We start from the raw sequence: 111,378 nt of genomic DNA on the forward strand, positions 1-111,378 counted from the left end.
ACACTCTCGTCCTCCCTCAAACACCAATATCCAGGCAATGCCAATACTACAGGCAAATGCCTCAGTCTAACTACATTAGCCAAGCCTCAGTTCTAACACTACTTGTCTGTTTAATGAACACTTTTAGACCAGTACCTCCTATATTTGTCTCTGCTCTACTTGAGAAAAAAGCGATTGACACACAGGGTGTTCTCAGTGTAGAGTAGTCCACAAACCAAACTAACCATGTCTAATTAGATGTTTTTTACCTCACGTTTGCAAGGAATGTGTCCCAAAATGTATCAGAGACGTCCTTTCTCCGTTTGTCTATTCTTTTCTTTCTTTAATGGATAGCACAAGTTAGCAGTGAACCTCAATCCCACAGCCTGGCCCCTTTAATATTAGTACAAGAGACAACTCAGTATAATATCTTCCTAGTCTCCACTTCACTAATAAACATCATTACCCATGAGTCTTCATGGCCCTGGAAATGCTCAAGCAATGTGCCAACTGTGTCTGAGGCTTGAGGCTCCACAATGTCTTTCTTCCCCTTTCTATCCCTCTGCATATCTTAACACCAAAGTGTGGTTTATGACTGTCTGAATCCCCTCTTTCTATCATTCACTTCTTCTCTTTATCTAATTAGAAACAAGATTTGGATCAATTCCATCTCAATTCCACTTGTCATTACACAAAATGAACTGAACTCCAATGGGGAAAATCAATGGCCAATTCAAGTGTTGAAATAGAACTCCTCAACCGCCGGCTTAGAGCAGTAGGTAGCTAAAACACTTTTACTAAGAGCAGCTTATCATGACTTCCACCTCACTGAGTCAGTGTTAGTTAACACAAGAGGGAGAGAGCTTACTGCACAGAGACAGCACACACACGTTTGCACTCACATGCACACAAACACGAGAAAGCAGAGAGGCTTACCTAATAGTGGGCTGCTATCAACTGTGAAATCCCCAAAGAATATCTACTGCACTTTTATGTGTCTACTGTGTGTGAGAGAGAAAGGGTTGGGACGGTGTAGGGGTGGAGACTATGTATGAGAGAGAGAGAGAGAGAGAGAGAGAGATTTACTGTAGTTGGTTTAAATTGCACTTTGCCCCTGCCTTTTCAAGTAATGATATCTGTTGACTGCTGCTGATTCAGTGTGTGTGTGTGTGTGTGTGCCAACGTACGTGCTGTGCATGGCCTTTATTACTTTCTTACTTAGTCACATCACTACCTCCGGAGCAAATCAAATCAAATCAAATAAATGTATATTTTGTCACATGCGCCGAATACAACAGGTGTAGGACCTCTATACCAGGCGGTATAACCAAGTCCTTAACCAACAATGCAGTGTTAAGAAAAATATGTTTTAAGAAAGTATTTACTAGAATAAACTGAAGTAAAAAAATGTATAATAAATAAGAAAATAGAAAAATAACAAATAATTAAAGAGCAACAATAAACCAAAAGTGTGTGCAGGGGCAAATGAAGACATTTGCCAGTTGGTCAGCACATGCTTGGAGGACACATCCTGGTAATCTGTCTGGCCCTGAGGCCTTGCGAATGTTGACCTGTTTAAAGGTATTACTCACATCGGCTACGGAGAGCGTGATCACACAGTCTTCTGGAACAGCTGACGGTCTCATGCATGCTTCAGTGTTGCTTGCCTTGAAGCAAGCATAGAAGCAATTTAGCTCGTCTGGTAGGCTTGTGTCACTGGGCAGCTTGCAGCTGTGCTTCCCTTTGTCTACACCTGTTGTATTCGGCACACGTGACAATTACATTTGCTCATACATTTGCTCTGACTTGATTTAAATAGCCCACCCATTTTCACCTACCTCATCCCCATACTGTTTTTATTTATTTATTTTTATTTTTCTGCTCTTTTGCACACCAATCTCTACCTGTACATAACCATCTGATCATTTATCACTCCAGTGTTAATCTGCATAATTGTAATTATTTGCCTACCTTCTCATGCCTTTTGCACACAATGTATATATAGACTCCCCTTTTTTCTACTGTGTTATTGACTTGTTAATTGTTTACTCCATGTGTAACTCTGTGTTGTCTGTTCACACTGCTATGCCTTATCTTGGCCAGGTCGCAGTTGCAAATGAGAACTTGTTCTCAACTAGCCTACCTGGTTAAATAAAGGTGAAATAAAAAATAAATAAAAATTTGATAGTCTTGATCGGAGCTCATCCAGTTTATTATCCAATGATTGCACGTTGGCTAATAGGACTGATGGTAGAGGCAGATTATGCACTCGCCATCGGATCCTTACAAGGCACCCCGACCTACGTCCCCGATATCTCTTTCTCTTCTTTATGCGAAGCACAGGGATTTGGGCCTTGTCTGGTGTCTGAAGTAAATCCTTTGTGTATGACTCGTTAAAGAAAACATATTTGTCCAGTTTGAGGTGAGTAACCGCTGTGCTGATATCCAGAAGCTCTTTTCAGTTATAAAAGATGGTAGCAGAAACCTTATGCACAAAATAAGTTACAAATAACGTGAAAAAACACACATAATAGCACAATTAGTTAGGAGCCTGTAAATCGGCATCCATCTCCTACCGCGCCATATCAGCATATAGGCTATCGAAGACTCCTCTCCAGCACACTCTGTTCACAGTTGGCTTCTATCCAGCTAGCCAAACAATAAGTTGTTTTCTCATAGCTTCTTCAACAATATAATTAACAGCTACAATTATATCTGGCCACAAAATAAGAAGGCCTCTCTTTGAAGCCTCAAGTGGCAGGGGCAAAAGGCTGTAATGTGACCTGTATCCATTAGATGGGGCCAGAAGACTATTGTTTGAGTCAGTAGGGAGCTCATTTAGGCATAGAAATGTAAACAGTATTTTATGTCAAACGTATTTGTTTATGCATGAACACAGTTACACGCATTTGTGTCGAGTTGTCGAGTAAATAAGCAGAAATATTATACAAATCCAGCAAAAGTACCATAACAAACATTTACACTTTCCCATAGATTACCAATTCTACTGACCAGATCTCTAGTGGTCGCTCTAACAAACGTGTTCAGAAATATCCAAGGGAGCAAGATCAGGTGGGACCATTCTAGCCAATGAGAGGGCAGATACGCGTGTAAACAACAGGCACAACAAACATTTGCTTTTTGGTCCTAATGTAAGGTTACCAGTGTGTTTAAGGTTAGGATTATATTTAGAATCACATTTTAAGAAAATTAATTGTAGTAATAGGCCCCCGCCTTTATGACGTTGTGACCGTGACAACTCGTGGCGACCAGGCACAGGTCTATGGAACGCCGTTTGGGTCTTTGAGTGTCAGAAAAGAAGCATGTCAAATAACACAATTTGACGCGTCAAATAAGCTTTCTGACCGACCAATCAGGACCTGAATATTACTGCACGTCGCGTAATCATTTAACATGTTCATGATTATTTTACGTAGATATTACACAATAATTACACTATCACTCGTATTTCATATGTCATAACGATTCGCCGATACGTATGCTATGACCCTGGTAAAGTCTTGTCTCGTGCACCTGCCACTACTGCACGAGCGCAGACACACTTCCCCAAACTGGACCGTGCTGGTTAGAAAAAAGCTAGCTAGCTGATGGATGCAAACAATGTTCTCCCCCAAAAACATAGCAAAACTACATAATCTGTTTCAGTAGCTATAGTTAGCTAGCTCACTATCTAGTTACGTGTCATCACCCAAAATACCCCTAATTTACAAGACAGTTCTTATTTGATTAATCGTGGTCGGACCCACCTATGTGAAGCTAGCCACAATAAGGATAAGCCACGATTGTGGAATTTGCGGTTCACCTTCAAAATAAAAGTATCTAATTGAAAGCGATACAAATGAATACAGATAATGTTCTTATATAAATTCAACAAAACACAATAATTTGTTAATTTGACAAAAATGTGTTAATCACAAGGGTTGTATTATACTTTAGAATTGCATTCGGGGCATACTGTGTTGTCTGTTCACACTGCTATGCTTTATCTTGGCCAGGTCGCAGTTGTAAATGAGAACTTGTTCTCAACTAGCCTACCTGGTTAAATAAAGGTGAAATAAAAAAAATATATAAAAAAAATACTTATTTCACTGTATCAGTCTACTGTACTCAATGACACCCAGAGAACATTAGTGTCATAGCTTTTATTGCGGGACCTGAAACCACTGTGAATTGAGCCACATTTATTGTACCAGTCAACCTACTATGTGTATTGAACACTATTCCAGAGGAAAAACAATATGACCTGGATGTTTTGGAGCCTGATAACTCTGAGGAGGACTATCATTAGGTAAGGCTGTACAGTGCAATATAAATGTCATTATGCACAATAGGCTGACTGGGTAGGTACATTCCCACAGTCAAAGTCCCTCAATAAGAGCTACTATGACGATAATATTTGTGTGAACTCTTCCCAGTTATTTTCTGTGGGAGTAGACTCATACTCCATTTCATTGCTCCACATTCCAACACTCCGACCATGTTTAAGATAATGTCGTCTAAATACGGCATGATTCCACCAATTGTAACCTTCTGCATTGCTTTCAAATATGGACTTTATTTTGAAGCCGAAACGCAAATTCCACTATTGTGGCTAGTTTCACAACACATAACCCTGTCCGGTCAAGTCATACTAGCCAGATTAAGCTAGCTGGGTGTTTATAACGTTTGTTTTGGGCAACAGGGTTAAGTAGCTGGCTAGCTAGTGATTTCAATAGAATAACAACAAGTAGCTACCTAGCTAATACTTACTCACATGGATTCCTAAACCATTGCTAAGAATATTGAAAATGACTGCAGTTTCGACTGGTTAATGTTTTCAGGCTACTTGCATTGGTGCTAGCTAACTACCCCAGAAGCTTTGACAGTAATGGTGGCGCTTGGCTTACACATGCAAATTCAGCACACAACATTCTATAATAAAATAGTTATTTGACGTGTCAAATTAAAGCTTACTTAACGGTCAAATTGTGTTATTTGACGTGTATCTTTTGGACACGCAAAGACCCAAACGGCGTTCCATACGTAACAACATAGTCATAACGAAACTTTTATTCGGTCAAATAAGCCACACGTAGCAAATAAACCATTACATTTTCTGTTAGCCAAATTCGACACCCTCGTTGACCTCCATACAAAAACTGAGCGCCACATAAGACAGATTTTGGGCCCAGTTATCCCATGGCGACTTTGACAAGCAAAACTCATGCCTAGAAACACATACTCGGGTCTAACGGGCCTATCGTGCCGACCTACGCATGTGCAACCCGTCAAAATCAATGGCACTCCTATATAAAGTTATTTTGGACGAAAATGAAAACGTGTCAGTTTGTCACTTTCACGAGTTTGAAGTAATAACATGTTAAACTACTTAAAACATTGTCTCGAATGTATGTTGTGCCTTTCGATTTCGAGAAAATTAACAACTAAGGAACAACGTTTCACTTCTCTCATTGAATTCTCTAACCCCAAACCCCGGCCTTGTCTGCTTGGTCTCCTTCGCAAGCGTTTCCTGAAGTGTTGTGATGTTGTGACTCGGGGTTTAGAAACTATGTACTAATGTCGCTGCTAAAGGGAAAGTTAAATACAGAAAACTACATTTCCCAGAAGTCCATGCATGGCTCTTTACGTCATCTCATAAATATAAAGCTTTCGTGGGTGTAAACAAATCTTCAAATCCCGCCAGCTTCATCAAATGCTTCACATATCTAATGAGCTTGACTGGCTGGTTTCATACCGCAGCAAAACATCCTTTATAATGGCGGTCTCGATAGCAACCGAGCGGCATTGACCGGCGATTTCACCAGCAGCCAGCAAAAGAAAACAAATTGCACGGCCTGGCTAGCTCTCTTGCTTTCTCCATTGCTAGCTGGAAAACGCAAGTGGAATAATGTATGTAACGAATAAACTGCAAGGGTACCTGCCGGAACTAACGTTAGCTAACTAGCTTTATTTATTTGGAGTTCATAGTGGTTGTTGCTACTGTTAGCTTGCTTGCTAACGTTAGCGCATTCACTTGCGGAAAATGGAAAGTGTGCGGATAGTGACTGGGGAGAGGAGCCGATTGGAGGTGGATTCCCTGTCAACATCAGTCGGAATATTAGACTCGGAAATTGGACAAATAAGAAGTGGCAGCAAGTTTTTAAAGGCCAGTGGTGGTGCACTCTTCCCCGCTGGAAAAATAACTGCGACGGGGGAAGATGATGGCGGGGGCGGGGAGACAAAACTCTTGGGACTTGCTACCACCTCCCTACTTCACATAGCGATACGGAACGGGATTTACCAAAACCAGGCTGCTAACGCCACCAGTAGTGCTGCCAATCTCAACATGACCACCGGTAAAACACCCAACATCTACAGCCTCGTATCGGTCAGCAGCACCAGCGTGAACTCGTTGTTGACCAGGAGACGGCGGCACAAGAGGAACCTCTCGGCCGCAGCTTTGACAACCTCAAGCCCACCCGCAGTCTCCTCCGTTGGGGGAGTGAGACCCACACTGTCCGCATCGTCTGTCAACAACACACTGAGCCTGGATAGAAAGACCTTGCTTCGCCAGAAGCAGGCGAAGCAGCTCCAGCCCAACGACAAGGCGTGGGTCCGAGCTGACCTCCAGCAGGGTTGTATCCACGTCCATGACCGACTCACGCCCTCCTACCCCCGGGCAGTACTATGCGCCGTGGACACCACCGCTGGGGAGATAGCGGCTCGTCTGGGGCAGCTTGGAGGTAAATGTGGAGGGATACTAAGAATGACTCGCAAAACAAGTGCTTATGTTGACCTGAACGGTAACTGCAATGGTAGCCATGGGCATATTGACTACCAACTTGGTGTGAATAAAAGTAACAACGTGAAGACCTCCTACCGAGGTTCTGTGATCTCCTACTCAGGGTCAGAGGAGAACCAACCAGTCTCTCCAATCAAGCGGCTTCATAGCAATAACAACCATGCTCAATATTACCTGGAAACAAATATATTACTTTCTGACTACAAGATACCAAGCACCTCTTCCTCTGAGGTTTATCTAAATGACAGTGAGGGTGCAGACATGGGCCTGAGTGGGGCCGACAGTTGTGGACTGTACTCAGGCTCAGACATGGAGAGTAGCACCTTTGATGATTTGAGCCCCGGTGGTCCGCGGCCCAGCCAACACCGGAACTCCCTCAGTGATGCTGCTGTCCTTGGGACAAACTCCTCAGTGCTCAGCCCAAACTTAGATTCTGCCACGGAGGAATTGGACCCGTTTGGGAGTTCCTCAGACGAGGTTGAGCTTGACCCTTCCCCGACACACACAGCCAGCATCCCCACTGTCACTCGGCAACAGACCCTGGAGGGGAAATCCATGCACGTCCCCTCAACTGATGCCTGCAAAGCTCCTGACAACAGGCTATCAAAGTCAAACCAACTGGAAGACAAAAACGCTACTGATGAAGGTGGAAAAACAGGTAGCACTGGAGGAGAACCCAGACTGATCAATCCCCTGTCAAGCTGTGGCAGTAACTCACTGGCCCTACCTCTGACTGGCAGAGCAGCTGTTGAGCGTGACCTGGTCGTTTCAGGGGAGCTGAGAGGGGTCCCAGGCCCAGAGAAAGCCTCACCAGCACCGGCCCTCTTCGCCCAGCTGCACGGTGGAGCTATGAGGAGGCTGGAGGATGATGAGAAGCCTCTGCAGATGCAGAATGAGTACCTCTCTAATCTGGGCTATGGAGACCCGTGGCGGGTACAGGAAGAGGGTATGGACCCAGAAATAGGCTGTCTCATACGCTTCTACGCAGGTGAGTGTGACCTTAGAAAATGTGATTCATTTATTATTGTGGCTATTAATGAATGATTATGAACTGGTTATAAATGTTTTATCTGTGGATTTTGTTATGACGTCCTTATGTAGGTTATTAAGTAGGCACCCTTCAAATAAAGTGTACCAGTATTTCTGTGTTGAAGGTGAGTGAGGATTGGGTGGGTCAGGTGACTGTTTCAGTGCTAAATAAGGACACAGCCAGGGTAAGCAGCTTCTAGTCAGATTCTCTAGGTTAGCTTAGCTTGGTGGTTCTCCCTTGGCCCCTGCACTGCTATCCCTGCCCTGGCTGTCAGTTTGATTGTGTTTGGCTAGTGCTCTGCCCATTATCATGCTGTCAACCCATTCTTAGTCCTACTAAAGTACTGTGTGACCATCCACTACAATGGCATTATGTTTGGTCAGTCGGATTGTCAAAACAAGAAGATGATTCAATTGTTCCAGCGGCCGGAGACAATAGCCTGCCTTGTGCCTCCGAACCGCCTACACGCTCCACCCCCCACGGGGAATGATGAATAGGCAGACACATCTGGAGGTAACAGGTGTGCTCATTTTCCATGATGCCCCAAGATCACAATGATTGTTAGGAACCACTTTGGAAAAGTGTGTTATTGTTTTGGATGTTGTTGGAGGGAGGATGGAGCATATGGGCAGCAGGGATCAGTATGTTTTGAGGTTAACAATAAGTAGATTTGTTTTTGACCATATCATCTCCGATCTAACCAGAGGCATTCAGATGAAAAAAAAACGAATCCCTAACAAACAAACCGCTTATGTTTGATATGGCCTAGAACAGAGGTGGGCAACTTTGATGGGGGTGGGGGCCACAAAAAAAATCAAAACTCATCATGTGGGGCCTTAATGGCTCGCGGGTCTGCGTACCCGCATCCATACCCACACATGCAGTCAGAGCTGGCTCTAGCTTTTTGGGGTCCTTAAGCAACATTTTGTTGGGCGGCTGTTGAAGTTTTAGAGTTAAAGGTTAGGAAGCTTTTACTCACCAATGTAACAGTGTGGTCAAAGGCTTATTATAAACTGGGTGGTTCAGTCCCTGAATACAGATTGTCTGGAAGCCGTGATATATAAAACCGTATACCATGGGTATGACAAAACATTTATTTTTACTTAGCCAATTACGCTGGTAGCCAGGCACCTCAGGGGTTTGTGGTATATTTCGTTACATCGTGCATAAGAACAGCCCTGAGCTGTGGTATGTTGGCCATATACCACACCCCATCGGGCCTTATTGCTTAAGTAACTTATAGGTAACCAGATCATGAGTACAACTACTGTACAAACATAGTTATGTTTTTGTATTATTACATATTTATTAAAGATGCACTATGCAGAAATCACTCTGCTATTTCCTGGTTGAAAAAATGTGAATAGTTTGCCTAATTTCAGTTTGTGATAAAACAAGCAAGTATAGTGTAAAGAATCATTGTACCATCTAAACCGCTGTGAAACATATTTTCCATAACCCAAACTGTAGTATTTTCAGCTGTTTGAAGCTGGTGTACAAAACTGAAAGTAAAATACGCAAAAACAAAACTTAAAAATAGGAAGCATAGAAATAGTGCACAAATAACAGATCTACCACTTCTTAGACTTGATTTTAATGAGTGACAGATCTATAACTCACATTTCTATGTGAATTTTGTCAAGTCGCCCAAGAATGTATATATTGGAGCTTTAACTTATCCAGAAATATTATCTAAACTACCACAATGCACTATTTCTCAACGTCATATGAATGATCTACTACCGAGTTCGTATGCTGGCGCGGTAGCTAGCTCAAGCTAGCTAACGTTAGCCGCTAGCATGTAATTACATTCCAGACCAAATGTTGGCGGTGTTGTATTGTAGCTCACCAATCACATGAAGTGTGATGTAAACAAGAAGCAAATGGGTCACGTACACATGATGTGTGGATGTGTTATCTAGTGGGAATCCGTTAGCATGGCAGACTGGTGCCTTCTTGCGGTGGGCTCAAAAGAGAAAAGCATACCTGCTTGTTCTAATTTTGTAGTACATATGTTTTGTAAACTTTTCGTCATGTTCTCTGTGAAGTAGGCTGCGGGAGTTTTGTAATTTTTCCACCTTGTCTTAGTGCTAGCTGACAGACATCTGGAATATATGTATACTGAACAAAAAATATAAACGCAACATGGAACAAAATCAACGATTTTACTGAGTTAAAGTTCATATAAGGAAATCGGTCAATTGGAATAAATGAATTTGGCCCTAACCTATGGATTTCATATGACTGGGCAGGGGCGCAGCCATGGGTGGGCGGGCCTGTCTCCCACCCACAGGGGATCCAGGCCCAGTCATTCAGAATGAGTTTTTCCCCAAAAAAGGGTTTTTATTACAGACAGAAATACACCTCAGTTTCATCAGCTGTCCAGGTGGCTGTTCTCAGATGATCCGGCAGGCGAAGAAGCCGGATGTGGAGGTTCTGGGCTGGTGTGGTTATACATGGTCTGAGGTTGTGAGGCCAGTTGGACGTACTGCCAAATTCTAAAATGACGCTGGCAACAGCTCTTGTGGATGTTCCTGCAGTCAGCATGTCAATTGCGTGCACCCTCAAAATTGAGACATCTGTGGCATTGTGTTGTGTGACCAAACTGCATATTTTAGAGTGGCCTTTTATTGTCCCAAGCACAAGGGCATCTGTGTAATGATCATGTCAGGTGGATGGATTATCTTGGCAAAGGAGAAATGCTCACTAACAGGGATGTAAATGAATTTGTGCACAACTTTTGAGAGAATCTTTTTGTGTGTATGGAACATTTCTGCTATCTTTTATTTCAGCTCATGAAACATGGGACCAACACTACACGTTGCGTTTTATATTTGTTTTCAGTATATTTTGGATTTCCTTGACTTTCCCTTGGCCCTGCGAACCCCCCCCCCCCCCTTTTTTGGTAGCTAACCCAGCCTGCACTCTTACATTTTACGATCAATCTGTAAACCTGATCTCTCTGTTTTTAATCTGTGGTTATGTGTTAGTTGTGTTCTAGCTGATCTAGTTTGCCGACCATAACCGTGGTAGTTGGATGGGCCCCAGCCATCAATGTGTAAGTTTCTGCTTTGATCTGTAGTTATGCTTTAGCCGGTCTCTAGTAGTTGGGGTCTAGCTTGCTGACCATAACCGTGGTGTTTGGCTAGGCTAATAGCTAATTGGTTAAATAGCTATTGTTAGCTAGCTGGCTAGCTTGCGGACTAAGATGACTGTACAGTATAACTTTAAACCGTCCCCTCGCCCATACCCGGGCTCGAACCAGGGACCCTCTGCACACATCGTTACCCATCGCTCCACAAAAGCCGCGGCCCTTGCAGAGCAAGGGGAAACACTACTTCAAGGGCTCAGAGCAAGTGATGTCACCGATTGAAATGCTATTTAGCGCGCACCACCGCTAACTAGCTAGCTATTTCACATCCGTTACAACTGCATATAGCTAACATTCTTTGATAACTGGTTAGATGGCATTATGCATTTCCAAAACATTGGTTTACTTTAATGTAGCTGTAAAATAGGTTTTGATAGCAACTGGCTGACTCATGTAGTGCAAACAAAGTTAGCAGGCTAATAAGGCTAACGTTAGCAGGCGAATAAGGCTAATGTTAGCAGGCGAATAAGGCTGACGTTAGCAGGCGAATAAGGCTGACGTTAGCAGGCGAATAAGGCTGACGTTAGCAGGCGAATAAGGCTGACGTTAGCAGGCGAATAAGGCTGACGTTAGCAGGCGAATAAGGCTGACGTTAGCAGGCGAATAAGGCTGACGTTAGCAGGCGAATATGGCTGACGTTAGCAGGCGAATATGGCTGACGTTAGCAGGCGAATATGGCTGACGTTAGCAGGCGAATATGGCTGACGTTAGCAGGCGAATATGGCTGACGTTAGCAGGCGAATATGGCTGACGTTAGCAGGCGAATATGGCTAACGTTAGCAGGCGAATATGGCTGACGTTAGCAGGCGAATATGGCTAACGTTAGCAGGCGAATATGGCTAACGTTAGCAGGCGAATATGGCTAACGTTAGCAGGCGAATATGGCTGACGTTAGCAGGCGAATATGGCTGACGTTAGCAGGCGAATATGGCTGACGTTAGCAGGCGAATATGGCTGACGTTAGCAGGCAAGTTGGCAAGCAACCTTGCAAGTTTATTTGTAACAATACATTCATAAAGTATTTGCTTATAAGTTGGCAGAAAATGTAATTGAAAACAGAAGTTATACATTTGAAGTTATTTCTTTTGGAGTTTACATTATAGGGAATAGGCTGGCTTATCGGGCCCTCCGTATTACATCATCCCCTGGAAAAACATTTTCCAACATGACTTCCGGCATCCTTCAGAATTCTGATCGGTTTTCTGTAATAACTCGAAAAATAGAAAATTAGGTGTAAAAATTAGGTGTAACTTTGATGCGTTTACTAATGCAAATCTATATATTACATGTGGTTACATTTATGCTGCCTACCCTATAATTTCCTGCAATTCTACACATTTTGCATGGTGCAGAGAGAAATGTATAGACTAACAAATTTTATGAAATTGTAGTAATTTTGCCGTGAAAAATGAGTAGTTTTTAATATGGTATGAGTGTGACTAACAAAATCAATGCCCCCAAGATTACTACAAGTTTAGATAGATAGCTTTCCGCTAGAATAATTTGCCAATCTAAAAATATTTTGCTGACATGGGCTAATTGAGTGACTATCAGTGACTGACATAACGAGAACTGCTGAATCACAACGGAATTTACAAATTGCACATTGGGTATTCTACTAATCTAGTTGAGAGTTAAGACTTTTTTTCTGTGTGGAAATTGATCCATGGGCCTACAAAAGGGGATGGAGTTGCCCATCCCTGGCCTAGAATAACACTAGTAAAGGAGATGATCTGTTATGTGAAGGGATACATGGCTCCAGGTCTCCCCAGGGCAGGGTTAGTCTACAGAGAGCTTTTTTACCTGTGTCTCTGTGTGAGAGTAGCTGGTATGGTGTGCAGGGGCCTGCATTGAGCAAGAATGTGGCGTGAGAGGAAAAAGGAGAAGCACTAGTATGATGGAGGAGAGAAGGGAAGTCTTGTAATCAGGAACATACTGTTTCAGAGAGATTTCTGGACTGAAGCTCTCCGTCTTTCTCTGTCATGCCACCCCTCTCATGCCACCCCTTCTCTCTTTCTCATGCCACCCCCTCTCTTTCTCTCGTTCTCTCTCATGCCACCACCTCTCTATTTCTTTCTCTCTTTGCATGCCAAGTACCCATTCATTAAATTCAGAAAGTATCCATTCAGTTAAAGAGGCAATCTGCACTTTTTAGACTTATACATTAGTCATATATTCCCATTGATTGTTTAAGAATATCATTTATACATTTCTCATACGCTTAGTACAACTGTCACTAAACCACAACCCAAAATATAAGCTTGGTTTACTCTAATGTTTGTAAATGTAAACAACCACTGTATAGCCTCAAAGCATGGTTTAAACAATACTTTTGGATACATACTATAGTTCTGTCTATGAATGTTAGTGGTTAGATTTCTCCAGGCCCATCCCTCAGCTTTTTACCAAAACGGGGTGGTCACTTTTTCAACTGCAGATTAACCCTGTAAAGGACTCTTAATCATTCATGTTACAGTTACAACCAGTTGACAAACTAGGATGGGGTCGCGAGAGCAAAAATTGCGCTTGATTCATAGGGGTTACTTCAGTAACCTCCGGTAGCAGCTTGATGCGGTTGTAATAAACAGAGCGGATTCTGTTTTTCTTTCAAAAAATGTTGCTCTATCTTTTGAACCATTTAGGCTAAACAATATTATGATCCCATCACTGAAAGAAAATACTCTCAGGAACACGTACAGTGGGGCAAAAAAGTATTTAGTCAGCCACCAATTGTGCAAGTTCTCCCACTTAAAAAGATGAGAGGCCTGTAATTTTCATCATAGGTACACTTCAACTATGACAGACAAAATGAGAAAAAAAAATCCAGAAAATCACATTGTAGGATTTTTAATGAATCTATTTGCAAATTATGGTGGGAAATAAGTATTTGGTCAATAACAAAAGTTTCTCAATACTTTGTTATATACCCTTTGTTGGCAATGACAGAGGTCAAATGTTTTCTGTAAGTCTTCACAAGGTTTTCACACACTGCTGCTGGTATTTTGGCCCATTCCTCCATGCAGATCTCCTCTAGAGCAGTGATGTTTTGGGGCTGTTGCTGGGAAACACGGACTTTCAACTCCCTCCAAAGATTTTCTATGGGGTTAAGATCTGGAGACTGGCTAGGCCATTCCATGACCTTGAAATGCTTCTTACTAAGCCACTCCTTCGTTGCCCGGGCGGTGTGTTTGGGATCATTGTCATGCTGAAAGACCCAGCCACGTTTCATCTTCAATGCCCTTGCTGATGGAAGGAGGTTTTCACTCAAAATCTCACGATACATGGCCCCATTCATTCTTTCCTTTACAAGGATCAGTCGTCCTGGTCCCTTTGCAGAAAATCAGCCCCAAAGCATGATGTTTCCACCCCCATGCTTCACAGTAGGTATGGTGTTCTTTGGATGCAACTCGGCATTCTTTGTCCTCCAAACACGACGAGTTGAGTTTTTACCAAAAAGTTATATTTTGGTTTTATCTGACCATATGACATTCTTCCAATCTTCTTCGGGATCATCCAAATGCTCTCTAGCAAACTTCAGACGGGCCTGGACATGTACTGGCTTAAGCAGGGGGACACGTCTGGCACTGCAGGATTTGACTGCAGGATAGTGTGTTACTGATGGTAGGCTTTGTTACTTTGGTCCCAGCTCTCTGCAGGTCACCCCGTGGGGTCAAAATGATCACAAGAACGGTGAGCAAAAATCCCAGAACCACACACATCATTTTGACCCCACGGGTGAGATCTTGCGTGGAGCCCCAGATCGAGGGAGATTATCAGTGGTCTTGTATGTCTTTCATTTCCTAATAATTGCTCCCACAGTTGATTTCTTCAAACCAAGCTGCTTACCTATTGCAGATTCAGTCTTCCCAGTCTGGTGCAGGTCTACAATTTTGTTTCTGGTGTCCTTTGACAGCTCTTTGGTCTTGGCCATAGTGGAGTTTGAAGTGTGACTGTTTGAGGTTGTGGACAGGTGTCTTTTATACTGATAACAAGTTCAAACAGGTGCCATTATTACAGGTAACGAGTGGAGGACAGAGGAGCCTCTTAAAGAAGAAGTTACAGGTCTGTGAGAGCCAGAAATCTCCAAATACTTATTTTCCACCATAATTTGCAAATAAATTCATTAAAAATTCTACAATGTGATTTTCTGGATTTTTTTTTTCATTTTGTCTGTCATAGTTGAAGTGTACATGTGATGAAAATTACAGGCCTCTCATCTTTTTAAGTGGGAGAACTTGCACAATTGGTGGCTGACTAAATACTTTTTTCCCCCACTGTATGTGTCTGTTTCCCTCTACAATATCCACAATCTGCACAGAACTCATTAGACCAGACACTAAATCAGACTGGGGGAGATTATCAATGATGATGTTCTTTTCTACACAGAAGATCATACAATATTAATCATACAACATTCCCAGTACTTTTCTGATGCGTTTCAGTCACTTCAAACCACACTTCCTTCATATGGAAATACGGTCAAAAGTATTGTCAGACTGATTTGTATTAGACTGTCACATCTCCAATTAAAAAAGTAAACATTGGCAGTTGATTACGTCCCACTTTTTACATTGTGTGTGGGTCTCGAAAAAATGTATATAAAAATGGGGTCACGGACCTCATCTTTGGGATCCCCAGCTTTACATTGTTGTTGTTAACGGCCTGTTGTAAGTTTGTACACACTAGCCTATAGCAATGTTGGAAGATGCCCGTTTGTTATGAAATGTATGTTAGTGATCAATAGTTACAGATCGCAACATTATTTTTGGCTCCAAGTAAGAAGGCTATTTTTGCTGCAGTTGGCAGTGTTAGCTAGCGCTAGTCAGCTGTACCTGCGCCAAAACGCTGGTATTTTTCATCCTATTATAGCTCGTTCTTCATCTTCTTTTTAAATAGTGAGCCAACATGTTTTCAGCACTATTATTTCCCTGACTTCCCAAAACGAGTTTCTGGTGCTTTCTCTTCTCTCTGCAGCAGACATATAGTGAGCAATATGTTTGGAACATCAAATCGCAATAAAATCCCAGTATCGAATCGCAGTACATATCGAATCACAATGCATATCATTCCTGCACCTAAGTATCGTGATGATATCATATCGTTAGGTCCCTGGCTATTCCCAGCCCTAGTTTATGTAAATGTATTGGGGTGTGAAACTGGGAATGCTTTCTCCTTTCAGGGTGGGTTTTGGCATCTGTCTGGGAGTGTCAAGGCTATTCAAGACAAGGAGTTGATCTATTTTAGACTACATGTGGAAATAATTGAAGGAGACTTGGGTACTCAGGTTTTGCATTGTGTGTAAGGTAAGAGTTGTGTTGCCTAGGGCTGTTCATCCTTGGCAGTCAGAGGAGTCTGAGTCAGCACATTCTGAGTGCCCCCTGGAAAAGGCATGTTGGGGACACACACACACATTGTGTGCTTTGCTGACAAGGAGAGAACAGTGAGCTGTGCAGAACTCAAATTTCATCTCCTCAGTGTTGATCTACCTGCGACAGCAGACAGTATACAGTATGCCTGCCCGCCTGGCTCCCTTTCAGCTGAGAACTGCATTACCCAGAGGTCACTGGCGCTCTGTCTCTGTTCCTCCCCAAGGTAACGGCTCTAGCTCCACTACCCAGCCCAGCAGCTTGGGCTGTGACCACCATGGAATTTTGGATGAGAGTTAATGGCCAGCCAAATGACTGCAGTCACCGTAAAAACCGCTCAACACACATTTTTAACTCTCCTCTGCTCCTGACTGCATGTGCTGTCACAAAAATAGAATGAATAGAACGGGTGTCCCAATTCCAGTCAATGATGGGGTAATGTGTGGACTGGCAGCCATTGCAAGAAAAAAGCAGGAAGTAAAAGCAAGAAGTGTACCCATCAATATGTGCTGTGATTTGTTGATTCAACTCAACTGACATTACAAAAATACATTTCCTTGCATGAGCCAAATCAGTTAGCATAATTTAAATGAACATTCTACATTACCATATACATTATTTCATCACAATACCAGGCGAGTGTGCCCATGAGTTTACCAGTGAAATTGCCCGACCATCCCGTCTTCAGTCAGGTGTTTGTTCCCAAAAACTAAAATCGTACAAAAAATGGTTATGACGGTAATTCTATTTTTATGACGTTCTTCCACCATAACTGTCGGTTACACAGTTCTATGGTAATTGTCCCAGCCCTACCAGAAGCTGGGCTTCTCTGCGGTTGTGGATCTTTACTCCCCTTAGCAACCTGGGTGGATTTACATGTGCTAGCATTGTTTTAATAGTATTGGATTGCACAAAAACAGTCTGTGGGAAACCAGAAGTTAAAAACAACTCCATTTCAACTTACTGTGCCGGTGGCCAGGACGGATGGTCATTATGACGAAGGGAATTTGAGACAAAATATCTAAAGGATTGTATTATTAAACAGACTTTCCAAACGTGGGTCTGTTTACCTCAAAATGAAAGTCCCACACAAGTTATTCCCTTTTTGTCCACATATGGCACACATGCATTACTTTTATTTTGAGGTAAGGAGGGAGGAGGTGGGTCTATGTTTAATAATACAATCCTTTAGATATTTTGTCTCAAATTCCCTTCGTCATAATGACCATCCTGCCTACCGGCATAGTAAGTTGAAATTGAATTTTATTTCATTTCTGGCTTCGCACGGACTGTTTTTTTATTGCAATCCAGTACAATTTAAAAGCAACGCTTTCGCATGTAAATCCACCCGCGTTGCTATAAACACCTACTCCCCTGGCTGTGGTTTAACTTGACAACCAAGCTTCCTTGTACTTCTGTCTGTATAACCATAGAAAGATGGAAAGAAAGTGTCAATGATTTGAGTGTGAAAATAAAGTTAGTTATGGAGTTTAATGTTCATGTTGTGGACACACTAGAAGTTGATGTGTATGTGTTGTTGAGAATGGAAATCCATGGACAGTCCTTGGAGACTAGGCTTGTAGGGGACAGTTATTTGAGGCATGTGTGACTGAAAGGGTGGGCTGTCTTCTGGATGTCTAAGGTCAAACACAGACAGGACATTGGATAAGAGTTAGGATGTTTGGGATGCCTTTAGAAAATTCTTGGATATAAGGGAAGGGCGAGGACAACAGAAGTGCTAAGAATGTCTACTCCGTCCGACTCTGTCTCAGACAGGAAGTGGTCATGGGGGACAGGATGTTGCTCTGAGGATAGGAATGGGCGGAAGGAAAGGGTGTACATGTATACATACATTGCGTGTGTGCATTAGCACAGACTATGTTTACACTACTCCACCTAAAGTGGTTGAAGTTTACATTACATTACAGAAGGATGTACGGTTGTCTAAAATTAGCCTATACCATTGTGTGTTAAATTGGTGCACAAAATGCTGTTGTATGTAGGCCTGTCACTAGTGGCCTGATCAGAGGATGAGCACATCATTGTGTGAAGGCCTGTAACCAGTGGCCTGATCAGAGGATGAGCACATCATTGTATGTAGGCCTGTATGTAACCAGTGGCCTGATCAGAGGATGAGCACATCATTGTATGTAGGCCTGTAACCAGTGGCCTGATCAGAGGATGCATTAGGGAGAGGGGTGTGTGGGTGGAGGATTCCTCAAGCGTGTATGAGCCTCCTAGCTCTGAGCCCCAAACCCTCCATCAGTTGCTCTTTTTGTGTGTGTGTGTTGGTTGGTAAGGCTGCCCATCCTTTGCTGTACCATAATTTACTTACTCTGAACATTATTTTCATGCTGTGGCCATGTTGATGGAACCGGTGGTCTGGAACCGGTGGTCTGGAACCGGTGGTCTGGAACCGGTGGTCTGGAACCGGTGGTCTGGAACCGGTGGTCTGGAACCGGTGGTCTCTGAAGTAGGGGGAGAGCAGCCAGATCAAGAGTGCATCCCAAATGGTACCTTTTTCCGTATTAGGTAAAAAGTAGTGCACTAGGGAATAGGTGGCCATTTATGATGCAAGCCAGATAGGCTGTAGGGACTCTGGGTAGAACAGACCAGATAGCTCTGTCTGGGACCAGAAACAGCCCCATGGAGGGGTGCGGGACTTGTCCCTAGAGCCGTGGGAGCGGACAGAAAAGGACCAGGGTGGAGGGCGGGGATGCTAATGAGGACACGCCACATTCTCTCTGAGAGGGCATTGTTTGGAATAATGTAATCCCCTCCTCACTGGGCTGGGGGGAATATATTTTTTTTAACCCCTCTGGTCTCGTTCTTGCGCACTCTTTCTCACTCTGCTCTGTTTATACCTCAGTCCCCCCTTCATTACCCTGCCAACCAGCATATAAACACTTCTGGCCTGGCAGCTCTATCTGTATGGTCAATAACCATAATCCACAGTATGTTGAATTGGACTGGAGTCCCTGTGTAGATAACTCGCACATTCCATACATTCCACAGGGCTGTTGTAGAGTGGACAGACCTGACTGTGCTGTTGATAGCTCTATCTTCTCATCTTTAGTCTGTCCTCTGGGGGTGTCCTCCTTCACCCTTCTCTCTTAAAGAGACAGAGGGCTACAGGATACCACTATGCAGCCTCTGGCCAGGGCTGGGCCACCTTTTTACCGTTTGTGTGTGTGTTTGTGTTACTTGTATGTAATGAGCATTGATGAATAGCACAGCAGTCTAGAGGACTTTGTCTAGAATGTCTTTCTCTCCTTTCCCCCTCCCTCCCTCCCTCTATCCCCCAAGCAAAGCACTGGAACACCTGAGAGCACGTGTGAGGCGGAGAGGGTATCAGAGGACGAAAACCGGCAATCTCAGGAAAATATGATCATGCACAAAAACACACACAAAGGGCTCTCTATAAGAAGAAACTGAGAAGCAGACAGATCTGGTTCAGTCAGCTGCTTTCATTCTTATTTTCTTTCTCTCTCCCTCTCTCTATCCCTTGCTCTCCCTCTTCCCCTAAGCCTCTCTCTAAAACTGGCTCCCGTGTGTGTGGGTCCCATTAACGCAGAATTCAGAGCCCCCCCTCACCAAAAAAAAGAAAACGCAGAAATATCTAGCTGCGTTTTGTAAACACAGATCCAAAATGCTTCTTATTGTAATTTCTGCTCGACATCAGAATAATTTTGTGCTGCTGTTGCACTTCTCCACTTGGATGACAATTCACGAACAGGGCATTCTATTGGCAGACAGCACTCTGACTGATGTGTAACTCATTTCTCTGGTACTTTTCTCAGTGGAGCCTACTTCTCTATGGTAAAATGCAAGATTAACTTCAAGCGTAACAGGAAATGTAGCTGTCTACGTTCTTTCTATGACAAACATTTAGAAATAATGTTTATCATGACCTTTTTCATTGTAAGCTCATTTACTTGTGTGGCTTAGATCCAAATAGCGTTGCACTTCTGTGGTTATCTGATGAAAATGAAGCTATTTTCTGCCAAATGTGTTGCAATAATGTATTCTCTGTGAAGAAAAACTATGGTTGCACGCCCCTGATCTCTGTAGAATATTAAACGCCGGTGAAATGGTTTAAAACAGTTTTTTTGGTCTGCATTATGAAAATGATGATTGCAGAACTCAACATGACCCCTGGTACATGTGGGTGGGTGACAGCCTACATGAGAGCACACCCATTCTTAAAGCGCTAAAAATAGTGTTTTTCTACACACCCACCTTAGTGCTGCTAAAAATGCACACCACCATGCACTGACCCAGTCAATAATACAGGAGCTCCATCTGCTGCAGTTCTGGCTCAGACAAGGCTTATTTGCTACCTTCATTTACTGAGGAAAGTAAGGGCTAGAGTTCTGAATTACACCTACCCTTACACCTGCTCTCCATTCCTTAACACTGACCGTCCAGTCACCCCTCAGCCACTAGACCGATAAATTATACGGCACGTGACCTGTGACTAACCTCACCTAAACACAACGAGACACACACACACAGAGACACACACACACACACACACAGAGAAACACACACACACACAGAGACACACACAGAGACACACAGAGAAACACACACACACACACACACACAGAGACAGAGACACACACACAGAGAAAGAGACACACACACACACGCACAGAGACACACACACACACGCACAGAGACACACACACACGCACAGACACACACACACACACGCACAGAGACACACACGCACAGAGACACACACGCACAGAGACACACACACACACACACACACACACACACACAGAGACACACACACTGAGACACACACACTGAGACACACACAGAGAGACTCACGCACACTCAAAGAGAGACTCACGCACACTCACAGAGAGAGAGCCTCTCTCTCCCCCGTCTCTGTTTATCTTACTTGGAAGATTTCTTCTTAAACATCTTTCTCTCAGCAGGAGCATCTGAGATTTTATGTTATTGTTTGTTTTCTCCAACCCCCCCCCCCTCCAGGTAAGCCGCAGTGTGTGGGTGGAGCAGACCGGGTGCAGCTGATGGGTGTGTTTAATGTGAGGAAGGGTAAGCTGGCCCTGCCTGTCAACCGGTGGTCACGACGACACGTCACCCTGAGTGGCACCTGTCTCATCGTCTCTTCCGTCAAATATGCTCACACCGGCAAGATGCACATCCTGCCCCTCATCGGTGGAAAGGTACTGAACACACACACTCCAGGGTTTCCGTTAGGAAAATGTGATGCCGGACAACATGACCAGGAAGATTTTAATTTACTGGCCATTTTTGAGAAATTTTCCGGACCCATATGCATTGGGTTACTCTCTGAGATGTACTGGACCCATATGCATTGGGTTACTCTCTGAGATGTACTGGACTCATATGCATTGGGTTACTCTCTGAGATGTACTGGACCCATTTGCATTGGGTGCATAACCCATTAGAGCATCCACCCACCGTGCTCAGAATAACAGTAATCCTATTTAGATTGTGGTAATGCATCTTAACAGAACATGAATGACAGAAATCCTATTTAGATTGTGGTAATGCATCTTAACTGAACATGAATGACATAAATCCTATTTAGATTGTGGTAATGCATCTTAACAGAACATGAATGACAGAAATCCTATTTAGATTGTGGTAATGCATCTTAACTGAACATGAATGACAGAAATCCTATTTAGATTGTGGTAATGCATCTTAACAGAACATGAATGACAGAAATCCTATTTAGATTGTGGTAATGCATCTTAACTGAACATGAATGACAGAAATCCTATTTAGATTGTGGTAATGCATCTTAACAGAACTTGAATGACAGAAATCCTATTTAGATTGTGGTAATGCATCTTAACAGAACATGAATGACAGAAATCCCATTTAGATTATGGTAATGAATCTTAATAGATAGATAGATAATGTGTCTTGAGTATAATTATAAATGCAAATCTCTCTCCAGAATGCACTCAGCTGTCTCCTGCCAATTCTTGCACATTCATTGTGTGATTTTTGTTTTGCTCTTTGATTGTTTATTTTGATCAATTCCCCATTTACATACAGTGCCTTTCAAAAGTATTCAGACCCCTTGACTTTCTCCACATTTGTTACATTACAGCCTTATTCTAAAATGGATTAAATAAATAAAAATCCTCAGAAATCTACATACAATACCCCATAATGACACAGCGAAAGCAGTTTTAAAAAAAATGATTAAAAGTAAAAAAAACAACACTTATTTACATAAGTATTCAGACCCTTTGCTATGAGACTCGAAGTTGAGCTCTCTTCGAGGCAAGCAACACTGAAGCATATATGAGAGCTCCAGCTGTTCTGGACGACTGTGTGATAATGCTCTCGGTAATCAACATGAGCAAGACCTTTAAACAGGTCAACATTCACAAAGCCGCGGGGCCAGACGGATTCCCAGGATGTGGACCAACTGGCAAGTGTCTTCACTGATATTTTCAACCTCTCCCTGACTGAGTCTGTAATACCTACATGTTTCAAGTAGACCATCATAGTATCTGTGCCCAAGGAAGCGAAGGGAACTTGCCTAATAGATTACCGCCCCGTACCACTCACGTCGGTAGCCATGAAGTGCTTTGAAAGGCTGGTCATGGCTCCAATCAACAGCATCATCCCAGAAACCACTCCACACTGCCCTTTCCCACCTGGAGAAAAGGAACACCTATGTGATAATGCTGTTCATTGACTACAGCTTAGCGTTCAACACTATAGTGCCCTCAAAGCTCATCACTAAGCTAAGGACCCTGGGACTAAACACCTCCCTCTGCAACTGGATCCTGGACTTACTGACAGGCCACCCCCAGGTTGTAAGGGTAGGCAACAACACGTCTGCTACGCTGATCCTCAACACTGGGGCCCCTCAGGGGTGCATGCTTCTTCCCATCCTGTACTCCCTGTTTACCTATGACAGGGCTATAGTGGAGCGAGTCAAGAGATTCAAGTTCCTTAGTGTACATATCACCAACTAACTGTCATGGTCCAAACACACCAAGACAGCCGTAAAGAAGGCACGACAACACCTCAGGAGACTGAAAAGATTTAGCATGGGTCCCCAGATCCTCAAAAAGTTCTACAGCTGCACCATCTAGAGCATCCTGACCGTTTGCATCACCGCCTGGTATGGCAACTGCTCGGCATCTGACCGTAAGGCGCTAAAGAGGATAGTGCATACGGCCCAGTACATCACTGGGGCAAAGCTTCCTGCCATCCAGGACATATATACTAGGCTGTGTCAGAGGAAAGCCCCAAAAATTGTCAATGACTCCAGTCCCCCAAGTCATAGAATAGACTGTTCTCTCTGCTACCGCATGGCAAGCGATACCGGAGTGCCAAGTCTCGGACCAAAAGGCTCCTTAACAGCTTCTACTCCCAAGCCATAAGACTGCTGAACAATTAATCAAATGCCCACCCAGACTATTTACATTGACACCCCGACCCACTTTGTTTCTACACTTCTGCTACTTGCTGTTTATTATCTATGCATAGTCACTTTACCCTTACCTACTTGTACAAATTACCTCGACTGACCTGTACCCCCGCACATTGACTCGGTAGCGGAATATAGCCTTGTTATTGTAATTAAACTGTCATTTTTTATTTTTTTATTTGGTAAATATTTTTCTATTTCTCTTTCTTGAACTACATTGTTGGTTAAGGGCTTGTAAGTAAGCATTTCACAGTAAGATCCACACCAGTTGTATTCGGCGGCATGTGACAAATAAAGTTTGATTTGAAGGAATTGTCCGTAGGGCTCCAAGACAGGATTGTGTCGAGGCACAGATCTGGGGATGTGTACAAAAACATTTATGCAGCATTGAAAGTCCACAAGAACACTGTGACCTCCATCATTCTTAAATATAAGAAGTTTGGAACAATCAAGACTCTTCCTAGATTGGCCACCCGGCCAAACCGAGCAACTAGCACACACATGTTTTGGGGCATATTTTGTGTCTATTCAACAATTATAAATGAGACACCTGGCATGCTGCGTGAAAATGTAGGAAGCTGGGGATATCTGATTTCTGTTTGTCTTAACTCACCACATCCACCACTAATAAGCTGAACTTTAAGTCATCAGTCAGGTTTTTTGTGTGCATACCATTACAATGATAATAGTTCCTCACAGTATTTGAAACATCTTTCAGTGTGAAAGACCAAAATATCATGATCTGATGATCACACACACTATACAGTGGGGAGAACAAGTATTTGATACACTGCCGATTTTGCAGGTTTTCCTACTTACAAAGCATGTAATTTTTTATCATAGGTACACTTCAACTGTGAGAGACGGAATCTAAAACAAAAATCCAGAAAATCACATTGTATGATTTTTAAGTAATTAATTTGCAATTTATTGCATGACACAAGTACAGTGCCTTGCGAAAGTATTCGGCCCCCTTGAACTTTGCGACCTTTTGCCACATTTCAGGCTTCAAACATAAAGATATAAAACTGTATTTTTTTGTGAAGAATCAACAAAAGTGGGACACAATCATGAAGTGGAACGACATTTATTGGATATTTCAAACTTTTTTAACAAATCAAAAACGGAAAAATTGGGCGTGCAAAATTATTCAGCCCCTTTACTTTCAGTGCAGCAAACTCTCTCCAGAAGTTCAGTGAGGATCTCTGAATGATCCAATGTTGACCTGAATGACTAATGATGATAAATACAATCCATCTGTGTGTAATCAAGTCTCCGTATAAATGCACCTGCACTGTGATAGTCTCAGAGGTCCGTCAAAGCGCAGAGAGCATCATGAAGAACAAGGAACATACCAGGCAGGTCCGAGATACTGTTGTGAAGAAGTTTAAAGCCGGATTTGGATACAAAAAGATTTCCCAAGCTTTAAACATCCCAAGGAGCACTGTGCAAGCGATAATATTGAAATGGAAGGAGTATCAGACCACTGCAAATCTACCAAGACCTGGCCGTCCCTCTAAACTTTCAGCTCATACAAGGAGAAGACTGATCAGAGATGCAGCCAAGAGGCCCATGATCACTCTGGATGAACTGCAGAGATCTACAGCTGAGGTGGGAGACTCTGTCCATAGGACAACAATCAGTCGTATATTGCACAAATCTGGCCTTTATGGAAGAGTGGCAAGAAGAAAGCCATTTCTTAAAGATATCCATAAAAAGTGTTGTTTAAAGTTTGCCACAAGCCACCTGGGAGACACACCAAACATGTGGAAGAAGGTGCTCTGGTCAGATGAAACCAAAATTGAACTTTTTGGCAACAATCCAAAACATAAAGCAAAGTCTACAATGGAATGGTTCAAAAATAAACATATCCAGGTGTTAGAATGGCCAAGTCAAAGTCCAGACCTGAATCCAATCGAGAATCTGTGGAAAGAACTGAAAACTGCTGTTCACAAATGCTCTCCATCCAACCTCACTGAGCTCGAGCTGTTTTGCAAGGAGGAATGGTAAAAAATTTCAGTCTCTCAATGTGCAAAACTGATAGAGACATACCCCAAGCGACTTACAGCTGTAATCGCAGCAAAAGGTGGCGCTACAAAGTATTAACTTAAGGGGGCTGAATAATTTTGCACGCCCAATTTTTCAGTTTTTGATTTGTTAAAAAAGTTTGAAATATCCAATAAATGTCGTTCCACTTCATGATTGTGTCCCACTTCTTGTTGATTCTTCACAAAAAAATACAGTTTTATATCTTTATGTTTGAAGCCTGAAATGTGGCAAAAGGTCGCAAAGTTCAAGGGGGCCGAATACTTTCGCAAGGCACTGTATTTGATCACCTACCAACCAGTAAGAATTCCGGCTCTCACAGACCTGTTAATTTTTCTTTAAGAAGCCCTCCTGTTCTCCACTCATTATCTGTATTAACTGCACCTGTTTGAACTCGTTACCTGTATAAAAGACACCTGTCCACACACTCAATCAAACAGACTCCAACCTCTCCACAATGGCCAAGACCAGAGAGCTGTGTAAGGACATCAGGGATAAAATTGTAGACCTGCACAATGCTGGGATGGGCTACAGGACAATAGGCAAGCAGCTTGGTGAGAAGACAACAACTGTTGATGCAATTATTAGAAAATGGAAGAAGTTCAAGATGACGGTCAATCACCCTCGGTCTGGGGCTCCATGCAAGATCTCACCACGTGGGTTATCAATGATGATGAGGAAGGTGAGGGATCAGCCCAGAACTACACGGCAGGACCTGGTCAATGACCTGAAGAGAGCTGGGACCACAGTCTCAAAGAAAACCATTAGTAACACACTACGCCGTCATGGATTAAAATCCTGCAGCGCACGCAAGGTCCCCCTGCTCAAGCCAGCGCATGTCCAGACCCGTCTGAAGTTTGCCAATGACCACCTGGATGATCCAGAGGAGGAATGGGAGAAGGTCATGTGGTCTGATGAGACAAAAATAGAGCTTTTTGGTCTAAACTCCACTCGCCGTGTTTGGAGGAAGAAGAAGGATGAGTATAACCCCAAGAACACCATCCCAACCGTGAAGCATGGAGGTGGAAACATCATTCTTTGGGGATGCTTTTCTGCAAAGGGGACAGGACGACTGCACCATATTGAGGGGAGGATGGATGGGGCCATGTATCGCGAGATCTTGGCCAACAACCTCCTTCCCTCAGTAAGAGCATTGAAGATGGGTCGTGGCTGGGTCTTTCAGCATGACAACGACCCGAAACACACAGCCAGGGCAACTAAGGAGTGGCTCCGTAAGAAGCCTCTCAAGGTCCTGGAGTGGCCTAGCCAGTCTCCAGACCTGAACCCAATAGAAAATCTTTGGAGGGAGCTGAAATTCTGTATTGTCCAGCGACAGCCCCGAAACCTGAAGGATCTGGAGAAGGTCTGTATGGAGGAGTGGGCCAAAATCCCTGCTGCAGTGTATGCAAGAACTACAGGAAACGTATGATCTCTGTAATTGCAAACAGGTTTCTGTACCAAATATCAAGTTCTGCTTTTCTGATGTATCAAATACTTATGTCATGCAATAAAATGCAAATTAATTACTTAACAATCATGCAATGTGATTTTCTGGATTTTTGTTTTAGATTCTGTCTCTCACAGTTGAAGTGTACCTATGATAAAAATTACAGACCTCTACATGGAGGAAACACTGCCGATTTTGCAGGTTATCAAATACTTGTTCTTCCCACTGTATATACACAAAGGTATGTGGATACCCCTTCAAATTAGTGGATTCGGCTATTTCAGCCACACCCGTTGCTGATAGGTGTATCAAATCGAGGACACACCCATGCAATCTCCATAGACAAACATTGGCAGTAGAATGGCCTAACTGAAGAGCTCAGTGACTTTCAGTGTGGCACTGTCATAGGATGCCACCTTTCCAACAACTCAGTTCGTCAAATGTCTTCCCTGCTAGAGCTGCCCGATCAACTGTAAGTGCTGTTATTGTGAAGTGGGAACGTCTAGGAGCAACAACGGCTCAGCCGCAAAGTGGTAGGCCACACAAGTTCACAAAATGTAACCGTTGAGTGATAAAGTGCATAGCTCGTAAAAATCGTCTGTCCTCAGTTGCAACACTCACTACCGTATTCCAAACTGCCTCTGGAAGCAATGTCGGCACAAGAACTGTTCGTCGAGAGCTTCATGAAATGGTTTTCCATGGCCGAGTAGTCATTTTCAAGCCTAGGATCACCATGCACAAAGCCAAGCGTTGGCTAGAGAGGTGTAAATCTCGCCGCTATTGGACTCGGGAGCAGTGGAAATGTGTTCTCTGGAGTGTTTTTTTTATCACGCCTTATCTCGAAGCACAAATCTGTGTTTGGCTACCTGCCCGAATGCATAGTGCCATCTGTACATTTTGGAGGAGGAATAATGGTCCTGGGCTGTTTTTCAGGCTAGGCCCCTTAGTTCCAATGAAGGGGAATCTTAATGCTACAGCATACAATGACATTCTAGACAATTCTGTGCTTACAACTTTTTGGGGAAGGCCCTTTCCTGTTTCAGCATGAGAATGCCTCCATGCACAAAACGGTGTCCATACAGAAATCGTTTGTTGAGATCGGTGTAGTAGAACCTCAACCCCATCGAACACCTTTGGGATGAATTGGAACGCTGACTGCGAGCCAGGCATAATCGCCCAACAGTGCCCGACCTCACTAATGCTTTTGTGGCTGAATGGATGCAAGACCCCGCAGCAATGTTCCAACATCTAGTTGAAAGGCTTCCAGCAGAGTGGAGGCTGTTATAGCAGCGAAGGGGGACCAACTCCATATTAATGCCCATGATTTTGGAATGAGATGTTCGATGAGCAGGTGTCCACATACTTTTGGTCATGTTGTGTGTATCCGGTGGAAATAAAATACCTCCACCTTTCCCTTGTGCAAAAACAGATGTCTGTCCTGAGCTCACCGGCACAGGAAACTCCTGAGGGCCCGGAATACGCCAGTTGATACAATGTTGCAAGTTCGCTAGTCATCGCTCAGGTCAAGACCGATTTAAAAAGGGTAGAGTAGAGAGATGAATGCTATTGAAAGAATCTGCATTTTCATCAGGATATTTTCTACTATTTTTATTTGTTGAATTTATGTAGGCTATTTTTACTTAGTTGACAACGGAAGGAATAGGCCTAATTCTGCATTGGCTTAGGCAATCTCTTGAGTTCGATGCGCTTATTTATTTTGTCGACAGTGGATCACGATGTATCAATGTGTCCGAATGGCTGTTGCTCTCGCATTAAATATTTACTTTTAGATTTTTATCATTTTAATTCAGATTTTAGAAGACAAAAATGTTATTGAAAGTAAATTGTTCCACGAAAATGTGCACGTTAAAATCATAACTGGCTCACAGATCGGTAGGAATGGTAGGTTAAAATGTGTTTTTCCTCCTATAACGTCGTTATAAAATAATTTCCTTTGTTTCTGTTGTCTGATTTTGGCTAGGCTACTTTGAAGCAAGGTAAGACATGCCTCAGAATATGAACTAAAACATTCAGGTTTCAAACAGTTTAAGTATGTTTTCAAAATGCATAGCTCACATTGTAAGGTGGTGGGTGACCTGCTGATAGCCTGCCTGCACTTAAATGCTGAATGGGAGGCCTGCTTCAATTACCAAATAAAAATGGTAGCTCTCTTTAATCGTGGCCATCAAAACTGTTTTAATACTCAATTACATTTAGAATTGCTGCGCAATGACCGGGCTTATAAAAACCAATATTTGACTCCAGCAGCAACCAGCTCTGTAGGCCATCTAATAGTTGTTGGGTAAGTAAGATGCATGACAACTAACGTAAATATACACGCCAATTTAACTCCACAAAATTATACAAATGAACCTATAGACTAGTAAGTATGATGGGCAAATGTATTTCCATTGACTGGTATTTCCATCAATGAATAAAAATCAGTATTTTGAAGTGGGATTTTTTTTTCTTCTCCCAGTCGATTTGGCAACTATTTTTATTGGATTTTAATTTCTTGTTGGCCTAAAGCTGGCAATTACTGGCTAACGGAAATCCTGACACACACACACACATACTAGAGATGGGGAAAGGTTGTTCGATCATCCAAATGGTTGTTAGTATTTGATTACTTGTGTGACTTAATTTGAGAAAAAAATGATAAACTAGGTCTAAATTAACAATGAAAATAGTCGGGACATTTTTAATACAAGGATATTCCATGACATTGGAAATAATGAATTTAATAAAACAACATATGCACCCCATTAAAAAAGACTGGTAGCCTTCACGTGTAGCTTGTTTTTTTTGTTGTCGGCCAATCAAAGTGGCACTACAGTCAGAGGCTCCATGTGTAGCAATGCAAAATGGAATTAAGTCAGCTGGAGAAGTAGGCTACAACAAGCAACTAACAGGTATGCATTTTAAAAAGACATCTGAATGTAGTTTTAATTTGACATGGACTGGGAGCGAAGCTAAACTAGCTAGCTGGCTAGTTTAGCTAGCTTTTATTCTCCAATTTGATGCAACAAAGACCGGAACTGTCAGATGGGATGATAAATATATGGCTAGCTACAAGTTTAGTCGCGAGTTGGCTATACATTACCTCTCTCTCCCTTCCTGCACACTGCTTCCACACACACCGGCCCCTCCCCCTGCCCGCCACACACTAATCGGCACATGACTCCCTCCCTGCTATTTTCCTCTGGCTGGCAGTTGTCACATTGTTTTTGGTCTCTAATCGCAGAGCTAATCTCTCTCTCTCTGTGTGTGTGTGTGTGTGTGTGTGTGTTGTTCAGGTGGAGGAGGTGAGGAGACACAGTCACTGTCTAGCCTTCAGTTCTTCTGGTCCCCAGAGTCAGACCTACTACATCAGCTATGACTCCTACACAGAACACCTCCGCTGGCACAGACAGGCTGCCAAGGTACGTGTGTGCTCAGAGTTGAGTTGCATGTCTTCAAGTTGTTAGCAATCTGGAAAATGAAAACCCTTTTGTCTCTTACTCCTTTTCTTTCTCTCCTATCTCTCACCCTCTCTCCCTCCATCAGATAGTGTCTCAGAGGGTGAGTTCTGTGGATCTGTCATGTTGCAGTCTGGAGGAGCTGCCATCTCAGCTGTTCTACAGCCAGGACCTGACCCACCTCAACCTCAAACACAACTATCTGACGGGCCTCACACATCTCACCAGGTATGTACCCCTGCAGGCTGTGGAATGGAGGGAGTGGGGGAAGAGGAGAAGAAAAGGGAAGGAACTGAGAGATATGGGCTAGGGTGGCTCCGGAGAACGGCTCAATATATACCTCTGGAAGGAGGGAGGGGTTAAGAGAGGAGTGATGTGATGTGGGTGGTTTGTCCTTCGATATCCTCTCTCTCTCTCTCGCTCTCTCCAGCTCTGGGTATCACCATATGGTCGCAAGGTTAGAGGATTAGATTCACCTACAGATCTGTGTTTGTGTTCCTATAGGATTGATTTGGTCTAAGAAAACAGATTGGGGTTGATTAGAAGTAGGCGGAATTAGGAGGGGAAATCCGAGCTTGAGTTATTTATTTATTATATACACACACACACACACACACACACACACACACAGTTTTCCTCTGGAGCTTTCATTAATCTATGGCCAGTGATTCTCAGACCTCTCACCTATGACCTGTTTTTGGAGTCACGGTCTGCAAGCCAAGAGACATGATTGGTTCAAAACACAACGACTGCATTTTGATTGGCTCCTCTTCAGTGACCTTTAGCCAGGGTTGGGGCCCAGCAGTGTCATTGACTGCGGTCTGGTTCTAGCTTCTTCCCCTTCTATGCTTACAGTAATACAATGCTCCCCACCATGGAGACTGTCTACGTCCCAAATGGCTCCCTATTCTCTATAGTGTACACTATTCCCTATATATATTTCCCTGTGGGTCCTGGTCAAAAGTAGTACACTATATAGGGAATAGGGTCCCATTTGAGATGCGCCCTCTGTCCCAGGCCTGGTGTAGTGTTACAGTTAGTGTTTCAGTGTGAGCTGCTCTGCTTTGGGAGACATCAGACAGTGGGAATGGATGGGGAGATGGGACAGGACCGGACTGGTGCAGAACAACATGAATAATCTTCCCACTGCTCACACTGCTCACACTGCTCAACTTTCAGCATTAAACAATGGTTAGGAAAACAGACCCTTGCCTTGCCGGTGAAGAGAAACACTATATCCATCCTCCTCTCACACACTCTCTGCATACAGGACATCATCCATCCTCCTCTCACACACTCTCTGCATACAGGACATCATCCATCCTCCTCTCACACACTCTCTGCATACAGGACATCATCCATCCTCCTCTCACACACTCTCTGCATACAGGACATCATCCATCCTCCTCTCACACACTCTGCATACAGGACATCATCCATCCTCCTCTCCCTCTCTCTGCATACAGGACATCATCCATCCTCCTCTCCCTCTCTCTGCATACAGGACATCATCCATCCTCCTCTCACACACTCTCTGCATACAGGACATCATCCATCCTCCTCTTACACACTCTCTGCATACAGGACATCATCCATCCTCCTCTCCCTCTCTCTGCATACAGTACAGGACATCATCCATCCTCCTCTCCCTCTCTTTGCATACAGGACATCATCCATCCTCCTCTCCCTCTTTCGGCATACAGGACATCATCCATCCTCCTCTCACACACTCTCTGCATACAGGACATCATCCATCCTCCTCTCCCTCTCTCTGCATACAGGACATCATCCATCCTCCTCTCCCTCTCTTTGCATACAGGACATCATCCATCCTCCTCTCCCTCTTTCGGCATACAGGACATCATCCATCCTCCTCTCCCTCTCTCTGCATACAGGACATCATCCATCCTCCTCTCACACACTCTCTGCATACAGGACATCATCCATCCTCCTCTCCCACACTCTCGGCATACAGGACATCATCCATCCTCCTCTCCCTCTCTCGGCATACAGGACATCATCCATCCTCCTCTCCCTCTCTCTGCGTACAGGACATCATCCATCCTCCTCTCCCTCTCTCTGCATACAGTACAGGACATCATCCATCCTCCTCTCTCTCTCTCTGCATACAGTACAGGACATCATCCATCCTCCTCTCTCTCTGCATACAGTACAGGACATCATCCATCCTCTCTCTCTCTCTGCATACAGGACATCATCCGTCCTCCTCTTTCTGCATCAGTACAGGACGTTCTCGCTCTCTCTCTCTCTCTCTCTCTCTCCAGTACAGGATGTCATCCATCCCCCTCTTCCTCATTCTCGCCGTGGTTCAGTGACTCTGGTTGTACTTCCGATGGAATGGCTTTGTGCTCCCATTGTTCTTCCATAAACACAGCTTTACCAAGGGAAGAGGAGGGGAGGCAGACAGGGCTTCAGGAATGTGTTTTTCCCGCGACACTGCGTTGGGAGCGCGGCTGGCTGTGGCTTTTCCTTGAAAAAGACGTGGATCCGGCACCGCCTTTCACGCTGTCCCCACAGTGAACCGGGTTAGGCTAGTTAGGCCTGGGAAGACCAGGTGAGCCGAGTGTCAGATTCGACAAAGATTCTCACACACGTGCCCACCAAATTTTCACATACACCGCAGCTTGTGGTAGCTACACCTTCGAAAACAACGTTTTTATGTGCGCAATCACAACAATATACGTGTGCTGCTCACATATAGTAACTGACGAAATAAAGGAAACACCAGCATTAAGTGTCTCTCCAGTTTTTTTTAAATCGCTTTGGCAAATTTTTCAGATGTGGTATATTTCCAAAACTCTTAGTTTCAAAACTGATAACACTTGTAATGCCCCCTGTCTTATGTTCAGAACCTTTGATTGTGTAGTCATTGGAGTTGAACACATCTTTCATCCCTGAGTCAATCATGCAAGTTTTCAGTGAAATAACATGAGAACATTTAGTCACCAATACATCAGATGATGAGTCATCAGACTCATCATTTAGTCATTTTAACTAACATTTAATCTAATAACAAAAAACACAAGATGTATTTTTGAGGTGCTGAATAGAAAGAATAGTAGATGGTAAATATCACTTCCATACAGTATTTGGATGCACAATTAGTTTTTTGCAAACCATATTTTTTGTATCCAATGGCAAGTTGTGAACATGTAGAGAACTATATGTTAGTGTTACAGTTTCATGTTCATTATTTACATGTGTAGATCAAATCATGAAAAATAGGGGTATTGTGATGCAGTAGGCTGCAGTAAAAACACATTGCTGTAGCATAGTGTACGTATGCCATGCTAATTCTGCTCCATGCAACATTGTTCAAGATCACATTTTTTACGTGACTTTTCCACTGATACAGTATGACCTGTCTCTCTACTTCATCAGCTTACAGTGTATCAGTTCAATTCAGATAATGAGTGGAAAATGCATTGGGAAAGTATTCAGACCCCTTCCCCTTTTCCACGTTTTGTTATGTTACAGCTTTATTCCAAAATTGATTACATACATTTTCTTCCCTCATCAGTCTACACAAAATCAAATCAAATTTTATTTGTCACATACACATGGTTAGCAGATGTTAATGCGAGTGTAGCGACACAATACCCCATAATGACAAAGCGAAAACAGGTTTTTAGAAATATTTGCACATTTATTACAAATTAACTGAAATGCCTTATTTACATCAGTATTCAGACCCTTTGCTGTGAAACTAGAAATTGAGCTCAGGTGCATTCTGTTTCTGCTGATCATCATTGAGATGTTTCTACAACTTGATTGGAGTCTACCTGTGGTAAATTCAATTGATTGGACATGATTTGGAAAGGCACGTACTTGTCTATACAAGGTCCCACAGTGCATGTCAGAGCAAAACTCAAACCATGAGGTCGAAGGAATTGTCTGTAGAGCTCAGAGACAGGATTGTGTCGAGGCACAGATCTGGGGAAGGTTACCAAAAAATTGTGCAGCATTGAAAGTTCCCAAGAACACAGTGGCCTCCATTCTTAAATGGAAGAAGTTTGGAACCACCAGAGCTGGCCTCACGGCCAAACTGCGCAATTAGGGTAGAAGGGCCTTGGTCAGGAAGGTGACCATGAACCAGATGGTCACTCTGACAGAGCTCCAGAGTTCCTCTGTGGAGATGGGAGAACCTTCCCGAAGGACAACCATCTTTGCAGCACTCCACCAATCAGGCCTTTATGATAGAGTGGCCAGACGGAAGCCACTCATGACAGCCCACTTAATTGCTTAATTAACTCAGGAACCACACCTGTGTGGAAGCAATTGCTTTCAATATAAGTTGTATGCTCACGTGTTTCCATTATTAGGCACATGACTTTCCAGTTAGGCACATGACTTCCTCCTTATTAGTTTCCCCTGGGTGGCAGTTGTCACATTGTTTTTGGTCTACTACTTCTGACCATGGCCCATAGAGCTGTGGTCAAAAGTATTGCACTATGTAGAGAATAGGGTGCCATTTGGAACGCAGTTCTCCCTTTCTGCAGTGTTGTTGTTCTGAATGGGCTCATTAGGTAACCAGTTCTTCTGACTCTTTAGTTTCTGTGATTGTTATTGTTTGTTTTTCTCTGAAAATTCCTGTCCAATTGACCCCCTCGTTCTCTCCCTCATTCATCCCCCCCCCCCCCATCTAGATTCTGCAGGTTGAGGAGCCTCAATCTCTCTAACAACGCTCTGTCTGACTTCCCTCTGGCCGTGTGTGACATCACCTCCCTGACAGAGCTCAACCTCCAAGGCAACCTTCTGACCTCTCTGCCCTCAGCACTGGGGACCATGCACAAGTGAGTGGGGTCACAGGGTTAAAGGTCAGGGGGCAGTAGACAGAAAGAGGGAGAGAGCCTGTGACTGAGACAGTAATTGAACCACCATTGGTCAGTTATTTGTTGTATAACCCCCACCCAAAAAACATTTAGTTAATCGCTCAGCATTAGTGTTGGGTTTTGTGCTGTTGCCCAGTCTGTCCACTACAGAATAACCAGGCTGCGAATGTTTGGTGGGAAAATCTGTTTTCAGACATCAGGCTGCAGTAATAGGATCTGAAAGATTTGGCCTTTTTTAAAGTTGAAATTCTTAACCTCTCGATTAGCAATTTTTCATAAGTCCCTCGTGGAAAGAACCACGAGATTTACATGTCACATAAAATCAGGCACGATAACAGAAAGCTCGTGAAGATTACAGCCACACACATAATCCCCTCTCCCACTGAGCTCCATACTAACCACCTCTCGCCATCTCCTCCTCCCCAGCCTGCAGACCCTGCTTCTGGACGGTAACTCTCTGAACTCCCTGCCTGCTGAGCTGGGCTCTCTGGAGGCCCTGACCTACCTGGGCCTGTCCTTCAACCTGTTCAGCAGCGTACCTCCAGCCCTGGAGAGGCTCAGGGGGGTGGAGAGGCTCTGTCTGGCTGGGAATCAGCTCTCCTCCCTGGACATGGTCGGCCTGCAGTGGCTCCCCCACCGACACATAGATCTCAGGTATATTACTTTGTAAATAAGTGTTTTAATTAGTTCTTTCAAGTGTTTTTCTCTGGGATCAAATGCAGTCTTGTTTTATCTATGTATTTTTTTTTTTACCCCAAATAACATTTCAATGAATTGAATTAAATTCAATACTAGTACTGCTCGGCTAGTGGAACCTTGCCTAGCTCCCTTCATAGATATGTAATAAGCAGTGGCGATTTTTAGCGTGTAAATCTAGTTTGGGCCAACTTTTTTTAGATGTATGCCAGCAAAGCCCCAACACTAAACAATACATTCATTGCTCTATAACGGTGACTCCAAACTGTATTGGTGACAAATGCTTCCCCCTACATAAAACTGTCCCAACAACAGAGCTTTCTCTTCAGCACCATGGAATTAACCCTTACGACCGCTTCACCTGGATATCAGTGGAGCCTTGTCTGGCAGCAAAACAGTTAATTTACTGACTTGCTAAACAAATGTGGATTCTACTGACAATTGAGATACAAACTATATGGCTTAGCCTCTTAAGTATCAAATCTAACTGCCTGTAGCTCAGGACCTGAAGTAAGGATAGACATATTATTGATACCATTTGAAAGGAAACACTTAGAAGTTTGTGGAAATGTGAAATGAATGTTGGAGAATATAACACATTAGATCTGGTAAAAGATACCATTCTTTGAAATGCAAGAGAAATGCCATTGTCACGAACCGCCTCGAAGTTTGTGACAAAAAGGGAGACAATGTGGAGATAGGGAATAACAAAATATATTTATTAACTAAAGTAAACTAAATACAATTAACAATGGTGTGTGTGTATTCAGTAATGGTTGTGAGTGGTTGCGTGTATAAATGTGATAATGAGGGGTGTTGAAAGGTGCCAACGCAAATAAACAAAACAGCCACAAAAAATGCCACAACCAAAATCTCAGTGTCTGCATGGAGAGAGTCTCCTCTATGAATAGGGAAGTGGTGCATTTATCTTGGGACAACAGCGTTGTATGGTCAGTCATGTTTGTATGCGTCTTTATTAACTAAGTACATTTTCATTTACATTGTTTGCAAACTGATATGCGACATGTATTAAATGCCAAAATAACATGCAAAACAGGCACACAAAATATATGCCTGTTTTGTATGTTATTTTGGCATTAATACGTGTTGCATATCAGTTTGCAAACAAAAATATACTGAGTTAATAAAGCTCTGCCCCACCTGCCCTGAATGGCTGGTCGCCGCTGGTAATAAGAATACTGTAGCTACAGTGAGTATACAAAAAAATTAGGAACACCTGCTCTTTCTGTGACAGACTGACCAGGTGAATCCAGGTGAAATCTATGATCCTTTATTGATTTCACTTGTTAAATCCACTTCAATCAGTGTAGATGAAGGGGAGGAGACTGGTTGAAGAATCATTTTTAAGCCTTGAGACAGTTGAGACATGGATTGTGTATGTGTGCCATTCAGAGAGTGAATGGGAAAGATAAAATATTTCCGTGCCTTTGAACGGGGTATGGTATTGGCTGCCATGCGCACCAGTTTGAGTGTGTCAAGAACTGCAGCACTGCTGGGTTTTTCACGTTCAACAGTTTCCCATGTGATTCAAGAATGGTCCACCACCCAAAGGACATCCAGCCAACGTGACACTACTGTGTAAAGCATTGGAGTCAACATGGGCCAGCATCCTTGTGGAACACTTTCGACACCTTATAGAGTCCATGCCCCGACGAATTGAGGCTGTTCTCGGGGCAGAAGGGAGTGCAACTCAATATCAACTCAGATATACATGTAAACATTGGGGGGAAATGTCTGTTTTGAAAAAACAATCCCATTAAATGATCCCTCTCCATTCTCTAACCCCCTTTCTCTCTCTTCCTCACTCTGTGTTGTAGGTTGAACAGGCTCCAGAGGGTGGTGGTTGGGGAGGCTGGCCTGCTGAGCCACGTGGCCCAGTTAGATGTGCGGGACGCTGGGTTGGAGGAGCTTGACGTCAGGACCCTATCCAGGCTGGAGCTCCTACGCTGTGACAGAAACACACTCACACTCCTTCGAGTCAGCGGCCTAGCACTCAAGGGTCTGCACACAGCACAAAACGGTACACATACACTCACAAACATGGACACTTGTTATAGTAATTGTCCACATTGCAGAGAATGTAGAGACACATACGCACATACAGGTTACTGACAAAATAAACTCAACACCAATATAGTGTCTTGATAGGGTGTTGGGCACCACGAGCCAGAACGGCTTCAATGGGCCTTGGCATATATTCTGCAAGTGTCTGGAACTCTATTTGAGGGTTACGACACCATTCTTCCATGAGAAATTCCATAATTTGGTGTTTTATATAGCCCTTCTTACATCAGCTGATATCTCAAAGTGCTGTACAGAACCCAGCCTAAAACCCCAAACAGCAAGCAATGCAGGTGTAGAAGCACGGTGGCTAGGAAAAACTCCCTAGAAAGGCCAAAACCTAGGAAGAAACCTAGAGAGGAACCAGGCTGTGAGGGGTGGCCAGTACTCTTCTGGGTGTGCCGGGTGGAGATTATAACAGAACATGGCCAAGATGTTCAAATGTTCATAAATGACCAGCATGGTCAAATAATAATAATCACAGTAGTTGTCGAGGGTGCAACAAGTCAGCACCTCAGGAGTAAATGTCAGTTGGCTTTTCATAGCCCGATCATTAAGAGTATCTCTACCGCTCCTGCTGTCTCTAGAGAGTTGAAGACAACAGGTCTGGGACAGGTAGCACGTCCGGTGAACAGGACAGGGTTCCATAGCCGCAGGCAGAACAGTTGAAACTGGAGCAGCAGCACGGCCAGGTGGACTGGGGACAGCAAGTAGTCATCGTGTCAGATAGTCCTGAGGCATGGTCCTAGGGCTCAGGTCCTCCGAGAGAGAGAAAGAAAGAGAGAATTAGAGAGAGCACACTTAAATTCACACAGGACACCCGATAAGACAGGAGAAATACTCTAGATATAACAGACTGACCCTAGCCCCTAGACACAAACTACTGCAGCATAAATACTGGAGGCTGAGACAGGAGGGGTCAGGAGACACTGTGGCCCCATCCTATGATACCCCCGGACAGGGCCAAACACTGGTGACTGACACACACCCACACCCTTTAAACCCCCTATGCTCTTTTGAGACCCCTCTTTTAAAATCACTGAGATCTCTTCTAGCCATGGTAACCAAAATAATGAGCTACTGGGCATTTTAATACATGACTCTAAGCATGATGGGATCTTAATTGCTTAATTAACTCAGGAACCACACCGGTGTGGAAGTACCTGCTTTCAATGTACTTTGTATCCCTCATTTATTCGTATTTCCTTTTATTTTGGCAGTTCCCTGTATATACTGTATTGACGGTGTGTTGTTTTTTTCTAGAGCTGAGAGCGCTGGAGGTGTTTCCTGTTCCAGAGAGCCTCACTGTTGTGGACGTGTCCAGGTAAGAGCCACACAGTTCACAATCGATGGATGGATTCTTGAATGGGTAGATAATAAACAAGTGATTTTGATTGTTTTAACTGACCTATTGGTTGATGGACAGAGAGAAGACTTATAGTGACTGATTGCTGTCTGTGTTGTAGGAACCGTCTGGACTATGTGCCTGTCTGGGTGTGTTGTGTTTAGGGCTGGGAATAGCCAGGGACCTCACAATACAAATACTTAGGTGCTGATATGACATGTATTGTCATCATTCTATATTTATTGCAATTTGATGTTCCAAACATATTGCTCACTATACACTGAGTGTACAAAACATTAAGAACACCTGCTCTTTCCTTGACAGGCTGACCAGGTGAATCCAGGTGAAAGCTATGATCCCTTATTGATGTCAGTTGTTAAATCCACTGCAATCTGTGTCGATGAAGGGGTGTGTTTGTCAAGAACTGCAACGCTCCTGGGTATTTCACGCTCAACAACTTCCTGTGTGTATCAAGAATGGTCCACCACCCAAAGGACATCAAGCCAACTTGACACACCTGTGGGAAGCATTGGAGTCAACGTGGGCCAGCATCCCTGTGGAACGCTTTCAACACCTTGTAGAGTCCATGCCCCGACAAATTGATGCTGTTCTAAGGCCAAAAGGGGGGTGCAACACATTATCCGGAAGGTGTTCTTAATGTTTTGTACACTCAGTATATGTCTTCTGCAGAGAGATAAGAGAGCATGATCAGTCAGGAAAATAAAAGTGCTGAAAAAATGTTGGCTCACTTTGAAAAGATGGAGAACAAGCTATAAGATGAAAGATACCTAAGTTTTGGCGCAGGTACAGCCAACTAGCGCTAGCTAACGCTATCCACAGTAGCACTCTCTAACTTTAAAAAAAAAACGTCTTTACACGTCGATACTTGTAACTATAGATCTTCCTTTTTTTTTTTTTTACTATTGTGTTGTAGGACCCATCTGGACTGTCTGCCTGACAGGCTATGTTGTGTTATAGGACCCATCTAAACTGTCTGCCTGACTGGCTATGTTGTGTTATAGGACCCATCTGGACTGTCTGCCTGACTGGCTATGTTGTGTTATAGGAACCATCTGGACTGTCTGCCTGACTGGCTATGTTGTGTTATAGGACCCATCTGAACTGTCTGCCTGACTGGCTATGTTGTGTTATAGGACCCATCTAAACTGTCTGCCTGACTGGCTATGTTGTGTTATAGGACCCATCTGGACTGTCTGCCTGACTGGCTATGTTGTGTTATAGGACCCATCTGAACTGTCTGCCTGACTGGCTATGTTGTGTTATAGGACCCATCTGAACTGTCTGCCTGACTGGCTATGTTGTGTTATAGGACCCATCTGAACTGTCTGCCTGACTGGCTATGTTGTGTTATAGGACCCATCTGGACTGTCTGCCTGACTGGCTATGTTGTGTTATAGGACCCATCTGGACTGTCTGCCTGACTGGCTATGTTGTGTTATAGGACCCATCTGAACTGTCTGCCTGACTGGCTATGTTGTGTTATAGGACCCATCTGGACTGTCTGCCTGACTGGCTATGTTGTGTTATAGGACCCATCTGGACTGTCTGCCTGACTGGCTATGTTGTGTTATAGGACCCATCTGGACTGTCTGCCAGACTGGCTATGTTGTGTTATAAGACCCATCTGAACTGTCTGCCTGACTGGCTATGTTGTGTTATAGGACCCATCTGAACTGTCTGCCTGACTTGCTATGTTGTGTTATAGGACCCATCTGAACTGTCTGCCTGACTGGCTATGTTGTGTTGTAGGAACTGTCTGCCTGACTGGCTATGTTGTGTTGTAGGAACTGTCTGCCTGACTGGCTATGTTGTGTTATAGGACCCATCTGGACTGTCTGCCTGACTGGCTATGTTGTGTTGTAGGAACTGTCTGCCTGACTGGCTATGTTGTGTTGTAGGAACCATCTGGACTGTCTGCCTGACTGGCTATGTTGTGTTGTAGGAACCATCTGGACTGTCTGCCTGACTGGCTATGTTGTGTTGTTGGAACTGTCTGCCAGACAGGCTATGTTGTGTTGTAGGAACCATCTGGACTGTCTGCCAGACTGGCTATGTTGTGTTGTAGGAACCATCTGGACTGTCTGCCAGACTGGCTATGTTGTGTTGTAGGACCCATCTGGGCTGTTTGCCTGACTGGCTATGTTGTGTTGTTGGAACTGTCTGGACTGTCTGCCTGACTGGCTATGTTGTGTTATAGGACCCATCTGGACTGTCTGCCTGACAGGCTATGTTTTGTTATAGGACCCATCTGGACTGTCTGCCTGACTGGCTATGTTGTGTTATAGGACCCATCTGAACTGTCTGCCTGACTGGCTATGTTGTGTTGTAGGAACTGTCTGCCTGACTGGCTATGTTGTGTTGTAGGAACTGTCTGCCTGACTGGCTATGTTGTGTTATAGGACCCATCTGGACTGTCTGCCTGACTGGCTATGTTGTGTTATAGGACCCATCTGAACTGTCTGCCTGACTGGCTATGTTGTGTTATAGGACCCATCTGGACTGTCTGCCTGACTGGCTATGTTGTGTTATAGGACCCATCTGAACTGTCTGCCTGTCTGGCTATGTTGTGTTATAGGACCCATCTGAACTGTCTGCCTGACTGGCTATGTTGTGTTATAGGACCCATCTGAACTGTCTGCCTGACTTGCTATGTTGTGTTATAGGACCCATCTGGACTGTCTGCCTGACTGGCTATGTTGCGTTATAGGACCCATCTGGACTGTCTGCCTGACTGGCTATGTTGTGTTATAGGACCCATCTGGACTGTCTGCCTGACTGGCTATGTTGTGTTATAGGACCCATCTGAACTGTCTGCCTGACTGGCTATGTTGTGTTGTAGGACCCATCTGAACTGTCTGCCTGACTGGCTATGTTGTGTTATAGGACCCATCTGGACTGTCTGCCTGACTGGCTATGTTGTGTTATAGGACCCATCTGAACTGTCTGCCTGACTGGCTATGTTGTGTTATAGGACCCATCTGAACTGTCTGCCTGACTGGCTGTGTTGTAGGAACCATCTGGACTGTCTGCCTGACTGGCTATGTTGTGTTATAGGACCCATCTGGACTGTCTGCCTGACTGGCTATTTTGTGTTATAGGACCCATCTGAACTGTCTGCCTGACTGGCTATGTTGTGTTATAGGACCCATCTGGACTGTCTGCCTGACTGGCTATGTTGTGTTATAGGACCCATCTGAACTGTCTGCCTGACTGGCTATGTTGTGTTATAGGACCCATCTGGACTGTCTGCCTGACTGGCTATGTTGTGTTATAGGACCCATCTGAACTGTCTGCCTGACTGGCTATGTTGTGTTATAGGACCCATCTGAACTGTCTGCCTGACTGGCTATGTTGTGTTATAGGACCCATCTGGACTGTCTGCCTGACTGGCTATGTTGTGTTATAGGACCCATCTGAACTGTCTGCCTGACTGGCTATGTTGTGTTATAGGACCCATCTGGACTGTCTGCCTGACTGGCTATGTTGTGTTATAGGACCCATCTGAACTGTCTGCCTGACTGGCTATGTTGTGTTATAGGACCCATCTGGACTGTCTGCCTGACTGGCTATGTTGTGTTATAGGACCCATCTGGACTGTCTGCCTGACTGGCTATGTTGTGTTATAGGACCCATCTGGACTGTCTGCCTGACTGGCTATGTTGTGTTATAGGACCCATCTGTACTGTCTGCCTGACTGGCTATGTTGTGTTATAGGACCCATCTGAACTGTCTGCCTGACTGGCTATGTTGTGTTGTAGGAACTGTCTGCCTGACTGGCTATGTTGTGTTGTAGGAACTGTCTGCCTGACTGGCTATGTTGCGTTATAGGACCCATCTGAACTGTCTGCCTGACTGGCTATGTTGTGTTGTAGGAACTGTCTGCCTGACTGGCTATGTTGTGTTGTAGGAACTGTCTGCCTGACTGGCTATGTTGCGTTATAGGACCCATCTGAACTGTCTGCCTGACTGGCTATGTTGTGTTGTAGGAACTGTCTGCCTGACTGGCTATGTTGTGTTGTAGGAACTGTCTGCCTGACTGGCTATGTTGTGTTATAGGACCCATCTGGACTGTCTGCCTGACTGGCTATGTTGTGTTATAGGACCCATCTGAACTGTCTGCCTGTCTGGCTATGTTGTGTTATAGGACCCATCTGAACTGTCTGCCTGACTGGCTATGTTGTGTTATAGGACCCATCTGAACTGTCTGCCTGACTTGCTATGTTGTGTTATAGGACCCATCTGGACTGTCTGCCTGACTGGCTATGTTGCGTTATAGGACCCATCTGGACTGTCTGCCTGACTGGCTATGTTGTGTTATAGGACCCATCTGGACTGTCTGCCTGACTGGCTATGTTGTGTTATAGGACCCATCTGTACTGTCTGCCTGACTGGCTATGTTGTGTTATAGGACCCATCTGAACTGTCTGCCTGACTGGCTATGTTGTGTTGTAGGAACTGTCTGCCTGACTGGCTATGTTGTGTTGTAGGAACTGTCTGCCTGACTGGCTATGTTGTGTTATAGGACCCATCTGAACTGTCTGCCTGACTGGCTATGTTGTGTTGTAGGACCCATCTGAACTGTCTGCCTGACTGGCTATGTTGTGTTATAGGACCCATCTGGACTGTCTGCCTGACTGGCTATGTTGTGTTATAGGACCCATCTGAACTGTCTGCCTGACTGGCTATGTTGTGTTATAGGACCCATCTGAACTGTCTGCCTGACTGGCTATGTTGTGTTGTAGGAACCATCTGGACTGTCTGCCTGACTGGCTATGTTGTGTTATAGGACCCATCTGGACTGTCTGCCTGACTGGCTATGTTGTGTTATAGGACCCATCTGAACTGTCTGCCTGACTGGCTATGTTGTGTTATAGGACCCATCTGGACTGTCTGCCTGACTGGCTATGTTGTGTTATAGGACCCATCTGAACTGTCTGCCTGACTGGCTATGTTGTGTTATAGGACCCATCTGGACTGTCTGCCTGACTGGCTATGTTGTGTTATAGGACCCATCTGAACTGTCTGCCTGACTGGCTATGTTGTGTTATAGGACCCATCTGGACTGTCTGCCTGACTGGCTATGTTGTGTTATAGGACCCATCTTAACTGTCTGCCTGACTGGCTATGTTGTGTTATAGGACCCATCTGGACTGTCTGCCTGACTGGCTATGTTGTGTTATAGGACCCATCTGGACTGTCTGCCTGACTGGCTATGTTGTGTTATAGGACCCATCTGGACTGTCTGCCTGACTGGCTATGTTGTGTTATAGGTCCCATCTGAACTGTCTGCCTGACTGGTTATGTTGTGTTATAGGACCCATCTGGACTGTCTGCCTGACTGGCTATGTTGTGTTATAGGACCCATCTGGACTGTCTGCCTGACTGGCTATGTTGTGTTATAGGACCCATCTGGACTGTCTGCCAGACTGGCTATGTTGTGTTATAGGACCCATCTGAACTGTCTGCCTGACTGGCTATGTTGTGTTATAGGACCCATCTGAACTGTCTACCTGACTTGCTATGTTGTGTTATAGGACCCATCTGGACTGTCTGCCTGACTGGCTATGTTGCGTTATAGGACCCATCTGAACTGTCTGCCTGACTGGCTATGTTGTGTTGTAGGAACTGTCTGCCTGACTGGCTATGTTGTGTTGTAGGAACTGTCTGCCTGACTGGCTATGTTGTGTTATAGGACCCATCTGGACTGTCTGCCTGACTGGCTATGTTGTGTTATAGGACCCATCTGAACTGTCTGCCTGACTGGCTATGTTGTGTTATAGGACCCATCTGGACTGTCTGCCTGACTGGCTATGTTGTGTTATAGTGCCCATCTGAACTGTCTGCCTGACTGGCTATGTTGTGTTATAGGACCCATCTGAACTGTCTGCCTGACTGGCTATGTTGTGTTATAGGACCCATCTGGACTGTCTGCCTGACTGGCTATGTTGTGTTATAGGACCAATCTGAACTGTCTGCCTGACTGGCTATGTTGTGTTATAGGACCCATCTGGACTGTCTGCCTGACTGGCTATGTTGTGTTATAGGACCCATCTGAACTGTCTGCCTGACTGGTTATGTTGTGTTATAGGACCCATCTGGACTGTCTGCCTGACTGGCTATGTTGTGTTATAGGACCCATCTGGACTGTCTGCCTGACTGGCTATGTTTTGTTATAGGACCCATCTGGACTGTCTGCCTGACTGGCTATGTTGTGTTATAGGACCCATCTGGACTGTCTGCCTGACTGGCTATGTTGTGTTATAGGACCCATCTAGACTGTCTGCCTGACTGGGTATGTTGTGTTGTAGGACCCATCTAGACTGTCTGCCTGACTGGCTATGTTGTGTTGTAGGAACTGTCTGCCTGACTGGCTATGTTGTGTTGTAGGAACCATCTGGACTGTCTGCCTGACTGGCTATGTTGTGTTGTAGGAACCATCTGGACTGTCTGCCTGACTGGCTATGTTGTTTTGTTGGAACTGTCTGCCAGACAGGCTATGTTGTGTTGTAGGAACCATCTGGACTGTCTGCCAGACTGGCTATGTTGTGTTGTAGGACCCATCTGGGCTGTCTGCCTGACTGGCTATGTTGTGTTATAGGACCCATCTGGACTGTCTGCCTGACTGGCTATGTTGTGTTGTTGGAACTGTCTGCCAGACAGGCTATGTTGTGTTGTAGGAACCATCTGGACTGTCTGCCAGACTGGCTATGTTGTGTTGTAGGACCCATCTGGGCTGTCTGCCTGACTGGCTATGTTGTGTTATAGGACCCATTTGGACTGTCTGCCTGACTGGCTATGTTGTGTTGTTGGAACTGTCTGGACTGTCTGCCTGACTGGCTATGTTGTGTTATAGGACCCATCTGGACTGTCTGCCTGACTGGCTATGTTGTGTTATAGGACCCATCTGGACTGTCTGCCTGACTGGCTATGTTCTGTTATAGGACCCATCTGGACTGTCTGCCTGACTGGCTATGTTGTGTTGTTGGAACTGTCTGAACTGCCTGCCTGACTGGCTATGTTGTGTTGTAGGACCCATCTGAACTGTCTGCCTGACTGGCTATGTTGTGTTATAGGACCCATCTGGGCTGTCTGCCTGACTGGCTATGTTGTGTTGTTGGAACTGTCTGCCAGACAGACTATGTTGTGTTGTAGGAACCATCTGGACTGTTTGCCTGACTGGCTATGTTGTGTTGTTGGAACTGTCTGTACTGTCTGCCAGACTGGCTATGTTGTGTTGTAGGACCCATCTGGGCTGTCTGCCTGACTGGCTATGTTGTGTTATAGGACCCATTTGGACTGTCTGCCTGACTGGCTATGTTGTGTTATAGGACCCATTTGGACTGTCTGCCTGACTGGCTATGTTGTGTTGTTGGAACTGTCTGGACTGTCTGCCTGACTGGCTATGTTGTGTTATAGGACCCATCTGGACTGTCTGCCTGACTGGCTATGTTGTGTTGTTGGAACTGTCTGCCAGACAGGCTATGTTGTGTTGTAGGAACCATCTGGACTGTCTGCCTGACTGGCTATGTTGTGTTGTTGGAACTGTCTGGACTGTCTGCCAGACTGGCTATGTTGTGTTGTAGGACCCATCTGGGCTGTCTGCCTGACTGGCTATGTTGTGTTATAGGACCCATTTGGACTGTCTGCCTGACTGGCTATGTTGTGTTATAGGACCCATTTGGACTGTCTGCCTGACTGGCTATGTTGTGTTGTTGGAACTGTCTGGACTGTCTGCCTGACTGGCTATGTTGTGTTATAGGACCCATCTGGACTGTCTGCCTGACTGGCTATGTTGTGTTATAGGACCCATCTGGACTGTCTGCCTGACTGGCTATGTTGTGTTATAGGACCCATCTGGACTGTCTGCCAGACTGGCTATGTTGTGTTGTAGGACCCATCTGGGCTGTCTGCCTGACTGGCTATGTTGTGTTATAGGACCCATTTGGACTGTCTGCCTGACTGGCTATGTTGTGTTGTTGGAACTGTCTGGACTGTCTGCCTGACTGGCTATGTTGTGTTATAGGACCCATCTGGACTGTCTGCCTGACTGGCTATGTTGTGTTATAGGACCCATCTGGACTGTCTGCCTGACTGGCTATGTTGTGTTGTTGGAACTGTCTGGACTGTCTGCCAGACTGGCTATGTTGTGTTGTAGGACCCATCTGGGCTGTCTGCCTGACTGGCTATGTTGTGTTATAGGACCCATTTGGACTGTCTGCCTGACTGGCTATGTTGTGTTATAGGACCCATTTGGACTGTCTGCCTGACTGGCTATGTTGTGTTGTTGGAACTGTCTGGACTGTCTGCCTGACTGGCTATGTTGTGTTATAGGACCCATCTGGACTGTCTGCCTGACTGGCTATGTTGTGTTGTTGGAACTGTCTGCCAGACAGGCTATGTTGTGTTGTAGGAACCATCTGGACTGTCTGCCTGACTGGCTATGTTGTGTTGTTGGAACTGTCTGGACTGTCTGCCAGACTGGCTATGTTGTGTTGTAGGACCCATCTGGGCTGTCTGCCTGACTGGCTATGTTGTGTTATAGGACCCATTTGGACTGTCTGCCTGACTGGCTATGTTGTGTTATAGGACCCATTTGGACTGTCTGCCTGACTGGCTATGTTGTGTTGTTGGAACTGTCTGGACTGTCTGCCTGACTGGCTATGTTGTGTTATAGGACCCATCTGGACTGTCTGCCTGACTGGCTATGTTGTGTTATAGGACCCATCTGGACTGTCTGCCTGACTGGCTATGTTGTGTTATAGGACCCATCTGGACTGTCTGCCTGACTGGCTATGTTGTGTTGTTGGAACTGTCTGAACTGCCTGCCTGACTGGCTATGTTGTGTTGTAGGACCCATCTGAACTGTCTGCCTGACTGGCTATGTTGTGTTATAGGACCCATCTGGGCTGTCTGCCTGACTGGCTATGTTGTGTTGTAGGAACTGTGTGCCTGACTGGCTATGTTGTGTTATAGGACCCATCTGGACTGTGTGCCTGACTGGCTATGTTGTGTTATAGGACCCATCTGGACTGTCTGCCTGACTGGCTATGTTGTGTTATAGGAACTGTGTGCCTGACTGGCTATGTTGTGTTATAGGACCCATCTGGACTGTCTGCCTGACTGGCTATGTTGTGTTGTAGGAACTGTGTGCCTGACTGGCTATGTTGTGTTGTAGGAACCATCTGGACTGTCTGCCTGACTGGCTATGTTGTGTTGTAGGAACTGTGTGCCTGACTGGCTATGTTGTGTTGTAGGAACCATCTGGACTGTGTGCCTGACTGGGTGTGTGAGAGCACCCGACTAGAGGTCCTAGACATCAGCCACAACCACATCAAAGAGCTACCCATACGGTTAGTATCACAGAGATGTACTGTACAGTCACACACACACAGATGTACTGTACACTCTCTCTCGGTCTCTCTCTCTCTCTCTCTCGGTCTCTCTCTCTCTCTCGGTCTCTCTCTCTCTCGGTCTCTCTCTCTCTCGGTCTCTCTCTCTCTCTCTCTCTCGGTCTCTCTCTCGGTCTCTCTCTCTCTCTCTCGGTCTCTCTCTCTCTCTCTCGGTCTCTCTCTCTCGGTCTCTCTCTCTCTCTCTCGGTCTCTCTCTCTCGGTCTCTCTCTCTCTCTCTCGGTCTCTCTCTCTCGGTCTCTCTCTCTCTCTCTCGGTCTCTCTCTCTCGGTCTCTCTCTCGGTCTCTCTCTCTCTCTCGGTCTCGCAAGTGAGGTAGATAATATCTCTCTCGGTCTCTCTCTCTCTCGGTCTCTCTCTCTCTCGGTCTCTCTCTCTCTCGGTCTCTCTCTCTCTCGGTCTCGCTCTCTCTCTCGGTCTCGCTCTCTCTCTCGGTCTCTCTCTCTCTCTCTCGGTCTCTCTCTCTCTCTCTCTCGGTCTCTCTCTCTCTCGGTCTCTCTCTCTCTCGGTCTCTCTCTCTCTCGGTCTCTCTCTCTCGGTCTCTCTCTCTCTCGGTCTCGCTCGCTCTCTCTCGGTTTCTCTCTCTCTGTCTTTGTCTCTCTCAATTCAATTCAAGGGGCTTTATTGGCATGGGAAACATGTGTTAACATTGCCAAAGCAAGTGAGGTAGATAATATCTCTCTCGGTCTCTCTCTCTCTCTCGGTCTGTCTCTCTCTCTCTCTCTCTCTTGGTCGGCCTCTCTCACTCGTCCTCTCCTCTCCTCGACTGTATTGTGTGTGTCTCCTGTAGGTTATTCTGCAGTGCTAGTCTTCGTAAAGTGCTGGTGGGATGTAACAGTCTGCGTAGACTACCTGAGCGGCTGGAGAAATCTCAGCTAGAGGTTCTAGATGTACAACACAACCTGCTAACTGAGCTACCACACAACCTCTTCATTAAGGCCCAAAGGTAGGCTCCACACACTGGGACAGACACACACACACACACACACACACACACACACACACACACACACACACACAGATACTGGGACACACACACACACACACACACAGAGATACTGGGGGACACATATACACACAGATACTGGGACACACATATACACACAGATACTGGGACACACATATACACACAGATACTGGGACACACATATACACACAGATACTGGGACACACATATACACACAGATACTGGGACACACATATACACACAGACAGATACTGGGACACACATATACACACAGACAGATACTGGGACACACATATACACACAGACAGATACTGGGACACACACACACAGACAAATACTGGGACACACACACACACACACACACACACACACAGATACTGGGAAGCACATATATACACACAGATACTGGGACACACATATATACACACAGATACTGGGACACACATACAGTGCCTTGCGAAAGTTATCGGCCCCCTTGAACTTTGCGACCTTTTGCCACATTTCAGGCTTCAAACATAAAGATATAAAACTGTATTTTTTTGTGAAGAATCAACAACAAGTGGGACACAATCATGAAGTGGAACGACATTTATTGGATATTTCAAACTTTTTTAACAAATCAAAAACTGAAAATTGGGCGTGCAAAATTATTCAGCCCCCTTAAGTTAATACTTTGTAGCGCCACCTTTTGCTGCGATTACAGCTGTAAGTCGCTTGGGGTATGTCTCTATCAGTTTTGCACATCGAGAGACTGAATTTTTTTCCCCATTCCTCCTTGCAAAACAGCTCGAGCTCAGTGAGGTTGGATGGAGAGCATTTGTGAACAGCAGTTTTCAGTTCTTTCCACAGATTCTCGATTGGATTCAGGTCTGGACTTTGACTTGGCCATTCTAACACCTGGATATGTTTATTTTTGAACCATTCCATTGTAGATTTTGCTTTATGTTTTGGATCATTGTCTTGTTGGAAGACAAATCTCCGTCCCAGTCTCAGGTCTTTTGCAGACTCCATCAGGTTTTCTTCCAGAATGCTCCTGTATTTGGCTCCATCCATCTTCCCATCAATTTTAATCATCTTCCCTGTCCCTGCTGAAGAAAAGCAGGCCCAAACCATGATGCTGCCACCACCATGTTTGACAGTGGGTATGGTGTGTTCAGGGTGATGAGCTGTGTTGCTTTTACGGCAAACATAACGTTTTGCATTGTTGCTAAAAAGTTCAATTTTGGTTTCATCTGACCAGAGCACCTTCTTCCACATGTTTGGTGTGTCTCCCAGGTGGCTTGTGGCAAACTTTAAACGACACCTTTTATGGATATCTTTAAGAAATGGCTTTCTTCTTGCCACTCTTCCATAAAGGCCAGATTTGTGCAATATACGACTGATTGTTGTCCTATGGACAGAGTCTCCCACCTCAGCTGTAGATCTCTGCAGTTCATCCAGAGTGATCATGGGCCTCTTGGCTGCATCTCTGATCAGTCTTCTCCTTGTATGAGCTGAAAGTTTAGCGGGACGGCCAAGTCTTGGTAGATTTGCAGTGGTCTGATACTCCTTCCATTTCCATATTATCGCTTGCACAGTGCTCCTTGGGATGTTTAAAGCTTGGGAAATCTTTTTGTATCCAAATCCGGCTTTAAACTTCTTCACAACAGTATCTCGGACCTGCCTGGTGTTCCTTGTTCTTCATGATTCTCTCTGCGCTTTTGACGGACCTCTGAGACTATCACAGTGCAGGTGCATTTATACGGAGACTTGATTACACACAGGTGGATTGTACTTATCATCATTAGTCATTTAGGTCAACATTGGATCATTCAGAGATCCTCACTGAACTTCTGGAGAGAGTTTGCTGCACTGAAAGTAAAGGGGCTGAATAATTTTGCATGCCCAATTTTTCAGTTTTTGATTTGTTAAAAAAGTTTGAAATATCCAATAAATGTTGTTCCACTTCATGATTGTGTCCCACTTGTTGTTGATTCTTCACAAAAAAATACAGTTTTATATCTTTATGTTTGAAGCCTGAAATGTGGCAAAAGGTCGCAAAGTTCAAGGGGGCCGAATACTTTCGCAAGGCACTGTATACTGGGACACACACACACACACAGAGAGATACTGGAACACACACACACAGAGAGAGATACTGGAACACACACACACACACACAGAGATACTGGAACACACACACACAGTGAGAGATACTGGAACACACACACACACAGAGAGATACTGGAACACACACACACACAGAGATACTGGAACACACACAGAGCGATACTGGAACTCACACACACACACAGAGATACTGGAACACATACACACAGAGAGATACTGGAACACACACACACAGAGATACTGGAACACACACACACACAGAGAGATACTGGAACACACACACAGAGATACTGGAACACACACAGAGCGATACTGGAACTCACACACACACACAGAGATACTGGAACACATACACACAGAGAGATACTGGAACACACACACACAGAGATACTGGAACACACACACACAGATACTGGAAGACACACACACACACAGAGATACTGGAAGACACACACACACACAGAGATACTGGAACACACACACACACACACACACACAGAGACTGGAACACACACACACACACACACAGATACTGGAACACACACACACACACACACAGAGATACTGGAACACACACACACACACACAGAGATACTGGAACACACACACACACACACAGATACTGGGACACACACACACACACACACACACAGATACAGATACTGGGACACACACACACACACACACACACAGATACTGGGACACACACACACAAACACACAGATACTGGGGCACACACACACAGATAATGGGACACACACACACAGATACTGGGACACACACACACAGATACTGGGACACACACACACACACAGATATACTGGGACACACACACGGAGATACTGGGACACTCACACACAGAGATACTGGGACACAAACACACACACAGAGATACTGGGACACACACACACACACACACAGATACTGGGGCACACACACACACACACAGAGATACTGGGACACACACACACCGATAATGGGACACACACACACAGATAAAGGGACACACAGATACTGGGACACACACAGATACTGGGACACACACACAGATATACTGGGACACACACACACAGAGATACTGGGACACACACACACACACAGAGATACTGGGACACACACACACAGAGATACTGGGACACACACACACAGAGATACTGGGACACACACACACCGATAATGGGACACACACACACAGATAAAGGGACACACAGATACTGGGACACACACACACACACACAGATACTGGGACACACACACAGAGATACTGGGACACACACACACAGAGATACTGGGACACACACACACACACAGAGATACTGGGACACACACACACAGAGATACTGGGACACACACACACAGAGATACTGGGACACACACACACAGAGATATTAGGACACACACACAGAGATACTGGGACACACACACACAGAGATACTGGGACACACACACACACAGATACTGGGACACACACACACACAGATACTGGGACACACACACACCAATACTGGGACACACACACACACAGATACTGGGACACACACCCACACACATACACACATACTGGGACAGACATACACACATTCTCGGACAAACACACATTCACACACAGATACTGGGACAGACACACGCATAGATACTGGGACAGACAGACAGGGTCTAGGGTTTCTGGAATGATGGTGTTGTAAGCAATGACCAGCCTTTCAAAGCACTTCATGGCGTGTGTGCTGCATGGTGGTAGTCATTTACGCAAGTTACCTTGGTGTTCTTGGGCACAGGGACTAAGGTGGTCTGCTTGAAACATGTAGGTATTACAGACTCGGTCAGGGAGAGGTTAAAAAATATCAGTGAAGACACTTGCTAGTTCGTTCGCGTCCTGGTAGTCCGTCTGGCCCTGCAGCCTTAGGAATCGGCTACGGAGAGCATGATCACACAGTCGTCCGGAACATCTGGTGCTCTCATGTATGGTTCAGTGTTGCCTGCCTCAAAGCAAGCATAGAGGACATTTAGCTCATCACTGGGCAGCTCACAGCTTGGTTTCCCTTTGTAATCCATAATAGTTTGCAAGCCCTGCCACATCCGACTAGCACCAGAGCCGGTGTAGTTGGATTCAGTCTTCGTGCTGTATTGACATTTTGCCTGTTTTGCTGATTCGTCAGAGGGCGTAGCGGGATTTCTTATGAATATGTCCCGCTCATTGAAAGTGGCAGCTCTAGCTCAGTGCGGATGTTGCCTGTAATCCATGGATTCCAATGACATCGTTGATGCACTTATTGATGAAACCGGTGACTGATGTGGTATACTCCTCACTGCCATCGTATGAATCCCAGAACATATTCCAGGATGTGCTAGCACAACAGTCCTGTAGTTTAGCATCGGCATCCTGTAGTTTAACTTCCTGCTTGAGTTTTTGCTTGTAAACAGGATTTAGGAGGAAAGAATTATGGTCAGATTTTCCAAATGGAGGGTGAGGGTGTTCTTTGTTACGTGTTTCTGTGTGAGGAGTAAAGTTGGTCTAGAGTTTTATTAATTTTTATAAAAATGTCTCTGGTTGCACATGTGACATGCTGGTAGTCAACTGTATATTATCCATGTCGTCGTTCAGCCACGTCCCAGTGAAACATAACATTAAACATAACGAACAGAACTCATCCAGTTTATTCTCCAGTGATTGCACATTCACCAGTAGGACACACACACACACACAGATACTGGGACACACACACACCTTCCCTGTCTACTTCTTTAGCTACTTACTAATGTTGTTTGTTGGTTTTCCTCACAGCTTGCGCTACCTGAACGCATCAGCCAATAAGCTGGAGTGCCTCCCTCCAGCCAGCCTATTAGAGGAGGGCTTCAGCAGCCTGCAGGAGCTGTATCTGACCAATAACAGTCTGACGGACAAGAGTGTCCCTCTGCTGACTGGTCACGCCCACCTCAGGGTGCTGCACCTGGCCTACAACCAGCTACAGACCTTCCCAGCCAGGTCTCTCTCTCTCTCTCACACACACACACTCTCTCACACACACACACACACACTGGGACAGACGCGTGAGCATGTCGCGCACACACACACACACTCTCTCTTTTACTGTCTTCTTACTTGACGTGCACACACGTTTGAAAACCCTTATTTTTCTCACCCCCTCTCTGTCTCTCTCTGTATCTCTCTGTCTCTCTCTCTTCCTGGGAGGGGGGCTGGTTTTAACTTCACTGCTATGGAGTGACATTTTACTTAATGGCACTTGAGTTTGCTATGCATGTACAGTAGTTAAATGGTGCCAATAAAGGTTTTCTAAACATCTAAATCCCTCTCTCACTGCCACTGCAGTAAGATGGCTCGTTTGGAGCAGCTGGAGGAACTGGACCTCAGTGGGAACAGGCTGAGAGCGGTGCCCACCACCATCCTGAGCTGCAGGCACATGCACACACTCTCTGCCCACTCCAACAACATCACTGTCTTCCCTGAGGTCCTCCAGCTTCAAGACATGAAGGTAGGACAGACACAACACACACTCTCTGCCCACTCCAACAACATGACTGTCTTCCCTGAGGTCCTCCAGCTTCAAAACATGAAGGTAGGACAGACACAACACACACTCTCTGCCCACTCCAACCACATCACTGTCTTCCCTGAGGTCCTCCAATTCAAGACATGAAGGTAGGACAGACACAACACACACTCTCTCCTGATACTCTGACTTCATGGTTGAGGTTGACACGGTCCTGTTTAGCAGTGTCCAGGGTCTGTCACATTAACCAGGGAAAAGTATGGAGGCCAGGGTATATCAGGCCCTTCTCTGGATTTGTCCCATATGACACCCTATTCCCAATATAGTGCCTTTTGACATGTGTCTATGTCCCTCAAACTCAACTCTAGACCTTGAAGCCAGTTACTCTCCTTTTTGCATTGTTCCCCTCCTACCAGGGACTGATTTAGACCTGGGACACCAGGTGGGTGCAATTAATTATCAGTTGGAACAGACAACCAGCAGGTTCCGGACTTTGAATAACCATGGTCTATAGGGTTCTGCCATTTGGGACACAACCTCCTGTAATCTCATAAATATATCCCCTAATCCCCTAATGAGATTGCTGTGAAAACACACACACTATTAATAACCCTGACATCTGATCTTGGCCAGCGTGTCTTTGACCTCTCGGTCTCACTCTCTCTCTCTCTCTCCCTCCTGCAGTGTGTGGATCTGAGCTGTAATGAGTTGTGTGAGGTAGTCCTCCCAGAGTCTCTGCCTGCTAAACTACAGGAGCTAGACCTGACAGGCAACCCTCGCCTCAACCTGGACCACCGGAGCCTCGAACTGCTCAAGTAACAACACACAGAGTCAAATGCACACACCATAATGCATGTACACACCAACCTGGTATCAGAGCATTTTGGATTATTCTGTATGTAAATCAGGGACACTCCATTTAGTATGATATGTTACATTGTGTATGGTATGTATTCATTTGTGGATGTCCACCACCCATTTCGAATGATATGTTACAAATTACGATTCTTATTGTATGTTTCGAATTTGCAAAACGTACAATATATTACTAATTTGCAAAACGTATGATATTGCTTTACTTGGCTTATCGCGCTCTAGCGACTCCTTGTGGAGGGCTAGGCGCCTGCAGGCTGACTTCGGTCGTCAGTTGAAATGTTTCCTCCGACACATTGGTGCGGCTGGTTTCCGGGTTAAGCGGGCGGGTGTTAAGAAGGGTTGCTAGACATTTGTGTTATTTGCCCGATGTATTTTTAAACTCCCTGCTGTATTTCTTCTCTCTCTCCCTCCTGCAGTAACATTAGGTGTTTCCGTGTGGACCCATCTCCCTTCTCTTTGTGTGGCAGTGAGGGGCCCGGGGAGCCTGCAGTCTGGAGCCACGGATACACAGAGGCCTCTGGGGTCAACAACAAGTCAGTACATACTCTGTCTCTGTATCTCTCCCTTTCTCTCTCTCTCGCTCAGAAATTAACAGTAAACATGACACTTTCTATCTCTCTCTCTCCATCCATCACTCCTCCTCAGTTGGTCTATCTCTGGATAGCCTCTCTTTTCGGAATAGCAGCAGTGTGTGTGTCGGTGTATGTGTTATTCCTAACATGTTTGTGTTTCTCAGACTGTGTGTAGCAGCCCTGGCGTTGGACAGTTTCCGTGGAAGCAGGGAGGCTCTGTACGGGGTGTTTGACGGAGACCGGAACGTTGAGGTGCCCTACCTGCTGCAATGCACCATGGGAGATGTGCTGGCCGAGGAACTGCACAAGAGCAAGAACCAAGAGGACTATATGACCAACACCTTCCTCACCATGCAGAGGTACACACATGGTCTCTCTCCCAGATGCACACACAGTTTCTTTCTCAAACACATGTGCACACACAAGAACTCCTGTTCATCTCATGTTGTTGTTGTTGTTGTTATAACAGGAAGTTGGGCACGGCAGGACAGAGGCTGGGAGGGTCCGCGGCCCTCTGCCACATCCGTCATGGCCTCGTTGCCCCAAGTGACCGTGGCGGCGGGGGCTGTTTCACGGTGACAGCGGCTAACGTGGGAAGGTGTCAAGCAGTTCTGTGTCGTGATGGCAAGGCCCTCCCTCTCTCCACCACACACACCGTCAGACAGCAGGCAGAGTACCAAAGAGCACGCCAACACCATGCTATCATCACTGAGGTACACACACACTGTACTGTTTGTATGTCTTTGTCTGTGAGTCTGTTGAGAGGTCCTAACACCCCCCCCCCCCCCCCCTCCCCTCAGGACAACAAAGTGAACGGAGTGACGGACTCCACCAGGATCATGGGCTACTCCTTCCTGTGTCCCGCCGTGACCCCACGACCCCACATCTCCACGGTAACCCTCACCCCGCAGGATGAGTTCTTCATCCTGGCCAGCCGGGGCTTGTGGGATACCATGTCCACCTGCGAGGCTGTGGAGGCAGTGCGTAATGTCCCAGACTCCCTAGCAGCAGCCAAGAAGCTGTGTACGCTGGCGCAGGGCTACGGCTGTCCTGACAGTCTGTGTGCTGTGGTGGTGCAGCTGAGTATCACTGAAGACTGCTGCTGCTGTGAGCCCCCACCACCCCCACCCAGCCCCGGCCTGGAAACGCAACACACCCACACTGCTGGTAACACACACCACCACCCCGGCTATGGCTCAGCAGATGGAACTCTACCATTACCGCCTCCGGTGATGGGGACAGGAAGTGAGGTCAGCAGTGAGGTCAGCACGTCAGAGATGAGCAGTGAGGTGGGGTCGACGGCGTCATCGGACGAGCCAGCCAATCAGACGGAGAAGGGCGTGGCCCTGGGGGGTCGCGGGGGGGTGCTGGGGCGGGGAGCGGGGGTGTATGGAGGTGGAAGAGCATCGTTCCAGAGGCAGTACTCGGGGGCTCTGTCTGACAATGGGCTGGACAGTGAGGATGAGGAGCCTATAGCTGGGGTGTTCTCTAATGGGAGCAGAGTGGAGGTGGAGGCTGACATACACTGTCTGAGAGCACGGGCCAGCTCTATACCAATACCCCACACACACCCTGACCCACACACCCACCTTGAGCCTGACCCACAAACACACCCTGACCCACACCCCGACCCACACGCCAGCCCTGACCCGCACACACACCCCAGACCTGACCCGCACACACACCCCAGCCCTGACCCGCACACACACCCTAACACCTCTGTCACACAGCAGCCTGAGCCTTTACCTCCACCCTCCTGCCAGTCAGCCCCCACCCCACCCTCGTCCCCCCCTTATCCGTTTCCTTACCATCAGCCTGACCCTGAGACTAGCCCTGACCCTGTAGTAGAAGAGGAGCTGAGGGCTGTAGAGACAGACACTGTAACACCCAAACACACTGTTCAGGGACAGGAGGTGGGGCCTGGAGAGACTGGAGCAGGGTTGTGTGTGATTGGTGGAGAGGTGCAGTTAGGTGCGGGCTCAGGCTCAGGCTCGGCCAGTAGGACTCTGGGTGGGACTCTGGGGCGTAAGGGGCGGGGTAATGGCTCGGTGGCGTGTCAGGGGCGGAGCCAGGATGTGATAGAGGAGGTGGGCGACGCTCCCGTCAGGAAGCAAGGAGGTTACTTCAACGCTCCGGCCCAGCCGGACCCTGACGACAAGCTCGTCATTCCTCCCGAGCTGGAGGAGGAGATCCGGGAGATCATGAAACAACAACAGGAGCAGAGTCAGACACACCCCCAGGGCCACCAGACACACCCCCAGTCACCGCCTGCAGCAGAATACTATGTCACGCCCTTCTAGCTCACCAGACCGTTCTGTTACAACCCCTTCACAGCACATTAGACCGCACCTGTGAAGAATCCCTGCTACGCCGATTTATAGAATGTCTGGAGATGAGTTCCCGTATGGGTGTGTCCCAAATGACACGTTGTTCAATATCCCAATGAATGGGATCAGAGGTTGAGGAGTTATGGGGGAAACATGCACAGTCCCTCCCGAAACACACCGACCCTCCTGAAGATGCCTCATACCTGCTAATGGCCAGCAATACTTGTTTTATTCTGTTATCATTTTATATTCCTAACTATATGACCCCAGGAAATACAATGCATTTTTATAAACACAGGCATTATTTACTTGCTTCACAATGTTCAAGTTAATTAATTCATTTTTTATCATATTTTGTGATGAATGAAGGAATTGATTAAGCACTTTTTTTATGCAGAGACTTTTATTTGAACTATTATAAAGCTGAATGATACATTCTGCTAGACTGACTGAACTATTATAAAGCTGAATGATACATTCTGCTAGACTGACTGAACTATTATAAAGCTGAATGACACATTCTGCTAGACTGACTGAACTATTATAAAGCTGAATGATACATTCTGCTAGACTGACTGAACTATTATAAAGCTGAATGATACATTCTGCTAGACTGACTGAACTATTATAACGCTGAATGACACATTCTGCTAGACTGACTGAACTATTATAACGCTGAATGACACATTCTGCTAGACTGACTGAACTATTATAAAGCTGAATGATACATTCTGCTAGACTGACTGAACTATTATAACGCTGAATGACACATTCTGCTAGACTGACTGAACTATTATAACGCTGAATGATACATTCTGCTAGACTGACTGAACTATTATAAAGCTGAATGATACATTCTGCTAGACTGACTGAACTATTATAATGCTGAATGATACATTCTGCTAGACTGACTGAACTATTATAAAGCTGAATGACACATTCTGCTAGACTGACTGAACTATTATAACGCTGAATGATACATTCTGCTAGACTGACTGAACTATTATAAAGCTGAATGATACATTCTGCTAGACTGACTGAACTATTATAAAGCTGAATGATACATTCTGCTAGACTGACTGAACTATTATAAAGCTGAATGATACATTCTGCTAGACTGACTGAACTATTATAAAGCTGAATGATACATTCTGCTAGACTGACTGAACTATTATAACGCTGAATGATACATTCTGCTAGACTGACTGAACTATTATAACGCTGAATGATACATTCTGCTAGACTGACTGAACTATTATAAAGCTGAATGATACATTCTGCTAGACTGACTGAACTATTATAAAGCTGAATGACACATTCTGCTAGACTGACTGAACTATTATAAAGCTGAATGATACATTCTGCTAGACTGACTGAACTATTATAAAGCTGAATGATACATTCTGCTAGACTGACTGAACTATTATAAAGCTGAATGATACATTCTGCTAGACTGACTGAACTATTATAAAGCTGAATGATACATTCTGCTAGACTGACTGAACTATTATAAAGCTGAATGACACATTCTGCTAGACTGACTGAACTATTATAAAGCTGAATGACACATTCTGCTAGACTGACTGAACTATTATAAAGCTGAATGATACATTCTGCTAGACTGACTGAACTATTATAAAGCTGAATGATACATTCTGCTAGACTGACTGAACTATTATAAAGCTGAATGATACATTCTGCTAGACTGACTGAACTATTATAACGCTGAATGATACATTCTGCTAGACTGACTGAACTATTATAAAGCTGAATGATACATTCTGCTAGACTGACTGAACTATTATAAAGCTGAATGATACATTCTGCTAGACTGACTGAACTATTATAAAGCTGAATGATACATTCTGCTAGACTGACTGAACTATTATAACGCTGAATGACACATTCTGCTAGACTCACTGAACTATTATAAAGCTGAATGATACATTCTGCTAGACTGACTGAACTATTATAACGCTGAATGATACATTCTGCTAGACTGACTGAACTATTATTGCTAGAGAGCTGTTTTCTTTCTGCCAGCCAGCAAGGCAGCCTGACTGTGGCTCTCTCCCTAATGGCACCCTATTCCCTATTGCAGAGCCCTGGTCAAAAGTAGTTCACTATATAGGGAATTGGTTGCTATTTGGGACACAGCCTGTGTATGGTTGCCTGTAGGCCTCTAAAGTAGACTGATGCTGAGAGAGAAACTAAATCCTAGGAGTTGCATACTCTTAAGTGTGACATAATAATTGACGTGTACTAATCTTCTCTAAGAGAAAATACTTTTTTTTTTTTTTCAGAAGATTGTTGACACAGACAGATGTCTGAGGAAAGGAGGGAGAGATGGATGGGGAGGCATAGGTAGAATTATAAGGACTGGGGAGAACACTGGAAAGGGGGGGAATACTGGTATTACGCAGCTCAATGAATGTGTGGGGCCTATGTGATCTAATGAACTCACTTCAACAAAGGCATTGTTCTATCTAAGCTAATCACACAGGAAAGCTACTTTTTCTATAATAAATCTACATTTTCAAATAATCATAAGGTTGTTAGCTTGTTTTGTGAGAGGTGTGAAGGGGATAGCCTCGTACGAACCATAGGAAGGGGCAGCAGTGATGGTGTGTGTGTGTGAAAAGAAGACTGCAGTGCAATCACTGTAAAGTGACTTTGGGTGTCTTGGAAAAAGAGCTTAAACTAAAATGTATGATTTATTATTACTTCCACACTGCTTGGAATGTCTGTGATGCAACCAACTCCACTCAATGTCATATTCCATTGAGGTCAAGGCTGCAGGTGCAATTGTGATACCATTGTTCCAGTCCCCATTACCTAACATTGCAGAATGTTGTGTATGATGTCCTAAAGACAGATTGTTACTTCACAGCAGAATTGCAGCGTTCAAAACAACTGGGACTCGGTATTCTCAGACTTCAGGGGGAGTGGAGCCTTTACCTACATCTTGAGCTCGTATTTTCTGAGTTCCCAGTTGTTTTGAACGCACAAAAAAATTCTGAGTGATTCATTGTGACATCAGTGCAAAGAAGATCCATTGTAATGTCATAGCTATGCTGCCTGGGGACACTGCCGGAGAGATGGTGGCCATGTTCGAGAGCATCAAAACCGTAATGTATCATGGGTAAATTGGCTGATCTACAAATAATAATGAGTAGTTATTTATTATGCCAGGTGATTTGTTGTTCAGTCATTCTCAACCTTCAAAGTGGCCCTGTAACAGGGACAGGACTGGGGAGGGGGTGGAGTGGTTATATGGAGCAGGATAACTGATGTACTGTTTCACACCTCTGAAATGTTAGCCAGTCTGACATGGTGGCATCATGGCATGTATTGTATTGTATTGTAAAGCCAAAGGTTTGAGTTTTACTAGAAAATACAAAATAATCAAGCTTGAGTAGCAGATAAATGTAAAGGTTTATTAACATGCAACCTCTATATATACACACACATACAAAAGTGTTATTGATGAATAACAAGACCAGTCTGTGAGATCAGTGGGTCATTCATGTTGCAGTTAAAAAGGAATTAATATCAAATCCATGCTTTACAGAAGTTTACAGAGCAAATGTCTTACCCACTGGGCACAAACTGGGTGAATCAACATTGTTTTTCCATGTCATTTCAACAAAACATTCAAGGTGATGATATTGGAATCAACATCAAACTTACTGGATTTGCAAAAAGTTAGGGAGATGTCTTTTTTCCACCCTACTTTAAAACTAAATGGTTCACATTTTTGTTGATTTAACTGTTGACAACTCAAAAGTAAATCAAAACTAGATGTTGAACTGACATCTTTGCCCAGTGGGTAGTTGCAAGTCCCATTACTGTCAAAAATGGACAGACAGTTTTAATGAAAAGGGATCGAGTGAAAAAGCACTTTGGTCCCTTCCAGGTTTCATCTGTGGTGTCGTCCGAAATGGCACCCGATTTCCTACAATCTATTTATTGTGACCAGAGCCCTATGGGCCCTGATCAAAAATAGTGCACTCTAAAGAGAATAGGGTGCCATTTGGGGCTCAACCTGCGTTGCCGTCACAGAGCGGTATCAGACCGTAGTGGTGCCCTATGGGGGTGGGAGCTGGCAGTAGGGGGGCGTCTATCTCTCTCCTCGTGTAGCCTGCGATCCTTCAGGTAGCCCCTGACCCAGCGCACCGTGTGGAACGTAAGCACCGTACCGGCAGTGTAGAGTATCGCAGTGATCAGCCCAAACAAAGCCACGGCCGCGTCTGCCCCTCCCACATCACAGTTCATCCAGGTTAAACCTGAACGTGCGTACAGCCTCTCCCTTCTCTTACACACGTCTGTACTGTTTACCTGGATGACAAAGTGGAGGTACAACCCCACCGCCACCACGTAGAGTACTGCTCCCAAACCCTGGAACACCAATGCTCCCATCAGCAGCTTCTGGCCCAGCAGGTGAGCGGGCTTGTTCCCGGAGACCACGAACAAGAGGGAGACAACACCGAAGACTAGGGAAAATGCCACGCCCCCGTAGATTCCCGGAGCTCTCATCTGGCTGTACTGCATGTCCAGGTCTCTCACCTGCAATCAAGTACGGTGTTAGGGTGGGGTCTTCATAACAGGGAATGTAGACAACTGTCTTGTGTAGATGCTATGATAGAATGTACCGTGTTATGACAAAGGATCTCTGAAATCCATGATTACATCCCAAATGGTACCCTATTCCCTATATAGTGCACTACTTTTGACCAGAACCCTCAAAGTAGTGGACCATATAAGGAATAGGGTACTATTTGGGACACAACACTTGTTTCTGTCTTGTACCTGTTGCAGCTCTTGGCCCTCGAAGGGGATGTTAGTGTTAAGGTTGAAGCTGCCTCCCGCCAGGCCACCCATAGCAGACATGCCTGACATCACCATCTGAGCTGCCACCACACAGATCAGGACCAGGGCATTGGTCAGGACTGAACAGATCAACACGATACCTATAGATTAGATTTTTTATTTAGTCACATGTACAGCACCAGTCAAAAGTTGACACCAACTCATTCAAGGGTTTTTCTTTTCTAGATTGTAGAATAATAGTGAAGACAAACTTAAGTAACACACATAGAATCATGTAGTAACCAAAAAAAACAAAACAAAATGTTTTAGATTTGAGATTCTTCAAAGTAGCCACCCTTTGCCTTGATTGCCAAGCGTGTGCAAAGCTTTCTCTCAACCAGCTTCACCTGGAATGCTTTTCCAAAAGTTTTGAAGGAGTTCTTACATATGCTGAACACTTGTTTCCTTCACTCTGTGGTCCAACTCATCCCAAACCATCTCAATTGGGTTGAGTTCAGATGATTGTGGAGTCCAGGTCATCTGATGCAGCATTCCATCACTCTCCTTCTTGATCAAATAGCCCTTACACAGCCTGGAGGTGTGTTTTGTGTCATTGTCCTGTTGAAAAACAATTGATAGTCCCACTAAGCACAAACCAGATGGGATGGTGTATCACTGCAGAATGCTGTGGTAGTCATGCTGGTTAAGTGTGCCTTGAATTCTAAATAAATCACTGACAGTGTCACCAGCAAAACACCCCCACACCATCACACCTCCTCCTCTATGCTTAACAGTGGGAACGACACATGCAAAGATCATCCATTCACCTACTCTGCGTCTCACAGACACCGAAAATCTCAAATTTGGACTAAAGACAGATTTCTACCTGTCTAATGTCCATTGCTCGTGTTTCTTGTCCCAAGCAAGTCTCTTCTTATTATTGGTGTCCTTTAGTAGTGGTTTCTTTGCAGCAATTTGACCATGAAGGCCTTATTCACAGTCTCCTCTGAACAGTTGATGTTGAGATGTGCCTGTTACTTGAACTCTAAAGCATTTATTTGGGCTGCAATTTCTGAGGCTGGTAACTAATGAACGTATCCTCTTCAGCAGAGAACTGGGTCTTCCTTCCCTGCGGTGGTCCTCATTAGAGCCATAGAGCTTGAAGGTTTTTGCGACTGCACTTTTCCAGATTGACTCACCTTCATGTCTTAAAGTAATGATGGACTGTCATTTCTCTTTTCTTATTTGAGCTGTTCTTGCCATTATATGGACTTGGTCTTTTACCAATTGGGCTATCTTCATTAAATGTTTGGGAGCATAATTAGTGTGACTTCCTTTATATTTATCCCATAATCAACTGATCACATTTCTCTGCTCAAATCAAAGCAACAGGTGGTGTGTGCGTGTTAAAACAGCAACGCGAGTAAAATGCAGTTTTACTAGCCTGGGTGAGAACCGGTCCCACCAGTATTAGGAGAGGGAGAAGTATGTCCAGGGGTAGTAGTATCGCTGGGCGGGTGTAGGCGTAGTTTAGGTGAAGAGAGGGAAACTAAATCCTGACACTATGACTGACTGTGTTTGTGTGTGATGCAGTGTTCAGCTAACCACACAGGCAATTACTTCCTCGTCACAGGTATGACCGACTGTCTATTGTGACTCACTTTCTCCACCCAATTGTTTCTCTCTACTCTCTGTCCCAATCTAAGACACTAACATTACATACCTCTCCTAGAGCAGATATTGGTGCATTTGGACCCATTATGATCCTCTCCTGGGGCTTCTTGGTGCCGCACATGTTTAAGCGGGGGTGTGGAGTCCCTGTAATATGGAGGCTGAGAAGAGGACCTGAGGGGGAGAGAGAGGGTTGAAGTGCTTCTCTCTCCTACAACCAGCTCTTAGGGGTGTCAGACAGGCTACATCGTGCAGTCTGTCACCATAGATGCCTAGTGACTGCGTGTGAACATCCTGTGAACACACCTGTCGCTTGATGGTTGTCTAGCATTGTGCTGCAGCTCACGTCGTGGCCTGTGTTCCCGATGCTCGTGGAGACCACCGTTTCTCCCCCTTTGCCCTCTGTGCGGCTGGCTCATAACTGCACGGAAAAACACCCAATGTGTCATAAACGCGCCATACCACCCCGACCTTTGAACACAGTGCCACAGTGGTAAATCACAGATTGTGTAAAAAGAAAATAGAATGGCTGTAGCCTGTGATTCTGATTAGGCATGAAAGTAAAAACATTTCATAAGTCTCAACAACGTATGATTTTCGGAGCCCACAGCCATTTACGCTCTGAACTGTGAACCGTTTCAATTGTAAGTAACCAAACTACCATAAAGGGGGACACAAGGCTATATCAATCGAAAAACAAAAACTTACTGGCAGTTGAGGTGATTCCGTTTGGTGAACTATGAATCCGAAAATGTAAACATTTTTGTGGAGATCACAGTTCGCTCACCCAAGAAATATGTCCTACCTTGTTGTTCAGGTGACCGACTCCACCCACCAGAGAAGAAGTAAAGGCGGAAACCTCTCGCTCGAATAAGACAGGTGGAGGAGAAGAAACTGTATGATGAGAGTTTTAATGTCTATGGAGGAGACAGTAAAGTAGAATGGCGTCTCGTCAGCAGTGTGTTTATGATGGTTGTTGACAATGACAGCCTTGGGGACTCTTGCCGCGTTGAAAACTACTGGGAACTCGGGAAAAAACGAGGTCAAATCATGATCTTCAGGTTGTAAAGTCGGAGCTCCAGCAAGTGGCCCGAGTTGAAATTCCGAGATTGATGACCGTTCAAATCTATTTTTCAGTTGTTTTTAACACGGAATTTGTCTCTGACCAAGCAATGACTAGTACGTCTGAATCGGCCGCTTTGTCTACCTCGTCCCATCTCCGCGAAAGAAGCTTCTGATTGGAGGTCCAGAATGTTGCTTTGACTCTCCATTAATTCAACCCTTGGAATGTCTTATATGAGAAGATGAGGTCGTTTGTATGCATAGGCCTACCGTGCGGTTGAATTTCAATGACAATTGTCAAGATTTGTTTAAGGGCACACTGCGCCACTGTTATCACTGAATTGCCTGTATAGTGTTATATTAAAAGTATGACTCTTATCATTAGATTTATTGGTGGTATGAAGTTGGCCTTTTTGGTATTCATGTAGCCATGCCGTGTAGACCAATCTTCATGGAATAGAGCCAGGGAGTTCACTTAGGCCTGTAGGACAATTATGCACTTGTGGGTCCTGTAATAAACACTTTCAATAGCCTATATTTAAATGGTCTATCTTCTCGCAATGAATCCAGCAGTATGCATTTGTAAATTTACATATTTAAAGGCTCGGGAGAAAATGAAAAACAGATACTTAGTTCCTGAAAGTAGAGTAGGTATTTTTGTAACAATGTATTAGGTGTATTTCTTAATGTATCCACTTGGTGGCAGTAGCTGGCTTTATGAAAGGGATTTGTCCGACCGTCATAGAAAGCTGCGCTTCCGGTAGTAAGCTACCAAAGCTTCATAACATCACGTTATCAGTTGGATACAGACAGGTCAGCTAAAATATTTCCACTCACGTTTGAAGTCTGTACATCGGTTGTATGTGCCATGTTTTTGACGCTGCACGGAGGACACTGATCATAGTTGAACAAAAGTCCAATCGTTCTCCCGGGTCGTTTCAGCATGTTGTGCGGGGCTGTGGTTGTCAACAGTGGGCAGAGGGTGTTACGGTACCTCAGTGTAGTGCGGTTTGTAACCCAGTTTGGTACACGTACTAACGTCACCTACATACAAGGCCAGAACCCCGAACCGCGCATTCGGGAATACTTCTACTACATTGACCACCAAGGGCAGGTGAATGTCTTACACAAAAAAATACAACTAAATATTGAATTGTTTCGTTGCAGTGATCAGCTAACTAAACTTCTGTTTTTACCACAGCTGTTCCTTGATGACACTAAAGTGAAAAACTTTGTCACGTGTTTCAAAGGTATTTAAAGGGCACACACACACACACACACACAGAGCAGTCTAGTTACCTCTTTCCAGATGTAAAAATGACGCTCTTACAAAGATAACATTGACATGAATTTAGACAACCTGTCGGTTATCTTATCATCTCTGCCCGTGGTTATATATGAGATGCTGTGGTGACCTTCATTATTCAGTCTTCATATTCTGTAGTAAACATGATTATCCCTGCTACTACACAAGCTGAGCCTCAGAATAGTCTTATGTCATGTGCCAAGCATTACTGTAAGCCTGTGTGTGGGGGGGTTGCCTGCTTCCCACAACAGCCCCTGTGTTCGGCGTTCAGCTCCCACCTAGAGAACATATGGAGGTGATGTAGTGTACGCTCAGGGTTAAGGCCAGAACCTGTACTCAATGTTCTGTAATCTTAGTCAGCAGAACACGGAGCATGCTAATGGTACACCCTATCCCCTATGTAGTGCACTAATTCTGACGAGGACACAACATTTGTGCACTACTGTATGTATGGAATAGGGTGCCATTTGGGATGCAATAATACATGTGGATAAACTGTTGTATCTGTTGTACAGCTTTCAGGCATACATGCTGCACATACTATATATACATGCTGCACGTATTATATAGACATGCTGCACATATTATATATACATGCTGCACATACTATATATACATGCTGCACATACTATATAGACATGCTGCACATATTATATATACATGCTGCACATACTATATATACATGCTGCACGTATTATATAGACATGCTGCACATACTATATATACATGCTGCACGTATTATATAGACATGCTGCACATACTATATATACATGCTGCACGTATTATATAGACATGCCGCACGTATTATATAGACATGCCGCACGTATTATATAGACATGCCGCACGTATTATATAGACATGCTGCACGTACTATATAGACATGCTGCACATACTATATATACATGCTGCACATATTATATATACATGCTGCACGTACTATATATACATGCTGCACATACTATATAGACATGCTGCACATACTATATATACATGCCGCACGTATTATATAGACATGCCGCACGTATTATATAGACATGCTGCACGTACTATATATACATGCTGCACGTACTATATATACATGCTGCACGTATTATATAGACATGCTGCACGTACTATATATACATGCTGCACGTACTATATATACATGCTGCACGTATTATATATACATGCTGCACGTACTATATATACATGCTGCACGTATTATATAGACATGCTGCACGTATTATATAGACATGCCGCACGTACTATATAGACATGCTGCACATGCTATATATACATGCTGCACGTACTATATATACATGCTGCACGTACTATATAGACATGCTGCACGTACTATATAGACATGCTGCACGTACTATATAGACATGCTGCACGTACTATATAGACATGCTGCACGTACTATATAGACATGCTGCACATACTATATATACATGCCGCACGTATTATATAGACATGCTGCACGTATTATATATACATGCTGCACGTATTATATAGACATGCCGCACGTATTATATAGACATGCCGCACGTATTATATAGACATGCTGCACGTATTATATAGACATGCCGCACATACTATATATACATGCCGCACATACTATATAGACATGCCGCACGTACTATATAGACATGCTGCACGTACTATATAGACATGCTGCACATACTATATATACATGCCGCACGTATTATATAGACATGCTGCACGTATTATATAGACATGCCGCACGTATTATATAGACATGCTGCACGTATTATATAGACATGCCGCACGTATTATATAGACATGCCGCACGTATTATATAGACATGCCGCACGTATTATATAGACATGCCGCACGTATTATATAGACATGCTGCACGTATTATATAGACATGCTGCACGTATTATATAGACATGCCACACATATTATATATACAGTGGAGAGAACACGTATTTGATACACTGCCGATTTTGCAGGTTTTCCTACTTACAAAGCATGTAGAGGTCTCTACTTTTTATCATAGGTACACTTCAAATGCACTTCCTCCTGACAGAGCTGGTGTAACTGAGTCAGGTTTGTAGGCCTCCTTGCTCGCACACGCCTTTTCAGTTCTGCCCACAAATTTTCTTTAGGATTGAGGTCAGGGCTTTGTGATGGCCACTCCAATACCTTGAGTTTGTTATCAGTCAGAAAGTTAAAGCTTGGTCGCTAATGGGTCTTCCAAATGGACAATGACCCCAAGCATACTTCCAAAGTTGTGGCAACATGGCTTAAGGACATCTTAAGATGTTGCTTCAATATATCCACATCATTTTCCTACCTCATGATGCCATCTATTTTGTGAAGTGCACCAGTCCCTCCTGCAGCAAAGTACCCCCACAACATGATGCTGCCACCCCCGTGCTTCATGGTTGGGATGGTGTTCTTCGGCTTGCAAGCCTCCAACTTTTTCCTCCAAACATAATGATGGTCATTTATGGCCAAACAGTTTTGTTTTATCAGACCAGAGTACATTTCTCCAAAAAATATGATCTTTGTCCCCATGTGCAGCTGCAAACCGTAGACTGGCTTTTTTATGGCAATTTTGGAGCAGTGGCTTCTTCCTTGCTGAGTGGCCTTTCAGGTTATGTCGATATAGGACTCTTTTTTTCTGTGGATATATATATTTTGTACCAGATTCCTCCAGCATCTTCACAAGGTCCTTTGCTGTTCTGGGATCGATTTGCACTTTTCGCACCAAAGTACATTAATCTCTAGGAGACAGAATCGTCTCCTTCCTGAGCGGTATGACGGCTGCGTGTTCCCATGGTGTTTATACTTGTGTACTATTGTTTGTACAGATGAACATGGTACCTTCAGGCGTTTGGATGAACCAGACAAGGATGAACCAGACTTGTGGAGGTCTACAATTTATTTTCTGAGGTCTTGGTTGATATCTTTTGATTTTGAGTTTGAAGGTAGGCCTTGAAATACATCCACAGTTAAACCTCCAATTGAGTCAAATTATGTCAGTTAGCCTATCAGAAGCTTCTAAAGCCATGACATCATTTTCTGGAATTTTCCAAGCTGTTTAAAGGCAGTCAACTTAGTGTATGTAAACTTCTGGCCCACTGGAAATGTGATACAGTGAATTATAAGTGAAATATGTCTGTAAACAGTTGTTTGAAAAATGACTTGTGTCATGCACAAAGTAATGTCCTAACCGACTTGCCAAAACTATAGTTTGTTAACAAGAAATTTGTGGAGTGGTTGAAAAACGAGTTTTAATGACTCCAAGCTAAGTGTATGTAAACTTCCGACTTCAACTGCACATATTGAGGAACACACTATATGTACATGCTGCACATATTGGGGAACACTATATATACACTACCGTTCAAAAGATTGGGGTCACTTAGAAATGTCCTTGTTTTTTAAAGAAAATCACTTTTTTTTTTGTTCATTAAATTAACTAAATTGATCAGAAATACAGTGTAGACATTGTTAATGTTGTAAATGACTATCGTAGCTGGAAACGACTGATTTTAATGGAACATCTACATAGGCATACAGCATTATCAGCAACCATCACTCCTGTGTTCCAATGGCACGTTGTGTTAGCTAATCCAAGTTTATAATTTTAAAAGGATAATTGATCATAAGAAAACACTTTTGCAATTATGTTAGCACAGCTGAAAACTGTTGTTCTGATTAAAGAAGCTAAAACTGGCCTTCTTTAGACTCTGAATATCTGGAGCATTAGCATTTGTGGGTTCGATTACATGTTTAATGGACAAAAAAAAAAAAAAATATTTCAAAAACAAGGACATATTGAGGAACACACTATATGTACATGCTGCACATATTGGGGAACACACACATATACAGTGGGGAGAACAAGTATTTGATACACTGCCGATTTTGCCGATTTTCCTACTTACAAAGCATGTAGAAGTCTGTAATTTTTATCAAAGGTACACTTCAACTGTGAGAGACAAAAATCCAGAAAATCACATTGTATGATTGTTAAGTAATTAATTTGCATTTTATTGCATGACATAAGTATTTGATACATCAGAAAAGCAGAACTTAATATTTGGAACAGAAACCTTTGTTTGCAATTACAGAGATCATACGTTTCCTGTAGTTCTTGACCAGGTTTGCACACACTGCAGCAGGGATTTTGGCCCACTCCTCCATACAGACCTTCTCCAGATCCTTCAGGTTTCGGGGCTGTCGCTGTGCAATACGGACTTTCAGCTCCCTCCAAAGATGTTCTATTGGGTTCAGGTCTGGAGACTGGCTAGGCCACTCCAGGACCTTGAGAGGCTTCTTAGTTGCCCTGGCTGTGTGTTTCGGGTCGTTGTCATGCTGGAAGACCCAGCCACGACCCATCGTCAATGCTCTTACTGAGGGAAGGAGGTTGTTGGCCAAGATCTCACGATACATGGCCCCATCCATCCTCCCCTCAATACGGTGCAGTCGTCCTGTCCCCTTTGCAGAAAAGCATCCCCAAAGAATGATGTTTCCACCTCCATGCTTCACAGTTGGAATGGTGTTCTTGGGGCTGTACTCATCCTTCTTCTTCCTCCAAACACGGCGAGTGGAGTTTAGACCAAAAAGCTCTATTTTTGTCTCATCAGGCCACATGACCTTCTCCCATTCCTCCTCTGGATCATCCAGATGGTCATTGGCAAACTTCAGACGGGCCTGGATATGCGCTGGCTTGAGCAGGGGGACCTTGCGTGGATTTTAATCCATGACGGCGTAGTGTGTTATTAATGGGGGTTTTTGAGACTGTGGTCCCAGCTCTCTTCAGGTCATTGACCAGGTCCTGCCGTGTAGTTCTGGGCTGATCCCTCACCTTCCTCATGATCATTGATGCCCCACGAGGAGAGATCGATCTTGCATGGAGCCCCAGAACGAAGGTGATTGACCGTCATCTTGAACTTCTTCCATTTTCTAATAATTGGGCCAACAGTTGTTGCCTTCTCACCAAGCTGCTTGCCTATTGTCCTGTAGCCCATCCCAGCCTTGTGCAGGTCTACAATTGTATCCCTAATGTCCTTACACCCTCTCTGTTCTTGGCCATTGTGGAGAGGTTGGAGTCTGTGATTGAGTGTGTGGACAGGTGTCTTTTATACAGGTAACGAGTTCAAACGGGTGCTGTTAATACAGGTAATGAGTGGGGAACAGGAGGGCTTCTTAAAGAAAAACTAACAGGTCTGTGAGAGCCGGAATTCTTACTGGTTGGTAGGTGATCAAATACTTATGTCATGCAATAAAATGCAAATGAATTACTTAAAAATCATGCAATGTGATTTTCTGGATTTTTGTTTTAGATTCCGTCTCTCACAGTTGAAGTATACCTATGATAAAAATTGCATGCTTTGTAAAAAGTGTTGACAACCCTTCAAATTAGTGGATTCGGCTATTTCAGCCACACCCGTTGCTGAGAGGTGTATAAATTCAAGCACACATCCATGCAATCTCCATAGACAAATATTCCCAGTAGAATGGACTTACTGAAGAGCTCAGTCACTTTCAACATGGCACCGTCATAGGATGCCACCTTTCCAACAACTCAGTTCTTCAAATTTCTGCCCTGCTCGAGCTGCCCCGGTAAACTGTAAGTGCTGTTATTGTGAAGTGGAAATGTCTAGGAGCAACACCAGCTCAGCCGTGAAATGGTAGGCCACACAAGCTCACAGAACGCGCCCGCAGAGTGCTGAAGTGTGTAGAGCGTAAAAATCGTCTGTCCTCGGTTACAACCCTCACTACCGAGTTCCAAACTGCCTCTGGTAGCAACGTCAGCAGAACTGTTAGTTGGGAGCTTCATGAAATGGGTTTCTATGGCCGAGCAGCCGCACACAAGCCTGAGATCACCATGGCCAATGCCAGGCGTCGGCTGGAGTGGTGTACAGCTTGCCGCCATTGGACTCTGGAGCATCGGAAATGCGTTCTCTGGAGTGATGAATCACTCTTCAATATCTGGCAGTCCGAAGGACAAATCTGGATTTGGCGGATGCCAGGAGAACGCTACCTGCCCAAATGCATAGTGCCAACTGTAAAGTTTGGTGGAGGGGGAATAATGGTCTGGGGCTGTTTTTCATGGTTCGGGCTAGACCCCTTAGTGGAGAAAATCTTAACCCTACAGCATACAAGGACGTTCTAGACGATTCTGTGCTTCCAACTTTGTGGCAACGGTTTGGGGAAGGCCGTTTCCTATTTCAGCATGACAATGCCCCTGTACACAAAGCAAGGTCCATACAGAAATGGTTTGTTGAGATCATTGTGGAAGAACTTAACTGGCCTGCACAGAGCCCTGACCTCAACCCCATCAAACACCTTTGGGATGAATTGGAACGCTGACTGCAAGCCAGGTCTAATCGCCCGACCTCACTAATGCTCTTGTGGCTGAATGGAAGCAAGTCCCTGCAGCAATGTTCCAACATCTAGTGGAAAGCCTTCACAGAAGAGTGGATGCTGTTATTGCATGAAAGGGGGAACCAACTCCATATTAATGCCCATGATTATGGAATGAGATGTTTGACGAGCAGGTGTCCATATACGTTTGGTCATGTAGTGTATTTTGAGAGCAGGAGCAGTGTTATCTAGGCTAAGTGTAGTTAGTGTAACTTAATTTATAGTAAGAATAAACTCTTATTGTGTTTTATGCAGTGGTTGTGTTTTTATTTTCCCCTCTCTCTTTCTCTCTCTGTTTTCAGATAAGCACTTCCTGGTGTTCTTCTTCACTCGTCTCCGTAGGAACGAGAGTGGGCGGTACCAAGATGACTTCCCATTCCTGTCCCTGTGTGGCCGCGAGAGAAACTTCCTGCGCTGTGACGATCGTCCGCTGGTGTTCACCCACTTGATGCCCGCCGCTGGGGGTATAGTCAATCAACCAATCAGTCAGTCAATCAACCAATCAATCACATTTATTTATAAAGCCATTTTACATCATCAGTTGTCACAAAGTGCTTTTGCATTAACCCTGTATAAACCCCAAAGAGAAAGCGGAAGCTAGGACAAACTATCTGTCTGTTCTACCGGTACAGGGACAGAGACCGCTGGGGGTACGTTGACAGATGTGGGGACAGGAGGAGCCCCAGAGCTACTGTCGTTCTGTTGGGGCGGTGACAAGCTGGCCGTCAAGTTCCGTCCAAAGTCTCTCTACATGCATCCTGGGACTGGGCGTGTCTACCACCCCTGCTCTGAGCGCCTGGGGGGCGTCGGCTTGGTGCGCTCCGCCCTCGCCATAGAGCTCAGCCCCTTCTTTCTGTACCCACTTCAACAACACCAATCAGAACAGCCCACACACTTCTTGTGGGCGGGACAACAGCACACACTGACTAATGAACTGGCAGGATGTTTCCCCCCTGAAGAGGAGGGAGGGATGGGCTGATCAGAATAACACTGCTGTATTCAGAAGGCAGAAGATGAATACCCGAAAGTTGCCAATTGAAAGGCAATATATAGAGTGGACATGATGGTTTTGTTCCAAATGGCACCCTATTCCCTATATAGTGTACTACTTTTGACCAGAGTAGATAGGGCGCTGTTCAAAAGTAGTGAACTTTGTAGGGTATAGGGTGCCATTTGGGATGTAGACGACGAGTGGTTATGTATATTTGTTACATTACTATCTGTGATATTCAGAACAGTGCACATCATTAATCAAAACGGTAATGATAATTTGGCCCAAACGGGTCTTGAGCATGCAAATTCTAACAGTCAGAAAATGCTAATAATCAGTTCCTCCTATTGGACAAATTCAAGTTGTACCCATTAATTTAGAAATATTTTGCCTCTGCACTGTCTAGTGAATGTAATCTTGGCAGAAGTAACATCTTGCATAATTGTGTCAGATGCTTGATCGAGTTCTTGGAGCCGACTTATTAGAAAATGTACTAGCGAAGTCTCCACCCTTATAAACGGAAACTCTCAGCCAGTGTTGGGCAAGTCTGTGGGCCAAATGTCCCCTCGCATTCAGAAACTCTAAAGATGTGAAATTGTGATTGTCCAAATGATCAGTGAAGAAAAATCGGAAACAAATAAAACAGTCTGTCGACAAATGCTACAACTGTTTATGTTACGTGTGTTTGTCCAGGAGAATGAAACCGGGGACTTTTGGGTTACAAGGACCTCCTAAGAGAAATCCTATGCAGTCTTGTGAAATATGCATTTGCAGTGGCCACAGAAATGCAACCACTGACACTCAGGTTGTCTCAAATGGCAACCTATTCCCTATAGAGTGCACTACTCTTGACCAGAGCCCTCTGGTCACAATACTATGTAGGGAGTATTGTGCCATTTGGGATGCAACCTCAGCTGTTTATCTACTAATAGCTGATGTGCCAGTAGGTTCTGTAGATAGTGGACAAACTTTTGCTATAAGAGTACCCATGGGTCCTCTGCTTTGAGAATAAAAACCTCTAGAGGGAACCCTTGCATTTGTATTGACTGGATAAGGATGAAACATATTTTTATGATGATTAAAATGCATCGGCACACACTGAATGCCTTTATAAATGTTTTATTATGGTGTAATGCTTTGCAAGGAGGACATTAACTCTGGGGGGGGGGGGGGGGGTTAAAAAAAAAATGACTTTCACTTACATCCATTAGTTCCTAGGTTTTTGTCCCCTGTTTAGAGCCATGATTTCTCAATGTCCTCTCCTATGGTTCCTCAAATATGCAGTTTATGGACATTGGGGGGATATCATAGCCTACTCATACTAAAGCTGTTGCATAAATCCATATGGGTTTTATAATATATCACTGTTGGTTTATTTTCTAACTTTCATTGTATAATTTCCCCTTGTCTCTAGTCTACAAATTACACTAAAATGTGTATTCGGCCCCCTTGAACTTTGCGACCTTTTGCCACATTTCAGGCTTCAAACATAAAGATATAAAACTGTATTTTTTTTGTGAAGAATCAACAACAAGTGGGACACAATCATGAAGTGGAACGACATTTATTGGATATTTCAAACTTTTTTAACAAATCAAAAACTGAAAAATTGGGCGTGCAAAATTATTCAGCCCCTTTACTTTCAGTGCAGCAAACTCTCCAGAAGTTCAGTGAGGATCTCTGAATGATCCAATGTTGACCTAAATGACTAATGATGATAAATACAATCCACCTGTGTGTAATCAAGTCTCTATAAATGCACCTACACTGTGATAGTCTCAGAGGTCCGTCAAAAGCGCAGAGAGCATCATGAAGAACAAGGAACACACCAGGCAGGTCCGAGATACTGTTGTGAAGAAGTTTAAAGCCGGATTTGGATACAAAAAGATTTCCCAAGCTTTAAACATCCCAAGGAGCACTGTGCAAGCGATAATATTGAAATGGAAGGAGTATCAGACCACTGCAAATCTACCAAGACCTGGCCGTCCCTCTAAACTTTCAGCTCATACAAGGAGAAGACTGATCAGAGATGCAGCCAAGAGGCCCATGATCACTCTGGATGAACTGCAGAGATCTACAGCTGAGGTGGGAGACTCTGTCCATAGGACAACAATCAGTCGTATATTGCACAAATCTGGCCTTTATGGAAGAGTGGCAAGAAGAAAGACATTTCTTAAAGATATCCATAAAAAGTGTTGTTTAAAGTTTGCCACAAGCCACCTGGGAGACACACCAAACATGTGGAAGAAGGTGCTCTGGTCAGATGAAACCAAAATTGAACTTTTTGGCAACAATGCAAAACGTTATGTTTGGTGTAAAAGCAACACAGCTGAACACACCATCCCCACTGTCAAACATGGTGGTGGCAGCATCATGGTTTGGGCCTGCTTTTCTTCAGCAGGGACAGGGAAGATGGTTAAAATTGATGGGAAGATGGATGGAGCCAAATACAGGACCATTCTGGAAGAAAACCTGATGGAGTCTGCAAAAGACCTGAGACTGGGACGGAGATTTGTCTTCCAACAAGACAATGATCCAAAACATAAAGCAAAATCTACAATGGAATGGTTCAAAAATAAACATATCCAGGTGTTAGAATGGCCAAGTCAAAGTCCAGACCTGAATCCAATCGAATCTGTGGAAAGAACTGAAAACTGCTGTTCACAAATGCTCTCCATCCAACCTCACTGAGCTCGAGCTGTTTTGCAAGGAGGAATGGGAAAAAATTTCAGTCTCTCGATGTGCAAAACTGATAGAGACATACCCCAAGCGACTTACAGCTGTAATCGCAGCAAAAGGTGGCGCTACAAAGTATTAACTTAAGGGGGCTGAATAATTTTGCACGCCCAATTTTTCAGTTTTTGATTTGTTAAAAAAGTTTGAAATATCCAATAAATGTCGTTCCACTTCATGATTGTGTCCCACTTGTTGTTGATTCTTCACAAAAAAATACAGTTTTATATCTTTATGTTTGAAGCGTGAAATGTGGCAAAAGGTCGCAAAGTTCAAGGGGCCGAATACTTTCGCAAGGCACTGTATGTTGGCTTAATGTGTGGGATGAATTGGTGACCAATACGGCAAAGTTTGCGATGCGAGCTTGTTGGCAAAGGGCCAGGAGACAGGTTATGAAATGTACTGCCAGTTATTAGGTTGATGTCAACGCAATTGACACATCATGTGCTCATCTCATGTCACCTTATGTTCCAACGATCAATGTTTCAAAAATACTGTAACACTGTTTTACATCCCAAATGTCACTATTGGCTATACCCCTTAATAGTGCACTATAGGTAATAGGATGCGGTTTTGGACGCAATCCTATGTATATCATGAGTAGGCAGGCCTACTGTGGAGAACTGTAAAACGCCCCTCCCTATTCTATGTGGGAGATAGCCTATTTTAGTCCGGGGTTCGCTTCTCCCCTCGCATACCAACCTTTCTTCTTATACCTCCGTGATACTACAGAGGTAGAGCCCGCGGGGTGGTTGGAAAACTGCATGTCCCAGAGATCGCGGCGGCAACCGAACTTGAATCTAGGAAAGGGGAACATGGCAGCGCCGTCAAGCCAGTCATGTACAGCTCTGGAGCGGTCAATCCGGGAGCGGGTCCCGACGCTTCTCACGGACCTCTACCAGTTCACCATGGCATATGCCTACTGGCGTTCGGGCAGGCACAACGAGCCCGCCGTTTTCGAACTGTTCTTCCGCGACAACCCGTTCGGCGGCGGCTTCTCGCTCTTCTCCGGAATGCACGACTGCCTCCTGTTTCTGCGGAGCTTTCGATTCACTGACGAAGGTGAGGTAATGACGTTAAATTCTCTGTAGAGCAAATATCAGTGAATAGCACTTTAAGGCAAAGCAAATTAGCCACAATATAATTGATATGTGTATTTTTATATAGCCAATGGTTTCCTTTCAATAATATTTATTCGATATTTTTGTCATCTTGATTGCGCAATGAGGAATATAACCAATACCAGGACCCCTTGTGGGAGTGTAAATGGATAACACTGTATGTCCTCGGTGAACTTTGTAACCACTCCACTGAACTTCAACTGACACCGGTGATCTTTTCCTCGTGAGTCTTCTAGATTGTCAGTAATGCTGACACCCTATTTAGTGTTCATGGACCAGTCAAAAATAGTGCACTATATGGGGAATTGGGTGCCATTTGTCCCAGGACATAGCCAACCATGTTGAGGTCAGATGTCCACCAGAGTTTAAAGTTACATACAGACACCCACAGATCACTACCAGGTAATAGCCAATGGCAAACGGTCAGAGCCACACCTGTTTTGAGCCCACCTGTTTAACTTTTTTTGTGTGCCTGTTTTGAACGTTATTATGGCATTAATAAGTGTCACATATCAGTTTGCAAACAATATAAATCAAAATGTATTGAGTTAATAAAGCCGGATACAAACATGGTCTCTTTTTCCTTCTTGGGTAAGGCAGCTCCAAAATGCAGGTGTTTCAGCCTAGCTTAGTGCTTTGTGTGGTGGAGGGGCAGCCAGCGGATAATAGCCAGCGTAGGAGTTGGTCATCTTCTCTAGTTGCACTGTGATTGGCTGTGTTCTGTCACTCATCGGGACACTACGTCACCGCAAAATCTACAGGGAGAGATAAAGTTCAAGCCCCCTTGGGTGCTGCCATAGATTTACATTAGGATTTCCCATCCGAGGCTTCTGGTATGGTGCAGAGCTTCTTTTTTGCTCCACAACAAATTTGAAATATATCCTGAAATAAGTTAACCCTTAAGCTTAATGTACCAGGAAAGGCAGTAATAGTTTTTTAGCTTCCGAACCCACAATGCCGACAAAGAAAAGTCACACCATAAAGCCAGACTTAAGGAGAGAAAGTTTAGAGTCTGAGGACGAAGGCGCCGTGCTACCTTCATGTGCTAGTGGTGGAAGCAGGACTGAGGCGATAAACACATGCAGTGCCATTAGCTCCGAAGATATCCTCAAGGCCATCAAAGATATGAATGCAGAATTCTCTATAAAATTCGAAAATGTACTGTCTGCAGTGGACAACGTTAAAAAGAAAGTCAAAGAATGTGCTGGGCAAATCTCTGACTGAGGTATACATCTGGCTTAGGAAGACCACCAAAAACCCTGAAACGTCCATCCCCAACTATAACATTTTCCGACAAGATAGAACTGCCAAAGGAGACGGAGTTGCAATCCGATGCAGAGATAGCCTGCAGAGTTCTGTCTTACTATCCAGGTCTGTGGCCAAACAATTTGAGATTCTACTTTTAAAAATCCACCTTTCCAGAAACAAGTCTCTCACCGTTGCCGCTTGCTATCGACCACTTTCTGCCCCCAGCTGTGCCCTGGACACCATATGTGAATTGATTGCCCCACATCTATCTTCAGAGCTCGTGCTGTTAGGTGACCTAAACTGGGACATGCTTAACACCCCGGCCATCCTGCATTCTAAGTTTGATGCCCTAAATCTCACACAAATTATCAATGAACCTACCAGGTACAACCCCAAAGCCGCAAACACTGGCACCCTCATAGATATCATCCTAACCAACCTGCCCTCCAAATACACCTCTGCTGTCTTCAACCAGGATTTGAGCGATCACTGCCTCATTGCCTGCGTCCGTAATGGGACTGCGGCCAAACGACCACCCCTCATCACTGTCAAACGCTCCCTAAAACACTTCAGCGAGCAGGCCTTTCTAATCAACCTGGCCTGGGTATCCTGGAAGGATATTGACCTCATTCCCTCAGTAGAGGATGCCTGGTTATTCTTTAAATTTGTATTCCTCAGCATCTTAAATAAGCATGCCCCATTAAAAAAATGTGGAACCAGGAACAGGTATAGGCCTTGGTTCACTCCAGAAATGACTGCCCTTGACCAGCACAAAAACATCCTGTGGCATACTGAATTAGCATCAAATAGCCCCCGTGATATGCAACTTCTCAGGAAAGTTAGGAACCAATATACACAGGCAGTTAGGAAAGCAAAGGCTAGTTTTTTCAAACAGAAATTTGCATCCTGTAGCACAAACTCCAAAAAGTTATGTGACACTGTAAAGTCCATGGAGAATAAGAGCACCTCCTCCTAGCTGCCCTCTGCACTGAGGCTAGGAAACACTGTCACCACCGATAAGTCCACGATAATTGAGAATTTCAATAAGCATTTTTCTATGGCTGGCCATGCTTTCCACCTGGCTACCCCTACCCCGGTCAACAGCCCTGCACCCCCCACAGGAACTTGCCCAAGCCTCCCCCATTTCTCCTTCACCCAAATCCAGATAGCTGATGTTCTGAAAGAGCTGCAAAATCTGGACCCCTACAAATCAGCCGGAGCTAGACAATCTGGACCCTCTCTTTCTAGAATTATCCGCCAAAATTGTTGCAACCCCTATTAATAGCCTGTTCAACCTCTCTTTCGTATCGTCTGAGATCCCCATAGATTGGAAAGCGGCTGCGGTCATCCCCTTCTTCAAAGGGGGAGACACTCTAGACTCAAACTGCTACAGACCTATATCTATCCTACCCTGCCTTTCTAAGGTCTTTGAAAGCCAAGTTAACAAACAGATCACCGACCATTTTGAGTCCCATCGTACCTTCTCCGCTTTGCAATCTGGTTTCCGAGCTGGTCATGGGTGCACCTCAGCCACGCTCAAGGTCATAAACGATATCATAACTGCCATCGATAAGAGACAATACTGTGCAGCTGTATTCATCGACCTGGGCAAGGCTTTCGACTCTGTCAATCACCACGTTCTTATCGGCAGACTCAACAGCCTTGGTTTCTCAAATGACTGCCTCGCCTGGTTCACCAACTACTTTTCAGACAGAGTTCAGTGTGTCAAATCGGAGGGACTGTTGTCCAGACCTCTGGCAGTTTTTATGGGGGTGCCACAGGGTTCAATCCTCAGGCCGACTCTTTTACATCAATGATGTCGCTCTTGCTGCTGGTGATTCTTTGATCCACCTCTACGCAGACGACACCATTCTGTATACTTCTGGCCCTTCTTTGGACACTGTGTTAACTAACCTCCAGATGAGCTTCAGTGCTATACAACTCTCCTTCCGTGGCCTCCAACTGCTCTTAAATGCAAGTAAAACTAAATGCATGCTCTTCGAACGATCGCTGCCCGCACTTGCCCGCCCGTCCAGCATCACTACTCTGGACGCTTCTGACTTAGAATATGTGGACAACTACAAATACCTAGGTGTCTGGTTAGACTGTAAATTCTCCTTCCAGACTCACATCAAGCATCTCCAATCCAAAATTACATCTAGAATCGGCATCCTATTTTGCAACAAAGAATCCTTCACTGATGCTGCCAAACACCCTCATAAAACTGACTATCCTACCGATCCTTGACTTCAGCGATGTCATTTACAAAATAGCCTCCAACACTCTACTCAGCAAATTGGATGCAGTCTATCACAGTGCCATCCGGTTTCTCAACAAAGCGCCATATACTACCCACCACGGCGACCTGTATGCTCTCGTTGGCTGGCCCTCGCTTCATATTCATCGCCAAACCCACTGGCTCCAGGTCATCTATAAGTATTTGCTAGGTAAAGTCCTGTCTTATCCCAGCTCACTGGTCACCATAGCAGCACCCACCAGTAGCACGTGCTCCAGCAGGTATATTTCACTGGTCACCCCTAAAGCCAATTCCTACTTTGGCTGCCTTTCCTTCCAATTCTCTGCTGCCAATGACTGGAACGAACTTCAAAGATCACTGAAGCTGGAGACTCATATCTCCCTCACTAGCTTTAAGCACCAGCTGCCTGAGCAGCTCACAGATCACTGCACCTGTACATAACCCATCTGTAAATAGCCCATCTAACTACCTCATCCCCATACTATTATTTATTTTGCTCCTTTGCACCCCAGTATCTCTACTTGCACACTCATCTTCTGCACATCTATCACTCCAGTGTTTAATTGCTATATTGGAATTATTTTTCCACTATGGCCTATTTATTGCCTTACCTCCGTTATCCTACGTCATTTGCACACACTATATATATACTTTTTCTATTGTATTATTGACTGTATGTTTGTTTATTCCATGTGTAACTCTGTGTTGTTGTTTGTGTTGCACTGCTTTGCTTTATCTTTGCCAGGTCGCTGTTGTAAATAAGAATTTGTTCTCAACTAGCTTACCTGGTTAAATAAAGGTGAAATAAATAAATAAAAATAAATACATCTCTGGAACCGAAGACAACATTATAGCCCTGCAGGAAACGACCACTGCACTTGAGGGAAAGGTTGGATCGCTTACCTCTAAACTAGTTGATTTGGAGGGCCGCAGCAGGAGATCGAACTTGAGACTAGTACATCTCCCCAAAGGCGCTGAGGGGAACGATGCTTGCTCATTCCTAGAACGGTGGCTTCCCGAGGCTCTGGAGATGGAGCCACTCCGCTCTCCTTTGATCATTGAGAGAGCTCATTGGATTTCTGGCCCATGATCCAACCACAACGCACCCTCAAGGGCTCTGATAATGAAGTTCTTAAACTATAAAGATAAGATTCAGGTGGTGAATGCAGCCAGGGCGAAAGGGAGAGTACTCTACAATATAAATAAACTCTACAAGAATCGTCAAGTTATGTTCTTCCCAGATCTCTCCATGGAAGTCCACAAGCAGCAGAAACGATTCGACAGTGTCAAGCAGCAGCGGCTACGGGCTAAGGCTATCTGGTATGGAATCATCTTCCCAGTGTGCCTGAGGGTCTCCCACTGCATTCGTTCCTACATTCTTGAAACATCAATTGAGGCGGAGCAGTTTCTTGAGAAGCTAGGCAGAGGTGTGGAAGCGGAGTAACGCTGAAGAGGCAATAGCGACTTAAAGTTAAACTTTGACCCATTTTTTTTAAACATTTTTTTACATTTTTCGAACTTTTGCTTTCGGTTTTGTCTAAACAGGTATTTAAAGTTTGAGCCAGTTCACCGTGTTATAATTTATAGTAGCACTGTCTATTGAACTATAACAACATGGCCAGTTTACAAGTAAGCCTTATTATAATTGTATGTACCATGAAACTTTGCTTTTATGCATCGGAACATCCTGGTAGGGGTTTGTTTTAGCCTATAGGAGGCTAGATCACGGTGGTCTTATATTCTTGCTCACTCCTGGTATTTTGTTTGATTCTTTGTTAAATGGGGAACACAATATAGTGTAATGACAAGTAGAAGGTGTACAGAGGGGGGAAAAACGCAGAGGTAGAGGCGGCTCCTCACGTATGTGTGGATCTGTTGAGTACCTTTATACAGAGTGTCACTGAGATGGGGAGGGGGAGGTCTGTTAGAGACTGGGGTAAGAGGGTTAATCACACGTTCGTGGTTGATTGTACGAAAACACATGCCTAACAATGGCGTGCTTTAAAGCGTCCTTTGTGTTTTTGTTTATGGTGGTAACAGAGGACTGTTGGTATATTAGGCTGATCCAACGTGCTCTTATGGGGCAATGTTTTAGTTCAAGTGTCCCGGTAAATTCGATGACTCATAGTGTTAAGGTTAAATTTACATCCTGGAACTGTAGGGGATTAAATAAAATCCCCAAAATAAAACAGGTAATAAGTAGATTAAAACAACTTCAGGCGACGATCATATTTTTGCAAGAATCACATCTATTATCTGGCGACATTCCTAAGATACGCAAGAGGTGGCCTGGGCAGGTCATTGCAGCCTCATTTAGTTACCATGCAAGGGGAGTTATTATTTTATCCATAAGTCCATTCCATATCAGATATTGCAAACAATTTGTGATCCCGCCGGGAAGATATATTATTATACAGGGTACCTTGCTGTCCGAGCAGTTGAATTTAGTTAATGGGTATGGTGACGAAGATGACTCTAAATTATTTAACCATTTGTTTTTAAACCTTTCCACACTTCCAGGTAATTATAGTGTTGCTGGAGACTTTAATTGCACTTTAGATCCTGTTAAAGATCGCACTTCGGGTTCAAACTACTCCCACACCTAATCTAAGAATACCATACAACATTTTTATGAAGGATTTTAAACTTAATAGAGATTTGTAGAGAAATGAAACCAGATGATGTGGAATACTCATGTTACTCTAGCACTCACCAGACCTATTCCCAAATCAACTATTATTATGTTCTCAGCAGCATTACGCTCTAAAATCCAAGATTGATTTTATTATAGCATTGTCATCTCTGGTCATGCTCCAGCATCTCTTATATATTCCGATTCTAATTTAGTAGGTGACCCACCTAAATGGCGCTTTCAACCTAAATGGCTGCAAGATACATAAAGTTTTACAGAATACATTGAACAGCAAATTCACCTATACTTTTCAATTAATACAACACAGACTTCAGCTTGTAATAGATGGGAAGCCTTTAAAGCTTTCATAAGGGGTCAAATGATACATTTCACCAGCTCCAAGTCAAAAAATACTAGTCAAAAAAAATGAAATTACTTGAAACCAAAATTAAAACTCTGGAAAGAAAAAATTTCCTCACTGATTCCACAGGTGCACTCAGGGCTCAATATAACATCATTTCTGCGCTACAGCAATATTATTGAGACTAAACCAATCATATTATGACCAGGGAGAAAAGCTGGGAAGCTGTTGGCCTGGCAAATCAAACAGCAGCAAGCAGAGAGGGCAAGAAGGAGTTCTGATCACTCTGCTCCTAAAACCCAGAAAGCTGCATACCAAATGTGATTCCTATCGTGCTATTTCGCTTTTGAAATCTGACACTAATGTCCTTTGTAAAGCACTTGCGAGGAGGTTGGAGGGTTTTCTGCCGTATGTGGTGGGTAGAGACCAAAATGGCTTTATTCAAGGTCGTCAAGGATTTCATAATGTTAGGAGAGTGCTAAATGTTCTACATGCCAGATTTGGGTCATCAGACACTACGATCCTGTCATTGGACCAGAGAAGGCCTTCGACAGGGTTGAGTGACCCTACCTCTTTGAAGTGTTAACTCGTTTTGGTTGTGGTAAGAGCTTTTGTAAATGGATAAATATGCTATATACAAATCCCACTGCAGAGATCCTTACTACCTTACTACTAATACGGTATCTAAACCGTTTGACATCTGCAGGGGTACTAGGCAGGGCTGCACTCTTTCTCCTCTCCTGTTTATCTTAGCCATTGAGCCTCTAGGCATAGCTGTTAGGTCCCAGCCCAATATTTCAGGTATCAGAATAGATCAGATGGAACTTCAAATTGCCCTTTATGCAGACAATGTAATTTTGTTTCTTTCAGACTTGTGCAATTTCATACCCGCACTTCTGGACCTAATCAAAGAGTTTGGGGTTTGCAAAATCCTCAATTATGATGCTAAAGGAGGAGGAAAGATGTAGACCTACACCTTTGACTACTATTTTCTATGCAACGGAATGCTTTACATATCCCTGCATTTGTATTGTGCCAGAGATTGACCACATAGTCCCAACTAACTATGACCCTGTCGTAGATTCAATAACTCAATCGATAGATAGATCGTCATCTTTACCTATATTTTTAATTGGCCGGATTAACATTCTGAAAATGACTGTTCTCCCAAAACTATTTCAGAACATTCCCTTGCCGCCTCCGCCACCATCCCTCTTTACAAGGCTTTAAAAGATGTTCACTATATTTATCTGGAATAACAGACATCCCAGAGTTCGATTGTCCTTATTGTACCTACCGTATGACAGAGGGGGACTCCATTTGCCTAATATCCAATAGTACTACTGGGCAGCTCAGCTTCGCACTGCAATGTACTATTTTACCTCAGTCTCTCCCTTTGTGGATGGAGATTGAAATGTCTTCAGTTGTACCCAATTTAATCCTTAACCTTTACATTTACTCAGCTGATATCAAGACACAAAAAAATAAAAATAATAATCCCTTATTTTTTAATACGATCGATGTTTGGTATGAGGTGCGGAAGTTTCTTGGTGAAACGCATTCTTTGTCATGTTTTAGTCCTATCTGGGGAAACCACAGTTTCACTCCTGGGAGAGCTGATCTGGATTTCCAACTATGGGCCAGCAAGGGTTTAAGGAAAATTCGAGACCTTTATAAAGAAGGTATTTTTATGTCATTTGAAGAACTCATAGCAAAATTTGACATTCCTAGAAAACAACATTTAAAAATAAAGATTTACAGCTAAGGAGCTTCCTCACGGTTGCCCAAAACCTAACAGAACCCCTTCTGTCCACTTTAGAAAATACGATCTCAACTAATTGTAAGGGTAGAATTTCAGATCTACACAATATGCTAGAGTCTGGCTCAACTGCATCCTCTGCGCACAAACTGAACTCTTGGAAGGAAGATATTTGGGTGGACATAGTCTTGGACAAATGGAGTAATATATGTACTAATGCTCAGACACAGACTGTGAATACTCGGCTTAAACTATTGCAATACAAGTGGTTGATGTGAGCATATGTAACCCCTGCTAAGTTAAATAAGTTTAATAGTATAGTTCCAGATATATGCTACAAGTGCAATCACTCTGAAGGGGCTCTGTTTCATTCAACGAGGTATCACATATGATATCCCAAATAGTATCAGTAAAATTGCCTCTCCATCCCAAAGTGTTTATCCTGGGGTTGTACACAATCAATCCTCATCTAAAGAACCAAGTAAAAACACTTATACATATGTGCTTGTTGCAAGCAAAACGCTTGATAGCTCTTGCCTGGAAAAGTGTGACAAGGCCTTGTATTGCCCAATGGCTTAGGGAAACGTTGTCTTGCCTAACAATTGAAAATATAACATACACGGTTAAGGGAAACAAGACACTTTTGAAAAGGTTTGGAGACCATTTTGGGATTTTGTTGAGCAGAGTGATGTGGGTGAAATATTGGCTGGGTAGTGGACTATGCTTTGTGTGTATGTGGGGTGGTGGTGAGAGATATCCGATTGGCTTGTGGCGCTGTGTTTCATCTGAAATTTGTCCCAATTATTTTCTATCCTGTTGGATCAGACCACTGTAAAATGACATTTTGGTTGTTTTATGCCTCTCTAACACTTTTGTTTTGACTTAATGTTTCATCATTTTTTTATTTTTGTTGCTGTTAACTGCAAAAACCACATCAAAAGTTATTTTTTTTCATGTAATATTTCTGCTTATATGTCTTGTTGAAGAAAAATCAATAAACAGATTGTTTAAAAAAAAAATAGAAGTGCCCATCCAAGAAGGCTCAAGGTCATTGGCCACAAATAAAATGTCACATTGCTTTACATCTACTGTAGCTTTGATTGGTGTCACGTTCTGACCATAGTTCTTTTGTATTTTCTTTGTTTTAGTGTGGTCAGGGCGTGAGTTGGGTGGGCAGTCTATGTTTTCTGTTTCTATGTGGGGTTTCTTGTTTGGCCTGATATGGTTCTCAATCAGAGGCAGGTGTTAGTCTTTGTCTCTGATTGGGAACCATATTTAGGTAGCCTGTTTTCTGTTGGGGGTTTGTGGGTGGTTGTTTTCAGTCTTTGTGTGTCTGCACCAGATAGAACTGTTTTGGTTTACACATTTGTTGTTTTGTGTTTTTGAAGTGTTCAGTTTTTTTTATTATTATTAAATTAAGATGAACACTAACCACGCTGCGATTTGGTCCTCTCCTTCTTCCACCGACGACAACCGTTACAATTGGACTGATCATGTCAACATACAGAATCTTAGCTAGCAAGCTAGACAAGCAGTCATCATCATGTATCACATGGACAATCTACTGGCAAATCCTTTTCAATCCTTAATATATAAAGAGAAATTATAGATAAAAGTAACAGTGCACATCGGCCAACAAATTGGAAATCTCAAATTCAACAATAAGTGGGTTGGAAGAAATCAGTAGCTAACTGCAAGCGTTGCAAAGCAATCACTATTTTGCTTCCCCTGCTATTCAATGGAGAGGGGGTGTGGTCCTAGTCTGGGTTTAAGGGTCTCTTTCCCAACCTTAAAAGGATAAACGTACACATGAATACCATGGTCCAGAAAAGGTTGAGTACATTGGCCATTCTGTCAATCCGGCATGACTTCTGCCTCGTTCAAAACAACTGGAAACTCGGAACGGGGAAATCTCAGACTTCAGTGAGTTTAAGACCACTGGGAACCTAGAAAAAAACGAGCTCCGACTGGGAAAATACACTTTGAATTGTCATCCAACTCGAAATTCCAAGTCGGGAACTCTGGCCTCTTTCTAGAGGTCCGACCTGAAGATCACTGACGTCATGATCCAAACTTGTCTTGAAAGCACCATAAATCCAGGGATTGACAGACTTGGATAAAGTTTCATGACAAAATGTTTCCACAAGAAGGAGCCACCTTCCTGTTCAAGTGAGCACAGCACAACGGTGAGTCCACAAATGTATTGTATGCCGCTGCATAAATCATATAATATGCCAGGGAGATATGTACACTGTAGCTAAGAAAGTAATACTAAGTGTATGTTGTGTAGTAAGCTGTTAATAGCACATATGCCTCACCCTAATAATTTGGTCCCTTTCTCCCTCCTAACTTAAACTAGTGTTCTGACTTGATGATGCACATGTAGACTATAGCCTTTTTTAGAGAAATCCATTGTCTGATTGTATGCCCCCTTTATTTATCCTACTTGGTGTACAGGGAGACTACTTTAAGAACTGCCCATGTTCTGAATTATGTCGCTGTACATTTCAAAAGTGCTGAACAAATAGTTATATTGACTACATTCGTCTTAACTCGCTCATTAATATCTTAATCAAAATTATGGATTGCCTCTTAGCCGCTCATTGTTCCCTTATGCCATAGTTTGTACATCTCAATTGTCAGTAGAAACCACATTTGTTTAAGCTAGTCAGCCATATCAGCTTTGTTTTTTTAAAAGACAGTAAATGAGGCTGGATGAACTTTTTCACTGCCAGACAAGGCTCTGCTGATATCCAGGTGTAGCGGTGGTAAGGATTCATTCCATGGTGCCGAAAAGAAAGCTCTGCTGTTGGGACAGCTTTATGTAGGCCCTAACAGTTTATGGGCACTGTTTTTCTCTGTTATAGTGCAATTTAATGTATTGTTTAGTGTTGTGTTGTGGCTTTGCTGGCATGCATCACAATTTTTGTTGTTGTTGAGTTTGCCCCACCAAGATGTACATGCTAAAATCACCACTGGTAATAACTAATATCAAGGGTATGGGAAAAACATATACTAGCAAGGCAGGTTTGTGATTAGACCTAGCCCAGTGAGCCTATAACAACAACACAAAGTCTAGAGCAAGGTAGGGCAACGGGGGGGGACTCAGTCGGGGTTCACAATTTACTGTTGAAAGGTAGAATACACAAGGTGCAACTTCAAAATTTGGTTGTGAATCAACAGTTTTTGTCTTGTTATGCCAGTCATTGATAGTCACTCAGTTAGCCCATGTCAACTATATGTTTTTAGATTGGTAAATTATTCTAGCGGCCAGCTATCTAAACTTGTAGTAATCAAGGTTGAATTAGAGCCCGGGGGCCCCATAGTCTGTGTTTGCTAGTCAGTCTCACGCAGATACAGTATCATACTGTATTAAAAACTGCAAACATTTCTCTCCAGCCTTGGGCAAAATGTGTAGAATTGCAGGAAATTGGCTGTAAACTGCACATTTTCTCTCTGCCCCATGGCAAAATGTGTAGAATTGCAGGAAATTGGCAGCACATTTTCTCTCTGCCCCATGGCAAAATGTGTAGAATTGCAGGAAATTGGCTGTAAACTGCACATTTTCTCTCTGCCCCATGGCAAAATGTGTAGAATTGCAGGAAATTGGCTGTAAACTGCACATTTTCTCTCTGCCCCATGGCAAAATGTGTAGAATTGCAGGAAATTGGCTGTAAACTGCACATTTTCTATCTGCCCCATGGCAAAATGAGTAGAATTTCATGAAATTAACTCTAGAACTTAAAAATATGCATGAAATTGGATAATAAAATGGCTAAATCTTTTCTCCACCCCATGACAAAAATGTGTAGAATTGCTACAAACTAGCTTTTTTTCAAGCAGGCTTGACTATTGTAGTGCTGTCCTGTTTGGTCTACCCAAGAAAGCCATTGTAACGGCTTTCTTCTGTGGACGAAGGAGAGGACCAAAGCGCAGCGTGGTTAGTGTTCATCATGTTTAATAACGACGATAAACATGAACACATGAACATGAACAATACAAAACAACAAATGCGAGAAAAAACGAAACAGTTCTGTCTGGTGTAGACACACGAAGACAGAAGACAACCACTCACAAAACCCAACACAGGCTACCTAAATATGGTTCCCAATCAGAGACAATGACTAACATCTGCCTCTGATTGAGAACCATATCAGGCCAAACATAGAAACGGGAAAACTAGACACACAACAGAATGTCCACTCAGCTCACGTCCTGACCAACACTAAAACAAAGAAAACACAAAAGAACTATGGTCAGAACGTGACAGCCATTGGTCAACTGCAAAACATACAGAATGCTGCAGCACGGGTACTGACCAAGAACAGACAGAGAGCACACATTACACTGGTTTAAAAGTCTCTGCACTGGCTGCCTGTGAGTTTTAGAATTAATTGTAAGATTCTCTTTTTAAATGAATCCACGATTATCCCTCTCCCTCTTGCACCCTCACGTTCTTCTCCCTCTCCCATGTGTTCTTATGAGATTAGCTTTATTAGCAGTGGTGGAGAAAGTACCCAAATGTCATACTTGAATAAAAGTAAAGATACCTTTTAAAGAAAATGACTCAAGTAAAAGTGAAAGTCACCCAGTAAAATCCTACTTGTGTAAAGTATCAAAAGTAAATGTAATTACTATAATATACTTAAGTATCAAAAGTGAAAGTTGAAATAATTTCAAATTCCTTATGTTAAATAAACCAGAGTGCACAATTTTCTTGTTTTTAAAATGTACGGATAACTAGGGGCACACTCCAATGACTACCTTCTTGTTTAGACACTAAACTGTAAGCATGTTTCACGTTCCCTGGGCCAAAACACGGTGTTTGTAGATGTCGTAATAACAGTTGTCATTGAGATCGGTAGACCGATGACTTTTCTTGGAAAACCTATAGTAGGTCTAATAGTATTCCACATGCCAGTATGTTAGAAAAGTGGTGTGTTGACATGTACAAAAAACTATTTTGTTTATTTCATATGTCATGAGTAGTGTTTTGTTGTGTAGATGTGTGATATTACTGTACTGATTAGAAGTTGCTCCAGATAAGAGGGTCTTTACGATTATGTTATTGATTATGTGTAACAAAGTATAACTGTGTTATAGATGTGGAGTACCTGCGTTCCGTGCTGCCCCCAGCCACTGACCCCGCCTTCTTCCTGTTTCTACGGGAACTGGACTGTTCCGGTGTCACACTCCACTCTGTCCCCGAGGGAACGGTGGTCTTTGCCAGGGTGAGACAACGTCAGGGGTCAAGGGTTATACTCAGGGTCATCCCCAGGCAGGGTTGGAATTATATATTCTCTTGGGGTGCCCAATGTCTCTTGGGGTGTCTAATCTCTTGCGGGTGCCTGATCGGACCAGCCCCCCTGTAACTCGAACCATGCCCGCAAGGGTTACATTCATAGAAATATAATCTAGTCATTCTATTTCTATGGTTACACTCAGGGACGGTTCAGCCCCAAGGGCCAGAGGTCAGGAGTTAGACTCAGGGACTCACCCACAATGGTCAGGGTTGATGGCTGAGTTGATTGATTCATTGATTGTGCTGCCCCTCTGTTTGAAGGTGCCTCTGATGGAGGTGTCTGGTCCTCTGGCTGTGGTTCAACTACTGGAGACCAGCCTGTTGTGTCTGGTCAACTACGCCAGGTAGGGACACACTTCTCCTTCAGCAAACTTGAAAAGGTTTGGCATGGGCACTCAAATCCTCAAAGTTCTATAGCTGCACCATTGAGAGCATATTGACTGGCTGTATCAATGCTTGGTATGGCAATAGGACTGCCCTCGATCGCATGGCTCTACAGAGTGTGGTGCGGACATCACTGGGGCCAAGCTCCCTGCCATCCAGGACCTCTATATCAGGCGGTGTGACAGAAAGGTCCGGAAAATCGTTAACTCCATCCACCCAAGCCATAGACTGTTCTCTCTGCTGCCGCATGGCAAGAGGTACTGGTGCATCAAGTCTGATACCAACAGGTTCCTGAACAGCTTGTGAGGGTAGGCACCAGGTGGTGAGGGTAGGCAACAACATTTCCACCCCGCTGATTCTCAACACTGGGGCCCCACAAGGGTGCGTTCTGAGCCCTCTCCTGTACTCCCTGTTCACCCACGACTGCGTGGCCACGCATGCCTCCAACTCAATCATCAAGTTTGCGGACGACACAACAGTGGTAGGCTTGATTACCAACAATGACGAGATGGCCTACAGGGAGGAGGTTAGGGCCCTCGGAGTGTGGTGTCAGGAAAATAACCTCACACTCAACGTCAACAAAACTAAGGAGATGATTGTGGACTTCAGGAAACAGCAGAGGGAACACCCCACTATCCACATCGATGGAACAGTAGTGGAGAGGGTAGTAAGTTTTAAGTTCCCCGGCGTACACATCACAGACAAACTGAATTGGTCCACCCACACAGACAGCATCGTGAAGAAGGCGCAGCAGCTCCTCTTCAACCTCAGGAGGCTGAAGAAATTCGGCTTGTCACCAAAAGCACTCACAAACTTCTACAGATGCGACATCCTGTCGGGCTGTATCACCGCCTGGTACGGCAACTGCTCCGCCCACAACCGTAAGGCTCTCCAGAGGGTAATGAGGTCTGCACAACGCATCACCGGGGGCAAACTACCTGCCCTCCAGGACACCTACACCACCCGATGTCACAGGAAGGCCATAAAGATCATCAAGGACAACAACCACCCAAGCCACTGCCTGTTCACCCCGCTATCATCCAGAAGGCGAGGTCAGTACAGGTGCATCAAAGCTGGGACCGAGAGACTGAAAAACAGCTTCTATCTCAAGGCCATCAGACTGTTAAACAGCCACCACTAACATTGAGTGGCTGCTGCCAACACACTGACTCAACTCCAGCCACTTTAATAATGGGAATGATGTAAAATATATCACTAGCCACTTTAAACAATGCTACCTAATATAATGTTGCATACCCTACATTATTAATCTCATATGTATATGTATATACTGTACTCTATATCATCTACTGCATCTTTATGTAATACATGTATCACTAGCCACTTTAAACTATGCCACTTTGTTTACATACTCATCTCATATGTATATACTGCACTCAATACCATCTACTGTATCTTGCCTATGCCGCTCTGTACCATCACTCATTCATATATCTTTATGTACATATTCTTTATCCCCTTACACTTGTGTCTATAAGGTAGTAGTTTTGGAATTGTTAGCTAGATTACTTGTTGGTTATTACTGCATTGTCGGAACTAGAAGCACAAGCATTTCGCTACACTCGCATTAACATCTGCTAGCCATGTGTATGTGACAAATAAAATTTGATTTGATTCTATCCCCAAGCCATAGACTGTTCTCTCTGCTGCCGCATGGCAAGAGGTACCGGTGCATCAAGTCTGATACCAACAGGTTCTTGAACAGTTTCTATCCCCAAGCCGTAAGACTGATAAATAGCTAACAGAATGGCTACACGGACAAGTTGACCCTTGTATTTGATTTTTGCTCAGTCTCTATGCACACTCACAGGACTCTACACACTCATGCACATACACTCTCCCAACCACACAACATACACATACATTTATATTGACTCTGCATACACAATCACATACAATCAGCATTTATGTTGATGCTACTCTGTTTATTATAATATAATATTATATACTGATGCCAAGTCACCTTGCCCCTCCCTATACATACACTGAATATACAAAAGTATGTGGACACCCCTTCAAATTAGTGGATTTGTCTATTTCAGCCGTACCCGTTGCTGGCAGGTGTATAAAATCGAGCGCACAGCCATGCAATCTCCATAGTGGACATTGGCAGAAGAACAGTGGTTGAAAAGTACCCAATTGTCATACTTGAGTAAAAGTAAAGATACCTAAATAGAAAATGACTCAAGTGAAAGTCACCCAGTCAAATACTACTTGAGTAAGTCTACAAGTATTTGGTTTTAATTATACTTAAGTCTCGAAAGTAAATGTAATTGCTAAAATTACATCAATATCAAAAGTAAAAGTATGAATCATTTCAAACTCCTTATATTAAGCAAACCAGACGACACCATTTACTTTCTTCCCATCTATAGATAGCCAGGGGAACACTCCAACACTCAGACATCATTTACAAACAAAGCCTTTGTGTTTCGTGAGTCCGCCAGATCAGAGGCAGTAGGGATGACCAGGGATGTTCTCTTGATAAGTGTGTGAATTAGACAATATTCCTGTCCTGCTAAACATTCGAAATGTAATGTCAGGGGAAATGTATGGAGTAAAAAGTACATTCTTTTCTTTAGGAATGTAGTGGAGTAAAAGTTGTCAAATATAAATAGTAAAGTACAGATACCCCAAAAATCTATTTAAGTAGTACTTTAAAGTATTTTTACTTAAGTACTTTACACCACTGACTGAAGAGCTCAGTGATTTTCAACATGGCACTGTCATAGGATGTTACATTTCTAACAAGTCAGTTTAGCAAATTTCTGCCCTGCTAAACCTGCCCCGGTCAACTGTAAGTAGTATTATTGCAAAAGTCTAGGAGCAACAACGGCTCAACCATGAAGTGTTAGGCCACACAAGCTCACAGAACAGGACCGTTGAGTGCTGAAGCGAGTCTCACGTAAAAAATTGCCTCTCCTCGGTTTCAACACTCACTACCAAGTTCCAAACTGCCTCTAGAAGCAATGTCAGCACAATAACTGTTCGTCGAGAGCTTCATGAAATGGGTTTCCATGGCCGAGCAGCCACACACAAGCCTAAGATCACTATGAGCAATGCCAAGAGTTGGCTGGAGTGGCGTAAAGCTCGCCGCCATTGGACTCGGTAGCAGTGGAAACGCGTTCTCTGGAGTGATGAATCACACTTCACCATCTGGCAGTCCGACGGATGAATCTGGGTTTGGATGCCAGGAGAACGCTACCTGCCTAAATGCATAGTGCCAACTGTAAAGTTTGGTGGAGGAGGACTAATGGTCTGGGGATGTTTTTCTTGGTTCTGGCTAGGCCCCTTAGTTCCAGTGAAGGGAAATCTTAATGCCACATAATACAATGACATTCTAGACGATTCTGTGCTTCCAACTTTGCGGCAACAGTTTAAGAAAGGCCCTTTCTTGTTTAGCATGACAATGCCCCATGCACAAAGTGAGGTCCATACAGAAATGGTTTGTTGAGATCATTGTGGAAGAACTTGACTCGTCTGCCAGAGCCCTGACCTTAACCACATCAAAAACCTTTGGGATGAATTGGAACACCGACTGCGAGCCAGGCATAATCGCCCAACATCAGTGCCTGACTTCACTAATGCTGTTGTGGCTGAATGGAAGCAAGTCCCTGCAGTAATGTTCCAACATCTAGTGGGAAGCTTACACAGAAGAGTGGAAGCTGTTATAGCAGCAAAGGGGGACCAACTCCATATTAATGCCCATGATTTTGGAATGAAATTTTCGACGAGCAGGTGTCCACATTATTTTGGTCAGGTTGTGTATCTACCTCTATCACTCCAATATCCCTGCACATTGTAAATATTGTATTGGAACTGACCCAGTACTTACTTTCTTGTGTTCTTCTTATTTGTATTTTCTTGTGTGTGTTTGTTCTATTTTAGGATATTTTTAGTGCTACATTGATATTGAGTACTACAAGGATGTAATTTCACTGCACTTGACATTCAATTTGGAACTCACTCACACACACACACACCTTGTCAACAGGTAGGAATACTGTATACTCTAATAGTGCATTATGGTAATTCTCTGTATCTCTCTTCTCTCTCCAGTCTGGTATGCAGTAACGCGGCCCGGTTCCGTCTGGCTGCTGGTTCCAGGAGGAAGCTGTTAGAGATGGGCCTGAGGAGAGCACAGGGGCCTGACGGGGGCCTCACAGCCTCAAGATACACATACGTCGGAGGTGAGGAGAGAGACACACATACATGTAAGGACACACACATATATATATACAGTATATATATACACAGTGTCTTTCTGTCTGTCAGGGTTTGATATGACCAGTAACGTCCAGGCTGGCTTCCTGTTTGGAATCCCTGTGGCGGGAACCATGGCACACTCTTATGTCACTTCCTTTTCCTCCCTGGAGGAGGTGTGGCCTCAGGTGAGTCTCTCTGCCCCTGTGTGTCCTAAATGCCATCTTATGGGGCCTGGTCAAAAGTTGTGCACTTAAAAGGGAATAGGGTGCCATTTGAGACATAATCTTTGTATTGACCCTTTGCTTCCACAATACACAACCTCAGAAAATAAATACATCTTTCAAGTGTCTCATAACATCAATTTCTCAGTATTTTAACCATGACTGTGAGCCAACTGGCACCAGATTGCCTACATAGTTAGTGCACTACGTTTGACCAGGTCCCTTAGAGAATAGGGTGCCATTTGAGACATAGACACGCTTTCCATATGTACACACTTTTATGGGTCACTGTACTGAACTAGCACTATTCATTTTCTTTGAATAAAAAGATTTCCTAACCTTTTAATAACATGTTAATAACCACAATGTTGATAACCCATCAGTGTGCTATTTATCTTATGTGTATAAATGGAGGCTCCTCAGAGGAGGAAGTGGAGGACCATCCTCCTCAGTGAATTTCATTAAAATAAAAATGGTAAAACATTGTAAAAAGTTATCCTTTTTAGAAAAAACTATGCTAAATATATTCACGTCTGTAAATAATTTATTAAAACACACTGTTTTGCAATAAAGGTCTACAGTAGCCTCAACATAACTCTGTAGGGTAGCACCATGGTGTAGGGTAGCACCTGTAGGGTAGCACCACAGCTAGCTTCTGTCCTCCTGTGTACATTGACTTCAATACAAAACCTAGGAGGCTCTTGGTTCTCACCCCCTTCCATAGACCATAGACACAGTAATTATGACAACTTACGGCGGAAGTCCTCCAACCTATCAGAGCTCTTGCAGCATGAACTGACACGTTGTCCCCCCAATCAAAGGATCAGAGAATTAATCTAGTACTGAAAGCATAAGCTACAGCTAGCTAGCACTGCAGTACATAAAATGTGATTATTAGTTGACTTAAAGAGAGAGAAAGACAATTGATGAACAGTTTTCTACAAATTAATTTCTTAAAAAATGAAGGAGAAGCTGCATTAGCTAGCAAATGGCTAGTTTAGTTACTCAAACACCTGGCTCAAACAGAGGAATGCTATGTTAGCTAGCTGGCTATGACTATCCAACACAACACTGGAACTCTTTCAAGTAACTGCTTACTGACTATACACTGTAACGTTACTGCATGATTATTGCGAGTTTACTAATGCATTAGTTCCATTAGCTAACTATGACATTACTTTAGCTAATATGGGGACAACGATGTAGGCTGTGTGTAGCGGTTGTGACATGGTTTGGCTTGGAGAGGTTTTTTCGCCTGGTCACATACAGCTGATGTGTTGGTCATTGAAGTCCACAAATGAAGGGAAAAGGTGAGAGGAGGAAAGTGCATGGAGGCGAGAAGGAATACAACGTGGCTGCTATGAAAGTGAACTGTGTTTATGCATGATCAGGGGTGTATTCATTCCTCCGATTCTGTTGAAAAAATGTTTCTTAAACGGAAGGAAACAAAACGGGGATAAAAACAACAGAATTTGTCCAATATAAACTCTTGTTTGCAACTGTTTGACTAATGTTTGCATCCTAGATAAGCTAGATGCAGGCAAGAGTGTGCAAGGCGGTATTGAATGTGTCACTGTCCGTCATCAAAAAAAATTATCTCGACCTGCATTAATAGGCTAGGTTGTATCAACCTCATGATGGGTATAGGGAAATTAGAGTATAGCCTAAACCTATCAATGTTATACTGAGCTGGGTGAATGGAATATGAATGACACTCATCCAACATGCTGTAATAGAAATAAGGCCATGTTCATGAAAAAAGTCTTCCCTCATCATAAATGTCACTGATGTGATACAGTATGTTGTGTGGTTGTTAATGTTTTAATGTTGTTTCTTATCCTGACTGCACTACAGATTTCCCAATTGAGATAATAAGGATATTGATTTCTATCTTATATTGATTGATTGGTTGAACTTCCCGTCTCTCCTGTCGAACTAGACGCTAGTGGCAGCAAACGGGGATCATGACAGCATCGATCTGATCTCGCTGACCAAGGGTTGGCTGGGGCGTGTGTGTGAGCTGCTTGGGGCGGAATCTGGGAAGATCCATGAGGGTGAGCTGGCAGCCTTCTTGTCCTATGCCATCGCATACCCACACAACTTCCTGCCAGTCATCGACAGCTACAGTGTCACCTGGTAACATTTCCCCCTTTGCTACTCTTCTCGTCTCAAACTTGTCTCGCCTCTTCTCTTCTCTGTGAATGGGGACGTTCTTTCCTCGAAGGACAGCTTCTGACTAGAGAGAGCCTATATCCCAGTGTTGAAGTTTTTGTTACTAGCATTGCTTTAGGCCAGGCTACTACATTTCCTTTCACCTGTAGCCTGCTACAGCATCAATGCCATCTCTGTTGTGTCCCTACAGTAGTAGGCTGTTAAACTTCTCTGTTGTGTCCCTACAGCAGTAGGCTGGTAAACTTCTCTGTTGTGTCCCTACAGTAGTAGGCTGGTAAACTTCTCTGTTGTGTCCCTACAGTAGTAGGCTGGTAAACTTCTCTGTTGTGTCCCTACAGTAGTAGGCTGGTAAACTTCTCTGTTGTGTCCCTACAGTAGTAGGCTGGTAAACTTCTCTGTTGTGACCCTACAGTAGTGGCCTGCTCAACTTCTGTGCCGTGGCCCTGTCTCTGTTTGAGCTGAACTACAGTCCACTGGGCGTGCGTCTAGACAGTGGAGACCTCTGCAGGCAGTCAGTAGAAGTACGCCATGTCTTCAGACTCTGCAGTGAACAGTAAGGTCCTGTGTGTGTCCTGAAGCTTGCGTCCCAAATGGCACCCTATTCTCTATTTAGACCAGGGAAAAGGTAGTGCACTAAAAATGGAACAGGGTGCCATTTGGGGTGAAGCCTTAGATTAGTACCCTCTAGGGACTTTAATCTTAGTATAGAGGTTTTGAGTAAAGCATGTTTGAAATATCTCACATTTTATTTCTCTAGATTCTCCATCCCTGCCTTCCAGTCCCTTCTCATAGTAGGCACCAATAACATCTCAGAGTACAGCATGGCCGAACTCAACAAGAAGGTGAGGAACCAGACAGACATTACAGAGGCCAGTGGGAGCAGAAGAATGAGAGGACTTTATTTAGTTCTACCTCCTGTCATCAAGCCTCTCTCCATCTGATCTGTCTATTCCTCTCTGCCTCCTTCCTCCTCTTCTCTCTCCTCTCTCCATCTGATCTGTCTATTCCTCTCTACCTTCTCCCTCTTCTCCTCTCTCCATCTGAGCTGTCTATTCCTCTCTACCTCCTCCCTCCCACCTCTCCTCTCTCCATCTGATCTGTCTATTCCTCTCTACCTCCTCTCTCCATCTGATCTGTCTATTCCTCTCTACCTCCTCTCTCCATCTGATCTGTCTATTCATCTACCTCCTCCCTCCTCCTTTCCTCTCCCTCCTCTCTCCATCTGATCTGTCTATCCCTCTCTACCTCTCTGATCTGTCTATCCCTCTCTACCTCTTCTCTGATCTGTCTATCCCTCTCTACAACCTCCCTCTTCGTCTCTCCTCTCTGATCGGTCTATCCCTCTCTCCTTCCTCTCTGATCTGTCTATCCACGTCTCAGGAGAATGAGATTGATGTGGTTGGTGTTGGAACACATCTGGTCACCTGCACGAGACAGCCTTCACTCGGGTGTGTGTACAAGGTAAAAAGGACACACACACACACACTCACACACACACACACACAGACACCCTCTCCTCACTTTCCCTTTTTTATGTATCCACCGTCTTCTACCCTTTCTCTCTGTCATTTTCAACCCTCTCCATCTCTCTCTCCATCAGTTGGTGGAGGTTCGGGGCAGCCCCAGGATGAAGTTCAGTGAGGACCCAGAGAAGAGTACTGTTCCTGGGAGGAAGGCTGTCTATAGGATGCTGGACACGGAGGGTGAGGAGTCACCCTCTACCATAGAATAACATATAGAATCCCTGAATTATAGGATCTCTGTGCCCTCCACTTACTATTTCAACACTCAACTAGCTACATCTCAATCTCTGTTTTCATGACACTTTTTCACTCACTCACTCACTCACTCACTCACTCACTCACTCATTCTCTCCTTACTCTCTTTGTCTCTCTCTCCTCTCTCTCTCTCTCTTGCTCTCGCTCTCTCTCTCCAGGCCACCCATTCTTGGATCTGTTGTGTTTGTGTGAGGAGCCTGCACCTAAGGCATGTGTGGCAGTGAGGTGTCATCCTGTGGTTGGTAACAAGACCTGTCAGTCAATCACACCTTCTCAGGTCAGCTGTCTACGCCTGGAGGTCTACACTAAAGGACAGGTGAGCCTGCTGCACCCTGTCCAACACACACACACGTCTCAGCCAGAAGATGACTGTCCACCCCTCTGAGCCGGCTTCCTCTCTAGGTTTCTTCCTAAGTTCTTCCTAGCTTTTTTTGCTTTCTCTTTTGGTTCTAGACTGGGTAATTGTGAAGCACTTTGTGACAAATGCTAATGTACAAAGGGCTTTATAAAATAAATGTGATTCGTTGATTGGTATCTCCCTCTATTGAAGATCACACAGCCACTGTGCAGCACAGCTGAGACCAGGGAGAAGGTTCAGAGCTCCATCCAGACCCTGCACCCCCGACACAAGAGACTGCAGGAGCCAGATTCTTACATAGTGAGTTTTAAGGTTAATTTACTTTGTGGAGACATGGAACAATGTCAGGGACTAGATTGTCTTGGGTATTGGATAGAAAGGCATCTGACGTGCTGTCATAGTCATCCTGCATTTCTCCAATGTAAATGTACTCACCTTTACACACACACTTATATACTATAAGGCACTAGGGATGGGTGGAGTACTCGATTTCAAGGTTTGTATTCATTTACTAATAATCAAATCAAATATTCAAAATGTACAAATGCAACTATTTAGTAGGTTGAATTTATAAGCACTGACACTATGTCAAGTCCCTGAAAATATGTTGCTAGGTTTTTAATTGTCAGAACAACCAGTAATTGGGACAAAGGAGAGCATACCGCAAATTTGTTTGCCTTCAGCCCCGTTTCACACTTACATGCGTGTACTCAAAAAATATATTTTCATGAGAGTACTCGGAGCACAGACATTATTCCAAATGCCCATTCCTACTATGCACGTATACACACAGGTACCGTCATAATCTAATGCTGTTCTTCCATGTTTTCTCCACCAGGTGGCCGTGTCTGAGAAGCTCCATAACTTAATTGCTGAGATCAGAAAAGGCAGCAGCAACAACAGCAATTTTCTATTGGCCAACTGAGACACACGGGCTTCAGTCCCAAATAGCACCCTATTCCTTATTTAGTGCACTTCTTTTGACCAGGGCTCTGGTCAAATGTAATGCACTATGTATGTCAAAAGTAACACACTTAATAGTGGTATTAGGTTGTGGTTTAGGACCTAGGGTAGATTGTGTTACTCTCAGATAATATAAATGGTATACTGACACAGACTGACACACGGACTGATAGACTGAGACACATGGACTGATGGACTGACACACGGACTGATAGACTGAGACACATGGACTGATGGACTGACACAAAGACTGACACACGGACTGATAGACTGAGACACATGGACTGATGGACTGACACAAAGACTGACACACGGACTGATAGACTGAGACACATGGACTGATGGACTGACACAAAGACTGACACACGGACTGATAGACTGAGACACATGGACTGATGGACTGACACAAAGACTGACACACGGACTGATAGACTGAGACACATGGACTGATGGACTGACACAAAGACTGACACACGGACTGATAGACTGAGACACATGGACTGATGGACTGACACAAAGACTGACACACGGACTGATAGACTGAGACACATGGACTGATGGACTGACACAAAGACTGACACACGGACTGATAGACTGAGACACATGGACTGATGGACTGACACACGGACTGATAGACTGAGACACATGGACTGATGGACTGACACAAAGACTGACACACGGACTGATAGACTGAGACACATGGACTGATGGACTGACACAAAGACTGACACACGGACTGATAGACTGAGACACATGGACTGATGGACTGACACACGGACTGATAGACTGAGACACATGGACTGATGGACTGACACAAAGACTGACACACGGACTGATAGACTGAGACACATGGACTGATGGACTGACACAAAGACTGACACACGGACTGATAGACTGAGACACATGGACTGATGGACTGAGACACATGGACTGATAGACTGAGACACGGACTGATAGACTGAGACACATGGACTGATGGACTGACACAAAGACTGACACACGGACTGATAGACTGAGACACATGGACTGATGGACTGACACACGGACTGATAGACTGAGACACATGGACTGATGGACTGACACAAAGACTGACACACGGACTGATAGACTGAGACACATGGACTGATGGACTGACACACGGACTATGTCAAACCTCAACCAAAAGCAGTTCATTTTGAAATAATGCTGGCATTTTGGAATACAGTTGACTGACAGCTATGAGTCGTGGTGTAGTTTTCTAGTTTTAGTTTGGTACAAGAGCTTGACATGCCTTCCTGAAAACCCAGTGATCTGCACAAACAAGCATTGTCTGTTAATATATCAGTGTTGGAATGGGCCTTAACCTGGTTCTACAATTAGATAAATTAACATTGAGAATGGTTGCATAAATGTCTCTACTATGAGCAATATTAATTGATAAGCAATTTTAAGTTTAGAAAGATTGAATGTCTCTTTGTATGTCCCAGCCTTGTCTTGCTAATTTATTTTTTGTGCTTTTCTTTGGATTATGTTTCCTGAACCAGGCTATTATTTACTGTTTGTTTTAATTAGCATAAACATACACATAGTCAATATCATGATCAATCTGTACCTGCCTTAACACATAGTCAATATCATGATCAATCTGTACCTGCCTTAACACATAGTCAATATCATGATCAATCTGTACCTGCCTTAACACATAGTCAATATCATGATCAATCTGTACCTGCCTTAACACATAGTCAATATCATGGTCAATCTGTACCTGCCTTAACACATAGTCAATATCATGGTCAATCTGTACCTGCCTTAACACATAGTCAATATCATGATCAATCTGTACCTGCCTTAACACATAGTCAATATCATGATCAATCTGTACCTGCCTTAACACATAGTCAATATCATGGTCAGTCTGTACTGGTGACAACTGGTGACAACAGTATAAGTTAACAGACCAATAACAAAGAGCGTTTCAAACCTCTCTGCCAATAACAGCTAGTCTTCATATATCCCTACATATCCCACCCATTAGGCTCGTCCAATTAGGCCCTCTACTTAGACCACTCCCAGACAGTCCTAGCCAAATTCTAGCTTTAACACATAGCCATAAAACCATACAGTATTGAGAATCCAGGTAGAATTTCACCACTACGTCCTTTTCAGATCCGTTAAAATGGTACACTAATTATGTTTCTAGAATGACAAGACTAGTAAAACTGATGTTGTACCGTCCAACCAGGCTGCTATCTAATGAACTATTGTCAAATACACACACTAGCCTACACAGTTCAGGCAATCTGGACAATGTTGTTCAAACATTGCCATGGTGTTTGGCTGCCAATATTATGTCCTCTAATATAAACTGATTAGGTGTGTTGTTTTAAGTAGAAGTATTAGTCTACTAAATATAGTGACACGTATGTGATATCTGTGCAAAATGTGAATGTCTGTTTGTATGACAACATTATAATGCTAAGATGCGTTGTTTTGTTGTTGTAGACTAACTAGAGGTCCAAGAACAGATTGCCTGAAAAGAGACAGCCATGAGTGAACACAACATGTAAAGAGTTGGTCCCATGTTTGATGAGCTGAAATTAAAGATACAAGACATTTTAAATTTGTACAAAAAGAATATTTCTCTCAATTTGTGCACAAATTTTGAGAGAAATATGCTTTTTGTACAAATTTGTTTACATCCCTGTTAGTGAGCGTTTCTCCTTTACCTGACAGGTGTGGCTTATCAAGAAGCTTAAACATTATACAGGTGCACCTTGTGCTTGGGACAAAAAATGTAATGTGCAGTTTTATCACAACACAATGCCACAGATGTCTTAAGTTTTGAGGGAGCGTGCAATTGGCATGCTGACTGCAGGAATGTCCTCCAGAGCTTTTGCCAGATAATTTAATGTTAATTTCTCTACCATAAGCCACCTCCAACATTGTTTTAGAGAATTTGGCAGTATGTCAAATCAGTCTCACAATCGCAGACCTCGTGTAACCACGCCAGCCCAGGACCTCCACATCCGGCTTCTTCACCTGCACGTTCATCTTAGACCAGCCACCCGGACAGCTGATGAAACTGAGGAGTATTTCTGTCTGTAATAAAGCCCTTTTGTGGGAAAAACAAATTCTGATTGGTTGGGCCTGCTCCCTAGTGGGTGGTTCTTGGCTCCCAAATGGGTGGCCTATGCCCTCCCAGGCCTACTCAAGACTGCACCCCTGCCCAGTTATGAAATCCATTAATTTGGGCATAATGAATTTTTTTAAATTGACTGATTTCCTTAGATAAACTGTAACTCAATAAAATCTTTGAAATTGTTGAGTTTGTTTTTGTGCAGGGGATTTGAAAAGTATTCAGACCCCTTGACTTCATCCACATTTTGTTACCTTACAGCATATTCTAAAATTGATTAAATAGTTTTTTCCCTCATCAATCTACACACAATACCCCATAATGACAAAGAAAAAATAGTTTTTTATAAATCTTAGCAAATGTATTACAAATAAACAGAAATATCACACTTATATAAGTATTCAGACCCTCTACTCAGTACTTTGTTGAAGCACCTTTGTCAACGATTACAGCCTTGAGTCTTCTTGGGTGTGACCGAACAAACTTGGCACACTTGTATTTGGGCAGTTTCTCCCATTCTTCTCTGCAGATCCTCAAGCTCTGTCAAGTTAGATGGGGAGTGTCGCTGCACAGCTATTTTCAGGTCTCTGCAGAGATGTTCAAGTTCTGGCTCTGGCAGAGCTACTTAAGGAAATTCAGAGACTTGTCCCGAAGCCACTCTTGCGTTGTCTTGGCTGTGTGCTTAGGATAATTGTCCTGTTGGACGGTGAACCTTCACCCCAGTCTGAGGTCCTGAGAAATCTGGAGCAGTTTTTCATCAAGGATCTCTCTGTACTTTGATCCATTCATCTTTCCCTTGATCCAGACTAGTCTCCCAGTCCCTGGCGCTGACAAACATCCCCATAGCATGATAAGGACTTCAATCTTGGTTTCATCAGACCAGAGAATCTTGTTTCTCATGGTCTGAGGGACTTTAGGTGCCTTTTGGCAAACTCCAAGCGGGCTGTCATGTGCCTTTTACTGAGGAGTGTCTGCCGTCTGGCCACTCTACCATAAAGGCCTGATTGGTGCTGCAGAGATAGTTGTACTTCTGGAAGGTTCTCCATCTCCACAGAGCAACTTTGGAGCTCTGTCAGAGTGACCATCGGGTTCTTGGTCACCTCCCTGATCAAGGCCCTTCTCCCCCGATTGCTCAGTTTGGCCGGGTGGCCAGCTCGAGGAAGAGTCTTGGTGGTTCCAAACTTCTTCCATTTAAGAATTATGGAGGCCAATGTGGTCTTGGATAATTTTTTTCATACCCTTCACTAGGTCTGTGCCTCGACACAATCCTATCTTGGAGCTCTACGGACAATTCCTCTAACCTCATGGCTTGGTTTTTGCTCTGACATGCACTGTCAACTGTGGGACCTTATATAGACAGGTGTGTACCTTTGCAAATCATGTACAATCAATTGAATTTACCACAGGTGGACTGAATAATTTTGCACGCCCAATTTTTCAGTTTTTGATTTGTTAAAAAAGTTTGAAATATCCAATAAATGTCGTTCCACTTCATGATTGTGTCCCACTTGTTGTTGATTCTTCACAAAAAAATACAGTTTTATATCTTTATGTTTGAAGCCTGAAATGTGGCAAAAGGTCGCAAAGTTCAAGGGGGCCGAATACTTTCGCAAGGCACTGTACATGAAACTCACAGAAAACAATAGAGCACAAAACGTGAAGCTAATGTAGTGCTCGCAAGCAACTATACATAGACAAGATCCCACAAAGCACAATGGGGAAATGGCTGCCTAAATATGATCCCCAATCAGAGACAACGATAAACAGCTGCCTCTGATTGGGAACCATACCAGGCCAACATAGATACAGTGGAGCAAAAAAGTATTTAGTCAGCCACCAATTGTGCAAGTTCTCCCACTTAAAAAGATGAGAGAGGCCTGTAATTTTCATCATAGGTACACTTAAACTATGACAGACAAAATGAAGGAAAAAAATCCAGAAAATCACATTGTAGGATTTTTTAATTAATTTATTTGCAAATTATGGTGGAAAATAAGTATTTGGTCACCTACAAACAAGCAAGATTTCTTGCTCTCACAGACCTGTAATTTCTTCTTTAAGAGGCTGCTCTGTCCTCCACTTGTTACCTGTATTAATGGCACCTGTTTGAACTTGTTATCAGTATAAAAGACACCTGTCCACAACCTCAAACAGTCACACTCCAAACTCCACTATGGCCAAGACCAAAGAGATGTCAAAGGACACCAGAAACAACATTGTAGACCTGCACCAGACTGGGAAGACTGAATCTGCAATAGGTAAGCAGCTTGGTTTGAAGAAATCAACTGTGGGAGCAATTATTAGGAAATGGGAGACATACAAGACCACTGATAATCTCCCTCGATCTGGGGCTCCACGCAAGATCTCACCCGTGGGGTCAAAATGATCACAAGAACGGTGAGCAAAAATCCCAGAACCACACAGGGGCAACCAGTGAATGACCTGCAGAGAGCTGATACCAAAGTAACAAAGCCTACCATCAGTAACACACTATGCCGCCAGGGACTCAAATCCTGCAGTGCCAGTACATGTCCAGGCCCGTCTGAAGTTTGCTAGAGAGCATTTGGATGATCCAGAAGAAGATAGGGAGAAAGTCATATGGTCAGATGAAACCAAAATAGAACTTTTTGGTAAAAACTCAACTCGTCGTGTTTGGAGGACAAAGAATGCTGTGTTGCATCCAAAGAACACCATACCTACTGTGAAGCATGGGGGTGGAAACATCATGCTTTGGGGCTGATTTTCTGCAAAGGGACCAGGACGACTGATCCGTGTAAAGGAAAGAATGAATGGGGCCATGTATCGTGAGATTTTGAGTGAAAACAAGGGCATTGAAGATGAAACGTGGCTGGGTCTTTCAGCATGACAATGATCCCAAATACACCGCCCGGGCAACGAAGGAGTGGCTTCGTAAGAAGTATTTCAAGGTCCTGGAGTGGCCTAGCCAGTCTCCAGATCTCAACCCCATAGAAAATCTTTGGAGGGAGTTGAAAGTCTGTGTTGCCCAGCAACAGCCCCAAAACATCACTGCTCTAGAGGAGATCTGCATGGATGAATGGGCCAAAATACCAGCAACAGTGTTAGAAAACCTTGTGAAGGCTTACAGAAAACGTTTGACCTCTGCCATTGCCAACAAAGGGTATATAACAAAGTATTGAGATAAACTTTTGTTATTGACCAAATACTTATTTTCCACCATCATTTGCAAATTAAAAATCCTACAATGTGATTTTCTGGATTTTTTTTTCTCATTTTGTCTGTCATAGTTAAAGTGTACCTATGATGAAAATTACAGGCCTCTCATCTTTTTAAGTGGGTGAACTTGCACAATTGGTGGCTGACTAAATACTTTTTTGCCCCCTGTATATAATAACCTAGATAACCCACCCTAGTCACACCCCGACCTAACCAACATAGAGAATAAAAAGCTCTCTATGGTCAGGGCGTGACATTAATCCATTTTAGAATAAGGCTGTAACGTAACAAATGTGGAAAAAGTCAAAGGGTCTGAATACCTCCGTTGTAGTGCACTCAAACAGTATACTACAATGATCTGTTGTCATACATATTATGAACCGACCCAAACATACTCCAGCCAGACTCATCCACTGTAATGTCTCCATCCAAAATGGCACCTTATTCACTATTTAGTGCATTATTTTTGACCAGGGCCCATAGGGCTATGGTGAAAAGTAGTGAACTATATAGAGAATAGGGTGCCATTTAGGAAGCATTCTATAGCATGTTTGGAGCAGCCACGCTTTGTGTGGTGTGTTTACACTTTGTGTGGTGTGTTGACTCTTCTCTGTGAAAACAAGATGTGCTCTGTAATTTAATTTGGCCATGAAATGTGACTGACTGTGTGTGAAGAATTGATTTAGGGGTAACATGCCTCCCCACTTCACTTCGCCCCACATGAATACCTCTCTGTCTTCTGTCTCACACACACACACACACACACACACACACGATACACACCCACACACTGATACACACACACACACCATATAATACACTCCTTCCGGCTCCCCATTCTCATAAAATGGGAGGGTGTTCCATGCATTGTGATTGGCTGTTGGCTGGCCATTGGCAGGAGTGGAGGAGACACACCCAGCTGACATGTGGATGTGATTAGACTATAGCACAGCTGTGATGTCATCTCAGACTGCCTCCTCCCACACACAGACACTAGCATCGTTCATCAGTCAAAACACACACACACACACACTATGAATATGCCTTAGTCTAGCATAAACAATGCGTATACCAAACACACCTTCCTAATATTGAGTTGCACCCCCCCCCCCTCCCCCCTTTTTGCCCTCACAACAGCCTCATATTGTCAGAGCATGGACTCTACAAGGTGTCGAAAGTGTTCCATAGCGATGCTGGCCCATGTTGACTCCAATGCTTCCCACAGTTGTTTCAAGTTGGTTGGATGTCTTTTGGGTGGTGGACCAGTCTTGTTTCACACGGGAAACTGATGAGCATGAAAACCCCAGCAGCGTTGCAGTTCTTGACACAAACCAGTGTGCCTGGCACCTACTACCATACCCAGTTCAAAGGCACTTAAATCTTTTGTCTTGCCCATTCACCCTCTGAATGGCACGCATACACAATCCATATCGCAGATGGATTAAAAATCCTTCTTTAACCTGTCTCCTCCCCTGCATCTACACTGGTTGAAGTGGATTTAACAAGTTACATCAATAATGGATCATAGCTTTCACCTGGTCAGTCCATGTCACAGAAAGAGCAGGTGTTCTTAATATTTCATATACTCAGTGTATAATGGAGCTTTCCAAACACAAGCACTGTATTCAAAACAATGAAAGACAGCATTCAACTGTCAACTTAAGCAACCATTACTCCCTAAATCTCCACAGACAGTCATCCTGTAAAACCATGGGTAAGGCACTCTTTAGACCACGTGTCAAACTAATTTCATGGAGAGCCCAGTGTCTGCTTGCTTTCGCTCCCCCCTTGTACATGATTGATGTATTGAGGTACTACTTAGTA

The 111,378-nt window shown here is 44.0% G+C and overlaps 5 protein-coding genes across 12 annotated transcripts in view; 3 read left to right on the plus strand and 2 right to left on the minus strand.

Moving 5' to 3' along the window:
• The window catches only part of si:ch211-191a24.3 (tensin-3), a 108,125-nt gene extending 107,084 nt beyond the window's left edge, over positions 1-1,041 (minus strand). Inside the window, exon 1 of one of the 2 annotated variants that reach the window (XM_021604524.3) lies at positions 916-1,041. The gene's annotated coding sequence lies outside the window, so the exon portion shown is untranslated. The remainder of the gene's footprint in view (positions 1-915) is intronic. The other variant, XM_090236148.1, reaches the window with a different exon arrangement.
• Positions 1,042-4,964: 3,923 nt separating this feature from the next.
• On the plus strand, positions 4,965-62,052 carry LOC110523018 (PH domain leucine-rich repeat-containing protein phosphatase 1). Of its 2 annotated transcripts, none has more exons than XM_090236145.1 (17): positions 4,965-7,769; positions 21,333-21,529; positions 30,577-30,702; positions 30,827-30,966; positions 35,406-35,552; positions 36,018-36,245; positions 38,126-38,328; positions 39,633-39,693; positions 48,990-49,085; positions 49,933-50,088; positions 55,001-55,201; positions 55,547-55,793; positions 56,412-56,542; positions 57,020-57,136; positions 57,340-57,534; positions 57,645-57,888; positions 57,976-62,052. In XM_090236145.1, exons 1-17 carry the CDS (start codon positions 6,023-6,025, stop codon positions 59,473-59,475), a joined length of 5,736 nt encoding a protein of 1,911 aa, XP_090092271.1. In that variant the 5' UTR covers positions 4,965-6,022; the 3' UTR covers positions 59,476-62,052. The 2 variants fall into 2 exon arrangements, with proteins under 2 accessions (XP_090092271.1, XP_036834451.2); XM_036978556.2 differs by having other exon boundaries at positions 55,547-55,709.
• An 861-nt stretch (positions 62,053-62,913) lies between these two features.
• Positions 62,914-67,274, minus strand: si:ch211-191a24.4 (MARVEL domain-containing protein 3). 5 transcript variants are annotated; one of them, XM_036978558.2, is made up of 5 exons: positions 66,788-67,274; positions 66,289-66,403; positions 66,035-66,156; positions 64,312-64,472; positions 62,914-64,068 (listed from the first exon to the last, which is right to left on the minus strand). In XM_036978558.2, the coding sequence occupies exons 2-5, from the start codon at positions 66,399-66,401 to the stop codon at positions 63,559-63,561; spliced, it is 906 nt and encodes a 301-aa protein (XP_036834453.2). In that variant the 5' UTR covers positions 66,402-66,403; positions 66,788-67,274; the 3' UTR covers positions 62,914-63,558. The 5 variants fall into 5 exon arrangements, with proteins under 5 accessions (XP_036834453.2, XP_021460201.3, XP_036834452.2 ...); XM_021604526.3 differs by having other exon boundaries at positions 66,691-66,822; XM_036978557.2 differs by having other exon boundaries at positions 66,289-66,453; positions 66,691-66,811.
• c5h8orf82 (chromosome 5 C8orf82 homolog) lies at positions 66,819-76,388 on the plus strand. Of its 2 annotated transcripts, none has more exons than XM_021604531.3 (4): positions 66,819-68,158; positions 68,246-68,294; positions 75,037-75,198; positions 75,367-76,388. In XM_021604531.3, exons 1-4 carry the CDS (start codon positions 67,988-67,990, stop codon positions 75,711-75,713), a joined length of 729 nt encoding a protein of 242 aa, XP_021460206.2. In that variant the 5' UTR covers positions 66,819-67,987; the 3' UTR covers positions 75,714-76,388. The 2 variants fall into 2 exon arrangements, with proteins under 2 accessions (XP_021460206.2, XP_021460205.2); XM_021604530.3 differs by having other exon boundaries at positions 66,851-68,158; positions 75,037-75,219.
• Positions 76,389-77,274: 886 nt separating this feature from the next.
• naprt (nicotinate phosphoribosyltransferase) lies at positions 77,275-106,545 on the plus strand. Its single transcript, XM_021604532.3, has 13 exons — positions 77,275-79,520; positions 92,940-93,067; positions 93,400-93,482; positions 97,603-97,733; positions 97,819-97,934; positions 99,910-100,106; positions 100,555-100,695; positions 100,900-100,984; positions 101,523-101,603; positions 101,743-101,845; positions 102,079-102,236; positions 102,471-102,578; positions 103,117-106,545. Exons 1-13 carry the CDS (start codon positions 79,106-79,108, stop codon positions 103,201-103,203), a joined length of 1,833 nt encoding a protein of 610 aa, XP_021460207.3. The 5' UTR covers positions 77,275-79,105; the 3' UTR covers positions 103,204-106,545.
• The last annotated feature ends 4,833 nt before the right edge of the window (positions 106,546-111,378 follow it).

The sequence above is a fragment of the Oncorhynchus mykiss genome, chromosome 5, assembly GCF_057628025.1.
Source record: "Oncorhynchus mykiss isolate SJ-2025 chromosome 5, ASM5762802v1, whole genome shotgun sequence".
In the NCBI taxonomy this organism is placed as follows: domain Eukaryota; kingdom Metazoa; phylum Chordata; class Actinopteri; order Salmoniformes; family Salmonidae; genus Oncorhynchus; species Oncorhynchus mykiss.

What these genes read in the sequence shown, in the direction of transcription:
- LOC110523018 (XM_090236145.1), top strand. Translation starts at nt 6,023, where the DNA reads ATGGAAAGTGTGCGGATAGTGACTGGGGAGAGGAGCCGATTGGAGGTG. An exon ending in TGCCCCTCATCGGTGGAAAG is followed by an intron (nt 21,530 to 30,576) that starts GTACTGAACACA and finishes TGTGTTGTTCAG; the next exon opens with GTGGAGGAGGTGAGGAGACA. An exon ending in GGCACAGACAGGCTGCCAAG is followed by an intron (nt 30,703 to 30,826) that starts GTACGTGTGTGC and finishes TCCCTCCATCAG; the next exon opens with ATAGTGTCTCAGAGGGTGAG.
- naprt (XM_021604532.3), top strand. Translation starts at nt 79,106, where the DNA reads ATGTGGGAGATAGCCTATTTTAGTCCGGGGTTCGCTTCTCCCCTCGCA. An exon ending in CACTCGGGTGTGTGTACAAG is followed by an intron (nt 101,604 to 101,742) that starts GTAAAAAGGACA and finishes TCTCTCCATCAG; the next exon opens with TTGGTGGAGGTTCGGGGCAG. An exon ending in AGGTCTACACTAAAGGACAG is followed by an intron (nt 102,237 to 102,470) that starts GTGAGCCTGCTG and finishes CCTCTATTGAAG; the next exon opens with ATCACACAGCCACTGTGCAG.
- c5h8orf82 (XM_021604530.3), top strand. Translation starts at nt 67,988, where the DNA reads ATGTTGTGCGGGGCTGTGGTTGTCAACAGTGGGCAGAGGGTGTTACGG. An exon ending in ACATTGACCACCAAGGGCAG is followed by an intron (nt 68,159 to 68,245) that starts GTGAATGTCTTA and finishes TTTTTACCACAG; the next exon opens with CTGTTCCTTGATGACACTAA. An exon ending in TATAGTCAATCAACCAATCA is followed by an intron (nt 75,220 to 75,366) that starts GTCAGTCAATCA and finishes CTACCGGTACAG; the next exon opens with GGACAGAGACCGCTGGGGGT.
- si:ch211-191a24.4 (XM_036978557.2), bottom strand. Translation starts at nt 66,431, where the DNA reads ATGACACATTGGGTGTTTTTCCGTGCAGTTATGAGCCAGCCGCACAGA. An exon ending in AGACAACCATCAAGCGACAG is followed by an intron (nt 66,157 to 66,288) that starts GTGTGTTCACAG and finishes TCTCCCCCTCAG; the next exon opens with GTCCTCTTCTCAGCCTCCAT. An exon ending in CAATATCTGCTCTAGGAGAG is followed by an intron (nt 64,473 to 66,034) that starts GTATGTAATGTT and finishes TCTAATCTATAG; the next exon opens with GTATCGTGTTGATCTGTTCA.